The sequence below is a fragment of the Syzygium oleosum genome, unplaced genomic scaffold, assembly GCF_021117445.2.
Source record: "Syzygium oleosum isolate NSW1041296 unplaced genomic scaffold, Sole_v2.1 Sole_v2.26, whole genome shotgun sequence".
Lineage (NCBI taxonomy): Eukaryota > Viridiplantae > Streptophyta > Magnoliopsida > Myrtales > Myrtaceae > Syzygium > Syzygium oleosum.
Genome location: NW_026607510.1, coordinates 3,519,525 through 3,642,035, shown reverse-complemented (window position 1 = coordinate 3,642,035; position 122,511 = coordinate 3,519,525). Strand labels below are relative to the sequence as shown.

At 40.3% G+C, this 122,511-nt stretch overlaps 7 protein-coding genes and 2 pseudogenes across 11 annotated transcripts; 3 read left to right on the top strand and 6 right to left on the bottom strand.

Annotated features, from left to right (window-relative positions):
* Nucleotides 1–5,397: 5,397 nt before the first annotated feature.
* On the bottom strand, nucleotides 5,398–7,781 carry LOC115681944 (uncharacterized). 3 transcript variants are annotated; one of them, XM_056303191.1, is made up of 3 exons: nucleotides 7,632–7,781; nucleotides 6,056–6,210; nucleotides 5,398–5,677 (listed from the first exon to the last, which is right to left on the bottom strand). In XM_056303191.1, the coding sequence occupies exons 2-3, from the start codon at nucleotides 6,200–6,202 to the stop codon at nucleotides 5,609–5,611; spliced, it is 216 nt and encodes a 71-aa protein (XP_056159166.1). In that variant the 5' UTR covers nucleotides 6,203–6,210; nucleotides 7,632–7,781; the 3' UTR covers nucleotides 5,398–5,608. The 3 variants fall into 3 exon arrangements, with proteins under 3 accessions (XP_056159166.1, XP_056159167.1, XP_056159168.1); XM_056303192.1 differs by having other exon boundaries at nucleotides 7,515–7,652; XM_056303193.1 differs by having other exon boundaries at nucleotides 7,510–7,651.
* Nucleotides 7,782–11,288: 3,507 nt separating this feature from the next.
* On the top strand, nucleotides 11,289–12,284 carry LOC115681945 (uncharacterized; annotated as a pseudogene).
* A 1,713-nt stretch (nucleotides 12,285–13,997) lies between these two features.
* Nucleotides 13,998–15,029, bottom strand: LOC115681947 (probable mediator of RNA polymerase II transcription subunit 26b). 2 transcript variants are annotated; one of them, XM_056303251.1, is made up of 4 exons: nucleotides 14,876–15,029; nucleotides 14,626–14,783; nucleotides 14,456–14,546; nucleotides 13,998–14,366 (listed from the first exon to the last, which is right to left on the bottom strand). In XM_056303251.1, exons 2-4 carry the CDS (start codon nucleotides 14,635–14,637, stop codon nucleotides 14,227–14,229), a joined length of 243 nt encoding a protein of 80 aa, XP_056159226.1. In that variant the 5' UTR covers nucleotides 14,638–14,783; nucleotides 14,876–15,029; the 3' UTR covers nucleotides 13,998–14,226. The 2 variants fall into 2 exon arrangements, with proteins under 2 accessions (XP_056159226.1, XP_056159225.1); XM_056303250.1 differs by having other exon boundaries at nucleotides 14,626–15,029.
* A 26,607-nt stretch (nucleotides 15,030–41,636) lies between these two features.
* On the bottom strand, nucleotides 41,637–42,753 carry LOC115664339 (RING-H2 finger protein ATL78-like). The gene has a single exon (XM_030586281.2). The coding sequence runs from the start codon at nucleotides 42,580–42,582 to the stop codon at nucleotides 41,887–41,889; it is 696 nt and encodes a 231-aa protein (XP_030442141.1). The 5' UTR covers nucleotides 42,583–42,753; the 3' UTR covers nucleotides 41,637–41,886.
* Nucleotides 42,754–58,670: 15,917 nt separating this feature from the next.
* On the bottom strand, nucleotides 58,671–59,387 carry LOC115666060 (RING-H2 finger protein ATL78-like). Its single transcript, XM_030587851.2, has one exon. It carries the CDS (start codon nucleotides 59,385–59,387, stop codon nucleotides 58,671–58,673), a length of 717 nt encoding a protein of 238 aa, XP_030443711.1.
* Nucleotides 59,388–86,518: 27,131 nt separating this feature from the next.
* On the top strand, nucleotides 86,519–88,063 carry LOC115681980 (protein NODULATION SIGNALING PATHWAY 2-like). Its single transcript, XM_030606089.2, has one exon. It carries the CDS (start codon nucleotides 86,567–86,569, stop codon nucleotides 88,061–88,063), a length of 1,497 nt encoding a protein of 498 aa, XP_030461949.1. The 5' UTR covers nucleotides 86,519–86,566.
* A 1,141-nt stretch (nucleotides 88,064–89,204) lies between these two features.
* LOC115681926 (serine/threonine-protein kinase ATG1t) lies at nucleotides 89,205–92,397 on the top strand. 2 transcript variants are annotated; one of them, XR_008814480.1, is made up of 9 exons: nucleotides 89,205–89,507; nucleotides 89,995–90,112; nucleotides 90,199–90,257; nucleotides 90,949–91,013; nucleotides 91,112–91,205; nucleotides 91,410–91,490; nucleotides 91,582–91,693; nucleotides 91,768–91,899; nucleotides 92,167–92,397. XR_008814480.1 is itself a non-coding variant. In XM_056303117.1 (8 exons), the coding sequence occupies exons 1-8, from the start codon at nucleotides 89,250–89,252 to the stop codon at nucleotides 91,830–91,832; spliced, it is 852 nt and encodes a 283-aa protein (XP_056159092.1). In that variant the 5' UTR covers nucleotides 89,205–89,249; the 3' UTR covers nucleotides 91,833–92,092. The 2 variants fall into 2 exon arrangements, 1 of the variants encoding a protein (XP_056159092.1); XM_056303117.1 differs by lacking the exon at nucleotides 92,167–92,397 and having other exon boundaries at nucleotides 91,768–92,092.
* A 4,473-nt stretch (nucleotides 92,398–96,870) lies between these two features.
* Nucleotides 96,871–99,897, bottom strand: LOC115681925 (G-type lectin S-receptor-like serine/threonine-protein kinase LECRK1). Its single transcript, XM_030606032.2, has one exon. It carries the CDS (start codon nucleotides 99,735–99,737, stop codon nucleotides 97,410–97,412), a length of 2,328 nt encoding a protein of 775 aa, XP_030461892.1. The 5' UTR covers nucleotides 99,738–99,897; the 3' UTR covers nucleotides 96,871–97,409.
* Nucleotides 99,898–116,631: 16,734 nt separating this feature from the next.
* Nucleotides 116,632–118,950, bottom strand: LOC115663386 (G-type lectin S-receptor-like serine/threonine-protein kinase LECRK3; annotated as a pseudogene).
* Nucleotides 118,951–122,511: the final 3,561 nt, after the last annotated feature.

Genomic DNA, 122,511 nt, shown 5'->3' with positions numbered 1-122,511 from the left:
CCTTTTAACCTAGTGTCAATTGAGTCATTCCAGCAAATTTTGGCAAGGATATTTCTGACGTGGACGTTGGCAGCCTTAGGTGTGTGCAACCGGATAGGGGTTTACCTGGAAATCAGACCGGCCGACCTAAAAAACAGGTCCGGGAACCGGTTCCATTTTTTGGGAACCGGTTAGAACCGGTCCGGTTTCCGGTTCCAAGTAAAAACCAACCCGAATCGGTTTTAGAATCGATTTTAGAACCAGTTTTGAGATAATGTTAAAAAAAAGTAAAAACCTTAGATCATGATACCCTACTTCACCGGTTTTAGAATTGGTTTTCGGTTTAATATTGGGATTTGTTTCACAATTATGAGTGAAACAGCACGGTCTTTAAATTCATCTAAATATTGTGTGATTTAGATAAGATATATAGACATTTCTCTAGTGAAAGCAATTCTTTACTGCTAAGTCTCTTGATTTTCCTTTCAGGATATTTCATTCGAAAACAGAAGTGAGGAGTTGTCTCATCATGGCGCAAAATAAAGAGCTAAACATGTTGAATAGATTCCCTGAAAATGTGACTCTTAAAGATTTATGCGATTGGACTATGTCTTGGCACATAGTGCTTTTGGATTGTTGATTTTGATGGATTGTAATTTCAATTGCTCATTTTGGGGATTGTTACTTTTGGCGGATAGTGGTTTTTGTTATTCATTTTTTACTTTGAATCGTTTCATTGCTACCTATATTATTTTGCAGGAAAAAAATGAAACCGGAAAAAGGAACAAAAAAAAAAAAAGGTTATCGGGTAGACCCTGAAACCGGACCGGAAAAACAGGGTTGGTTCTAAAACAGAGTCTAGGGAAAACATGGTTGGTTTCAGGTTCCAAAAATTGGGAACTGGTTATAACAGGGTTGGTTTCAGGTTCTAGGTCTAGACCCAACCCACCTTGGAACCGATCACCCCTAGGCAGCCTACGTGGTACGGCTGGTGTTGACGTGCAACAAATTTTAATAAAATTTTAATATTTTTTTATATTTTAATTATTTTTTCTATTTCTTTTTTCTTTTTTCCTTTCTTCTTCCTTTTGTCGATGATTGGTCACCAGCCACAAGCGATGGCTGGACAGGCTAGCCTCGCCTGGGTGAGGGTCGTCGTCACCGGCCACAGGCGAGGGCAAGGGCTGGCCTTGCCTAGGTCAAATTTGTCGAGTGGAGCCCTTACCAGGGCTCGCCTCACGTAGCCGGGGCTAGCCCTCGCTTGTGGCGGGCGACGACGACCCTCTCCCAGGCTAGGCTTGCCCACTTGGGCATGGTTGGTGATCGGCCATCGCTTATGCCGTGTGGCCAATCATCGGTAAAAAGAAGAAGAAATGAAACAAAAGAAAAGAAAGAGAAAAGGAAAAAAAACAAAAAATCATAATAAAATTGAAAAAAAATTAAAATATTATTAAAATTATCTACGTCAGTATCAGCGGTAGGGGTGTCAATGGGTCGGGTCGGGTTGGCCTTTCTTGATACCCGACCCGAAACCTACAGGGTCATGCTTGACCCGCCCAGACCCGCCCAAGACCCTGTTCACCGTACACCCCAAGGTCCGGGCCAGGCCGGGTCGGGCCGGGCCGGGTTTCGGGTTTGTTTTTTTTTTGTTTTTTGTTTTTTTCGCTTTTGTGCAAATAGTAACATCTTAATACCCACAGTTCCACCTAAACAACCTCTTTAGTAATTCACTAGGACATAGCTAGACAAACAGGATGCATTAAGGAAAACTACAACTGAATACAATAAAGTTATTGAAACATCTGAATAGCATTGGATGAATCAATAATGCTGCGACCTCCCAGGATTGATTGATCAACTTTAGCACCATCCACCTCCCCATGGCCTGTCCCCATTTCTCCAGCTGCGTGACATGGTTCACGATCATTCAAACCCATTGGTACCTTTTCTTTTACTACATGCTCCCTAATATCGACCAAGTGAGAATCAACTACCAGCGATTTTCCAGTTCCCAATACTTCATCTTTCCTGAGAAATTTATTCAACAAGACTTTCCTGCTAGCATCATACAGTGTGACCTGAATGATCCAAGGGGAAGAAAACAATGCTTTAAATTGCTTCCCTGTAAACAGAATGAAGTTCCCATTAGCTATCAAAAAGCACATGAACTAACATGCTTCCACTAAATTCTGTTCCATGTTCTACAAATAAGCAAGGTCCTTATATTAACGTATCGGACTCGAATTCACTATACCTCCTCCAAAGAACTCTAATTCAAATTCAAATTCAAGCAAACGCTATCAAAAACTAAACATATGCAAGAATCGACCCAAAGCAACATACGCGTGAAGCCATCCCATCTCAGGCCGCAATTCAAACAGCATCAAAAAACACAGATGCTCCAAGAAAACAAACCCATCTCCACGGAGAACAAATTCATCATTTCTCATGAACTTCAACCGACCCATCCTTAATAAACCTGGAAATTCCCGACAAAATCCAGCTTATGGCAAAGCAAGAGCACAATTGCAACAAAGCGATTCCGTTTCCCGGAACTCTCGTTCGTTACCAAACACGAGAACCGGAGGATCTAGTCACCTTGCAAACGCCAAACCAACCTCGAACTCAAACAGCATCGCGGACAGAAACAGCAAGACAAGCTCAGGTCGCATTCAACGCGCAAAACGAAGACAGAATTTCACGACCCAAGAATTCTAAGGTTAAAAAAAAAAATGAAAACCAAACGACGACCTCCATACCCACGAAACATGCTCCGAGAACTCTCTCGAAACAATCATCAACTCCACAGCTGCGGGTCGAACAAGAACGCGAAACACACAACGAGCCCAACCAACCCCAGCAGTTCAAATTCACCGTCAGAGCTCGCGCGGCCACCGAATCACTGGCCAAATCCTTCGCCGGCCACACAATCGGCCTTCGTATGATGTCCGAGCCTAGCGCCTCCCGGCTCCGGACTTTGCCGCCCCCGGATCCGGTCCTCAGCGCGCAGACTGTTCCATATACACAAGCAGCTGCGACGACTTCACGGCGGAGATGCGACGGCTTCACGGCGGAGAGATATCGCTCACCTGCTTGCTCGGCTGCTGAGGCTCACGACAAAGGGAAGCGATCGGTTTCGTCGCCGATCGGAGAGAGATCTAGGTTTTTTCTTCACGCTCTGCGTAGCGCGCCAGAGAGGGGAGAGAGAAGGGAAGAGAGACTGAGAGAGGGAGATGGGTCGGCCCAGAGTGTCAATGGGTCGACCCTAAAATACCCCAACCCTAATAATACCCCAAATTTTAGGGTCATATTCGAAGAAAACTAAAGCCCGACCCTAAAATACCCTAAATTTTAGGACCGGACCGGGTCGGCGTGGGTAGGGCTGGGCCGGCACGGGTTCTGTTGACACCCCTAATCAGCGGTGCCATGTAGGCCAACCGGTGTCATCACGTAGGCCGACCGGCGTCCACGTCAGCAATATTCGGTCAAAACTAGGCATAAGGATTGAATTGGCACAAAACCAAAAGGTATAGGACTAAATTGACACAATTAAAAGATTTACGACTAATTCCTTTATTTGAGATTACCAAAAGGTGAGATTTCGCACCAAAATTGGGTGGCCCCAAAAATAGCACCGATGTAATATGTTTAGGACTTTTTCATCACTTTCCCCATCATTCAAAAGTATATAACTGAAATTTCCATGACTAATAGACGAAAAAAGAGAATAAATATTGATGATGAATTGGATACCAACTTCACCATTCTCAAAAAGAACTTAAAATCGAACATCAAGCAAAGGCAAAAGCTGACTTTGCTGTACAAAGGTGGGGCACGTAGGCTAGGACCACGAGGAGTCAAGTCCTTCACCACCCTGGATATTTCCAAAACTTTATTTTGTCATTTTATTCAGTAAATCATAGACTGAGCTTTCTCAGATTTAATTTTGACGCTGGAAAAATTGTTCATGCTGTCAATTTTTTGCTTTGCTCAATCCAGAATTTTTGCATCCACTTTGTCTGTTCAGGAAAAAAAGCAAATATAAATGAATATGAATGTCAACGTTTCACTTATCCAAAGATTTTGGTTGGTTTAGATTTGAGCCTTGCAAAAAAAAAAGGAAAAGGAGGCGAAAAGGATGAGGATTTTGTAATTTGTGAGGGCATTTTCGCGAGATAGCATTGGGTTAATAATTTCGCGACTAGCGTGAAGACTTAGACTCAGTATAACGATGATCATATTGTACAGATTTGAATTCAGTCTTAAACCTTTCAATTGAACCAATATAATCCTAAATATTTGAGGGAGAATGCAATCGAGTCCTCCCGACCAAGTCTTGTATGAAGTTTCCGACGTGGCGGTTCAAAAATTGCCAGCTATCCTATGTGTTACAATACAATCTGCCGTGGACAATTTCAGATGAAACGATGCCGTTTTTGCTTAATTCCTTTTTTTTTCTTAATTACTTCTGGCGTGCTTATATAAATTTAGAGCATTTTGCATGGTTGATTTTCATTTTGCACCTCACATACCGATCACATGCATTTGCTCAAATAGGAGCAAATATTGACTTGTTTTGATACAAATTTGCTGGACTTTAAAAAGTACCAAATAATTTGAAAGGGAAGTACTTAAAAGACTAATCTTTTCGGATGTGAATAGTGGTAAGTGAACAGTTTAATATCGCAAAGTGCTTAATCTTCACTTCGGAACTTAATCGGGTTATCAACCATGCCCTAATGTAAAATTTCAAATTTGATGTACTAAGGCATGTATCGATCCTATTGAATGTTAAGTATGACCCACTTGTTCAAATACTTACTTAGTCTACCACATTGCATAGTATATAGATTTCATAACTCAGTCTTAATATACAAATGTTCGAAATGTTTGCTGTTTTAGCTAAGTGTACAAATCGAAATTTTTCAAATTTGATGTACTAAGGCATGTATCACTCTTATTGAATGTTAAGTATGACCCACTTGTTCAAATACTTAGTCTACCCCATTGCATAGTATATAGATTTCATAACTCAGTCTTAATATACAAATGTTCGAAATGTTTGCTGTTTTAGCTAAGTGTACAAATCGAAATGGAGAGAGAGAGAGAGAGAGGCAAGAAATGTGAATCATTGAGCTAATTGTACGACTGAAATGATATGTGAATCATCGAAATGTTTGCTGTTTTAGCTAAGTGTACAAATCGAAATGGAGAGACAAAGAGACAGAGAGAGAGACAGAGAGGGGGGGGGTGGGGCAAGAAATGTGAATCATTGAGCTAATTGTACGAATGAAATGATATGAAGGAGAGTTCAAATTATTGCAATAGTGAAAGCAGTTTCAGACTTTCAGTGCACGTCCATTGTCTGGTGTTGCTTCTCATAAACTTCAGAGATGATGGAGCCTCACAAACGAAATATCAAACATAAAACAAAGAATGACTCCATAATCCCAGCATACAAGAGTGAGATCACAGTTAAAGATTAGTTTTTGGTGATAATTTCAAAAATCTACATCTCCCCAATCATCCTAATCTCAAGTTCATCATACATAGCAAGCTATTTACCGCGAGTGCGGAAGAAAGACGGAAAAAAAAAATAAAATGAAAGAGAAAATACATGTAGTTTGAGCTAGTAAGGCCACAAACTGATCCCGCCTGGCTTCTTTGCGAGGATTTGGTTGTATTCAGGCCGAGATGTCTGCGCACGAACAAATCCAAGTGCGATCAGTACAGAGCCTAATACTTTGTCCTGATGATCTATGCAAAGTGATGCTCTCCGATATCAGATGACATGCTTTCAGAGGATAACAAGTGTCGCACTGAAATAGCGCAATAAATAACGTTCACTGCTAAACTGCACTGAATTGATTCATATTGGAACTAAAACTGATTCAAACAGATGCATCCATTTTCCTCTAATATGTTTACACGGTCAAAAGGATTCCACAGTTGAATAGTAGTCACAAATTGAGTCCCGGACATAAATTGTCTCCATGAATCATGCGGTTCTGCAACTTCAAAATTACTGAAAGTTCATGGGGAAATGAGACAGTTGGGAAGAAAGGAAGACTTATACCAGGTCCTTGAAGATGAGGAAGGCAATGAAGAAGAAAAGGAAGAACAATATCTCAAACTCCGCAACCCGCACAAAATTGAACACAGAAGTCACCATCCGCGTTAGCATTGGCTCTTTATAGCCCCGCCTGCCCATCCTCCCATTCATCTTAAAATCTGTCAAAAACAACCCTTTGTTTTAAAAATTCAGCACTTTTGTTTTCTACTAAATCAGACCAGCAACATCCGCCAGCACAACAATGGCAGCATGTTAGTGTAATGAATATAGATTAAAGCCATATTTCAGTATAACTGTAATGGCTCGGGTAAAATTCCAGATGAAAAAGAAACAGTTTGTTCCCAATACATACAACTAGTCAACTATACCGTAGAGCTTTGACAGAAGTATTGGCATGTCTTAATTCGATCTAATTTAAGTAAAGGATCGCAATTAGCAACCCTGTTCATGGTTGGACCGTTAAGAGGCTAAGTGCACAGGAAACAATGGATTGTTCTCACAAGTGTAACATGAAAGTCCCTTCAGAGGTATGTTGAGAGCTCGACTAATATTGGCTCAGATATCAGCTGTGCAAGTGAAAGTTCATCGTGCAAAAGACGAATACCAGACACCAACTAAAACAGCCAACGAAGTCATCAACCTTGATCCTGGAATAGACTTGACAAAAGTCGTAAGACTGTAAAGTCAAAAGACTAATTACAATTCACCGAAATATAAAAGGCTCATCAGATCCCGGGTCCTTGAATCAGGGCATATTAGGGTGAGAACACCACACTTATTTACCCAAATTATTATGCAAGGAGGCTACTAGTCAAGCAGATTTTTTATGCAAAAGATCTTCTGCGCAGGACTCATTTTGTTTTCTTACTTTTGGGTCAAGAAAGAGCTTTTGTGAATTTCACACTCAAGCACACTGTCCTCAAATTCAATGAGTTACAAAATGAAATTGTTGCAGTTGATCAAGAATTAGGTTTTCTGGGCCCCAAATGAAAAGCACAATGATGAAGACAACTTCATCTTCCATTGGAACACTAGCAAGTAGCATTTGTTGTCCATTGAAAACAATCTAGTTTTTGTGCTCATCACTCAAATGCATAAGACAATATCACAGAGTGGTAAAGAACTACATGTTACAGAAAGCATCCAAGCCGGGAATACCAAAGTTTCCCGGGAAAACCAGGAAAGCCCAGAATTGCCATCTCAAATCAAAGGCTAAAGACAGGACCATCACTCTTTTCTGTACAAACATCTAATTACCCATTCGATAGCAATTAAAGGGTCGTGATGCACAGCAAATTTACATGAGTTTCAATCTCACGATGCCATTACCAAAACAAGAAGCTGCCCAAGAAACCAACCACCAAATAAATAGACCCTAATCTAGCTGGCAACATCAATGAAATTCTACGCATCAACTCCAACAGAGAAATCAAGCAATGCCCAGATCCAATTTCGACCTCACCGAGCCCGATCTAACGTCACCCCCCGCAAAGAATCTCCAGCAACAAGACCGAACTGGGATACCACTCGAGCCCAAAGAAATTTCTCTGGAAATGGAAAATGAAGAGAAGAAACATACCCTGAAATTCGGAGACAGAGGAAGAAGGATCAGAAACGATGAAGTGGTCAAAGGCTTATCAAATCAACTTGCGTGTAACGACGATTCTTGGTCTGGGCGTCAGGATTGATTCAGTCGGAGAGAGCGAGAATGATAAGAAAAATATTGGGTGGGCCGGTCCCTCCGCATCACCATGGGCCGGCCCACACACAGACATAGACACTTAGACAGAGACAGGGAGACTCCTAGTTAGACATGCATGATGCTGCCATATCTACGTTAAGGCGTGGATGTAAGGCGTGGATGCGCGAGAGAGGGAGGGCCTCCTGGATGCGCCGGCGGAGGCAGAGGCGGAGGCGGAGGTGGAGATGGAAGCGACATGCCGGAGGCGGCGGATCTAAGCTCGGGATACGACCGGTGGGAGCTCTTGGGAGCGATCGGGGGAGAGAATTTGGAAAAAAAGAGAGAGAGGGCTTCGTTCTTTGGAGGAGAAGACGCTGGAGTCTCAATGAAGAAGGAGAAAAAGTGGGTCCCGGACGCCACATGTCGATTGTTGAGTGGGCTGGCCCCACGATGACGTGGAGGGCGCGGGCCGACTCAATATTTTGTCGAGAATGATTGTTTTAAGGCCATAATATTGTCAGAAAATTATTTAGGCTTAATTTATTTCGCGAAAAATGAACAATTTGGAATTTGACCAAAAAGAGATTTAAAAATAATTTTAAAAAATGATTAGTTATATCGTATGTGATAATTAGTCAATAAAAAATATTTTTATTATCGATGATAATCGGATACATTTAGTTTATTTGTTTTTTTATTATCTTTTATTTTGTTTTTGATTTTGTAAACAAACACTTGTGCGTGTAATTTATTGTACGACAACTCAATAAAACTTATCCTTTCGACACTGCAATGCATCGTGGTTATATGGTATCAGAGCCTCCAAAATACTTGAGCGAGTAACAATCCCATCATGGCCGAAATCATCGCCCGGGTAACTATTTTTCCTCCTACATCCGCCAATGCCAAAGACCCACCCTAATCTCCATCAACGCGGCCGCCCAACTCCCCGCTAAGCTCTGGCCATCCATCTACACTTCATGGCGAGCCTAGTTCATGTCCATGCTTGTGGGGTATGATCCTTTGGGCTACATTGACGGCACCCTCCCACAACCATTCAACATAGTCACAGGTACAGACGGGAAAGTTATGATCCCAACCCTGCATATGTTCTTTGGAATCGTCATAACCAGTTTCTCCACCATACTATTCTCACATTAGTAACTGAAACTGTAATCTGGCTTGTCTCCATTGCTAAAACCTCGCGGGAAGCATGGTGCATGCTCGGGAATGCCAATCATTCCCGTGCTTGGGTGATGAATCTCAGGGAACGGCTACAACTGTCCACCCGTGGCTCGAAATCTATTTCTAAATTTCTCCATGGCCTCAAATCAATTGCAAATGAGCTCGTACTTATTGACAGCCAAGTGTCAATTAAGGATCTCACCTTGCATGTCCTTAATGATCTCGGATTTGAGTTCCGCGAGAAATCGGCGTCTCTTCGCACATGCAACACCCCTCCAACCTTTGAAGAGCTCCGTGGCTAATTAGTTGCTTATGAAGAATTCCTCAAGCGTGAGAACACCACCACTAATTTCCATGTTGCGACTGCCAATTTTACACGAAGGTCCTCCCATTCCAACAAGTGGTCAAACTCCACCAAGAAGTCACCTCACACCCATCAGCCACAACAACAAATTCCTCACTGGAATCAATCGGCCGATCATCATAGCGGTGTCTCAAATCAAGGAACGCACTCATAGTTGCTATCCGCGCACTTTTCTTGTCTGTCAACTTTGTGACCAGCAAAGTCACATGGTTCAAACATGCGGGCAATACTACCAGCACCATGGAAATCCTAAATTCACCATACGACCTCCATAGCTCCCATCAACAAAAATTGGGTCCTCGATCGATTCCGGGGCCTCTCATCATGTCTCTCTGATTTGAGCAACCTTTCGCTGTATTCTGAGTACGATGGTCCAAAAAAGTCATTATTGATGATAGTAAAAGTTTGCAAATCGCACATGTGGGATCCACACACCTCCACACCATTTTCCTTTACACTATCCAATGTTTATTATGTTCATACTATTACCCAAAATCTCATCTCTGTTTCTAAATTTTGTAAATCTAACAATGTGCTAATTGAATTTCATCCTTTTCACCTTTTATCAAGGATTGATGTATGGAAGCGATTCAATTGTAGAACCAAATCACAATGATGTTTATTAACTTCCCTTAACGATACTATGACCACCACCTACAACTTCAACCTTTATTAGGAGTTGTTTGGTAACCTGCCAAACAGTACATGTTTCTATTCTTTTGTTCCTAGGAACAAAAAAAAAAAAAAATAGAAATTCATTTGGTAAATTTTTTGTTTTTGGGCACAAATTTGTTCTCAGAATCAGTTTTGGAACATAATTAAGAATAAATAAAAAAGTTGCTTCTTGATTTTGGGAACAAAAAAAAGAATCAAAAGTCACAAGCTGGGTATTGCTCGTGGTGAGTCCCGCTATTGCTTCTTAGAAGATCTCTGTCGATCACTGTCGCAAGTCCTCCCTTCACCGCTGCTCCTCCTTCACCGGTGCTTCCTTCACGACGATGATTGCTCCTTCACCGACCAAGCTTCTCATTCGAGATGAGTTCTTGCAAACTCGCAACTATGGGAGGGATGCCGTCGCCACCGTCGAGCGAGCGCGGCCCTCGCCAATCTGGGCTTGCTCTCGCTCGAGCGAGCGTGGCCCTCATTGATCTTTTTGTCCTAACTCCCGAAGAAAGCCAGTGACCCTACCTAGCTAGTCGTAACTCATAGCGTGTATGTATAGGTTGACGTGCTGATCCATCACGTCGATTTTGGCCCTCCATCTCTTTTGGCTCGAACCCTCCTCAACTCCCCTCCGTGCAATCACTGCATTGCCTTGCCGTCTTTGCTCCGCCGTTCGTCTCAGGTAGCTTCTTGGATCTCCCTTCAATTGTGGCGGCTAGTTATATGCATTTCTGGTTATCGTTTGTATCTTTGCGTTTTGCTCGTTTTGATAGCTGAGAGCCTATTGGAGAGTTTCGAGCCTGTTTGGATAATGGAGTTCTTGTGTTGGTTGATTGGTGCGATTGTCGGGCCTTTCTTAGCTGGTCCATTGGTTGGATTTTGGTTCCACAGATTTTGATTTTTCACGGGGCTATAACCCTCTTGACTAGCTCGGCGACTTGTTGATCTTGATTCCATTTTCTTTGATGGGTAATTGAATTTGAGCTCCGGTTGGGTTTCTGTTGATGGGTGAATGCCACATTCTTAAACCTTGAATATTGTATTGCTTCAGCTTAATTCTTACTTGGTGCTTGGATCTCGAGAATGAGACGTGGAGAATGCATATCTTTTTTGGTGATGATGTATCCCTATGCCCTTTTTCTTTTCCTCTTCTTTGTGCCTTTAGCTTTGCCGGAGCATATGCTTCTTTGTTTAGCTCGAACTGTAGCTTGAGATTGTATTTTCCAAATTTTCTCGTGCTGCTACTTCTCTTGAGAATGGTTGCATGTATTGCTTGTAACTTCGACATGACTATGTTATTGATTTAATGCATAACTCATATGATGCTCAACCGGTTAAGGTTAAATGGCATCTCAAAAAGAGCTATTCAATGCAAAGTGGACTGGGCCTTTAACCAACCTGCTTGTAAGTTTGTTGGTTGAGGAGGTCAAAAAGGGAAATCGCACCTCTTTTACTTACAACAAAGCTGGGTGGAATAACATACGGATTAAATCATTAAACAGACAGGATACCAATATAGCCTACTTCAGTTGAAGAACAAGGTGAATAAACTAAGAAAATAGTATGGTAGTTTTAAGAAGCTTCTTTCACAATTCGAATTTGGCTAAGATAATGTGAATAAAACAGTAGTTGTCGATGATCCAAGTATATGGGAATCTTACATCAAGGTATCGTTTAACTTTTGATTATTTTGATGTCATTATAGATGGAAGTTTTAAAAGGTTTGATTATATTGCTGACATATTTCATTATTGTGAAAATTGCAGGATAATAGTGAGTGGGAAAAATTCAAGAAGGATGGCTTTCCTTAGTATCTCGAGCTGTGTATTGTATTTGGTGGTACATCTGCTACTGGGGATCATGCCACAGGAAATGCTGAAGATTTGACGGTGTCGGAGGAAGGTGACAATGGTGGTGGCGATGCAGACGGTGATCCAGAGGACTTAAGTGATCACCACATTGATGAGAGAGTCTTTACATCTGACAATCTTGCAATTCCAGTTCATGACAAGCACAAATTGGATAGGACCCCAAATACCAAGAGGAGAAGAAAGAGTACTTCATTTTGCGTTGCTGACACTTGCAAAGCTATATAAGAGCTGATCAAAGCTAAGACAAGTCAATCTGTGAGTGTCTCTGCCACCTCATAGGTCACACCACCACCTGTGGACCCTTTCTCCATATCCGCTATCATTGATGTCCTAGTTAGTATGCCTGAGTTGGGGCAAGATCTTTACAACAAAGCAGTGGAACGAGCATGTGTTAGTGCTGTATGGAGGGAAGCTTTCATCAAATCCCCAGCTGAAAGAAGAAATGGACTTCTTCAATGTCTTCAGTAGATGTTGGGAAATGTACCGTGGATTGCGTAGGGTTTCATTTGATTGTATGACTTATGTTAGTACTTGATATTTGGTTTTTAGAGATATTGATGTCGAGACTTTTGTACTTTTGTGGTGCCATGGGTACAATAAACTGTTTGTGATTTATATATTTGGTTTGCTTTCACTCTACGACTTATGTTATTGGATTTTTTTTTAGATATATATATTGATGTTCTTGTGTTTGTGTGATGATATAGGTAACTATGGAAGGGAGATCAAATAGTATGTCTAATGGGAGAAAATATTCGGTGGTTAACAACCACCAGGCTATCCGCCTATGTGGCGCGCGCAAGCTTAGTTGGCTCCACTCAATTGGAGCCACGTGGTGCTGAGTTGGACTTGCTGTAAAGTGAAAAAGGTTTTTTTTTTCTCTGTCCGGCAGAAAAGGTGGGACCCGCAGAAAATTAAAATCCCTCCTAAAACACTCTCTCTCCTCTTTTCAATTTTCAAGGCTTCTTTACCTGCTCTCGTGGGGAAGAAGACACACACACTCACACACACACACTCTCTCTCTCTCTCCACCACCTCTGCCTCCGCCTGTCCCAAGAGCCCTACCGTTGCTCCAAGCTTAGATCTGCACCCAAGAGGGAGAGCCCCGTTTCGCTCCAAACTTAGATGTGCGTCTGGCACGTCGCCTCCCCCAAGAGCCCCTCCGTTGCGGCTACTAGATCCCGAGCCCCTCCGCCTTCGCCGAGCTCAGATCTGCGCCCAAGAGGGAGAACCCCGCGTCGTTTCGAGCTCAGATCTGTGCCCGGCACGTCGCCTCCCCCAAGAGCTCCTCCGTCGCAGCTGCTGGATCCCGAGCCCCTGTGCCTCCGCCTTCGTCGAGCTCAGATCTGCGTCTGGCACTTCGCCTCCCCCAAGAGCCCCTCCGTCGCGGCTGCTGGATCTCGAGCCCCTCCGCCTCCACCTCTGCCTCCGAAGCCCCATCGGTGGCTACGATGTACAATTCATCGGCTAGCTCATCTCTCTCTCTCTTTCTCACACGCCAAATTCCCGGCGGTTGCCGACGCGACGATCGAGCACAAGGTCTTCGCTCGCGTCGGTTTGGGGAACCCTAGCGATGTCAACCTATGGCCGCGCCATCTCTCTCACCCTCGGTAACTTCTGGGCCTCCGTTCGATTGCGTCCCTCTCTCAGACTCGGCATTTTCACTAAGTATGAAGATGAGGAGGAGGAAATACCAGATGACATGTGAGAGTTAGCAACGGAAGTGTAATGGATGCATGAGTGTTCGTTATTGCGTTATTACGTGTCTGCCATAGTATCAGGGGGCTATTGGATCGGTAGGGAAAAGAACTTGCCAATTTCATTTTGGAAGGTCCGGGGTCGGGTGGTGTTCGCGATATCTTTTTACCTTCTTGTTGGTTCCAAATGTGTCGTCCTTTTTCTCTCATGCTACAGACAACAACATTTCATGTGAATCTATCATATGTTCTTCTGCTATATCCATTTTTTTCATCTCCGTGGCATTTTAGTGTTTTTTTTAACAACTGTTAGCTTCAAAAGATATAGTGGTAGTCTCCCTTTATGTAATCGAATTTAAGGAGCCGAATTCTAAGCACATCTAATTTGTTTTAGTGACCCATTTCTTATGGCCACAGAAGCAATTGAGTATTACATGGTCTAAAGTAAATGCAATACGAGGAAGAAACTGTGTTTGCATTCACATGGCTCAAAAAATTGAGGTATTGATTGATGACAGGTTGCAATGTACAATTTTTGACAAAGAATTCATCAACATCACCTCCTAAACTACGATTCTAATGGTCAATACTCAGTTGTCTTATATTGTCTACATGTAAGAGGATGACTATGAACAACGCAACTCTTGCTTGATCCCAAGTCTAGAAACATCGATTTCTTCGTGGCAAAATTGTTGGCACGAGGCTTTTCATCTTTAGACGCATGAGACCCAGCTCCGCAAAATCACTTTCCACCGATTACCTCTTGCAATTTTGGCGCGCGAAGCCTTATGACTTGTTGCCATCTTTGGGAGATCACGTGGATCCAATTCTTGCACTGTCCGTTGCCTCTTGTCTGTTGAGAAGGAATAATAGAGTTATGGCCCGCTATGCATTAGGTTTATGAAACAACAACTATCTATATTACGAAATCAATCAACTAACCCGTTTCGGCTCTTTGATAAAGTTCTTGCATCTTCCTCTTGGTGGCTTGAAACTTCATGTCCACCACAACTTCATCCCAGCCCTTGATCCTCTGATTGAAACCAAATGAACAAGTCAGTTCTTTTAATTGTAAGGATACCGGGCATATTAAATTTGGCTTTTCTACTTACCTCAAACTTCATAGTGGGCTTCACAATGCTCTTGTGCTAGTTCACATTCAGCCTTCGGTTCCTGTTAACAATTGGACCGGCCTCATTGACTTGTCCCGGTTTCTTGATGTTTTGGTTCTTGACGGAAGATGTTGTTCTGGCTCCGACTTTGTGATGATCTACAAAAAGAATTCAAGCACACGGTAAAGAAAACTCAGCATATGGGGGACTCAAGATAAAGAACAAGAATGTTTGTGCAGTAAATTAATACCAGCAACATCCTTTGTGTCGTGGAAAAAATCTTTCACCAAAGCCTTCTATCCCCTGCAATGAAAAGAATATGAGTATGAAAGCAGGACCAAATTGTACGAAATGAACTTATTCTATAATATAATCCGGACACAATCTGAGTATGAGCAACACGAGGCTCTCCCTCTTGGGCGCAGATCTGAGCTTAGCGAAGGCGAAGGAGGAGGGGCTCGGGACCTAGCAGCCCTGACGGAGGGGCTCTTGGGGGAGGCGATGTGCCAGGCGCAGATATGAGCTCGGAGTGACGCGGGGCTCTCTCTCTTGGGCGCAGATCTGAGCTCGGCGGAGGCGGAGGGGCTCGGGATCCAGTAGCCTCGACGGAGGGGCTCCTGGGGGAGGCGACGTGCCAAGCGCAAATCTGAGCTCGGAGCGACGCGGGGTTCTGCCTCTTGGGCGCAGATCTGAGCTCGGCAAAGGCGGAGGGGTTCGGGATCTAGCAACCGCGACGGAGGGGCTCTTGGGAGAGGCGACGTGCCAAACGCAGATATGAGTTCGGAGCGAAGCAAGGCTCTCTCTCTTGGGCGCAAATTTGAGCTCAGAGCGACGGCGGGGCTCTTGGGACAGGCTGAGGCGGAGGCGGTGGAGAGAGAGAGAGAGAGAGAGAGAGAGAGAGAGAGAGAGAGAGTCTTCTTCCCCATGAGAGCAGGTAAAGAAGCCTTGAAAATTGAAAAGAGGAGAGAAAGAGTGTTTTAGGCGGGATTTTAATTTTCCACCGGTCCCACCTTTTCTGCCGGACAGAGAAAAGAAAAACTTTTTCACTTTGCAGCAAGCTTGACTTAACACCACGTGTCTCCAATTGAGTGGAACCAACTAAGCTCGCGCGTGCCACATAGGCAGATGACCTAGTGGTTGCTAACCACCGAATATTTTCTCGTCTAATGGACAAGTAGATCCAGATGAACAATTATTGGACGATGATGATCTTTACATATTGATAGCATGGTTGTACATCATTGCGGTGGACATGTCCATATATACGAAAGAACTAATTAGGGACAGCAAACTATTAGGACCCGAATAGATAAAAGAGATTATTTATGGATATTCAAATAGAATATATGAAGCCTTCAGGAAGGAGAGACATGTTTTTTTCAATCTATGTGAATTAATGATGTGACATCCGCGATTTGGACCCCTGACCAATCAAGGAAAATGGCTGAGGAATTGGGTGCGTGGACAACCCGAGGGTCGCCCACAATCCTAGTGTCTTGATTGAGGCAGGTCACCCAGGGATCGACTAGGATCTGATCAAAAGATTGACCATGGATCGGCCAAAGGAATAGGCATGGTTCAATTCACCGTTCACACAATTGAGTAGAGTAATTCAACCATGGAACGACTGTTCGACCAAAAAAAACAGTCGTGGGACAATTACACCCCGAGCTGATCGACGAACGGTTGTGAATCGAGGCTGTGCGGGCACGAGCTAATCGCGGGTGATTCCGCTTGGTAAGCGCACCGGTCACGGGCAACCATGAACCGGTCCCGTACGATCAAGCGTCGGGTAAGGATTGGTTTCACGCGACTACATAACAACCGATGGTCGACCATGGATTGATAGTGGATCGGCCTTGAATCATTGTGGTGAATTGGGAATGGACCATGAACGGGCTGTGCGGACCAGGCACCGTGGTTGTGCGGAGTGCCAAGCACCGTGGCCGATCAGACCAGGCACCGTGCTCATCCAAGTGCCCAGTGGGCCAGGCATTGTGGCCGACCAGGACTAGGTACAACACCTGTCCAAATGGGCCCAGCGCCAGGCACACGCACCGATCAGGCCTTATCCACTTTGGACCGCCCAAATTAATTCGGTTTTGCGCTGTTTAGTTCGGATGATGGCGCGACCGAGTTCGCCTATTTTCGGAGGTTCCTCAACCCCGAACCTTGGATCAAAAAGGATTATCAATCGTGTTTATCGTGGAAAACCCTCGGAAATTGAAGTTGTTAGTAGGATGCGGGGTTACGAGTTAGGCGTCGATTAATAGGTAAAGTGCAATCCGAATAGTCTAAGATATTAGTACATGAATTTAGCACTTTTAGAGGACCCAAAAACAAGTTCCACGCCTAGGTTAATAAGCAAGAAGACAAAAGGTTGACTCGGTCAAGGTCAAGACCTTTCTCTAGAAGTTAAAACAATAATAGAGAGCCTTGGTCAAGAAGACTCATAATTGAAGTTAGTTGAGGTGTCTTCCCTAATAATTGAAGATCATGACTCATCCTCCACCAATTATTGAAAGAATTAAGGAACAAGACAAAATAGAGAGAGAGTCGGTCATGGAGGGCTCACAGCCAAGACGGCTCACGGCCAAGGGAGAGAGAGAGAAGACCAATAATGCAACTTGCTCTCCAAGTTTTAGGGCCTTAATTGCCCATTAGGCCATCATGACCCTTAGTTCAAGACTCGAAGCCCAAGTTTGGAGATGAATGGCCAAGAATGAAGATTGTTCAAGAAGCCTAAATTAATGGCTTGGACTTTTAAGACCTTAGTCATTATTTCATTAGACTTTCAAGATCAAGATTAATGGCCTTGTCTTTTCTTCATTAAAGATTGATAGGGGATCAACTATAAATAAGGAGTGACCCCACTTGATTTTTTTTACGCACACACACCAACGCCACCTCCATTTCCATGCCCACTCTTCTTTTTTTTGTCTTTCACGCCTAGAGCTCACACTCAAGCCCCACCACATTCGGCCATCCCTTTTTCCACGCTTAAACCACATGCCCTCCATTTTCTTTGATCCCCATGTGTGCTTGTTTTATTTGGGTTGAGTAAGTAAATTCCCCAATTTCGGGAAAGGAAGATGAGATATGTTGTGACGTGGTTTGCTTGGACCGTTTTCAGACTTGTGAATGGTCGTTGGTTGTTTCATCTTCTGTCTTGCATATATCTTGAGATGTGTATATTTCTCACGTTTGCAAGAGTCACGTATGACTTGGTTGCAAGAAAGGTTTTTTTGTTGTTGTTCATAGTTAACATATGAAGATAAAAATCGAAACTTGATTGGTGATGCTCATGTGTAATAGCCATGCTTGTTGTTCTCTTATTAATTGTTGGCATGTGCTTTGCTATTGATTTGCCATCGACGCTGGTGTGGTAAGGGCCGACTCATGTTAACAGCGATCGATTCATCCTCACTTGATATTAGTGAGTTCACTTATTAGGTCTCCGCGACTTATCTCCCGTTGTTTTCCTTTTCATGTCCATAGGATGGCATCTCCCCCGACCCGTTTCGGCACCCCTGTAGAGATGAAAGTTGAGGTGGTCGATGCTATCAACACCCGTGAATGCCGGGCCTACCGTCGGGTTACTACCCATGTTATGGTTAATGAGGGCATTGAGAACTTGGTGCCCCACACTTTTATGTCGTGGTACCGATGGGCTAATGGCGAACTGGTTGGACCCCTGTGCGGGTTCAATAGCCCCTTCGGTGGAAATGGCGGGCTAGCTCCGGGGGGTGCCACGGGCGGGGCGTGAGACAGTCGAGCGGATGGCGGTGGGAGGAGGAGTATGAGCTATGTCGGAGTTCGGGGAGGCTAGGAGCTTTGAAGCCGTAGTAGCGGGCTTAGAACACCCAATCCATAACTTTTATGGTGTATAAATAGCTAAAATCAGCTAAGACCCTTGAGTCGGGTTGTAAAATATGCTTGTGTATGTTGTTTGAAAAAGGCCCGAACAACGGGCTTGTCATATATATCTCCATATCATGTAAATATACAAACATATTTGCTAATCCCGTCTTGGATGTTATTTTTTTTGTGTGATTGTCCTAAGTTTTAATTACTTCCGCTTGCGCAATGAAATATCGAATGAAGGACGTCACTAATTAATTCCCGTGAGTCACGGCCTTGCTCGGGGTATGATTTGGTCGACTAAAGGCCAGTCATGCATTCGGGTTAGGGGCGTGACAAATGAGGGCAAAAGGTTGGTTGAAAGATAGTCAGTATGTTAGGATAGATGAATAAGTTGGGATCTTCTTATCTATGGTTTATCATAATAACTCCAATAGAGATTTATGTGAAAGATTCAAACGTTCAAAAGATACAATTATCAAGTATTTTAATATATTGTCGAAAGCAATTCTCAAACTCTCAAAAGAGGTTATCAAACCACCGTCCTTTGATGTTGTCTCACAGGAAATTCTTATGAATTATAATCATGAATGATACTTCAAGGTATGATTTTTATATAGAGTTTACACTATCAAATAAATGTAGTTGATAATCTTGTATAACATTACATTTTCATAAATGCACAGGGCTACGTAGATGCTATTGATGGCACCCATATAAATGCTTCCGTCCCTATGTCTTAGCAGATCCCATTTAGAGGCATGAAAGGGAATACCACCCAGAATGTGCTTGTGTTGTTCATTTGATATGAAGTTTACTTTTGTGTATTCTGGATGGGAAGGATCTGCCAATGATTATCGGGTGCTTTCAGCAGCACTCGAGACTCCTCGACTGCAATTCCCCGACTACCACTAGGTATTTGCTTTGTCTATAAGAAGAAACTTTCTTTATTATTGTATTATGATTGCATATCATAACAAATTTATATATACCATGTTACAGGCAAATACTACGTAATAGATTCTGGTTATGCATCACTTTTGGGATTTTTAACTCCGTTTAAAGGTGAACGGTATTATTTGAACGATTATAGGGGGAGTGGAAGACGGCCAAGAACAGAAAGAGAATTGTTTAACTATAGGCACTCTTCACTAAGAAATGTCATTGAGAGGTCATTTGGGGCATTAAACAATCGCTTCACCATTTTGAGACATATGCCTCCATTTACAATAAAAAAACAAGCACTTATTGTAATTGCATGTTGTGCTCTCCATAATTACATTCGTAACCAAGACAAGATGGACAAAAACTTTCCCTTTATGGAGATCCGAAGTACCCGTTTGGATCTAGAGAAGTGGAGGTTGTAGATGATACATCACACGAGCAGGCAGCTGAGATAAACATGCTTAGGAAAAGTATTGCAAATAAAATGGTAAGGGATTACGATATGCTTGAGATTCCATGATTTTGTGTTTCCGACTTTTGTAATATTGTTTTTAAATACTAGATTAAGATGGGAGAGGATCCTTATGTGTCTTGAATTTTTGAGTGCCTTTCTTGTTTGCTGACTTATTTTAGTATGACCTTTAGGCTGTACACATAAGCACGAAGTGATGAATTTCAGTGGCATTTCTTGTATATATATCACCATGTTTATGCATATCACCATGAGATGGGAGTAGTTTGTTTGGTGTTCATCAATATTGTTGATGACTAAGAAAAGAGTTGTCCCTTAGGAGGCATGAAAATCGTTCTATGGCTAGTTTGACAATGGGTTCGGTGCTGTTTGGAGCCATCGGGCAGAGTAATACACTCAAAGGTTGGCCGTGAGCTTCAAATTGAGATAAAACACAGTGATAGAGGGAAGAGTTTATATCAAGTATAACCATGTTTATATATATCACAATGTATATACCAAGTATATACATATAACCATGTTCACCATGTTTCCTTCACTTACAAGGAAAAAATAAAGTGGTGAGTGCTCCATGAGAATTAAATACCAAGTTTAAAAAAGCACTTGAAAAAAATTTGGAATAAAAATTTTGTTCAGTTATCAAACACATTTTTGTTCTTTTTCTATTTCAGGAATAAAAATTTTAGGCAGTTACCAAACGCCTTCAAATGCTCAGAAATTGTTCCCGGGCACATAATAAAAAAAATCATTTCTGAGCAAAAATTGTTTCCAGGAACAAAATGGTTACCAAACGCACCCTTAGTGAACGAGCTCCTACGGTGTATTGGCATTCTCGCCAAAGCCACCTGTCTCATCGCATTTTACAACGTATTTGTTGGGAAAATTCTTTGCTAGTGTGTAACATCCGGAAATTTCGTAATAATAAGTATGTGACGTTGGAAATTTTCTATGTTCGAAAATGATACTTAGATAATAAAGCTAAGTATTATTTAAGTTAGTATTCATGTGGACGCGTAGAAATCGTTGTTGGACCATAAATTGCGAGGTGCGGATTCAGGAACGTAATCGTTCCGAGCTCTACTTGTTTAAAATTTTAAATGTTGTTGTGTACGTTAATTTTAGTGTGATATTAATTAATTACCGTTGTCTTGGTAATTAGTGGGTAATATTATTAGTTAATTTTTGGTTAAGTAGTGTTAACTATTTTATTAATTTCTAATTGGTGTTAAAAAGGAAGGGGGAGGGGGGGATATTCTCACCAAAATATCTCTTCAGGACATTCTTCTCACGTAGCTCTAGAAGGAGCAAGCTTGGCCGCATGCCACTTGTCCTCTTAAACCAAGCTTTTTGTTCTAGTTTGACACCTAGTTTTAAGCAATCATTTTCCTTGGCCATCACTCCTTCCGATTAGCCCTTGATTTCTTACACCTGGCTGTGATGGAAAGAGGAAGGGCCACCTGTGAGTGCAATGTATTTGTCCACCTCAACGTCTACTCTTCTGGCTCATTTTCATCCTAGTAAATAGCGAAGGGAATTTTCACCCAAACCGTAATTTCCTTCTTTACTTTCTACTTTCACCATCACTGATCCAAAATCTACGGGAGAGCTTTAATTTTTGGGCGTTCAGATTTTGCACAAGATAAGTGAAAACTCTAGAATTAAGTTAGACAAATCTACTTGTTGCTTTTAAATTGGATGGTTGTGATATGCTTATTTGAGGTGTTACAATATTGAGAACGTGATGATCTGTGAAATTGCTTGGTTGGTCTCGAGCATGTTCAAATGGATGTGTTTTGTTTCCTTAAAGTATATTGAAAATTGGCTAGTGCAATAGTTAAATCTGAACGTGTAAATGTCATCTTTGAGGTGATTGTGGAAATTGTTTTGCTAGTTTTATGTATGTTTAAAAGGGTAGAAGATCGTTTTACTCAGGGTGGAGTATATTAGGTGAGTGTAAATGATGATTTTGTTTACTTCTGAAATGAATAGATTTTAAACTCAAATTCTGATTCTGTTTACTTCTGAGCTGAATAGATTTTAAACTCAAATTCTGATTCTGTTTACTTCTGAGCTGAACAAATTTTAACCTCAAACTCTGATTCTGTCTACTTTTAAAACTACACAGACTTACGATCAAAACCTGGACATGTCTCCATTTTAAAACTGCTCACACTTTAGGGTCAGAACTTGGACATGTCTACTTTTTAAACTGCTTAGACTTTATGGTCAGAACCTGGATATGTCTACTTTTTAAACAGCTTGGACTTTACGGTCAGAACCTGGACATGTCTACTTTGAAAACTACTCAGACTTTACGGTTAAAATCTAGATATGTATACTTTCTGAACTTGAGTAGACTTTAGCCTTTTGAGTCTGAAATCTTATTCCTTCATACTTATTTGCTTTAATGGTGCATTTCATTGTTTTAAAGAACATGTGATGTACAGAAGGTGAGTATATGCATACAAATACTTGGTTGTCATGACTTGCATGAGAATAATATAAGTTCCGTCACCATAAAAAAAAAATTCAACGGTGACGATGCCTCGTGTGTTGGGATGCCCCATTGGTCGGGATGCCCCGGGAGTGTTTGAGATGTTTTGGGAGTCGAGATGCCCTGTTGGTTGAGATGCCCCGGAGGGTGTACCGGGATGCCTCGGAGTTGGGATGCCCATTGGTTGGGATGCCCCAGGAGTGTTTGAGAGGAAGAAGTAATGAACCTAACGCATGAGCATGAATGTTTTACATCATATGCTTGCATCTGAGTAAAATTATTGTGAAATGTTGACTTGCTCATATTTTGTGGCATATCCAGACGGAAAAGATATAACATTCATTCAAGTTCTATCATACTATTTGTTATGCATGTATGTTGTTTATATCAAGTGAAGTGGTAAGCTGATTTTCCTAACTTAAAACTAGAGATTTTATTTACTAGGCCTCGGCTTATTCCTTTATTTTTCAGACATGTAGGATAGATGTTCCACAGTTTTTACGTTTTGGAGTTCCTGTGTATCATGAAGCTGTCTATGAAAATGTGTTTGTGCCTGAGTCTGAAGCAGTATATATCAAATGCAGCTCTACTATTTGGGTTGACGTGGATTCGGCAGAATGAGTTCCTTATCTTTTTGTTGCATGGTACTTTAACCTTTATGGCGAGTTAGTTGGCCTATTGAGGGGCTTCGACTTAGATGATGGTGGTTCCGCATCGGAGGGTGAAGTCATCGATCCATGACGTCACTAGACTTTTGTTTAGACGGGCTTTTGGAGTATAGTCTAGTATGGAGATAGGCAACCTCGACCTATCCAGTCTTTTGTTTTTTGTATGTATATGATGTTTTGTCTGAGCTTGTAAATTTGACAAGTGTTGTTAATAAGAAGCAAAAGTATTTTGACTAAACTTGTGTGGTATTTATGTCTATTTTCAAAACTTGTTTAGACTTTGACTTCCGGTGGCCAAATTATTAATATTATTAAACGACATGTGTCACGCATGACGTTCTGGGGTGTCACACAGTGTCTTTTTATCAAGTCAAGTTTTCTTCATGTTCGTTGTGTCAGTTCAATGAAAGTCATCGTATTCCTTTCAATATTTCGTGTTTAGTCATTCTTTGAACCTTAGACCACGTATATTGATGTTTGGGGCCTTACTTCCATCACTTCTATTGATGGTTATTGATCTTATATTATTTTTGTCGATCACATGAAATGTACTTGGTTGTATCCACTCCAACGAAAATTCGATGTCCATGCTGTCTTTGTTAAATTCAAATTACTTATTAGAAATCTCTTTAGTAAACAAGTTATCAGAGGTTATTTCGATAGTGGAGGTGAATTAATCAAACTTAAACCATTTTCTCTTCCATTATATCAGTAGTACCCATCCCATTACACCCCTTATATTCCCCAACACAACGGATTCGCCGAATGCTGCCATCTGCACATCGTTAAAACCGGCCTCACCTTTCTCTCTCATACTTCCGTTCCAATAATGTTTTGATTGCATGCCTTTCTTAGTGCCACTTATTTAATATACTGACTTCCTACACTGGTTTTGGATTTTCGATATCCTTTCAAGGTTCTTTTTCATGGAACTTTTTAATTATCACAAACTTAGGGTCTTCGATGTGTTTATGTTTTCCATGGTTAAAAGCTTATGCTCGTCATAAACTTACCCCAATAATGCGTATAAATGTTTTGACCCGACTTTGAACTAAATATTTCTTTCAAGGAATGTCATTTTTTATGAAGCTTAATTTCCTTTCGCCTCTCCTTTATATCTTTTGTCTAGTAGTATCGAGTGACTTAGTACTAATTGGGTACCGCTTGATATTCCTTCTCTTACAATCACTACATCTCGCCACTTATCACTCAATCATGGAGCTGTCACTTCTTCACAAGAGCAAAGATGAATCTCCCCTACTTCACTAACTCCATCTCCATCTTCATCACTTATTCCACCGATGCCCCACTCCTACTCCCTTAATCTCAAGCTCCGCCACCAATCGCCACCTCAATTGACTCACTTTCACCGTATGTGTACCCGTTCTTTTATCAATATCTTCAAACCAAAACAAATCCTTTACACCACTAAATATGCCCTTTCTTCACCCTTGGAGCCAATGTGTGTCACGCAAGCCTTGAAACATCTTGAGTAGCGACATGCCATGTCAGAGGAGTTCATTGCTCTTGCCCATTAGCGTGGCAGTTGTTCCCTTTGAATTCAACACACAATGCAGTGGGTTGCAGGTGGGCATCTCGGAACCAGAGGAAACCGAATGGAAGCATAGATTGTCACAAAGCTTGATTAGTTGCCAAGGGTTTCCATCAATGTCCCAAAATTGATTACAAAAACTGTAATATTTGGACTTTTTGACCAAAAAAGAAAGAAAAGAATAGTTGAAAAGTCAATAAAAGAAGAAAATGTAAACTTCCGCTCATTTGTAAGTAAAAACAATAAGAGAGAGAGAGAGAGAGAGAGAGAGAGAGAGAGAGAGAGAGAGAGAGAGAGAGAGAGAGAGAGAGAGAAAGAGGGTGGCCGAGAGCTCTCATGGGAAAGAAAGGGAAAGGGGAAAAGAACAAGAACAAGAACAAGAAGAAAGAAAAAGAAGAAGAAGAAGAAGAAAGAGAGTACTTGCCACGGAAGCCTTGTCAAGCCAGAGTTACTTCGTATCGCAACACCCGGTAAGTGCTCGCACCTCTTGTTCGTCAGTTCGGAGTATTTATCCAAATTAGGGCATAATTTCGGAGTTTTGTGAAATTCGAGTGGCAAAGTCCGATTTTTGAGTTGTCGAGTTACATGTATATATAGAAATGATAGTTTGGGGTGTTGAGAGGCCGTGGGATTTTACGAATCTTGATTTGGACTTATGGGTTGCTCGAAATGAAATTTTGTAGTTAAGCACCCGTGGTGAACAGTGCGCAACTGTTGACACCTAATTTTTAGCCGATGCGTCATTAAAAGTAGAAAACTCAAGATTAGGGTTTCCGATTGCGACGGAACCCGTTTATTGAATAAAAAGTGTTGTTTTAATTTTGTTTGTTGGCTTTGTGGGCTTAGCTTCTGTAGATGATTTATCATTCATTTCATGCAAAAACCCGAAAAGTCAAATGGTTGACTTTCGAGTTGACTTTTTGCTCAACCCTTTGACCAAAAATCAACCCCGGGTCAAATTGGGGTTTTTCACATAAAAAGATTCCTTGCAAGTTTAATTTCACTTTAGAAGTGGAAATTCTAGAAAAATTCAAAGATTTGATCATAAAATCAAACTCCTAATGAAAAGTAACCTTTGACCAAAAATTGGAAAATACAAAAATCTCAAAATCATCTTATTTTACATTCAATTTGACTTTGGCATTTGAAATTTTGCAAAAATTGATTAAGAACCTACTTTTTCCGAATTTGCGGAAATAGGTTCTGAATCGGCCAAAAACAAAATCACTTTCATTTTGTTCATATTTTAGCTTAGTTCCTTTTACGACATTTGATCTAGAGGTCATCATAAGATCACTCGTGCAACCAATTTTGTGAATTGGTACTTTGAAATGAAAACCCCCAGTTTTAGCCCTAATTAGGGGTTGGAATCAATCGTTCACGATTCGCGAATGGTTGGTATCATTTGACTCATTTTTGTGAGATAAACACGAATCTGGGGTCAATTTTGTGAAATTCACTTGAGAACTCTCCAATTTTATACATTTAGCTCACTTGAATTTGGGGATTAGGGGTTATTGATGTCCAATTGATGCAATTCAAGTTGACTCATTCAGGACTAAGGTTTAATTTAATGAATTGAGGTTCAATTTCAACATTGGCCTTCAATTTAATTTTGACATGAAGGTCACGCATCCATTTCAATGTTGATTTGAATGCAATAGGTCACTATAAGCATGGGCAATTGGTTCAATAAGCATTTTGCAAGTCTAATTGAACTAAATTTCGATTAATTTGCAAATTTTAGTGAGAAATTGCATGAAATTGTCCAATTTAGTTTAGGAAAAATCCAATTTGGTGCTCCTATGGCATGGATCCAATATTTTTCATAATCAATTAGGTAATTAAACCCATAAAAGTTGTAGGTCTGATTTAATTGGCCTAATTGGATGAAAATTGGACCATTTTTTTTTGGTAACCCGGGAACCCCCCGCACGGCCGACAGCCGAGGAGGTAAACCCGGGGTGACGCTAGCGCAGGACCCACCACCACGACGTCACGCTTAAGAATCCCTAACGCCAGCGCTGAGATTCGAACTCCTACCCTTCGTGGGGGGAGGAGAGCCCGAAGCCAGCGCAGCCGCTGAGGGCGGTGGTAATTGGACCATTTCTCTTTAAATTGGACTATTTTGTCCTCAAAATTGACGAATCTTTCCTTTCAATTTAGTCCCCCAAGGACTAAATTGCATAAATTTGGAACAATTGAGACTCAACTGCCCAAAGAGAAGACCAAACTGGTCGAATCGGTCACTGGCGGAGGAGGCCGATTCGGCCCTCCTCTGGCCGGTTCCTAGTCACCGGCGATCGACGACTCGTCCTTTGAGTAATTCCCCCGAGCCCTCCAATTTTTAGATTTTGCAAAAAAAGTCCCCAGGTTTTGTGAAATTACAAAAATGCCCCTAATTAGGTCCTTAATTGCAAAATTAATCAAGACTGTTGATGAAATTAAATCATGGTAATTCAAATTAGCACATGTTAAATGAGGTCTTTGCTTAACCTTTAAGTAAAGGATAAGCACAAATCTCGACCGTCGGATCAAACCGATGGCCGAGATTGAATCTTGAGGGGGGTAGATAACCCATTTTCCCTCCAAAACTCAAAAAGGGGGGCCTTATTCTGCAGATTTTTAGAAGAAAAATCAAGATTTCTCTCATCTTTCTCGCTCTCTCTTCCTCCTCCCTCACCGCTGCCTTCTTTGCTCCCCACGGCCACACGCCGGCATTGCCGCCCCTCCGGTCACCTCCTCCGACATCCGCCTCCCTCTCTTTGATGCCTTGCTAGTCGGAGCACCACTGGAGAAGCCTCCGATCTTCCCGTCCAGACCCTCTCCATCGCGGGAGTGCGGATCAGCTCAAATGGAGCCAATCCGCCTAAACCAGTTCGAACCGGTTCATCGGTGGTGAACCGGTGCTGATTGATCCCCTTCCGGTGTCCTTTGAAGCCTTTGGAGTTCCCTCAGTGTGTTTCTGGTGCTGTTTTGCTGAGATAATTGTGAATCGGAGTTCGGTTTAATCGGAATCGCGCAAAAGGTAGGAATCTACGCTCGAATCCGATGAAGCGAGGCTACGATAGGTAGCCGGGGCTAGGATTCACCCTAGGGCTTTTTATGGACTCTATAGTGATGACTTATGGATGCTGATTTCATGTTTGATGATTTGATAATGATGTTCTTTAGTTAGAAGATGATCTGCAATTTCGAGTTTCATGAACACTTACCTCTAAACCCGCCATATCGAGTTTGGCCCTTGTGAGGTAGGTTGCGACAACGACCAGCGGCTTTTTGGCTGATTTTTGTCGATTTTCGGCTCGATTTTGGGATGGGTTAAGTTGTGGGTTTTCTAGTGCTTCAAAAGATCTTCTTTTTTACTATAAGCTTGCTTGGAACGGAGTTCGGTAGAAAGAGTTATGGCGCAACCAAGTTTCGCGCTCAAGCTCCGCGTTGCAATTGGTTTTGAATAATCGCTTTGGACGAGCGATTTGTGGGCGCCTTTTAATTGCTATGTTAGCATCTAAGCTTAGTTTAGTTGAGTCGAAGTTGTGGTAGCATTTTACTTGATTTTAACGTTGTTTAGCGCTTATTTGTTAATAGTGATGGATTATGGGTTTATGGATGTAGGTCGCCCTTGTTGAGCTAACCTAGCCCATGACTCATCATGAGGACTCATCTCAAGTGACTACTCTGGTGGTTATTTGCAGATTGTGTAACTGCCCTTAGAATTTCAAAAAAAAAAAGGGAAAAAGAATGCGAGACAGTGATAAGCGTGATTCAAGAAAAGAGAGAAAGAAAACGACGTTGAGAAGATGTTGAATTGTGGACCCATTTTTGTCTAGAATTCTCTAGTCTTACGTGGGAAGCAAGAAAAGCCAGCTACAAAAGTCTTAGGCGGTGGCTAAATTTGTCGAGAAGAGCTGCTTGTTGTCAGATCTTGTGAACGAGGGAAGTCGGCCAATATTTGTAGAGAAAAATCTCGAAGAGTCGGTTGTTGAAGTTAAAAATTGTAGGGCAAAAAATCTGTAAAAAGTCTAAAATTGTTGGCTCCATAGTCGGTGAAACTTGCCTATATATAGGCAAGGATGATCAGGCTGGGAGATAACAATTAGTGTATCAACTTGTCACACGTCCTCCTCGCGCTAGTAATTGATAGCATTTAATCTGTGGAAACAAAGGTATGTTTATTGTGTGATATATCTATCCGATTAGCATTTGTAGATTTTCTTGGGCAAGTTCCTTGATTGTTCGAGTTTCGGTATTTAGGAACTGTTTCTCGACTGTTAAAGTTTAGTTTTGTTTAGGAATCCATTTCCTTTAGTTAGGATTGCGAGTTCGACAATTTAAGTGATCTTTGTCGTTTGATCGTAGACGTTTCTAAGTGAATGGTGCTATCTCTTCTTTGAGTTTATAAACTTATATATTGAAAGTGATAATGATATGAGTATCGTATGAGTTATTATAGCATTATTATTACATAAAAGTCTGGATCGGGCATTTACTACTCCATGGTCATTTGAGAGTGGTTTTAAGAAAGATATTGCAAACGGATATATAAGTATTATGTTGCGAACTGGTTTACAGAATGAGTTTAAGATGATTTGAGAAACGTATTATGAAAAATGTTACAAAAAGTTATACATATCGAATTTTGAATTTGGTTTATGAAATGATATGAGAAATACTTTTTATGAATTGAGTTTCGAAAGGTTATATTATTGGTTTGTGAAATGTATTGTGGATTATAAGATTAATTATGGATTGAATATCTGGATATTGGAGGATGTGTGTTTGGTTCTCAATATCGCTGTGAACCCATTAATGGATTTGGGGTATGCATATTGGTTAGGATATTCTTCTAGGCCGAGCTATTGGCTTTGTAGGTAGAGACCTTACCAACGGGGGAATCTTAGTAGCCTTGTCACAAGGCGTGTCGTGACCATGGTTTGATATTGAGAAATAGATTGATCGATGGAATGGACTATCGACGTGTGATGTGATATGAGATTTATCAATGGAATAGACCATTGATGTGTGATATGAGATTGGTCAATGGAATTGACCATTGACGTGATTTTTAATGGAGTTTGATCAATGGACTTGACCATATGTTTGATTTGAGATGGTGGTTTAAACTTGTATTTCTTATTTGTATAAAGCCTTGTTGAAATGAAACAACTCGTATTTGATTTGATATATATATATATATATATATATATATATATATATATATATATATAATATCTTCAGATTGAAGTATGAGCTTCTGGTATTATTTTATATATATGCATAGTGGTTATTCGATCTGCTTAGAAGAAATACGTACTACTTACTGTGGTTGCTCACTCCTCTCTTTCCTCAATCTTTTCAGGTTTTTAGTTAGTAGCTAATAGAGCGAGAGCGATATCGTGGGGACTTTTAGGAGTTAGATTTATTGTTGTGGTTTAAGGCTACATCTTTTTAGTGGAAGGATGATCGTGTCATCCCCCAACCTGGTAGGTTCGGGGTGTGATGAAAACGCCTTCAATCTTGTGGTGAATCCGACAATTATTTGTCTCAATTCTCACTCTTGCAGTTACCGATTGTTGGAAAATTCGACATTTAAATGACAATAATGCCTTTCTTCATAGTACACTTGAGGAGGAAGTTTAGATGTCTCAATCGCTAGGGTTTGTTCATCATTAATTCCTGCACATGTTTGTTGCTTGAAAAAGTTGATTTACGGTCTTCAACAAGCACCGCGATTATGGTATTGAGAGCTCAATTCCTTTCTAATAGATCTCGGGTTTACTTCATTCAAAATGTGATGCATCACTGGTTATCAAATGCAATAAGGATGTTTGGATTTTCTTTCTTATATATGGACAATCTCCTTGTTAGAGGCAATGATTACTGTCGTGACCTTACCTCGGGGTGCACCAGTTAGGAATTCGGCTAATGGATTGTTAAGCCTAGACTTAACTCTAGCTCTCCCATGCCCTTACCAATTCTCAACTTTTAAGTTTTTAGGGTTAATACCACGAAAAACCCTAAACTGGTACACTTGTGACAAATTTACCCCAAACTATTTTTTTGACCACAAAAAACCCCAAACTGGTACACCTGTGACAATTTTACCCCGAACTATTTTTTTGACCATAAAAAACCCCAAACTGATACACCTGCGACAATTTTACCCCGACCTAATTTTTTAATATTATTTTTTTACTTTTTTGAAATTTTTTTATTTTTATTTTTTATCTTTTCTTTTTCCTTTCCTTTCCTTTTTTTTTCCCCTTCATCTTCTTTATCTTCAACCTATGGCCGGTCGCCGGTTCGTCGACCAGCCAGAGACAGGGGCCGACGAGGTCGGCCCCGCCGGCCGTTGGCGAGGCCAACCTCACCGGCAAATGGCGAGGTCGGCCTTGCCCACCCCTGGCGAAGGGTCTTCCTCGCCGTCGCTGGTGACGCCGACCTCGCCGTCGCTCAGAAACCAAATCAATGGCCAGCGCAACAGATCAGAATGCCACAAAAGGCAGGGATTTGGCGTACCGTCTTGGATTGGCAGGGCTTCCCGCAGGAGCTGCAGACGAGATTGAGGACAGCCTCGGTGGACTCGGAGAAGTTGGAGTGAGAGGTGAGCTCGGCGTGCCCTTGAGCTTCCTCCACAGACTTCAAGAGAGCGCCGCAGTCGCCGCACTTGAGAGAGACACCGGCCATGGCTCTGGTCCTCCGATCGTGGAAGGGAAAATCAAGAGAGAAACACTTTGCGCTCGGAGCGATGCGGCTTCGCGATTGCCGGACGGAACGGTTGGGATTTCGCCGTAACTAGCGAGGTCGAACCTCGCCAGGGGTAGGCAAGGCCGACCTCGCCAGTTGCCGGTGAGGTCGGCCCCCACCTCTGGCTCGGCGTGGCCGAGCCTCGCTAGCGATGGCGAGGACGACCCCTCGCCGGCAACTGCTGAAGTCGAACCTCGCCAGGGATGGGCAAGGCCGACCTCGCTAGTTGCCGGCAAGGTCGGCCTCGCCCAGTAACGGCGAGGTCGACCTCGCCAGCGGCCGGCGGGGCCGACCTTGCCGGCCTCCGCCTCTGGCCGGTCGCCGGGTTGAAGATAAAGAAGATGAAGAAAAAAAAAAGAAAAGGAAAGGAAAAAGAAAATAAAAAAAAGAAAAAAATTCGAAAAAATAAAAAATAATATTAAAAAATTAGGTCGGGGTAAAATTATCGCAGGTGTACCAGTTTAGGGTTTTTGGTGGTCAAAAAAATAGTTCGGGGTAAAATTGTCACAAATGTACCAGTTTGGAGTTTTTTGTGGTAAAAAAAATAGTTTGGAGTAATTTTGTCACAAGTATACCAGTTTAGGGTTTTTCATGGTATTAACCCAAGTTTTTAATATACAAATGATTTCAATTAGGAGTCGCCGCTAATCAATTTATGGTAGGTCGATTAGAAACCCAAATAATATATAGGGAGATATATTTTTATTCCTACGAACCAGAAATTATGTATTTGGCGACTGATTACACTAGATTACTCTAACACCCTTTCGATACCTTTTCTTTTCATGAAAACATTTGAGCAGATAGCTTGGATCGATTTTATTACTTCCTAACATGTGAGGTGATGATATAAATGCGCAAACCACAAAAGTAACACTCAATAATCAAAGCATTAAATAAATTTTCAAGATAGAGATGATATACTTACCTCGAAGCAACGTAAGTATATGTAATGTTAGTTAGAAAATCACATCATCAACCTAAATTAGATTTATAATTAACACGCAATTCACTCAACAATATTTTAAGGGTTTTCACTTATTTTAAATGAAAGACAATCTATGTGCAATGACGTACAAAAATGTGTCTATTATATGCAACCTTTATTAAATGACCTAAACATGCAATGTCTAATGACTGCAACTATTCTAGCACATGTTTATTTTTGGTATTTTTTACGAAATTCGAAATTAATTAAATGCCCTAATTTAAACATGCAATCTATCCTCCAAGAAATGAAATTTATTCTAAAATGATGCTTTTGGTATTTTTTTTATTAAATTCGAAATAAAAAATTATCCTAAGTGAACTATTAAGATTATAATAATATCTAACTTAAACTAGGAAATAATCTACGTTAAATCCTAATTTAAATCGGAATGTAATTCTAATCTCCTAAAATCTACTAAATTTGCAATCTATCCAGAATATCTTAACGTAATAGGAAAATTCTATTTAGCATGATTCTAATATAAGATTATCTCTTAAATCTATCTAATTATGCAAGGCTTCCTAACAAAATTTAACCTAATCTATCATGATATATTTTTTGTATTTTCTTTTATTGGGAAACAAATCAATTAAAAGATAAACACCCATCATCAAATAATATCCATACAATCTACAAAATTTATCTTATCGGTTTAAAATCATATTCAAGTGGTTATGGATATTGATGGAAGGTTTTCTGTTTAAATTTCAAAATAGGATAAATCAATGGTCGTATCCAAATAAGATTGTTACCTAATTTGCGGATCGTTTCCAAATTCGAAATGACAACGGTTCGGGAATGCAGATCGTGGGACTTGACGGTGGTGGTACTTGGCAATAGGGACGGTGGTTCGGCATTGGTTTATGGTGGGCTTGGCGAAGGTGTGGTTCTCGATCTAGACGAACATGTTTGCGCTAGCACGGATTTTCGTTGAGGAATCGCCGCATAGAATCGTCGGGGGACCGGATAATACCACCGTAGAGACGCGGCAGTGGCTGTAGGCAATAGCAGCGAAGAGGGGCCGGCTTTGAAACTCGGAGGCGCAAGGCAACGTATTTCTCAATGGGCTCGACGTGGGGTGCTGCAATTTGCCGTCACGGTCGAGGATCTCGCCAAGTAAACCTACAAAAGAAAAAAACCAGTATAGCTCGATAATCACTGAAAACACCAAATTGGGATTCGTCGGTTTGCTGTTGAGATGGTCTCGATGGGAAGGAAGCTCGTGACTGCTGCGGCAAGGCTGCAGGATCGCTGTTACAACGACACCAGGATACTGCTCCCGACTTGGAAGTTTGCTGCTGGCGTTGGACGAAGGAGTTTTCGTGAACGTCTTCTCCTTTTGGCGTTTTCTGCATGGGGAGATCTTCTTTAGAGAGTCTGGTGCAGCCCTCCTCTTTCTCTCCGTTTTCTTCCTTTGGCCTTTTCTTTGTTATGTGGAGGACGTGAAGATGAGGTGTTGATGAACATGGACCTTCACAGTGGCCGAGAAAAGCTCGTGAAGACGTCTTGAATCATTCCTCCTGAAGGTGTTGTGCTTTTCTCACACTCACACTTTCTGTTGTGGCCGTAGCGCCCCCCACATCTCTCCCCCCCACCACCACAATATGCAACCCCCTAATAATCTCTATTTATAACTGCAAACAACTCACTTAAATGGGCTTATTTTTAGCAACATTAAATAGATAATGGGCTCTATTTCATTAAACGCAAGGCCATTTGCCAGTTTCACTTCTCATGGGCTTAAACCAATCTAATTAAGTTAAGAGCCATACACCCTCGATTAGATAAATATGCAAACTATATGCAAATGCTCCTAATTTCTATATGTTATGCAATTTAATTATAATACTTTTATTTAGGGCTTAAAGATTAGTCCATAATTTTCTTATGCAATTAATTTTAAATGATTAGCCAAAATTTAGGTGTCAGCAATTCCGTGCAACTTAACACAATAATTGCCTCTCTAGCATCTCAATTTTCCATCAAGGATCTCGGGTCCCTTCACCACTTTCTTGGAGTCGAAGCTATCCCCACAAACAACATAGCTACAGACGGGACCTTCTATCCCACACCCGCATGGTGGATGCAAAAGAAGTCGCCACACCTCTTGTAGCATCCTCTACTTTACGATTTGATGATGGCTCTCCCCTCGTTGATGTAACTAAGTATCACAGTGTCATTAGTGCTCTTAAATATGTCTCTATGACTTGCCCCGATCTCGCCTTCGTTGTAAACAAACTTGCTCAATTCTTGCATCGACCGTCCACTCTTCATTGTGTGGCCACCAAACGGCTTCTTTGCTTTCTTAAAGACACTTTATATTATGGCCTACTCATTCAGAAAAACTGCTCCACTTCTATTCATGCTTACTCCTATGCGAATTGGGCCGGTAAAAAGGATGATTTCATCTCTACCACAGCTAATTTTTTGTGTTGCATTGTGCACTTCTATTACGAGCAGACGAAGATGCAACTGGAATCTTTTTTGAACTTGGAAAGGCTGGAGTTATATAATCTGCAGCGAGGTGATCAGTGAGACAAGCATAGGTGCTTAGTTGCCGAAGATTGTTGTTGTGATGGCCGACCATGACAATTATTACCCGTTTGGAGGTCTGATACTTTGCACATTTTATGGAAATGTTTCAGGTTTTGGCGATAAGCTACGGGTCAATTGGCAGGTTGAACGTTTTTCTGAGTAGTAATGTTGACAAGTAGTCACATCATAGAGATTTGAGCTATAATTCTATATATAATCAACAATATCTTTAGAATATTTTTTTTACGTAAAATCTTTCTAAGAAAATACTTAGTAGAAAGAATTACGGAATATGTAGAATTTCCCATGAGAATTCGCAATGTTAAAACTCATATTCTTTTTTTTGGTTGATCGAAACTCTTGACATTGAATGTGGCAGATATTGGAAGTTAAAGGAGAGGAGAGTGTGAGGAAAATACAATTAAATATGAAAAATTTGGAAGACCTAAATATGAAATGTAGAGAGCCCGTATATAATAAAAAGGGATATGATCACTAGAAGTCCTAAAACTTGTCATGAAAGTGCAATTGAGTCCTAAAACTTGCAAAAAGTGCAATCAAGTCCTAAAACTTGTCAAGTTGATTTGACCGAGTTCTAAAATTAACATCATCAAACTAGGCTAACGGAAAATGCTGACGTGTCTTATTTTATTATAAATTAAAAACTATAAATTAAATTAGATAAAAAGCTAAAAGTTAAAAAAAAAGGTGAAGAGGCACAACCGACGGTTGTGGCCAAGCCCTCGCCGTCGCCGATGGCCGCCGCCACAGTCGCCGGGAAGGGCCGGCGGAGGTTGCCTGGGCCTTCCCGAAGCCCGGCGACCCTCACCGGCCCCAGGCGAGGCCCGGCAAGGGCCTACAAGCCCTGATCTGGGGGAGGGCGCGACCCTCGCCCCAGATCTGAGCGAGGGTCACCGGTCCTCATCGGCCGGGCCTCACCTAGGGCTGGCGAGGCCTCGCCCAGTGTTGCCCATCCCGGGCGAGGCCTCACCGGCCCCGGGCGAGGGCTGGTGACCCTTGCTCAGATATGGGGCGAGGGTCGCGCCCTCCCCCAGATCAGGGCTTGCAGGCCCTCGCCGGGCTTTGGGAAGGCCCAGGCAACCTCCGCCGGCCCTTCCCAGCGGTTGTGGCGGTGGCCATCGGCGACGGTGAGGGCTTGGCTATAGTCGCCGTGGGTCTTCTCCTTCTTTTTCTTTGTTTTATTTATTTATTATTATTTAGTTCATTTTTAAAATTTGAAAATTAAAATAAGCGACATAGGAAAAAAATATTAAAATAAACCACGTCACCTCCACGTCAACGTTTTCCGTTAGTAAGTTTGACGGTGTTAACTTTAGGACTCAATTGAATCAATTTGACAAGTTTTATGACTTGATTGCACTTTTTGCAAGTTTTAGGATTCAATTGCACTTTCATGACAAGTTTTAGGACTTCTAGCAAACATATCTCTAATAAAAACTCATGAGAAAAGATTATCATGATATTATTTTAGCGAAATTTCATATATTGTCAACAAAATTATCATGATATTGAGTGAAGATGCTAAAATCTTCCAAGGAAAGACTTCGTTGGAAGAATTATGGAAATGATATAATTTCCCATTTTGAAAAACTCATTGCACCTTTTTTTTTGGTTGAATAAAGCTGATGACGTTGAATTAGACGAGCACAACATGCAAGAAAAGTTCTTCCTTGTAAGAAGAAAGATCAATCTCTTGCTATCTAGAATTCTACGTGTTTGTGTCAACCTTAAATGCAACATTCAAGAAGAGCTTTTAATGATATATTTATATAGATTTGACCAAAATTTGGTCCTGACTTGCATGTGATATTAGAGGTTGGTTAATGCCACATTAATTTTCGATGGCTATGGATCGCATCATGTGCAATTTGTATGGGGATCGTACTTTCTTCCCACGAAAATTGATTAACTCTCACTTTCGACCTCATTGGTTTAGGGCAGCTTGTGCAGGCCTCACAGGTTCCAAGACCTATAAATAGTCACATATAATCACGGCAGATCTAGAAAATTTTCTTAGTAGGGGTAAGATTTGATCATTGATTATTAAAAGGAAAAAAAATTAGTGTTCTTACGTTTCGAAAATATGATAAAAATAGAATTTACATAGGCTTCGTTTGTCCAAGATAACTGCATTTTCATTATTTCAGAATTGCTTATTAAGTTTGATCACTTTGTGGGGGCAAACCGAAATGAAAATAATAAATATTAAATTTTTTTTTGATAAAACAATAAAAGGTCTAAAAATTATAAATAGTGTTCTCTATCTTTTCCCCTGGTTCAGCAATAAAAGAAAAAACGTGAACTTCCACATAGAATTTTGTCATGGACTGGGTGGCCCATTAGGCCTAATCCCCAGACACGAAATAGACAAGTTTGGATAAGCAATTTTCTTTTGGGTCGGTCTAGGCACAATTAATTTACATGAAACCTTATTCATGGGCGGGCTTGGAGGTCCAATTCGGCCCATTAATTATATTAAATTTTAACGCATCTGATTAAGTTAATCTCTTCAATTCAGTCAACTAAAATTTATTTACGCTTGGAGCTAGAGGTGAGCAAAAGAATCGGATCAAATTGAGAATCTCCTGAATTGGACCTATTCGGTCTGGTTCCGAGTTCCAATTATTGGAACCGATTAATACCGGTTTGGTTCCCAATTCCAAGGGGGGAACCGCCTATCCGGACCGGATTGGTATATATATTTTAATTTTTTAATTAGTCTACAACCACTCTCTCACGTGAGGAGTCCTCACAGCTCACACTCTCTCCCTAATTCCTCACAGTCTCCCAAGACGCTCTCTCTCAAGTTCTCAACCTGAATTCATGTTAGTCTCTCATGATGCTCTCTCTCTCTCTCTCTCTCTCTCTCTCTCTCTCTCTCTCTCTCTCTCTCTCTCTCTCGCAGCTCATTATTGGCCAGTGCTTGTAGGTCGCAGCCTCAATGAGGATAAGGGTCGCAGCCTCGGCGCTCGCAGGTCGCAGCTCTCAGCCGACGCTCTCTCTCAAGTTCTTAGCCTTGGCCAGCACTTGCAGCTCCCTCTCCTATAAGTTCAAAAGCCTAATTGCCATTTGACCCTTTTGTAGTTTCTTCACTCAAGTCTCACGCCTCTCTCTTGCAATCGCAGCCTTGCTCGCTCATGATGTGATTTCCAGATATGAGGCCTAATTCCGGGTTTCTAGCTCGTACTTGCGGTGTGGACTGGGGAGTCTTGGAAGGCTCCATCGTCACAACTCCACAAGATTTTAGGTAGCAAAACTACCATCACACACTCTCTGACTTGTAGTTGTGTAGATAATCTGGTTTTTAACTGACATACATCTCTTCTAATCCGTGCAATCTAGAATCTTGATTCATCTTTGAGTTTCACATACATCTCTTCTTCTAGACAACTGGCCGGTTTTTGGAACACAACATTATATATTTGGACATACATCTTTGAGTCTTAGCAATTATTTGCCGTGCAATGGTCGGTTCCTGGGTGGGTCTAGGAATCGGGAAACTTACCAAAAAAGTCATAAACCTTTTGCAATTATGCCAATTCAGTCCTAAACATTTTTTTTTGCCATTTCAGTCCTAAATCTTTTACAATTGTGCCAATTCAGTCCATCCAGCCACTTTTGGCCGGCCGGCGCTGACGTGGACGCCGGGCGGCTGACGTGGCATTATTTTAATTTTTTTTTACCTTTTTTTTTTTCCTTCTTCCCCCTGGCCGGGCCGGCCAGGGGGAGGCTCGCTGGCGAGGTGACCTCGCCGGCCATGGCGAGGCCGACCTCGCCGGCCATGGCGAGGTCGAGCTTGCCGGCCATGGGCGACGGCGAGGCCTTGCCCAGATCTGGTGAGACCTCGTCGCGCCGGGCGAGGCCTCGCCCGGATCTGTCGAGACCTCGCCGTCGGCCGGGCGAGGTCGAGCTCGCCCATGGCCGGCGAGCTCGACCTCGCCTAGCGAGGGCGAGGCCTCGCCCAGATCTAGCGAGACCTCGCCGTCGCCGGGCGAGCTCGACCTCGCCCGGCCGACGGCGAGGTCTCGCCGGATCTGGGCAAGGCCTCGCCGTCGCCGGGCGAGCTCGGCCTCGCCCATGGCCAGCGAGCTCGACCTCGCCATGGCCGGGCGAGGTCGAGCTCGCCCAGCGACGGCGAGGTCTCGCCAGATCTGGGCGAGGCCTTTCCGTCACCCATGGCCGGCAAGCTTGACCTCGCCATGGCCGGGCGAGGTCGGCCTCGCCATGGCCGGCGAGGTCACCTCGCCGGCGAGCCTCCCCCTGGCCGGTTCGGCCAGGGGGAAGAAGGAAAAAAAAAAATATATATATATATATATTAAAATAATGCCACATCAGCCGGCCGGCGTCCACATCAGCGTCGGCCGGCTAAAAGTTGCCGGATGGACTGAATTGGCACAATTGTAAAAGGTTTAGGACTGAAATGGCAAAAAAAAAAGGTTTATGACTGAATTGGCACAATTTCAAAAGGTTTAGGACTTTTTTGGTAATTTTCCCTCTAGGAATCAAGAGGCGGTTCCCGGTTCCCAATTTGTGGAACCGGCTCTTCGTGGGTGGTTTCCTAATCCAGGGTGGGAACTGATCTACCCTGAAATCGATCACCCTTACACAAAGCAAATACCTCTTAGAAATTACTTTCCTATTTCTTGACCCAAAGAGCTTATCTTGAGTTGAAATCTAATATATAATACTTTCTATAAGACTAGTCCAGCATTTGTTGCTAATTGCGTGTGTATAAAGTATCGGATGATATGGAATATTGGAACCTGTGGTCAGACTAGTTCATACAGATGTCTGCTTACTACCTCGTTTCGCTCCATATGATAAGGGTCATCCAAAAATGTGATGGGTTACCTATAAGCTTACTATGAGGGAAAGGTGGTGTGATTTGAATACAAAATCTATCACCTTTAGATCAAATACTTTATCGCCCAACTAACTCTTGTGACTTATTTGCTTATCACATTATAAAACGGTAAAGGTTTTTTCCAAGGATTTTTATGGGGTCTACTGGTTTACACATTAATCGTTAGATGATTAACATGTGGAAGTATTGGATTACAGAGGTAACTACACGCATGTCACTCATCCAACCGTAAATGTTTAAGGATATTTTTACGCTAATGGTGTGTCTAATTATAATAATTTTTGTTACAAGTAAAAAGAAAACGAGGAGAGGTGGCTAGTACAACGATACCTTTTGGAAATTGTTATGACAGTCTCATGCTTGTTATGAAATATTCAGCATAAATACTGATTCCACTCGAAATCCAAAAGTCCAAGATTGATGAGTTTGTCACTGCAACCTCATCGGCATGCCAAAGGTGAGGATCATAAGCCTCTCACACGAGGCCGAAAATGTCAAGGTTTAAATTAGTCAAAAATCCACTTCCGACATTAACCGAACTTGTAATCTCGTAAAAAATAACGTCTGTACTGGGCGGTTAAACCAATGAACGCTTCTCATCCTCAAATTATGACTTCACCACATTCAATGGTTCACGCACGTTCCCTTACCATTGCACACAATTCGATCGAACAACGCTACTATAGCAAGAAAATATTCATTCAATGACCCACAAATCAAATCTAGTGGTGCGACAACACAATGTAAGATCATTATGGAATTAGGGCCGCCACGAGATAGTACTATATGTTCCACGAATCCACCTTTTTAGTGCACTTTGCGTTTTGAATTGAAAGCACGTAGTGGTTTCATCCTCGACTCCCATTTCTCTTCCCAACTCTGCAAATAATGGGACAGAACATCAACATCCGCTCCTCTCTCCTCTCTCTTTCTAAGTTTTGTTCTTTCGCCTTTGATTTTCATATCGTCTAACGTTGGGCTTATCTTTTAATGCGTCCGTTTTGTAGCAACTTTCATTTTTTTTTTCTATCTATTTTTGAATGTTTATAAATTTTACGGTACTCGCACATTGACTTTTACGCAAAATAATTTTTTTTTGAATCATTTCAAGGTTAACAATAGACATGTAGTCCCCCCCCTCGAGGACTAGTCGGGCATCACCGCTGGTTTGAACCCTAGCTCGCCGGCCGCGCGAACACCTCGATTATCAAAAAAAAAAAAACAATAGACATGTAGGATAGTATACCATTTTTCTATATTTTAAAAACTTAAAAGCAGCTTATGTTTTTCCCATCTCTGGTAGCTGAGTGAGGTTTTCTTTCGAAAATACAAGACCATTAGGGTTTCTCATATGAGTCACTCTTTTCCTGGTCTTATTCAAGTACTATGGAAAGAAAATAATAGAAAGATTACCATAACCATGGTTGCCCAACATTTGAAATTGATATGCGGATAAATTATATTTTCTATTATAAACTCCTGATTTTATAATTGTGGAATTATTATTATGGCTTGCTATGTCGACATTGAACTTTCGGGAAAAGTGGCATGGGGCCTTCAACTTTGGAAGTGGGAATGCAGCCCTTCACATCTATACTTAAGCATACCCCTCTTAATTATAATAACTGAATAATTATTTTTGCTTTCACCTTTATTATAGGTCGGAGTTCAAAAGCACCAGTGGTTGCCTAGTTCAATTGGCCTGGCAAGTCTTCAAGTGACTTTCCTTCTCAGAGTCCTTTAGTTGCCACTTTGACTTGCTTTTTCCATGCCTCGTCTCCCTCAGATAATTATAGTCTCAGAACGAGAAAATGTAACTTGAATAAAAGCAAGATAGCGGAGAGAAAAAAATGGAGCTCGGTTGATTCAAGCAGAATCTCTTATATGCTCTTAAACATCAAGAACAACAAACAAAAGAAGCCATCACCTCAAACTCCTGTACATGGGAATCTAAAAGTAGCACTTTGATGAACACGCACTTATCTTGTCTGCTATTTTCCTTGTTGGGTTTTGTGACCCACCATTTTTGGCTAACATTCTCTACACCACAATGTCCAACTCCAACTACCATTTTCCTAACAGATACTATCAACTACTATGAGCTTACCTAGCTAGCTAACCCCGCGATAATTGCGCACTGGCCCTTCCGGCTCTAGTGGCGCGAGGGTAATCTGGATAGCCGGAGCGGGCGGCGACGGCAACGGCGACAGTCCTGAAGTGCTCACTTGGGCGCTGCTGCAACCCACGATCTTCTGGCATGTCTCGATTAGGCAGTGCCTGCAGGTCGGGCATGAGGAGTGAGAGTTGAGCCACTTGTCGATGCACCGGACGTGGAACCCATGGTGGCACTTGGGCAGGATCCGGACCCGGTCGTTGGTGGCGAATTCAGAGAGGCAAATTATGCACTCGGTGTCCAGCCCGGGCAGCTTCAAATCCGACGAGTAGTTCACGACTGGGAAGGTCTTCAAGGCCTTCCTCTTCACCCCGGTGTTGGCTAGCCTAGCCGACGCATTATGGCCATTGGTCTCCGAGGACACCAAACTGGAGCACCTTAATGCACACCTAATGATGGAATTCAACCCTAGAGAGCAAATTAGGGCACACAATAGGACCGAGAGGACCATCACAACATTGGAGTCAAAGCTGTTGTCATTAGGAGAGTGAGGTTCTTCATGGGTGCTCCTGACATATGATGGTGGAGTTGCCATGTTTGGTGTTTGGTGAAGAGGGCCATGCAGGAGCAGTCTTCTTGAGAAGTACAAGTCTTGAAAGAGAGATTCATGGGAAGAGGAAGTAGAAGGGGTCATCTCTTGTTTTGAAAGATATAGAAAAAAAGGAAGAAGAGAGAGTGGATTGATTTGAGCTTTGGGTTGAGAAGGAGATTGGAATTGATTCCTTGGTATTGGGTACAAGAATGGAGTATATATAGTGGAAAGTGTGAATAGGGGTTTGAGATTTGCTATTTGGGAGTCATAATCTATTTAATTTTTGACGAAGATATATAATTTGAGAATATTCCGAGGGTTTAGCCCGCACTAGGTTTCTCCTTTTTAATCTTTTTGATCTCGTATCAATCTTCATCCATTTAGATCCTCCACTTTGCCTCTTTTGAGGCTTGTAATGGGGCTTTCAAATCAAACCGGGTTCAAGTGCCAACAGGGACCCACTGCCTGAGGAAGGGGGAAGGAACCTTCTCCCTCTAGCTTAAAAGGCGCCGGTTTTTCATTTGTTTATTTATTATTATTTTTTATTTTGGTGGCTAAGAGAAATAATAATAATAAAAAAAGCAAGAGTATGCTCATGCCAATTCTCCCATTGTTGTTTGGCCAAGAATTGCTTCCTTCATGTACACTAATTCCTAAAGATGCATCTCTTTGCTCAACTTACAATTGTCCATTTTCAATTGCTAGGAATATGAAGAATGGTTTATAAAACTTATTTATGAAATAACGTGACTTATTCCAGTGAGATATTTGAATATCGAACTATTTTTCAAAAAAATAGTTATAATGATTTGTCACATCACTTTGTAAATAGATTTTGTAAATCGATTTTTGTGCTTCGTGGATATTGACTTAACGATATGCTTGAGGATTGATTGTAACGTGGAAATGTCCTTATGTTTCCTTCCGCTTCATATTAAGATTTTCCCATCCTATTGATTCGATACTTAAATATCCTAATAAATAGTTTTGGAATTGACGGCAAATTGGATAGACCAAAGATATTTTTCGATGTTTGATGAAAATCTCTCCACGAGGAAATCTCATAGGTCGTCATAGTTATCGAGTTGAGGATTACCATCGTAGTACGGCGTGGCTGTGAAGACAACATACTTAGGATGACATCACGGAGTAATCGATAACAAATCCCTATTAGAGTGATTCAAGTACCTTGGGGGACGAAATTTTCCTTTGTCATGTGAATTAGGTTCGTTAATAGATCATGTTTTTGGGTTTGCTGGTGCACAACTATATCGATAGAGGAGAAGTTGACCTAGTCTCACATGGTTGGGAAAAATTGTCCAAAAAATCTTAAACCTATTATACGACGACCAATTCAGTTTTAAATATTCTAATTGTGTCAATTTAATCATAAACCTCATCCTTCCGGTCAATTTTTGCCGGAATCGATGGCGTAGACGCCATCCGTCTTATGTGGCATGACCGGTGTTGACGTGGACAATTTTTTCTATTTTTAATTTTTTTTTGTTTTTGCTTTTGTTTCCTTTTTTTTCTTTTTTCCTATTTCCTTTCGTTGGTCGCTGGGCCATGGTGATGGCCGACAGAGGTCACAGGCCATGAGTGAGGGCCGATGAGTGCTGTGAGGGCCGGGATGCCCTCGTAGCCTCTGGCGAGGCTTGACCCTTGTGGCCTGGCAAGAACCACTCTCGCCAGATCTGGTGAGGGCATCGTAGCCCTCGTCGACCACAATGAAAAAAAATCAATTTTTTTTTATAATTGTAAAAGTTGTCCACGTCACCACCGACCATGTCACAAAAGACGATTGATATTTACGTCAGCGATTTCCGGACGAAATTGGCTGGAAGGATTACACTGGCAAATTATTAAAACGTTTATGACTAAATTGGTCAAATTAAAAGGTTTAAAACTAAATTGGTATCAGTACAATAGGTTTAACACTTTTTAGGTAATTTTCCTCGCACGCTCAAACATGAGATGAAGATTTGTTAGGTATACACGCGAGTGAGAACAGAATCCTATATATTGTAATTGACAAAAGCTTGAGAAACTTTTATCTAATAATTTTTCTTGTAAAAGTATTGAGTATCTTGGAATTGACGAGTTTCAAGTTGATTCTAATAACCTACAAAATAGATTACAATTTCTAAAGATTATGCTGGAACGCGAGATGAAGATCTGTAAATACACAGGTAAGAACCTATTTGAGAAAGATTACAAGCTCTCACAATTTAGATATATAGTATCCACAAGGTAGGGCAAATATCTTGCCCCATTTAGAACTGCACTGAAAACCTTCACACCCTTCGATATTAGTAACTAGTGATTTCTCTAGTCATCGAGCTAGTAATCTAGTGATAAAGGAGTCATATTATCTTACACTAGGTCATAAGTTCGGGCTATGTTGTTAGTGAGCTTTTGGCCAGATTATGCTTCGGTTATCTGCTACATTAAGTGGAGAGTGTTTTTTTGGCATATGGCATGCTGGTGGAGCTACGGTGGCAAACTCGTCAACCATGGATCTGTAGGTTTCGGGTGGATTATATATATCCAAGACTCGTATCGAACATTCTGTAGTGGGTAGAAACTCTAAGGTTGCGTTTGGTTGTCCGGATTTCTAAACAGGATATGACTTGATAGGATAGGATAAGAAATCCTGGGATTTTTTCATATCCTATCCACTGTTTGGTGGACTACGGATTTAAAGTCAGATAGGATAATCTTTTTTTTTTTGCTATTCACGGGTCCGGAGGAGTCGGTGAAGGAAAAAAAGTCGAGAAATTTTTTTGGTGAAAGCGCACAAGGTGTGGGGATGAAGATGACGGCGAGTGGAGCGTAGGGTTTCTGGAAAAATAGGCATTAGAAATCCTATCCAGGTCTATCCCACCCCCCCTCGGATTTTTTTATCCGGGCTATATCCGGTCTATATCCGACCTTATCCTATCCTGGACCACCACCAAACACAGGATAGGATAAAACATATCCTATCCTGGCTTTTATCCGGTCGACCAAACGCAACATAAGGGTAACGTCCAAAGAGGATAATTGTGTTGGTCACCCTTCCTTTCCCTTTTTTACCAAGTAAAAGAATAAAAACTAGAACTCCTACGTTGAAAAAGTTAAGTATTAATATATAAATAATTAGCAATATATTCATACACGTCTATGAAATTTCCTTCAGAAGAAAATAACTTTTAACCTATCTATAATTAGTATTTACACTATTTTCGATATATACTATGATGAATTGCAAATCCTATATTAAGTCGGTAATTTTTTTTGGGTATAAATATGTTAATGTCATTAATCATATCAAGCATAGAAATTTAGGAGCATCCCCCAACATTACAAACACAACTAATTATGCGAGAATATGGAGGTAGGAAGCCTCTACATAGTTGCAGACAAAATATTTGCCTGGGAGGGTCTACAATTCTAGAAAAGTGAAGCCCTACCTCTTACAATTTTATGTATCCTAGCGAAAGAAAAGATGCATCTCAATTGCCTTATTTTGGATACGTCTACGATTGCACTCTATCCAAATACAGTACATGGTCACTAAGAAGGTTACGTTGAGGAGCCAGGCTTCCAAATTCTTGCCCTTTTGGCATTTATCAATCAATGAAGTTCAAAATCCCATCCTCTTGAAGAACGCCGGATTCCATTTTGTGTGAGGATACCTCGCCATAAACTCCCAGTCCAGTTACATATAATTGGAATAGCTTGACTTACGGTTGCATAGCAATGTCCTTTAAAAAATGATGTGACCTATTTTAAATATGGTATTCGAATAAACTGGACATATTTTGAACATCCGATAAGAGTTTACCACATCATCTGCTTTTGTACTCCTAATATTATGATAACAAGTTAATATATGCACGACATACTAGTATCGACGACCAAGTTTTTACCCTGTGATGACCATCTTAGCATATTAAAATGACTTCATTATCATATACTTAGGCTTCAATAAGTTAACCCTTTATAAGCTAATACACAAAACTAACATGATATCATAGATGTAAATTTCATCACTCCTAGATTATAATTGTACATTGGGAATCACATTATAAATTAGGTGAATTGATTACATACGATAATCAAGGTTCCGTTCATTTCTCAGAAAATGTGACATTTTTTGAAAATGTTTTCCAAGAAACCATTTTTCAGGAAAATGACACAATTTTCCGTCGTTCGGCTTACATCTAAAAAAGACCCAGAAAACATTTTCCGCCATTTGATATGGAAAATTTGATTTGATTTTCCTCCATGGAATACTTTCAATATTTTTTTTTATATTTTAAATTTGATTGTTTAGTTATTTTTTAATTTGATTTTTTCTTTTTTCTTTTCTTTCTTTTTTTTCCCTTCTTCTCCAGTCGGTCGCCGATCATGACGATGGCTGGTGACAGGCCGGCGAGGCTCGAGCTCGCTTGCCGTTGGCTCGTGAGCTCGAGGCCTTGTGAGTCGCAGCGAGCTCGCAAGATCTGGCGAGGCTCAGGGCCTCGCGAGTGGTGAGCTCGCTCTCGCCGTGACTCACAAGACTTTGAGCTCACGAGTAGACTGCGTCAAGCTCGCCAGACTACGACTAGCGAGGTGGTGGCGAGGCCCAAGCCTTGCTGTGGCCGATAGATAGCTGAAGAAGATGAAAAAAGAAAAAGGATAAAAAGAAAAGAAAATTATAAAAATAAAAAAAATAATTAAAAATAAAATTTAAAAAAAGAAAATAATAATAAAAATAATTAAATGAATGGTGAAAGAAAGAGGAAGGAAAATGATTTCCTCTTTTTGAAAAGAGGAAATCATTTTCTCCACTTTTGAAGGTGTCTTCTCCATTGACAAAAAATGTTTTATTTGACTTGTTTATTTTTCGTGAACCGAACGCCAGAAAATCCGGAAAATATTTCCTGAAAGTTATTTTCTGCGAAACAAATGGAGTCTAAGACTTTTAAGAGAGAGTGAAATCTCTCTTAAAATATTTAAATAATTAACCATAATAGTAATTAACAAGACCATATTTGTCTTGCACTCAGGGTGAGGGTACCCATATGCTGATGCAAAGAGATCACGTTTTTTTTCCCTATAAAAGAAATTCACAAAAAATTCACTAGTTGATGGGAAGTAGTGGATTCAGACACATCCGAGGTCACTGTTCAGTTGGATGAAGATGCATATTGCCTTGGAAATCAACATAGGACTAGCAAGTTGATTAGTTTTTCCTATCCCAACTAGGACACTCCTTTCTACATCAAGCAGAGTCGGAGATTCATAATGAAAAGTGCAAAGCTCGTATCCCTATCTACTCTCGAACAAGAGAGATCCTCATGTCATTGACCCAATTTTAGATCTAATTTGATCGATATTGTACCATTTATCGCTAGCGCTTGTTCCGAAGCTTTAGCAAATGCTAGCTAATACTAAATGTATAGGTCGATTGTACCAGATGCAGCTAGATACTATAGACGTTGCATAGAATTTTTCTCCTAGTTTGCATTAGTTTTCTTGATACTTTTGGGGTCTTTATTCTGATTAATTAAGGAAATGACCATCCCCAAATATTTGGAAACCCAACTCGAAATCGTCTTCTATTACCAATTGCATGTGATGATTGTCCATTTACGTAATTAACTAAAATATCCACATCGCTTGACAATGGAGTTTATATGTTTTTAATATACATGTGATCTCCCTTCACCTATTAGTTTAAGCTTTTGGGTCGGATTCTTTAATATGATATCAGAGGCAGGTTCCGCCCTTTTCGCTTGTGCGATAGTCAAATTCCATGTACTACGTACTTCTCATCCAGTTTGCAGATGAGAGTGAGCGTTGAAATATCCCACGTCGCTTAACAATTGGATTTATATGCTTTTTATATACATGTTTCCACCTAAGCTCCATGTTCAGCTTGGATTTTAAACTGAATTACCAAAGTGCCTATAGATGAAATGATTTAAGCGAACTCCGACGGTAACTCGATTCACCAATCCCACTACTCAGGCTAGACTTGAGCAAAAAAAATACAAACAATCAAGCTGCGGTCAGGTGATCCGCAAGTGTAGTTTACTTGTAACGTAGACTCCTTCTCGCATCTCTACATAAGTTCTCTTACTTTGATTATTAACATTTGAACCCAAAATTCGAGCAACCTTCGGTGGTAAAACGTTGTAGATCGATCTTTTGTTTTTTCTGTTTTCTTTTTATCAAGATTTCTTTTTCTGAACCACGATGAATCAGAAACTCACGAAAGCAAATGGCTCTAAAAAGTGATTTGAGGATAACTAATTCTAATTAAGAAAGTGAATCCATTCAATGTCCTCATCAGGCGCTCAACTGTAAGCCATGAGGTTGCAAGTCTCTAGCTGTAGCTGCCTGCCTCTCTTCTTCCATCATGCTTGAAGTTGTCCCATTAATTTACATCTTATCTTTATTCAAACTCCAATTGATTCGATTTTTTCGTACGATGTAGAATCCGGCACTTGAACCAAATGAATAGATCACGAGTAGATCCGATTATTAAAAGGTCCCAAATCCAACTCATGCACAACTTGCTTGATTTGCAACGTGCGATTATAACGATAGAACCTGCAGTATCTTTGTGCGGCTCCCAATCACAGACACAGAATCTCTTAGGATTATTTTGAGAGAAAAGAGAAATCTTGGCTAGCAATTATTAAAGTCAAATTGTAGTTATTAAAGGGTTGATTTGAGTTGATTTGTTCTTTCTTGCTGCTAATTCATGCATTTAGAGTCCTCCATGCAAACAGAAGATAGTTAATTAACACAAAAAATTAAAGTGGCGGAAATGGATATGATTGATTATGAAAAAAAGTTGCTGAGTACAGTCAGTACATCATGTGGGGGATACCTGTTTAATAAATATAATGAATTTTTTTTATTTCAGGAAATCAAAGATAGGCTAAGCTTAGAGGCATGCTCTATTTATCAATTAAAAATGAAGAAATGGTTAATTTGTTAACTACTACAGAAGTAGCACTACTTGGATGCATATCTACTTTTGGGCTGGAATTCGCTAGGAACCGTCCATCTTGTTGCTAACAAGGGGACCACAAAAGGGAGAGAGATTGATCCATTTGTTTGGAGATTTTGTTAAATCTAATGTGAAGCACACGTGTTATTGCTTAACTGGGTTAGCTTTTTGTGCACTTATCAATTAGTCACAACTACTAGGAAGATTTGTGATCCTGATTCGATGGCATTTTCATCTGTGAAAGTGACCCCAGCCAATAAGGAGAAATTTAGCCAAGGAAAGGGAACGAAAGTTGAGAGCCATGGGAAGTTTTTGGTGAAACTCTTGAGCTAGGGTTTCTCTCTTAAGCCTATACATTCTGCTTCAAAAGACTTGCAGAAATAGAAGACGACTGATTTGGCTCAAAACACATTTTTCTTGTTGGGTGTTAAAATGGGAAAATTACATCCCCATCTTGGTATTTCAATCCTCTATAAAACGCTTAGAAAAAGTTAGCATATTTCAATTAAAGATTTGTTGACACCAAAAATGACCAACTTTTAATTATTATTGACAAGTGATAGATTTAATCGATCAAAGGAGAGTTTAGTGAAAACAAAACGTCATCAATGAATAAATACTCGACAATACACAAAGTGAAAGTTATCGATAAGAGCATTTATCAAGATTTAAGAAATTGATTGACAGCCAAATCGATACAAAAACATAACTACTGGGTGGTTATGTTTATTGCCGCCATTTTAAGATTTTTATAACTGATTATAGATAAGTGTTGCTAGATAATATGAGATTGTGTAACTTCTTGTAATTAACAGTAGGCTTAAGAAGTTATTTATTTATTTATTCAAATTTAATAACCGTCATATGTAACTGTCTATAGAAGGTTGTATATACCCCAAGTGTATTCATCGTAATGGATCCCTCAATCAATCAAAGAACTCAACCTTTTTTTTTACAAATTTATCTTTCATCTTTATTTTCCTGCATTTTACATTACTGGCAACGATTGTTCTTATTGTCGTACTTTAAAATCCCTTATCATTTACCTTCTCGTCCAAAATCAACAAAGGACTCTTTGAAAGTTTTGTATATTCATATCGATCCATCCATATTCTTAAAGGATATTTCATCAATTTTGGTGAAATATCTTTTTTGCACGCCTGGTGGTACGCATTTTATTGATTTGAGGAAGCTACGATGACAAGAACCAGAAATTAACAAGAGTTTGACAATGTTGTTGACAACAACAATCCAAATCCACAAACTAGTAACGAAGATGCTCCACATTTCGAATATTTAGCTGCGTGAGAGCGGTAGAAGGAAATCGATGCAAATAACTTGATCTTTCGAGGTATTTTATTGAACAACGGTTAAGGGATGTTTCTCCAAGTTTGAATATGGTGTCAACCGTGAGAAGATTGCTTGAAGAATAGAAGAATGACGTCACCCGCTCCATTGTAAGTCACATCTTAGATATGATCAAACCAATGATCATCAATGCTATGAATATTGCCCTATTTAGGCCAGGATCATCCAATGAACCACTACCACTCGAAGCAAACCAATGGTTGCAGGATATGTTCCTAGTCTCTTTCCATTTATTGATATTAATAATTTTGGTTAGAGTAAACCCCCTAAAAGAAAATGCAAAGGACTGAGTCTTCTGATAAAGGCCAGGATAATAGAAATAATCAAATTAATGTTGGTCAAGATAATCGAAATGGAATTAACAATTTGGTAAATCATAAGGGTTGACAAAAGGGATAAATGCCAAATGTTAAAAATATAAGGCCAACTATTGTATCTGTGCTGATTAAAGCTAACATAGATAATCCAGCAATACCAACATTACCGCATAGGGGCCAAGATGGCAAACTAAATCCACAATTGAACCCATCACAGTTTGCCGAAGAAGTTCAACAACAATTAGGGCCAAACAGGGGTGATATCATATCTGTTTATAGGAAACCACATTCTGAATGAGTTTATAATCATCTTTTTTCAAGAGTCTTTTATTGCCATTTTTACAGGTGAAGATGAACAATCAACCAATGAACGCATTAGTCGATTTATAGCCCAATGTGGGGATGCATAGACAAAAGAGTTTTTAAACTTAGGTTATTTCCTTTGTTTATGTCGAAAACCGCTTTCACTTGATACACTAACTGTGACATTCCGAATTTCGGCCCATTTTTGGGATTTATAAAACGGGTATTTCGTCAGTGCGCTTATAATAAAATCTCGCTCGGAACTGATCACTCTTGGGTTATTTTTTTTAAATTAGAGATTTCGCTAGAATCGCACTCGATCGAATTTGGCCGTTATTTAGAGCCCAAACTTTGGTGTCGAATTTCTCGGAGTTCCGGGATGAATTTAATTGGACGGTGTCGATATTATTGTGGCCGGTGTCGATATTGCCAGGAATAGTGGAAAAGTGAATTTTTGATCGGGTGCGGATTTGGACTAGTAGACCTTCCTCGTGGTGTGTTTTGGGTTATTTTCTTTTGGCCATTTTTCCTAAATTATAATTAGGATTATCGTGGACCGTTAGATCAATTTCGGATTTGAATGAGAGCCGTTGGATCGCGATTATTACTTAGGATATTCTCTCTCTCTCTCTCTCTCTCTCTCTCTCTCTCTCTCTCTCTCTCTCTCTCTCTCTCTCTCCCCTTTGCGCCCGTCCCCTCCCCCCTGCCCGCGCGTCCCCTCCCCCTCTCCCCCATGCAACGTCCCTTCTCTTCTCTCTCTTCCTTTCTCTTCTCTTTTCTCTTCTTCTTCCTTCTTCCTCCTTGGCCGACTGGTTCTGCTTCTGCTCAGCCGCTCGCCTCCCTCTCCCCGCCGACCACCTCGCCGTCCGCCTTGCGCCGCCACGAGCCCCGCCGTCGCCGTCGTTGTCGCCGCCCAGCAGCAGCTCTCCGCCGTGAGTCTCGCCCAGCCGCTCGTCGCTGCGAGCTCAGCTCGCTGCTCGCCTGGTAGCTCGCCGGGCCGGAGCTCGTCCGTCCCGAGCTGCCGCCGCGCCGCCCCGTCGTCGCCGTCGCCCCCCCCTCAGCCCGCAGCTTCTCTCCCTCTCTCCCTCGCCATCACCACCCCGGTGACTTCCCCCTCCCCTCAGCGCCGTCGCCGCCGCCGCGGCTCGCCGGCCGGCCAGGCCCAGGCCACCACGGCCAAGTCGCCCCGAGCCGTGGCCGAGCCGTTGCCCGCTCGCCCGGGCCGCGTGCCCGCGCGCTCGCCCGTCTAGCCCGCCCGTGTGCCCTAGGCACGCCGTTCAGCCACCGCGCCGGTGCGCCAGGCGCACCGTTCGGCCGCCGTGCCCGTGTTGACCGGTCAATGCGCCCGTTTTGCACGCGCCCGTGCCTAGCCCAGCACTGTTCACCCGGGTCATTTTAGGCCCGAGCCGATTTCCTCCGGGCCAAAACCAAGTAAGCGACTTCCTAATCCCTATTTAGTACAATGGGTATTTTTAGACTTGTTTAGGATGTGATTAGTATCGGTTTAGGGGCTAAACGTGGATTATGGGCAATATTTGAATGTGATTAATTGTTAGATTAAATTGGGATGATTGTGGGGCTTAAATTGTGGCTGATTTATATGGGTATGATGATCGCATTGTCGTGGTGCTTGTGGGTGAAATGGACGTTTGATTGAGCCGGCTTGAGTGTTGGATTGGCAGGTTAGGAAGTGAATTGGTGATTTGCATGTGAACTGTACGACGTGTGAGAACGGACTTGAGACGTATTGACGGTGGTCCGTGAAAGGAAAGTTTGACCTGGGACGTGTTGACGGTGGTCATTGGGAATTGATTGAATTGTGTGGCTTGTGTGCCTGTGAGAACGGACTTGAGACGTATTGACGGTGGTCCGTGAAAGGAAAGTTTGACCTGGGACGTGTTGACGGCGGTCATTGAAAAATTGATTGAATTGTGTGGCATGTGTACCTGTAAGAACGGACTTGAGAAGTGTTGACGGTGGTCCGTGGAAGGAAAGTTCGACCTGAGGCGTGTTTACGCGGGTCATTGGAAAGAAAGAAATGTCCTGAGGCGTGTTTACGCGGGTCGTGAGAAAGTGCGAGATGTCCAATGAGGGACAGAGCCCGGATTGATCTGAGGGCTGAGCCTGAGGTGCATTGGCACGGGCTGTGAGAATGGACCTGAGGCGCAGTGGCGCGGGTCGTGAGATGGTTGGTTGGGCACGTGTGCGAAATGTGATTGGTTGGATTGGCTTAAAGTACGTGTGGATGTTCGATTGGATTGATTGATGGTACGTGTGGATGTTTGGTTGGATTGGTTGGGTGCGAGTGTGGATGGCGCTCGAATGATTGTGTTATATTATCGAGATATTATTTCATTATCATGATTTGACTAATGTGCAGTGTGGGCATGTGATTGGATGGCGAGGTAAGTCCATTGATGTGAATTATATATATGTTATCGGTTAGATTGCATGTTAAAACTTGTCTGGGTACGCATTGGCCTACATGGGGTTTAGGGTCTTGCTTATTGAGACTCGTTCTCACGGTTATTATATAACCATTTTCAGATCCGCGACCATGATCGATTCGGAGATGCCGCCGGAGTACCACATGGATTGATCAAATTACCCTGTCTTTTGAATACCTTTTTGTAAAGGAGATAAGCTTGTCAACCACCGCCCCCTTTTGAAAATTGTGGTTTGAAATTGGTAGCCTTGGTTATCGTTTTGTAATAGTGACTGCTTTATGATGTTATGCAATTATTGTTTCGTGCTATCCTTTGGTCATCATGTTAGTTGTCTGGGTTGTTTTATTTCGCTTCCGCTTGTGTATATTGGTGGGTGATTCGTTTGGGGTCGGCGACGCGTCCTGGGACGTCGCGATCAATACGACCTTCGGAGGGGATGTCGCGAGCCCGTCGGGGTTCGGGGCGTGACACTAACTTACCACCCTATTCTGTTGGTAACTAGGCTAAGATGGTAAAACAATTTCATTCTCGGTTTTATAGACTGATACCTGATGTATCGTTTGTTGATTTAGCTAAACTTTACCAATTCAATAATGAGTCAGTTGTGCAATTTATTTCTCAATTCAAGAAGGCCAGATATAGATGCCTTACTTCACTCTCAAAAAAGAGTTCACAAATTTGGTTTTCAATGGATTGAAATTCAATTATAGTGAAAAATTCAAAAGGCAAGACTTTGTGGATTTATTTTAATAGGCAACGAGAATGTCAAAACATGAGCAATTGCTAAAAGAAAGAAAGAAAAAGCCACATGAATACTTTACACCAAACGTGACTTTAATGGACAATTATGAGTCAGAGTATGAATCTAACCTAGATGAAATTGTTGATATAGCTGTGGCAAAAATGGTCCGGACAAGCCTTACGTTTGTCGATCCTTAAAGCCTGCACAAAAAAAAAAAAAAAGAAACAACAATGGCTAGGGTTAAAGACACTCATGCTTACTCGTTTGATATTAACAATCAGACGAAATCGTTGACTTAATTTTGAAAGATGGCTTAATTCAATTAACTAAAGGCCAAGTAATTCCAAGTAAAGAAGATTTAGTAAACAAAAAATATTGCAAGTTACACCATGGAGCCATGAAACTGTTAATGTGTTGTTTTGAAGAAAACCATTGAGGAGGCCATTCAACAGGGAAAAAATAAATTTTCCAAATGATTGATTGCTCTTGATAATTAATTAAAAAGAATCAAATTATTGATGAATCATTCAATTCTTTTAAAACGGAGCATTTGTTGACACACCCAAAAATAATGAACCTTTGGTTATTATCGATAAGTGATAGACTTCATCGATGAGAATAGAGTTTGGTGAAACCAAAAAGTCATAAATAAATAGCACAATTGCCAACACACATCGTGAAAGTTATTGACGAGAGACTTCATCAAGACTTAGGAAGTTGATCAACAAAGTTATTGAAAGTGAGCAATCAACACTAAAACATAACTATTGAACGGTTATGTTAATTACCGCTATTTTAGGATTTTTATAACTTATTGTAGAAAAGTATTGATAGATAATATGAGACCGTGCAACTTCTTGTATCGCCAATAGGATCGGGAACTTATTTCTTTATTCAAATTATAGTAACCTTTGTATCTAACCGTCTGTAGAGGGTTATAAGTACCGCAAGTGCACTAATTGTAAAGGGACCCCCTACTCAATCAAAGAATTCAACGTCGTTTTGCAATTTATCTTTAGTTTCCTACATTTTACATCATTGGCCACGATTGTTCCTAGTTATGTGCTTTTAAATTTATTTAATTTACTTTCATGTCCGAAATCAACAAAGGACCATTACAACTTTTGTCAATTCATATCGATCCATCCATATTTCTTGAAGGATATATCATCATTTTTGGTGACACGAGATTATTATAATGTTTTAATCGATTAACCTCTAATGGGAGATGCTAGAGGAATTGCAATTACCGTTAATGTTATTCATTTGGTTCGTTATTTTTCCTTGGTTTTGGCCCGTGCGTCACTGGATCTATATTCATTTGGTATGGTTATTGACAAGATATGTGATACATTTTTTTTTTGACGTATGTGATACTCATTTTGGTATGGTTATTGATAAGAGATCAAACAACTTCGTGGACTATATTCTATATCTTTAGGGTGAGTTCATTGTTTATATGCCATCCTTACACTTATTCTAGATATAACAAAGGATTCTGGCCACATTATTGACAAACTTATTGTCAACGTAATGTAGCTTATTACAAAAAGAAAAAGAGAGTTAGTCAAATAGTTGTTTGACTAGATAGGTCGATTGCGAGTTATAAAATGCCACACTAATCTCGCCGGTGCGAAGCATTTTCTGCAACACTTTTTTTTTTGGTTTAACTGCCTTTCCCATTCATTAATTCGCACATTTGTGTAAAGCATGCAATTCTTAGACATCTCCTCAACTTAAAGGACACTAATCCAGTATGAAGATTTTGCGTAGCAGACTTTGCGTGCTCTTTCTATTTTTTTTATTTATTGGCCAATAAACTTTTGCATGCTTTAATAAAAAGATGAAAAAGGGAGAAAAAAAGTGAGTGCTTACTTCTCATTAAAACTTAAAGTCGAGAAAAGGAAAATATAAACCCTAGCTGTCAACTGGGACTGGAAATCCTTTACCTTATTCGGAAAGAAGACCGATTGCATCTTGTCGCGACCTTCTCAGATCTAAACCACCAAAAAGAAGCTAATGGATTATTAAGCCAAAAACTTAGTGTGGACTCTCCCAAGTTCGTACCAATCGAAACTTTGGGATTTGACTTAATCAATTCAACATGCAATGCGATTCAATTAGGAGTCGTCACTGATCTATTATGGGTCAAATAGAAACCTAAGTAAAGTGTGGAAGAACACTTTACTTTTGCTAACCAGAGATTTATGGATACGAGGACTTGTTATGATAGATAAATCTAATGCCCTTTTGATACATTTCCTCTTTATTTTTCAATAATATTTAGCAGGTAGTCTTGGATGAATTTAATCCTCCACTAACATGCAATGGATGATCATTTTGGTGCACAATCAATAATGTAACACTTAATAAATCGAAACTTAAATAAATTGCTAGAAATAGGGCAAACCTCAATGCATTAAGCAAAGCATAGCTTCACTATGATTAATTTCCCAATATCTATGAGACGTTAATTAAAAAATGCATGCCCTAAACATAATGATTGTTTCTTTTTGGGTTTTTCTTGTTTAACAAAAGATTAAACTATGTGCAATGCATGAGATGCAATTTAATTCTAGGTTTGTCCACGTGGATTCTAATTTGACTAATGGCATGTGATATGAATTATCTAGATGCAATTTAATGTAACCTAAGACGAGCAAAAGAATTGAGAATTAATCTAATATGATTAAATTATGATGACATGGCAATGTGACGACATGGCAATGATGTCATGGCAACGATGACATGGAATTAGGAAACTAATTCGATCTATGAGATATGCATGAGATATTGTTGTGATTTTCTTTTAAGGCTAAAATAGAAAACTACCTAAATATGTTAGGGAAAATTCCAAACAAGTGCTTGAAGTGCTCTCATTTTCTCAAATAAAGGCCTGAAGTGGCTATATCAGCCTCAAAGAAGAGCTTGACCTTGTCGGCCGAAGGACATTTTCGTCCTTTGCTTTTTTGAATTTTTTCTTTCTTTTTTCCTTTTTATGCCTTTTCTTTTTCTCTCTTCCCTCCGTCAGCCATCAGGGCCTTGCCAATGGACGGCGGAGGTTGCCGAACTCAGGCGGGGGCTGCCCTTGCCGGCATCGGGCGAGGGTCGTCTTGGGCTGGGCGGGCAAGGGTGGCCCTCGCCGGTGTCAAGCACCTCAATCTGGCGAGGAACGCCCTCACTCGATGCCAGCGAGAGCGGCCCTCCCCTAAGGTCGGCAACCTCCGCTAGCCATTGACGAGGCACGGCAATGACCGGGTGAGGGAAGAGGAAAAAAGAAAAAAGAAACAAAAAAAGAAAATGAAAGTAAATTTTTTTTTAATAATATACTTAGAATTTTTTGACTAAAATACTTCTTCTCTAACGGCCATAATAGTCACATGTTGGCCGGTTGGCCAAAATTCCTTATTTGAGATTATTTGGCCACTTCCGGCCCTTATTTGAGAAACTAATATGAATGCAATATATTCTAAACACTATTAATGCAAATGCTTCTAAATGCAAGTCAAATATATTTTTTTTAGAGATTATGGTTGATCCCTAATTTTTCTATGCAATGACTAACTAAATGGGTCGTTAAAATTTAGGTATCAATACATTCACATGAGCATGTTCCCTCCCATTAAGTGTTTGATCTTGGAGTGAAGGGCTCTTCTAGAGATACCAAATCAAGTTCTCCATTCAACGATAGAGAGAACGCAAGATCGTGCATACGAAAAATCAAAACCGTACGATTGTCTAGCGACCAAACTGTCAATAACAATTGGAAATGGTTTAGGATTCGATTGCCTAATATAAAACGCTTAGGACTGATGATCAACGTCTCGGTTTTTTATTGCACTTGCCCTGATTTTGTAAAAGGATTATTCTTCTTAGTTTTTTTCCTGATGCACAGGGCAATCTAAAAGTAGCACTTCGATGAACGCACACTCATCTTTTGCGCTATTTCACTAGTTGGGTCTCGTGACCCACCATTTTGGCTAACAACCTCTACACTGCAATGTGGAACTCCAACTACCATTTTCCTAACAAGATACATCAACTACTCTGAGCTCACCTAGGTAGCTAACCCCGCGCACTGGCCCTTCTGGCTCAAGTGGCGCGAGGGTAATTTGGATAGCCTGAGTAGGAGATGACGGTGACGGTTCTGCAGTGCTCGCCCGAGCGCTACCACAATCCACGGTCTTCTGGCACGTCTCGATCAGGCAGTGCCTGCAGGTCGGGCACGAGGAGTGCGAGTTGAGCCACTTGTCGATGCACTGGACGTGGAACCTGTGGTGGCACTTCGGCAGGATCCGGACCCGGTCGTTGGTGGCGAATTCGGAGAGGCAGATTATGCACTCCGCGACCAACCCAGGCAACTTCAATTCCGTTGAGTAGTTCACGATCGGGAAGGTCTTCAAGGTCTTTATCTTCACCCCGGTGTTGGCTAGCCTAGCTGATGAATTATGGCCATTCGTGTCCGAGGACACCAAACTGGGGCACCTTAGTGCACACCTAATGATGGAATTTAACCCTAGAGAGCAAATTACGGCACACAATAGGACTGAGAGGACCATCACAACATTGGAGTCAAAGCTGTTGTTACCAGGATAGTAAGGTTCTTCATGGGTGCTCCTAACACATGATGGTGGAGTTGCCATGTTTGGTGTTTGGCGAAGAGGGCCATGTAGGAGCAGTCTTCTTGAGAAGTACAAGTTTTGAAAGAGAGAATCATAGGAAGAGGAAGCAGGAGGAGTCATTTCTTTTTGTGAAAAAGGAGAAAAGAGAGAGTGTGGACTGAGAGAGAGATTGGAATTTCGGTGCAAGAATGGAGTATATATAAGGGGAAAGTCCCAAGGGGGTTTGAAATTTGCCTTTTGGTAGCCATATTGTGTTAGGACAAATATCTAGTTTCTACATCGAGCAGAGTCGGAGATTCATAATAGAAAGTGCAAAGCTTGTATCCTTATCTACTTCGAAAAAGAGAGATCTCTTCATGTGAATCCAAACACGGCGCATGACATCCTAATATCATGTCATCGACCCAATCTTAGATCTAATTTTGATCAATATTGTATCATTTATTGCCATCACTTGTTCCGGAGCTTTAGCAAATGCTAGCTAATACTAAATGGATTGGTCGATGTGGCTAGATACCATAAGAGTTACATAGAATTTTTCTCCTAGTTTGCATTAGTTTTCTTGATAATTTTGGGGTCTTCTTTCTGATTAATTAAGCAAATGACTATCCCCAAATATTTGGAAACCCAACTCGAAATCCTCTCCGGTTACCAATTGCATGTGATAATAGTCCACTTGCATACTTAATTGAAATATTCACATCACTTCACAATGGGTTTATATGCTTTTTATATACATGTGATCTCTCTCCACCTATCAATTTAAACTTTTTGGTTGAATTTTCTAACATGGTATCAAAGCCGGATTTTGCCTTTTTTGCTCATGCGTCCACCACTTTTAGTCAAATTCCACGTGCCACTCATGATCCGGCTTGCACGTGAAAGGAGGCGTTGAAATTACTTGACGTCACTTGACAATGGAGTTTATATACTCTTTATATACTCCCTCCACTCAAGCTCTATGTCAAGCTTGGATTTTTAAAATCGATTACCAAAGCGCCTATACATGAAATGAGTTAAGTGAACTCCTACGTTACTCGGACTTCTCAAACTAGACTCAAACAAAAATACAAACAATCGAGCTGAGATCAGGTAATCCACAAGTGTTGTTTACATGTAACTTAGGGCGTTTTTGTTTAACTGAAAATATTATAATAAAGGAAATATTTTTTGTGAAAATTCATTTCCAAGGACAATGGTTAGTTTTCATTTATTTGGTGGTGTAGGGAAAGTGATTTTCTTCTTGCAAGAAGGAGAAGCTCGTTTCCTCCAATCTAAGCTGCTTGTTTTCAATCCATGGAAAACGTTTTCTATATATTGATTATTTTTCTATTATCCAAATATCAAAAAGTCAGAAAACAAATTTCTGGAAACAATCTTCCTTCAAACAAATTGACCCTTGGACTTCTTCTCGCATCTCTACATAAGTTTTCTTACTTCGATTTATTGAACCATTTGGACCCAAAGGTCAAGCAACCTAGGTCAGTACAACGTTGTAGTTCGATTCTTCTTCTTTTTGGGTTTGGGGGGGGGAGGACTACGCTGAATGAGAAACTCACGAAAGCAAAAGCAAATGACTCTAAAAAGTGGTTGAAGATAACTAATTCTAATTTAGAAAGGCAGTCTGTTCAATGTCCTCATCAGGCCCTCAGTTGAAAGCCACGACCTGCTTCACTTTACATTAAGTTCCAAGTCTCTAGCTAGCCTATAGCGGCCTGCATCGCTTCTTCCATCATGCTCGTAGTTGTCTCATTAATTTACATCACATCTAATATGAACTCCAGTTCATTAGATTTGTTCGTACGATGTAAAATCCGGCATTCGAACCAAGCAAATCGTTCGCGATTAGATCCGATAATCCGATGGTCCCCCTCTTTCTCTTTGTTTTGTTAGGAAACTCTTGACCAACCATCATAAATTAATCCAATCCCTACACAACTTGCTTGATTTTCAATCTGAGATTCATAAAAGATAGCACCTGTTGTACCTTTGTGCGTCTCTCATTCGCAGGCACAAAATCTCTTGGATTATTATGAGAGAAAAAGAGAAATCTTGGTTAGCAATAATCAAAGTCAAGTTGTAGTTATTAAAGGGTTGATTTGACTTGATTTGTGCTTTCTTGCCGCTAATCCCTTCATTTAGAATCCTCCATGCAAGCACAAAATGGTTAATTAAAACAAGAATTAAAGTGGCGGAAATAAATATGATTGATTATGAGAAAAAGTTGCTGAGTACAGTCAGTACACCAAATGGGGGATACTTGTTTGATAAAAATAATGAAACTTTTTATTTTTATTTTAAGGTGATCAAAGATAGGCTAAGCTTAAAGGCATGCTGTTTTTATTAATTTAAGAAAATGAAATGGTTAATTTGGTATCTACTACAGAAGTAGCACTACTTGGATGCATATCGAGTTGTGGGCTGGAATTCACTAAGGAAGAATCCGTCTTGCTGCTAACGAGGGGACCACAAGATGGAGAGAGACCGATCCATTTGGTTGGAGATTTTGTTAAATCTAACGTGAAGCACGTGTTGTTGCTTAACTGGGTCAGCTTTTTGTGCACTTGTTGATTAGTCACGAGGAAGATTATGATCCTGATTCGATGGGATTTTGATCTGGGAAAGTGACACCCTCTAATAAGGAGAAACTCACCTAATGAAAGGGAATGAAAGTTGAGAGAGCCATGGGAAGTCTCTGGTGACACGCTTGGGCTAGGGTTTCTCTGCTTAGCCTAATGCATTCTGCTTCAAAAGACTTGTAGAAATAGGAGACATTGATTTGGCTTAGAACACTGTTTTTTTCCTGTTAAGTGTTTCCATGGGCAAATTGCATATGCTTATAAGAAATTTAATGAATAAGTGCATTGAAAATCCTAAAACTTGTTATGAAAGTGTAATTGAGTCTCATAACTTTTAAAAAGTGCAATTGAGTACTATAACTTTTAAATAGTGCAATTGAGTTCTAAAACTTTCAAAATATACAATTAAGTCCTAAAACTTATTAAATTAATCCAACAAGTCCTTCCGTTGGTTGCACTTTTGAAAGTTTTAAGACTCGATTGTATTTTCATGATAATTTTTAGGAGTTGATTGTATTTTTAAAAAGTTTTAGAACTCAATTGTACTTTCATGACAAGTTTTAAGACTTTTAGTACACTTATTCCGAAATTCAATGGAATTCGAAAGCAGTAAAAATATAATTTTAACACACTTTAAATTATTAGTTTGGCTGGTTATTTCCTAGGTTTTGATACATGCAATGGGTCTAGACCTTGGTACATCGAATATGACCACCACCATACATATTTAAAATTTGGTCATTTCTCTTTACATTTACTCTCTTATTAAGCTCAAGGCAACAATTGCGGAGTTACCTTACCCAAAAAAAAACAATTGCGGAGTTGGTAAGCAAAAACTAGCTTTATTATAATAAGTGTACGTGTGGGCAATGCTTGCTTCTAAAGCACATCGTTAGCACACCCTTACTACACAAAGGTCCCTTTAGATATTGAATCTCATAGGCTTATGCATACACTATATTTACGATTAAATAACCTAGTTGTCTCGATATATTTACGATGACACAAGATCCATCGCTGCTTTCACTACCAATGAGCATACAATGGAGTAGCTTAATTTGAAGAGTTGAATGAGTGTATAAGTGTTTAATTTGGATGGAGTAGATCGTATATGTTCAAATCAAAAGTATCTCCAGCTCAAAGCAATCTCGCGGGTCATGCCCGCCGTCCTGTGATTAATCAAGTCGACGAAGCATATGATCCTCATTCTCATATAGTTATTGATGAGCTATCAAACATACTTCGCGGATTATATTTTATATTGTTAGGATGAGTACATTGATTATATGCCACCCTTACACTTGTTCTACCTATTCCAAAGGATTCTGGGCACATCATTGAACCTTTTGTCAACGTAATTAAGCTTATTAAAAAAAGGATAAATGCATTTGAAACCCTAAAACTTGTCATGAAAACATAATCGAGTCATAAAATTTTCAAAAAGTGCAATTAAGTCTTAAAATTTATCACGAAAGTGCAATTGAGTCCTAAAGCTTTCAAAAAGTGCAATTAAGTCCTAAATTTTATCAAATTGATCCAATCAAGTCCTTCTATGAATTGTTTTTTTGAAAATTTAGGACTTGATTGCATTTTTTAAAATTTTAAGATTCGATTGCATTTTCATTACAAGTTTTACGATTTGCAATGCACTTATCCCTTAAAAAAAAACAGAGAGTCAGTCTAGCATATATTTGACTAGATAGGTAAATTTCGAGTTATAAATACCTCACTAATCTCTCGGGTGTTAAAGCATCTTCAGCAACAACTTTTTTTTTTGGGTGGTTTAACTGCCTTTCCCATTCACCCATTCACATATTCATGGAAAGCATGCAATTATTAGACATCTCCTCAACTTAAAGGACATTAATCCTATGTGAAGATTTTGCGTAGCGGACTTTACATGCAGCTTTTATTATTTATTTATTTATTGGCCAATAGACTTTGGCATTCTTTAAGTAAAAAGGTGCAAAAAGGAAAAGAAAGTGAGTGCTTACTTGTCATCAATACTTAAAAGTAGAGAAAAAGGATAATAAATAACCCTAGCTGTCAACTAGGACAGAAATCACGAATTCTTTTAAATTCTTTATCTTATTTGGAAAGAAGACCCGGCTCATCCGCATGATGACGGATGAGCATCGATCCACGGTCAACCCTAAACCGATCTTGGATCGGCTCAATCTGGTTGGTCCTGGTCTAGTTCCCAGGAGGACTGAGTTGGTCCTTGGTCCTAGGACCCCTGGACTTGTACTGTGTGGGTTGATTCTCGGTCTTGAGACTTTAGGGTTGGTCCAACCCGGACCAACCCATTATAAATTATATATATTATTATATAGGGTTAATACTGTTTGGAATATTAAGACCTCCACAAATAATACTTAATCTTGGATCGGGTTTAGTTTATCGGGTTTAAACTTGAGACATATTTTAACAATCTCCACATTGGCTCGATGTTTGAGTCAAGTCACAATCGTTTCGTTCAAACTTCGTTATTACTCTCCCACAGCCCCAATGGGCTCAACCGTCACAGACGTCTTCCAAGTTCAAGCTTCGCTTGAACTTCGCCATAACCGTCGACTTCATCAGAATACCAACTTCGCATGCACCTTTAACTATTCCACAAGGATTTTCTGATACAACCTCCTCTACCATTGATAAAGCAAAACCATTGTGCATCTATATCTATCTCCTACACACATTGTCAATATTAGCAGCTACAGCAACTGTTAACTCTATAGGCTTCACCTCGCTTTAAGTACCATCTGTGTCAATTACTCCGCTATTATCCGCCACATCTGGAGTTTCTGGTTGCAACTCCACCTCAAGCTCAACACCATTTAGACCTATATGAACATTGCTAATAACACTCCTACCCATAAATACTAGAGACTCATCAAATGTAACTTCTCTGCTGATAACATGTGAATTTAATTCCAGGCACCGCAACTTATAATCCTGCTCACCTTGTGCATAATTAAGGAACAAGCACTTTCTTGCCCTTCTATCGAGCTTACCATCACTTACTCGAATATAACACGGGCAACTAAATATTCTAATAATAGAATAATCAGCAACGTTATTCGACCACACTTTTTCGAGAGTCCGACATCCAATCACAGTTGATGGGGACATATTCTTCAGGTAGCTCGCCGTACTAAGCGCATCCGCTAGGAATCTCCTAGCCATACCAGCACTAAAGAGCATTTTTGTGGACCATCTCTAGTAATGTTCTGCTCATCAACTTTGCAATTTTTTGTGGTTCACTGGCACTAGTGTGGTGTTTCACTCTGCATTCCTTCATGCATAATTCTTTTAACAGTTTCGAGCAAAACTCCATACTATTGTCAGTTCACACATGCTTGACCGTTTTACTAGTCTCTTTTTCGATCAAAGCTCGCAACTGCCTCATTCTGACAATATCATCAAACTTGTGTCTAATCACAAACACCCAAATCTTCCTCGAGTAGTCATCGATAACTATTAGCATAAATCTGGCACTCTTCCTTGAAGGAAACTGTGACAACCTACAAACATCCAAGTGAATTAATTCTGCAATATCCGTGGTTTCTCTAACAGTCGCACTGAAGTGCACTTTCCGTCGTTAATCTAAGTCACAGCATATGCATACATTCAGTTCGTCAATAACATAACCACATAGCAAATTCCTTTCACTTAGAACCTTCAGGCTTCTCTCGCTAATGTGTCCCAAACGCATATGCCACAATTCAAACTCTCGAATCTATCCATTCGACGTATCCGCGGTGAATTCCATCACTGTCTCACCTGGAAGCTCATACAAGCTATTGTGCTTGATTCCTTTCATTATCACCAAAGCACCTCAAATAATTTTTAGAACTCCGCATTCTGAAGAATACCGACACCCAACTGAATCTAGGGCATTCAAGGAAATCAGATTTTTCTTCAACTTTGGAACATGCCTCACTCCAGTCAATATAAACACAACACCATCATGCATTTTGATTCTATCATCACTCACACCTATAACATTGCACTCAAAATTGTTTCCCAACTATACTTTATTACTAGTTGTGCACTGACAAGTAGTAAACCAATTCCTATTTGGTGAAGTATGAAAAGAACAACCAAAATTCATAATCCATCCATCAAAAGATGAATAATTAGTGACAGACAAGACATAATTAGTACTATCCAAATTACCGTTTGCTATAGCGACAACATCATTCGCAGACTCATCTCTAATTTCCTTACCCTTGTTGTTTTTTGGCTTAAAGTAATCCCTTCTAAGATGCCCCTATTGCTATAACTCCAACATACAGCACCACCAGTCCTAGACTAATTTTGTCTATTCATGTTTATATTACTTCTGCTAATACAAGTACTAGTTCTTCCTCTATTTTCACCTATTAAAGCAGTAGATACATATTCATCAGATTCTCTTCTACGAATATCCTCACTCAGAATTAAATCTCAAACATCATCAAAAGTCAAACTTATTGACTCAAAGAAATTACTAACAGCAGTAATAATAGTTTTCCAACTATCAAGTAATGAGGATAATAGAATCAAAGCACATACCTCATTTTCAAAGTCAATGTCAACTGAACTCAATTGACTGACGATCACATTGCAATTGACGCACATTCGCTCATCTTCAAGTTAAATAGATGTAGCATCAAATAGATCTTGTTGATCGTAGAGAGCTTCCCGTACATCGATAGGGCTTTCATCAAACCCGCAGTGATCGTCTTTTTCACAATGTTAAACGCGATGTTACGAGCCAACGTCAACCAAATAACACCAAAAGCTCGTCTATCAAGTAATTCCTAGTCATCTTGCTTCATTGTCTCTGGCTTATACCAAGACAGGGGCAAGTGCAATTTCATCTGATATAGATGATTCTTATTTTGCATCTTCCAGAAACCAAAGTCTTTCCCATCAAATCTATCGATTTCCACTTTTCTTTCTTCTGTCGCCATCGATTCGCTTGAACTCAGCTAAGTTGAGCTTTAATACCAATTGTTTGGAATATTAAGACCTCCACACATAATAATTAATCTTGGATCGGGTTTAGTCTATCGGGCTCAAACTCGACACATATTTTAACAAATATCACGAAAGACCCCAAACTGATATACCTGTGATAAATTTCTCACAAATTAATATTTTGACCACCAAAAACTCCAAATTTGTACACCCGTGATAAATTTATCCTAAACTAATTTTTTAACCATAAGAAACCCTAAATTGGTACATTTGTGACATATTACCTTTCGTTAGTTTTGGTTAAATCAGATGAATATTACGAAAAACTAAAAACTGGTATACTTGTGAAAAACGAAAGGTAAAACCCCAAACTGGTATACCTGTCAATTGTCATGTGTCATTTACTCAGCAATTTGACGGTAAAATTTAATGGAAACTGATGGAAGGTAAGTTCGTCACAAGTGCACCAGTTTGGGGTTTTTTATGGGAAAAAAATAATTTTGAGTAATTTTGTCACAAGTGCACCAGTTAGGATTTTTTGTGGTATTAACCCTATTATATATTATATATTATATATTTTTGTCTACTCTAAATCCTACCCTAGCAGCTCCGCTTCTGTTCTTTCTTATGTGGTTCTGCCATATAAAAATGTAAATTGGAAAGTAGAAACCCACTAAACCCAACCCTGATTTGACCTAAAAAATATAGAAACCCTCTTCCTCTACTCACTTTGTTCGCTCGCCTGGGAAACCCTCTTCCTCGCCTCGCTCTGTTTGCTCACCACTCACCTCGCTGCTCACCTATGTTCGCTCGCCTCACAAGTGTTAAATCATGTCCTCACTTTTCTCTGTAAGTCAGTCATTTGACTAGATAAACGTTGATTTGGTTGTTGCACAAAATATGAAGTTGTATTATTCACGGATTATATTACGTATTTTGCACTTCTTATGATTTAATTATATTTCACGTGTTCATTTTTTATGGTTTGTTGTACTTAGCAAATCGAGATTTCTGTTGTTTTTATATTTATATTTGGTGCATGCTGGTGTTCCTAGTTTGGTTGCTTAATGTCGCATTATTGATAAATATGAAATTTGAAAGAATATGTTTGTCATTTTAAGGAATATAGAAAAATAAAATAAAAAACAATTAATTGGTCCCTGGTTGACCCTAGAACCGGACCGAATCCATATGGTCAGTCCAGTCCTTGATCCCAAGCTCAACAAGATCGATTCCCGGTCCCAAACATTGGGAACCAACACTGTGCGGGTTGATCACAATGTTGGTTCTCGGGTTATGTGCTAGACCAGCCCAACCTAGACCATGGTCACCCCACGGTGATTGGTCTTGGAGTGAAGGGTTGTTAGGACTGATGATTGAAACGTCTAGGGCTCCTATCGCACTTGCCCTAATTCGTAAAAGGATTACTCTTTGTTTTATTTCTGATGTAGGCGTGACGATTCATGAAAAATGTGAACATGTGTGATTTCAAGAAAAGATATAAATCGGAAATGGAGCAATGCTAATTGGTACGATTTTGTTTAGAAGAAAATTGTCCATAACCTATTGTACGGTAGCTAATTCAGTTCTAAACCTTTTAATTATACCACGTAGAATGGCCAACGTCCATGTCAGTAATTTCCGGCCAAAATTGGCCGAATGAATTCAATTGGCATAATTAAAATATTTATGACCGATTTGTCACAAATGAAATAGGTATAAGACTTTTTTTTTTTGTAATTTTTTCTAAATTTAGGACTCTTTGGATAATTTTCCCTTTTGTTTTGTTTTCAAATCATAATTAAAACGAGATCGCATAGTGTTGGATTTGATGAATTTTGGTTGTCTGCTTTTAGTTATTCCTGAAGATACACGGAAGGTAATTTGTAATTTTCTATACCTCGATGGCCCAAAGCAAAGGCCCAGCTACCAATGTCAAGCATCTCAAAATTCAAATATCTCAACATTTTCTACGATTAAAATTTGTCGCCTTCTCTTTCCAATTTTTTTTTTCCAATGTGATGTCTTTTTCCTTTAGAGCACGTTTGATTCGCGGAATGAATGATTTGAAAAATATATATTTTTTAAATAATCGTTTGTATCACTTATAAAAATGAATGAATAAAAATATTTTCATAGTCCATGAAATTGTTTAGATATAAATTGTGGTCGATGATAAAAATATTATTCTTTTGATTAATTATTTCAAGTAATACGAATAATCATTTTAAAAAAAATATATTTCAAATTATTTACTTCGGCACAAACGGAGTTGTAGGAGGTCTTGGTCCACAATAGAGTAATAACGTTCAATCAAAGCCTCCAATTGAACTTGAGTCATGGACCTCTTGACAAAAAACTACGACACTTGACCAAAGTGGTAATATATTCCGATTCTTGTTTTGACCCAAAAAAAACATCTTTGTTAGCAAAGAAAGAGTACAAGATACCATCATCAATCGGCGTGGTCCAGTGCTATGAGCGTGAGATCACGAGTTCAAACTCTCTCGTGGTAGCGGCACGCCTACTTCAGTAAGGCTGTGGTGACAGGACTCTCTTCGGACAGAGCAAGCTTTCTAACAGAGAGTGATGAAACACGTAATCGACTCGAAGGCTCGACTCTAATTGAGAATGATGAAATGCGTATTCGACTCCGGGGCTTGGTTATACAATTGCCTGAGAGTCATGAGATCCAACGGTTGAGGAAATGAAGAACAAAACGTATTGCAAGTGCAAATATTTTTGGAGCCACGAAACTAACGATTGCATTGTATTCGAAAGGACGATACATGAGCTATTCAAATTTGGAGGTTGATGCCTGGTTTCCATAGAGAGATCTTCGCACAAAATGGAGGTTGGCATCAATAATCATCACCCACGTCACAAGACTAGGAGAGATTGGTGTCGCCCAAATACGAATGACTACGGAGGGCCTTCAAAGAGTGTCTTTTCGAGGAGGTATTATCCAGTCCCGCCAGGTACTCTACGCCGCAATGATGGAGGCATGCTCCGTATCTTTCGCATTATGTTTTGGAAAATATTTTTCTAAATATGATTACTTATATCGGTTGAAACAATTAGTTAATTAGGGGAATGTTTTCATTATTGAAAACAATTTATGTCTGCACATTTTCATGAACGATGAAAAAACTTTTTGTTCATTTGTTTTTGTAACGATACCATCTTTCGTTTTAGAAAATATTTTTCAAATAATTTATTTTTTATGAAATAAATAGAGTCAGTTATGAATAAAATGTTAATGTTCCATCCAGAGCGGTTAAGATACTTGTTGATCCACCAACAGGAAAATGTTTATGGGCTAGGTCCAAGGAGTTGATCGATCCCTTTAAGTGCAAGTTAGGTTTGATCATGACCCAAAAGCAAAGAATGAAGACAAAGTATGCCATGATGAGAACGTCGGGAGCGCCAAGTAGAAGCCCGATACCTTTACCTTGGGAGATCACCAAGAGAGAGGCTAAGTCTGAGCTCGTCAGTATATCTAATTGACCCACATTCACTTAAAAGTTTAAGCCAATAAATTATGGGTCAATTATGATTATTTTGTGTCAATTGGATTCAGCAACGAAATATCTTTCGCCGAAAGTCGTTCTTCAGTTTTTATTAGAGGAGACATGTTCTGTGGCGACTCCAAACAGGAAATATCACAAGTAGACAAGGAAATTGATAACTTACTTCGATTAGAATTGTATTTACACAAATTGTACCAAAATTTAATCGACAACAAAGTTTGAAAAATACAGCCACTTCAACAAAACCGAACTTAAACAAAAGATGCCGAAATTTAATCAACTGCAAAGCTTGAGAAAGCAAAGATGCAATGCTAGAATTTAATCGACAATGTGACACATAGGATAAAGATAACGTTGGAATTTAATTGAACGATGCAAGTCTAGAAACCAAAAATTCAGTGCAAGAAAGTAAAGATAATTGAAAGATAATAGATTTATTTATTTGTCTACGGGGGAAGGGGGAGACGTCTCTGGTAGGTGGACATTGGTGGCTAACAATATCACCTAGAAGGGGGGAGTAAATAGGTGATTTTAAGAAACTTGACTAAATTTTGCGAAATGGTGAATGCCAAGCTTGATATAAGGGAAATAACAATAGCGTGCTGATATAAGCGGGAACCAGTTATATTATCTAGCGCAATGCACTTCTATGAGACAGTAATAAATATAAGCAAAGAGATAGAGAGTGATACACTAAAAGCTTTATAGTGGTTCAACTTTGTATAAGCCTACGTTCACTCTTCGATACTAATAACCTATTAGCTAGATTCCACTAGTAATCTTTGAGTAGTTATAGTAGTATGGTCGCTTATACTCAAGCACTTCTTCCCGAAACTAGTGCTACTTATACCTAAGAGGATAGATCTCACTATCTCATACCTAAGCACGGATTATAACACCCATTCACTTCAAGAGATTACACTTTCATTACACTTAGAAGACTATATAAGCATGTAGAGCATTTCTCTATATGATAGATTGTTCGTCTCTCTTAGTCTCTTCTTCTTCTTTTTCGACGTTTGTTGATCTCCATTTATACTTCTTAGTATTTAAATTTCTCGTTGGACAATCTTCAAGAGGATTAATCTCCAAGCTATCCGTTAGAAAATCGTTGAGAAGATCAAATTATCCATTGATGTCAACCAATTAGAGCTTCCAGAGATTTGATTGCCCATGCAACCAAATCTTCCAATTTCCATAAAACCGAGTAGCTCGAACTACGGAAAGTATTATGTCTTTAGGATGCTTGTCAATCAATCAAGATATCGCGTATAACTAGTATATTCCACATAGATATATCTTGAGATTGATAATCAATCGGTTTCTTCAATTTAAGTATCCAAGTCAGATCTCTAGCTATCATAAATATTTAGACAAAAATCATCATGGTATATTTTTATCCAAATTTCTTGAGCACATAATAAAGCTGTTGTGTCACGCCCCGAACCCCATCGAGCTCGCGACATCCCCTGCTCCGGTCGAAATGATGCGACGTCCCAGGAACGTCGCCGACCCAACCCAAACATCAGAGCCACATGCGGAAGCGAATAATAAAACCCCGGACAAATAATGACGACAACGGGGTAGAACAACAGAACAATCCAGCAACCACATATTCATACAACACCAAATATACATACATCATATTACATGCATAATTAACAAACTAGCATCCGAAATCACCATCAACAATATATCAGGGTCTGGTTAACTTAACTTCCCTATGGATCAACCTGATTTACACAACCCCCAAAATCTTAAGGAAAAACCTAAGGATCGCCCTCCTCCAATCTGCTTCTGAATCTCTGGCTTGAATTTCTGGAACTCACCTGCAGCTCCACTGGGCACCAACAGTAGCTCCCCGGACTTCCAAAAAGAAAAGGCGCACTTCCCGGGTTTAGGGCCAGGGGTCTGAAAGTGGCGGTTATACAACCGTGAGACGAATCTCAATAAGTGTACAACCCCAAACCCCACGTAGGCACTCACGTACCGCCAGACGAAAACACACATAACACACAAAGATCGGCCAAACTAACAATCACATGCGACCCTACCTGGAATCCATCACGCACGTTCCTGCACGTTAGACAATAACACAGCCAACACATCACAGCAAGGAATCACAGACGCGCGTGTGCCTCAATTATAAGACAGAAACCACTTGGGCACGTCCCATACCGTGCCTAGCAGTTTCTACCCCATAATTAAGCATCACATCACGCGATACAAACACACTCGCACGCTACTCACACCATGCGTCACTTTCCACAATCCTTTCGCTTGTCTTGCCAAATCCCACTCATTTTCAACCTTTCCACCACTACCGCGCCCGCGTAAAACGCATCAGGCCAACGGTCTTCTGACCTCGTCAGGCATCGTCACCCCGTCGGGCCGGGCATCGTCACCTCGTCAGGGACGGCATCGTCCCGCGTAAACGTACACGCCTCATGACAGAATCCTACACACACTTTCCTTCTACCGTGCCCGCGTAAAACGCATCAGGCCAACGGTCTTCTGACCACGTCAGGCATCGACACCTCGTCAGCCCGGGCATCGTCACCTCGTCAGGGACGGCATCGTCCCGCGTAAACGTACACGCCTCAGGACGGATCCTTTCCAACCAATCTCACATTTCCATATCCTCGTTCCACTCAAACCACACTTACACACAACCAGCACACGCACGGCCAAACATACATGCCTCACACATACATAGCCACGCACCAAATTCACATCTCACGTACACTTCACAAACACGCATTCTCATCACACAAACACCACATGATCACCCACACTCGGCACACGAACTCAATGCACATTCACATGTCCACGCCACCACACCTCACGGCCACACACACGACATAGCACCACATCACATTCGGCCCAAGCACAAACTAGAACAAGCCAATGACAGCAAACTACACAATTAATCCGACAAACCCAATCAAGCCAATACATTTCCAATTAATCACCCATTTAATTCCCGATCGATCCTCGACATCACAGCCCTAACTCAGCATTCCTAAACCTCGAATTTCGTCGCCCAATCAGCCCACAACCTCCAAACATTCAACCCCTAACTTAGTCCCGAAGACAGCCACGAAACAGCCACAAACAGTCCCTAAAATCACTTAAACCGAACTTCAAACGAGTCTAGAAATACCCGAGGTCCTAAATGACATTTGGGGAAAACACTTACCCAAAAAGGCGAGACAGAACGGGGCTGGAACGGGCCGGGACAGCAGCAGCAGCGGGAGCAGCGTCGCCGGCGATGTACGGACGGCGTGAACAGTGTACCCGTACGGACGCGGTGAACAGTACCACTCCGTACGGACACTGTACGGACAGGGCTGGGACGGTGGCCGGCGAGGTGCTGGTGACAGCCGCGGCGTCCGTACGGTCCGGCGTGAACAGTGATCCATACGGACGGTGAACAGTAACCGTACGGACACTGTACGGACTGTGCTGGACGGCGACGTACGGCGAGGCTGGACGGCTGGGTGTCGACGGAACGGCGATCGGAGCTCCGGCGAAGCTCCGGCGGTACTGTTTGCAGACCGGGAAAGAGAAAAAGAGAGAAACAAGGCTGTTTTGGACAAAAACCGGGGCTGTGATGGCTGCACAGAGGTGGAAATGGTTGATGGTGGTGCTGGCTTGGTGGGGGCAGCTCCGGCTGGTACTGTTCCGGCGTGAACAGTACCGGAAATGGCAGAAACGGGACTGCAGAACCAGAAACGTGAAGAAGAAGAGGAAAATTCTGGGGAAAAAATGGCTGAATGCTTCTGTACGCGAGAGAGAGAGAGAGAGAGAGAGAGAGAGAGAGAGAGAGAGAGAGAGAGAGAGAGAGAGAGAGAGAGAGAGAAGACTATCTGGTCAATGGGTCAAAGATAGCTTAGTGGGATCCATGTGTCAAAAATCCAAGGGTTTGGACAACTTTGCCCTTGATCCAAGGGTCACCAATTGATCTTATCTAATAATTTAAGGGCCCATTGGTCATTTGTCCCTAACCCAAGGCTGACCAGACCTGGTTTAGCCTAATTGACCTTGGTTAGTCCCCAAATTTTGGTCAAAATTCGGAATAAAGGAAAATAGGCCTAGGGGCATTTTCGTAATTTTTCGATCCCGAACCGAAATTTCAATTTTCGCACATACGCGTTCCATATGTGCGTGGCCAACATAATATGGCGTCGGAATCGCGAAATTCATCACGCAAGCCCTCGAAAATCCACGTCAAAGTCTCGGGAATAAAATAATATTATTTTTCCAATTTTTGTCGAAATTCCAATTTTTGGCCAAAACGACTCCTGGTATGCGTGGCCACCCCAAAATGACACTAGCCTCGAAAAATAACCTCAAACGACTTCAGAATCGCCATCGGTGACCAGAGGGGCAAAATCGTCATTTTCCGGGTCCCGGACCGAAATCCATTTTTTTGCAGAAATGGGTGGCCCCAAGGTTGGCCAAGCCAAAAACGTCATCGGCCGCTCAAAATTGTCACTTTCAAAATTCTCGATTCCCGGGCCCGAATTCCAAGAAAAGACTAAAATTGGACAATTGCAACTTTAGCTTATCTCTGGCTAACGGGTGGCTCATTGGGATTATGCGCTCTCGACCCGTGACCGACACTAAGTCAAATCACGTTTAAGTTTACTCCACCCGAGACGACCTCGATTGTCATATAATTGCGAGGGTCTGTCGCTAGTTCCCTTCGGACACGATCAATCAAGTAGACCGGTCTCGGTTGGCTCAAAACATTCCCTCGTCAATCCATATGGTCGAAGATTGAACCCAGGTCGAGTTCTTTGGTCGTGCGAACTCAATCCCGTAACGGCCCTACCCCTAAGGTTAGCATCCCGAGAATGCGCGGGTCCCGGGTGAGATCTCACTATAAGTGCATTGGCCAAAACATTCATCTCTTAAGTCCCGGGAAAAGGATCGAAAATTCAGACTGTTACATGTTGTGCAGGTAATATAACTGCTCTGCGTATATCAGTAGTTCCTAGTTATATCTAATTTTCCGATGATATCAGTTCCCGGTTATATCTAGCTTCCTAGTGATAGCAGTCCCCGATTATATTAGGTTTTCCTGGTGATATTGAACTATGTCTCTTTAGGCAACTTGAGCACATTTGAAGATGTAGATCGTGTGATCCTGTTCACCATGATACCTCCAATTCTTTTCACATTCTTCTAGACTTGTTCACACTTAGGTTCATCCAGTCTTCACGATTTTTTTTTCTTTGGTACATATAAGTTCCCTTAAAAACATATATTACCTTAAATATAAAGAACGTTTTCATTTATCAAGCTCGTTAAGTATCATGGATTGTTTTGTCCATTTCAAAGATTACAGGAGGTTTTTCAACATCCTCAACTCCGAAATCTTATGCACATATTTTCACGATGCCGTGATCTTGTATTTAAGCGGTTGTTCCTTTAACTTTTGCGTTTTGGTTACTCCACGACGTGAACTCTGTTGCTTCATTCACCAGTGGTTTCAAAATTTGAAAATTCATAACTGCATCTTGATGCCTTCTAGGTATTCAACCTTCTCTTAGTGGCTCAATTAGTACTCTATCACCCCTTTTAATCGATATCCTTGTCGACTATTGCTAACCATACGTCGTTTATATATCGAGACTAATCAATGGTCATCGATGTACATCAACATTGACAAAAATTCTTATGGTCGTTGAGAATGGCTCACTTGATTAATGATAACCTGTGGTCTAGTCACATGCCTATCTATATTGACGACTGGGCCAATTTTTGGTGCAAACAATGATATATTAACTATTCTACATAACATTAATTCTTCGATTTGAGACTTTTTCCTAACATAACTCACATATGCATATCAATAGTCTCTCTTTTACGTGTGAGCTCAGAGTTAGGTTTGCTCTTCCCTAATTCATGTATCCTTTTGCACCAACATATCTCAACTTTGACCTTCCACTTTACTGATAGTTGCCCGTGGAGTCCACGTCCAATATGTGAGGGACACATTTAAAAATGGGAACAAGTCTTAGAATGTGGAAATCGAAATCTTAGAGGCTTATTTTAAGATTGATATATGCTAGATTTTTTATGATAATTAATCTTAAATTTTATTGATGTTACTTTTATTTCTGCATCTTTTCTTGTTGGATATTTCAAATATACGAGTTTTGAATAAATGATTGCAAATAGCCTAAGACCCTAAAAACTTCCAATTTTAGCTTTAGTCCAAATTCTACCCTAAACTTTTTTTTTGTCTCATAAAAAACCCTAAACTTTAGATACAATCTCAATTCTATCTTAAACTATTTTGGTCTCATAAAAAACACAAGCTTTACGTCTAGTTCCAATTTAATCCTAAATTTTTTTTGTCTCATAAAAAGTTATCAATTTTTACTTGAGTCTTAAATCTACCCCCCTTTAACCATCCGTCCAAAATCGCTCTTAGTGATCTTACGTGGCATTTGCACGTCATTACTCTAGTTTTCCCCGAATTTCATATCCAATTCAGATCCAAGAAGATGTCTTGTGGAAATGACCATCCATATCAAGCCCAAACAACGTCTTATTGGATATGAAACTTGGGTAGAAACAAGAGCAATTAGAGTTGGCTTTCTTCAATTGCTCTTACTCTTAAGAGAGTCTTCCCTTTATCTTGCTCGAGATCTTCAATTTTGTGCTCGGGTCTTCAATCTCTCGTGCTCAAGAGCGTTCCATCTCTCGCGATCGGAGAGCTCGCACTCATGACGCTTGGCTCGGTACGCTTGAACATCTCTTGCTTGGGAGTTTTCCATCTCTCAGTTGTCCACGAGAAATTTTGGGCATGGGGTTAACGGGGGGCAGAATTGTGACTCAAGTAAAAGTTTGTGATTTTTTATGAGACTGAAAACATTATAGGATAAAGTTGGGACTGGACGGTAGAATTAGAACAAGACCTAAAGTTTGGGGTTTTTCACGGGACAAAAAAAAGTTATGGTAGAATTGAGACTGGACCTAAGTTGAGGTTTTTTATGGGACAAAAAAAAGTTTAGAGTAAAATAGGGAATAGACCTAAAGTTTGGGGTTTTTTAGTGTATTAGGCCATTGCAAGTTCGATGTGGTTTATTGTATTTCATATGAGATAATTTATTTACTAAAAATTGGTGATACGACAGGTTGCGCGTATCCGATGACAACCAGACAAAAAATCAACGAGACGCATTTGGGAGGAGGTCTACCATCCCAAACTCATCCCGCTTGAATCCGTACTTAGGATGGCCATAAGAGAAGTGCAACGATTGTAGTAAAGACATCAACTTAGGAAGATGGAACAAGATTATAATTTAAGTAATTCGTCAATGCAAGTAAGGTTGGCGATTTGTATCGTGCCATTGCACTTGTGCCGTTTCATGCCATAGTGAAAATATTTCAACATGATCATGACAGTTTTTCTAAAATCTAATAAAAGAACACGTCAATTCGTGTCAATTTCGCCTTACTTACACCAAAATGTGTCAAATTCTAAGTTTTTGTCAAGAAATTCATGCCATATTGGAGTTGTATTTTCGAGGCACGTGTGAGATTTGGTGAGACCATCGTTGGTTAGTCTAAAAGCTTAAACTGTTAGATAAATACGTGGTTTAATATTTAGATGTTCTTTCACTCTCTCTCACGCTTTGTCTGGTCTTTTTGCCCAGTACAAAGCGTGAACATATTTAATTGGAAAGACAAATGGAGCTTGGAAAGATTTTAAATCAGGACCTCCTACAATGTCCATGCTTGCTGCTAGGCGTAAATGGGAGTAACAGAATATTTAAATATTAAATCACACATTCATCTAACAGTTTCATCTTTTATAACAGTTGTCAATTGGTCCACTAAATCTCACATAGTATTAGAATAAGAGATCTCGAGTTCAAATCTTCTTAGGCTCTCACAAAACCCCATTTGCCTCTTCAATTAAATATGTCAATGCCTACTACTAGGTCTAACAGCTTAAATTTTTAGAACAGCTAGCGTCGCAAACTAAGGAAGAGATGGTGAGCAAGATTTACGTAGGTGCTGCGTTTGGCAAGTTAGGTGGAATCTGAGGAAGCCCTCTTCACTTTGTTTTTTCGTGAAGGCAGGTTTTCGAAGGAATCTACGCACGCCAATGAAGCCGACAGCTGGAAACTTCCACTCTTTTTTGTCAATGACCGCAATCTTTTATAGTAATTCTCAACGGCAGCCATTGATTTCAAAGACCAAACCCCATTTATTTTAGTGATTAGCAGCGGCTAATATCTGTTCATCTCCCTCTGCTTTGGAGCTCCAGAGCTGATAGCCATTGGCGAGTGATTCCATCAGGTTTGGTTTCTGATGTAAAACCAGAACTGTTGCTGCCTCGGATGTCGCAAGCGTTAACTCGTGGTTTGATTGGAAAGTTTAACGACGGGGTTGGATTGGACAAGGAGGACACGAATTTGATAATCTTATGGCAGTCGATGATGGTGTTGTTTTCATACAAATGACAAATCTTGAGGGAGTTAATCTTTCTTTCCTCCATGGAAGGACGTCATCCGTTTAAAACCCTCCTCTTAGTCAAGAACATGGAGCTAACCACCAACCAAAGAGGAACATATTCGATTTTTTTAATGAGTTCTCTTAATACCCCTTTTCTAAAACATAAATAAGGATATCTTGCCATTTCTAAATTTAACGTTTCTCTCATGTTATGCACGGTCGGTGCATTGAACATGAACAACTTTTTCTTCATTAGATATGGGTAACGAGCACCGCTAACAAGACATGAAAGTCCGTCGGTTGGTTGGTTGGCTGGCGGACTCTGGGATCCAAGGAGAGGGAGAGTAGAGATGAGATTGTACTACCATGAGTAGTCGGAAATGATTTCCCCCTTTGCACTGTGTTCTCTTTTGCTGCGAGTGAAACAGAGAGGAAACGAGTATATATAGGACATTGGTATATTCGATAATACAATTTCATTTCTAGTGGAGAACTTTTAAATGAACTAAAACCTTAGTGGCTTGTTGAAAATTTTCCTTCAAGTTATCTAATTCGTAAAATTGTTGGCACGTTTTTTTGGGGGAAGATGATGAAGTTCTAACTTTGAAGAAAGGAATGGCGGTATCATGCGTCATGCTGAATATAAATGGTGAATTCGTCATAGCAGCATCACTCGTAGCATCACCTTGTCACAACATAATGATTTTTTATAAGTGACATTTACAATGAGAGAACAATAAATATGTAATGTACTAACCGGCGAAACCCACTCGAGCAACCCAGAATGCATCGAGCACTTCTAGAGACCGACGCGCTAGTTTGAAAAGGGCCGACCTCTAAATTTATGCAATTAGATTTGTCACAAGGCGCAGCGGAAACAGCCCCGCCTTACAGCACATCCTCGTCGTGAGACTTTTTTTCCCTAATACTTTCACACATGCACCTTGACAAGATTCATAAGTAACTCTCTGTTTTTTTTGCTAAAAAGATTCATAAGTAACTCAACCAATCATACGCAGTGATGTGGAACAATGTTAACCTAAATGGCAATACGACAAGCTTTGCTAGTGTCAAACAAATAAAAAACAACAAGGAACGTGTTTTCTTCCACTTCTGATTAGAGGAAAATTCCTCCAAATAACCGTTTGATTGATGGGTTATAAATATATTTAGACATTACCCGCATTTAAACTTAGTTGAAAATAAATATTTGTGATGTCCATATTTCTAACTCATATCAATAAATAAATAAAAATTTCTCCAAGTGTACCACCAATATATATTTCCAAACTTGTGTTGCAAAGTCGATAGAATCCACTAAGAATTTGACAGAACACTGTATAGACTAAGTTTCCATGTCAATTTAGTACATCTAGCCTTTATAGTAAGGTAACCTTTTCTTTCCCCAATAGGTGGCCTTGTCCACCCATAATTTGACGGTTATATAAAAGTCTGCCTGTGAGCAGTTTTCTTTACACCGACAGCATATGCTATATTCACTTCTATTGTTAAAGGGACAAAAATCAAGATTGACTTCGAGGGACACTTAACAATGACTTGGTTTTTGGATGTTTCTTAAGATAAGATAAATGAACCTCGGCTGGATGCTATTTAAATTTGCTGCTAGTCAAGTACAATGAATGAGACAACATTCATCTGAATCAAATATGATTCCTCACAGTTCTTAATTAGTTGAGAATTGGAGTTCATGAGTTAACTAAGAGATATTCTACTTGTAATTGGAAGGGAACTCATATTTTACAAATGGAATCAGACATCTAAACTTAGGCCAAGGATGGGACATCAGCATTCAATAGGACAAACTAGAAAGTTTATCAAAAGAAATATGGTCATGCTTCATCATGCTTAGCTCCCTAAGCTATTGATGATGAAGCTTGTATTAAATCAAAATATGAGGTCCATTTATGAATTATTTTAGCCTCCTTATTTTTCCCCAATCTTTTGAAATTTATCTTTATCTTACCTAGTATCATAACTTTTACACATAGTTCTTATTCGATGCCATAAGGGGCACAATATGTCATCTTGGGTTTATCTGATTTATTAAGAGGATTCTAGCCATATTTCATTTTAGAACTTAGAAAAAAATTTCTCATCCCTTACCCGTGTGGCCGTAGGAATTTTTTCCCAAGTCAACCTTTCCACAAGAATCTTGAGAAGAGACACTCTAGAGAGAGAAGTTGTAGAATGTGTTTCACTTGAGAATGAGATCTACAAATGAGGGGGAGGAGACCCATTTATATACAAATACAAGATTGTCCATATCCGTAGATCGCTCCCCTATCCAACAGTAGAAATTGCATCTCCCTATCCCCCAATCAAAGGCCACCTCTTTATCGGCCAATAGAATTACAAGAATGAGGTACAATTACAAAAATGCCTGCCCCTAGAAGTATTCTAGAATACATCAAGAAAACCCTAGTACTTAGAGTACTCGAGGTTCGCCTTCTCGTTCATGGGTCAGTCACGCTCCATTATTCAGAAAACCTCGAGAATGATCCAATTCTCTAAGCCGTGACACATGAATGTTTACTTCAAAATACTTTAATTTATCAAAGTACGACAGAAAAATATATCGTATATCTAAACACTCCTCCTCACTCGAAGGCTAATTTGATTATCACAAGACCATCAAGCATGTGAACCCGATTTTTGCAGGTAGATGAATTGCTGATATTAATCGAGCACAAATAACGAAAGAAAACCGGTAAATGGGTATAGGTGGTTCGGACTCGAAATAATTGGCTTCGATACCAACGAGAATTACATGCATTACCGCTTACTCCAAAACTTAAAATATTAGTATATGAAGTTGAATATATTCTATAGAATAGTTGCGGCCAAGAAAATTAGGTTTAAGAATTTAACATTTTAAATCATCAGATGATCTCGGTGTTGATGTTCTAGATGAAATAAGTGACCGATGACATTGATGTTTAACAATAATTTGTGGATCATTTTTAATATCTCTAACATTTGTCTTTGACATTATCAGTAATCAATCCCTTTGAAGAGGTTTTAACTCTAGTTTCTCTTTGTGTGTCGATATTTTTTAACCTCCATAAAGCTGGGATGACCTCCGACGTTATTGGACTGACGGCACCGGGCAAAGTCGCACCACGCAATTGATCTTTTGCCATATAATTTGCTTGGTGATTCCACACATATGACCAAATTAATTAATTGAGAATAGTTTTAATGCATATTAACGCAGAAGCTAACGGATCTTGCAATTCCATATCAAATGCGAGAAGGTGAAATTATAGAGAAATTAACACAGAACGATAAAGATACTTGAGATTTATGTGGTTAGATCTATTCAGTACCTACTTGACGAGGAGAGCCAAGCCTAAAGAGATCCATTATGAATTCGGAGAATTACAGTATTACAATCGCTTAATAGCTCAAGTAATTTTCAGCCATTGGATTACACCCAAGCAACCCAAAAAAGTGTCATCATCAATTCTTTCATATGGAAATTACTTAGAAAACTCACAGATGTGTAACTTAACAACATAGGCTTTAAATTTCATGTTTACATAGGTGGGTTTGTGCCTAGGTGCCCGGAACGCGTACAGTAAGTGTTTAGTTTACCAGGCAGGTGGCTAGGCACCTGACCCAAGGCCTATCGCTACCGGCCAGACAATAGGCTTCAGCTCCCAATCCATTGTTCCTCTGCTTCCTAAACACATCCCAACACGTCTTGGACCTATTTCGTTCTCTAGGCTCGATCTAAACTCCAAATTTGGCAAGAACTTTGAGCTTTAAATTCAACAATCTCCATCTTAGCTCAATGTTTCACAACCAAGTCATAGTGCTTGTTAGTCATGTAGACTCTCCCAACGCCTCGACGGGTGCTCAACCATCTCAGAGGTCAATCAAGACCAAGCTAAGCTCAGACTCATACAAAGGATAAAACTCGATTCACTTGTCCACAGGATTCTCCACAACAAGAAACTTCCTCACAATCACATCCTATTTTGACATGTTATCTCTAACGCCGAAATATTGGTCACTAATGAACTCGATCCTCCTCAGTCTAGACTTCGATATGGAGTTGCGTCTTTTGCTTAGACCCCCCTGAGTTCCTACCATCGGACCCTCAGCGTCACTTCTCTGATTGTTGCCCTGCAATTTCTTGTGGCATTCTTTCGATAATAGTATAGACTTCACTTCCTCGACGGATATAGGCTCACTCCCTCTCGTCAAAGAATCGCAAAAGTGCTCGAAAGAACTTCAAAGAACGAAAAAGCATCGTAGCCAGCCACTGCTCGGATAATTCATAACTTTTATTAAACTCATTCAGGTTATCCTGGCCTGACGTTCTCCTTTTGAAAGTGAAGAAAAGTTGAATCAGGAAAAGTTTCCTCGAAAGTGATTGATTACAACTAACGTGGCAGCATGAAAAAATGAAATGATTCGAGCAAGAAACGAATTACTGATATAAAACCCGAACCTAACGGATTTAGGTGGTTCAGCGAGTGCTTGCTTTACAAAGAGATTGATAAAATGGTTTTGCCATAATCGGCAAAGGGAGATTACAATCGTTCTAAAAGCTCACACTCAAATATTTCCCAATCCCAAATATGTCCAATCCACAAGAATCAATTAGAAAGAGGAGTATTCTAACGCTCTCAACTCTATTGAAATTCTATACGATTCTCTCAAGTTTCTCTTCTAAAATTAGCTCTAAAGATATAATTTTAACAAGTCTGGATGGGGGCCACGTCGGGGCTCGGCATCTGCCAAAATTATGCTAGGCGCCTGGCTACTATTGGAGAAAATATCTGTCAACAGCAAAGCAATCCCAAAAATTGCTCTGATACCATAAAGAGTTGGACAAGAAATTATTTACTGTTATTCATTACATGCATTTAAAGTACAAGGTAGCTGATAGTTTATGGAAAGACATAAGCTAAATAACTGTAAAATGATGACTTTCCTAGTTACAACATTTATGCATGGAAAGATAAAATCCTATATACAAAAAAGGATAAAATGAATTTATTAGCATTGGAAATTCTCACGTACTGCACTTGCCAATAGTACAAGAATTGCTTGACTGGTATTGATTTGATTGAGAGCAATTTTTGGATTGCTTTGATGTTGAGAGATATTTTCTCCAATAGCTACTGCATTGAAAAACACAATAGCTTTTGGTATTGTTTGGGAACTTGGCAAGATTTGTCAGGACACCCGAACCTAGCAAGTAACCCTGCCACTCCTTGGCCGTGCGCCCGCTTGTTAATAAAAACTCCCTCAGAAAATTTTGTCACCTTTAGGTGTTTTTTTAAGAGACTCACACAGAAAACTAATAGAGAGAAAACCTTAACACTTTTCTTAGTTACTCAAATGGGTAACTTAACAAAACATGCAAGAAGTAAGCTTTACATCCCGTGTTTGGCTAAGTCAATTTGTCACCCGGGCACCTAGAACACGTACAATACATGTTTGCCCTTCTAGGTAGGCGGACGGGCTCTGACCGGATGCCCTGGCCTTTAGCCTGAGTTCTCAGTCCCTGGTTCCTCTCAACCCTGAGCACGTTCAAACATGTCTCGAATATATCTCAATCTCGATCCAAGCTTCAAATTTTGCAAGAATGTGGAGCCACGAATAATTCAACTAGGCTGGCGTAGCTTCAGCATCTTATTGTTTTTGTCTCTAATCCAAGAAGGTGCAGCAATGTGACGCAAAGAGACAATTATAGGTGGTGTGAACATAATGGTTAAAATTTGGTGCAATGACAATGCAGCCACATTTAGTTTGGTTTGTCGAAATTTTTGTTTTTTCCCTTTTCATTTCCTTGTAGAAAATGCCACAAACCTCTTCGTGAAGACCAATCAGAGAACAAAATAAGAAAAAGAAAATAATTGTAAGTTAAACAAATCCCTTGGAATAGAGAATATCCTCGAGATATTTTTAGTTACACTGTCGTTTCAAAATGCACCACATAACAAAGATGAACTATAATGTCTGAGTTTGAACTTTAAAACTCGAATAATTGGACTTTGCCCGACCTAAGTGAAGTCATCCACGTGATATGCGCTTAGGATATTGCTATCTGTCTGGATGTTTTTCTTGGTTTAATCACAAAAGACAATCAACTGTCCTCTTTTAGAAAGTTGCTGTATTAAATTGGAGTAACCACCGACTAACCAATGGGGTCTCCACCTTAAAAGAACCCTACCAACACGGCCTTGCTGGAATCACTTGAATTTACATTGGCAAGAATCAAAGTTGGGCTTGATTACTGAGCAGATGCTCCAAGGATGTTTTTGATGAATTCATGTGAAGAGGTTTTGGTTCGGACTATCATTTGTTTTTGGGATAAGAGCACTAGTGTCATAGCTTTCCTTCGGCACTCATTTGAGCGCCACAATTTTTCAATTGATCACTTGAGTGCCATGAGTTTTATACGACGTTCACTTGAGTCCCACAACTTTTCAATCAATTACTTGAGTGTCACAATTTTTAACAAACGTTCACCACAATTGATTAATCGAAAAGTTATGATACTATTATGACACTCAAGTGAACTTCGTATTAAAGGTATGACACTTGTGGTGTCTTTTTTCCAATTTCTATTTAGTTTGCTTTCTGCAAATTTCCAACTCATCCCTTAGAACGAGAGCCAGGATCAGCTATTGGAGAGGTGGTAGGTGGAACTCGAGCATTCGGCATTTTTCTATAATGTGGAAGTGAGGAAGTACACTTTACATAGGTAAATCCCGAGTCCACGAAATAGCTCCAATGGTCACATCAACCGGGTAAAACAAGTTAGAACCAGGGTGATATGAAATATTTGCACTTGATGGTGTAGGGGTTCGAATTTATGTAGAGCAGCTAATCAGTGCAAATGCATGCAATTATATGACCAAATTTTCACTCTTCAAAGTAACAAAATGATCAAATGTGCTGCACAAAACAGCTTTTGTTTCACTTGGTTTTCACTACTTTGTACTTGGAAGCATAGTCATCATTACACCAATCAGTTCCTATCATGCCCAGGAAAAAACTTGCCTAGAGTCGTTTGTAATTAACTAGTGAGACAGTAGTCTTAAGATCACGTGGGTCTGAACTAAATTAGGTTGACCCGGCCTAGGGGTACTTGTTACACTTATTAATCATCCTATTGGGTGTCTAGGAAACATGCATTATCATGCTTGAGATGGAATGTTTCAATCTTGAATGGCATCTTTCCATGAATGACAGAATGCAAGCTACATGAAGATGCTTCAATGGTAAAAGAACAATGCTTTGCTTACCGTTTTAGATACCAATTTAAATAGTCAACTTTGAGGTTCCCCAGCACACTTAGTTCTCGGATAGTCAGGTCGTGCCAAGAATTCCGGAATCGAGTCGCCCTACGCTTCGGAAAGAGTGGTGGACAGGAGAGCTTCCCTGTCCATGGGATTGGCTACTGAAAATTAACATATTAAAAAGGTCATCGATGTAAGACTAATTAGGCCCACTTAAACAATGATCAAGCTGTGAATAATTTAAATGTTTGTCTTGAAGGATATGTGGTTTGTTTGTTTCTAGATGGATGAGTGCTCGTTTGAACATTAAGTACTTCACTCGTAGTACTCATCTTAGACAGGTGTTAATCACCAATGGTCTCTCAAAGCTGGTGTATATATATAGGAGTCTCTGAACTCAATCAGGCCAAGAATAGGTCAGTTTCTCCAGATAGCTTGTTCCGTTCGTTGTCTCCACTCGTTTCCTTATCATGGAACCTGAACCATTCAACCTCCCCATTGATGAACTTGTCTCGATCGAAAACTTCTATCAATCCTATTCAGAAAACTCATTTTCTCTGCTACCAGACTCTCCCTCCAACTTCAACCCGGAAAGACTGCTCCAGATTGAGTCGGAAATCACCCAGCTGTTGGACTTCGACATTGCGATTGCATCACTGCCAGAGGCACAAGACTCCATGGAAGTTCTTGAAACCGGCCTCATAAAAGTTCTCGAAACCGGCGTCATGGAAGTTGACCCGCTTTCGGACATTATTTTTCAAGGTCAAGAAGAAGCGAATGAGGAAGATTCATTGGGTGAAGAACATTCCCTTTTGAGGGTAATCCAAGAAGAGTTGATGGAAGAAAGCAGCCTGACTGATCTTTTACTGATGGGAGCTGAAGCTGTCGAATCGCAGAACTGGCCTGTGGTTTCTGCAATCATCTCCAAACTGAATGAGAATCTATTCAATCAAGAAAATGGGAACAACCCATTTAACAGATTGGCCTTGTTTTTCACCCAAGGCCTTCACTGGAAGAGCATCATCAGTCCTCTCGAAATGCCACCACGGACTTTCTCAAGGGGGCCAAACACCATCTCCGCCATTCAGATGATTCAAGAGCTCTCCCCGTACATCAAGTTCGCACACTTCACAGCCAACCAGGCGATCCTTGAGGCGACCCTGGCAGACCGGGATGTCCATGTCATTGACTTCGACATCATGGAGGGGATCCAATGGCCGCCCTTGATGGTCGACCTTGCAATACGCGATGACGCCTCGCTGTGGATCACTGCGATTGTCACTGACCCGGAAACCGAAGCTTCAATTCGACAGACCGGAAGGAGGCTCAAGGAGTTTGCGGACTCAATCGACCTGAGGTTCACATTCGATCAGCTCCCAATCCAGGAAGAAGAGGACTTCAGGACTATCCACCAAGTAGGTCACACGGTGATAGCAAATTGCATGATTAACCAACTGCACATGCCTAGCAAGAGCCTCTCAATGGTGAGGACATTCTTGGGAGGCATGACAACATTGTCACCAAAGATTGTTGTCCTAGTGGAAGAAGAGCTGCTGAATTTTGCCAAGGCCTCATCTTCCTTGTCCTTTGTGGAGTTCTTCTGCGAGGCACTCCATCACTACATGGCGCTCTCTGACTCACTAGTGATGGGGAGCAGCTTCACAGGTGGGTATGAGATGTGCCTCAAAGTGATAGAGCAAGAGGTGTTGGGGAACAGGATTTTGGACAGTGTGAGGCAGTTTCCGTGCGAGGAATTGGAGAGGAAGCTGTGGAGAGATGGGCTTTGCCTAAAGGGGTTCAGGCCTGTGCCTCTGAGCTCAAGCAATGTGGCTCAAGCCAAGTACTTGGTGAGCGTCTTTAGTGGGGAGTATCGGGTGCAATATGAGAAGTTTAGGTTGGCTCTGTGCTGGAAATCTAGGCCACTGACAACAGCTTCCATTTGGGCTCCAATTTCAAGAGCTGTTTAAGAGACAGTGACCCACTCGAGAGCTTAATCTTAATCATTTGCATGTTGTCTTTGAGCTACTTGTGAGGAGTTTGTACATTGTGATGTGCTTCTTGATGGGTTTAATGATTTAAACTTGGGTCCTCCCTCTTTCCACATGTGTAAAGTTTCATATTTCTAGGGATTTATAAAAGACGCAAGTTCACGTTGATTTAAGACCAACCATCGACGACTCTAATGGTGAGAACGAGTCTGATTCAACTCGAGAACCGAACCAAACTGGTCTACACTGACCGGTTCAAGGCTGATACCATCAATTCTACGCAGAATCTAGTTTTCTGGGCCTCTTTTAGGGGAAAACATTATTTTTACACCTATCGAAAATCGAATAATAATCTTGATCATGAATAAGCAATGTCATAATCACTTAATGGAAATATATTTTTTAGTGAATGATGCAAATTTTATATTTTATTATATAAGAATTTGAGTTTTTTACACAAAACAAATGGTGGGCTGATTCTCGAGTACAAATGAAACAGACCGGTTATATTCCCGGTTCCAAAATTTAGAATCGAAAGTTACAGGGTCCATTCTCGAATCTAAGTCAAGAGTCAACTCATCTGGGAACTGATCACTCCCATCGAATTGGTACCATGTGACCTAACCCTTGCTCAAAAAAATATTTCATATGCTTGGTCATTTTTTTTTTTGGTAACCGAGGTGTCTGGCCTGCCACTGCGCGCACCTCGACTATTCCTCGTGAGACTAAGACAAAGAACCCACCGCCATGGCCCCCACTTAAATCACAAGTGCTTAGCTGGGGAATCGAACCTAGGACCAGTGCGCCTAACCACACAATCTCAAGTACGCCCTAATCAACTGAGCTACCCATGGTGGGTCTTGGTCATTGATTTGTGCGTTTCACAAAAAATACACAATCTCGAGCCTGTTTGCCAAGACTGGGCAAAAGTGAATAGCATTTTTGTTTTTCCTAATAAAATTTATATATAGCTTAATATTTCAGTATTATGGAAATTACAGATATTATGAATTTAAGAAAAAGGTTCCAATGTGTATATGTATAAGATGTTTAAATTAAGTAAGAAAAAAAAGAGTAAGCATGTACAATTTGACTATTTTCTGTAAAAGGGAGAAAAAAAAATGTCATCTTTATCTAAACAATCGAGCACTTCTCTCGGACCTTGATGGAACCTGAAGCAGCGACCGTGAACCTCTCCGAAGTGATCGCGGTGGGCGACTACGTCCTGTCGTCGAAGCTCGGTGAAGGGTCTTTCTCGACGGTGTGGAAGGCGGTGCGCAGAGCCGGCGGCGAGGTGGTGGCGGTGAAGCAAGTCCACCTCTCGAAGCTTAATGGGCATCTCAGGAGCTGCTTGGACTGCGAGCTCGATTTCCTGTCCTCCGTCGATCATCCCAACATCATTCGCCTTCTTCATGTGTTTCAGGTTGATCACTTCGGTCTCTACGTCGATGCCCAGCTCTTATTAACTCGTGGGTCATAGTCTTATGGGGGGTCGTGTGATTTCTTGTCCTCCGTCGATCACCCCAACACCTTTCGCCTTCTTCATGTGTCTCAGGTTGATTACTTCGGTCTTACGTAGATACCCAGCTCTTATTAACTCGTGGGTCATAGTCTTATGGACGGTCGTGTGATTTATGTTGCTCTGTCTTGGTTAGTTTTGTAGGAATTGGAAAGCTGCTGTGGGAGTTAATGAAATTTTTTAGGCACCCATTATCATCTTCATTTGTAGTAAATACGGATCAAAGATGTAGCTTTTGCATTTTAAACGGCAGCTGTATGTGCTTTACATTCCGATTTAGGGTGGGACTTTGTAATGTATCTTCGACTGGTGTAGTAGATAAAATTTGTGTATGCAATCATTTCTGGTGAGGATTTCATGGGATTGAAATTGGTGTGGTGTTCATCATCAGGCCAATGGTTGCGTATACATGGTCCTGGAGTTTTGTGCCGGTGGAGATTTAGCGTCTTATGTCCGACTGCATGGGCCAGTTCGGGAAGAAAGCGCGAGAAGATTCATGCAGCAGCTGGGTATTCCCTCTGTTTCATTCGTATATTGTGCAAGTGTTGCTTTCTTCGAATCGGTTACTGACTTTGCTTATTTGGAAAACATGTAGGAGCTGCCTTGGAAATACTGCACTCCTACCACATAGTTCATAGGGACTTGAAACCGCAGGTATGAGATTATTTTCCTTTGTAAATAGGCAGGTCATGCACTTTTGCATATGTGCCTCGCTTTGAAGGTTTACATTGTTGAGGCCTATTTTATCATCAAGATTGATTGAGTCTCAGCAAATTTTTACTGCATAAGACATCCTATCTAATGGCTGTCGAGACTGGCTTAACTAATGAGAATTATTAGGCTCACCAATTAGATCAACTCAACGATGATCCCTTCCATGGGTACTTTCATAGACTGGTTACTTTTAGTTGCACTTACCTTCTAAACATTTCAACATTCCAAGTGATCATTGGAATAATTAGGCAAATATTCAGCATGAAGCTAAATGCCTCATTGTTGATTGTGTTTTTTATTTACTCTAATTGTTGCTTATATGCATATGGATAACCTTGTTTTGTGAAGACTGCTGCTCAGAGGGAGAGTTCAGTGCTCAATTGATACATTGAAATATGTTCTGACTGATTTCTGGTTGTTTTGCTGGTTGTGTATTCTTTTTTCCCCTGTTCAATAATTTAGCATGTGAAGCAGTGTATATAGCACTCTGCTTCTAATCAATAACTTCAGACACAACTATGTTTTTTTTCTCTCGATGCTAGTTTTTGAGAGTTTAAGTTGCGGACATGTCATTGTTTAAACTTCAAATGAGCTTATCTCTGCTCTTCCTTTTTCGTCACCGCATGTGCAGAACATCTTGCTATCTGGTTCTGAAGAGGATAAAGTGCTCAAGGTAGCTGATTTTGGTCTCTCAAGGTATACGCAAATGTACTAGAAATTTTATAGAATTCAATTTGGCAATTGCTTGCATGTTTGAGGTGAAATTTTGAGATTTATTGGTATCCTTGGAACAGAACTTTACAACCCGGTTATTCTGCTGATACTGTATGTGGGTCTCCATTATACATGGCCCCTGAAGTTCTTCTATTCAAAAAGTATGATGAAAAGGTATGAGATTCCTGTGTCAATCCATAATCGAACCTGGAATGAGATTTGCATTATCCAAAGGTCATGGCCAAGAATCAAAATCCTGGCCTTGGTTGGGGTGGCAATGGTGGTCTCCATCTAGACCAGTAGGATGTACACAAAATTCAGGAAAAAGAAATGGAAACAGACAAGAAGAAAGAATTTAGGCTGAATGATTTGCTGCAGGTGGATATGTGGAGTATCGGTGCCATTCTTTTTGAGCTTCTCAATGGTTGTCCACCATTTTGTGGGCGGACTAATGTTCAGGTAGGATTATCTCCTCAAGCAACAGCTTGTTTAAGCTTGTTGAACCCGGTCATAAAAGTTCCCTTAATTTGTTTGTTTCTCTTCTCTGCAGCTTCTGCGGAGCATCAAGTCATCTAAAAGTCTTCCATTTTCTCACCATGTGCTTCCTGAATTGCATCCTGACTGCATTGACATGTGTTCCAGGCTTCTCTCTGTTAATCCAGGTTTAGTATCTGCCTTGTCTCAGCTTCATTTGAAATGAGTTGTAATATTAATTCTTCGATATGCATTATTGCAGTGAACCGCCTGTCCTTTGAAGAGTTTTACCGGCACAGATTTTTGAGAAAAAGATCGATTGTGTAAAAAATAAAAGCTGTGTTTCAGTGGTAGTACTACCAATTTTCACTCATGGTGATATCCCATGTTGGAGGTTAGCATCTTGAAAACCATCTGATCAACTGCAAGAAAACATCCTCTTCCAGTAATTCAGCTTTCCATCAATATGCTTCATTAGAGTACTAAGCAATCTTGTATCATCATCATCATAATTTATTGGCAACTGTTTCCAGTTCCAGCCCTAGAGTGGTACATTAATCAGGCTATCTCAGTAATTTTTTTCTATACGTGTCATATTTTCTCTTATAATAGCTCCATCAACCGTATCGCTCATGCATCTGGTGTGATCTCCAATTTTCAGAATTAGTGGATCCTTGGCATGCAATGGCTCCTGTACAATCACTGAAGTACTGATGGTTGGGAGATTTGGAATCTTTTGTAGCCAAATCTGTTATTTCATCACATGTTGTAAAGGTGATTGAATGTCAATATCAATGTTTATAATTGTTATAGAACTAGCCATAAGGCCTGTGCTATGCACGGCAGAGAAACTACATTTTTCGATTGAAGTGCATAACAGATTTTTTTGAAAGAGCATAGGATTTATCTAAGCTAAAACATCAAAAAAATTTGATATCATATTTGTATAATATAGAGGAAGCAAATCAAATTATTTTGGAGATAGATAAATTAGGGAAGCTCTATAGAATATGTAGTCCGTCCAATTGCTTCATGAAGCTAACATAACTAGATTAACTTGAAACAATAACTTCAAGATTTGTTCAAGATTATTTTGTAATCTTTCGCTCTTGTGTTTTGTTCTATGTAATTCTATCCAAATAAGATGAAATTAACGGATGATGATGCAAAAGAAAATGTGATTATATCACAAGATTATTGGATCATATATTAACAAATTAAATAGTTATAGACTTTTTAGATTATTATTGGCGAAAGTTATGTGAGGTGGAAAGGCATCCATATATTAGACAAAGTGCTCTTCCTTGACAATTAGTTATCATTCAAGATGAAAAAGAGAAAATAATAAAAAGGCAATAGCGAAGAGAGGTGAGGTGGCAACCATCTAGTGGGCCAAGTCCGATCCTCCATAGGGCCTCCTTGGAGCACCAAAATACTATAATGGTATTGACTGTATTCAAAATGGAATTCGTTCGTATTCAGGTTGATTTTGGATTATTCAGGGGAAGTAGATCTTATTGCCAATCTGTAGCTTGAGAAAAAAATTCCTGTCCTAACGTATCACTGTTACTCTGAGAGATTTGGACAGAACCGTAGACACTGTAGATTGGGAACTAAAAGAGGAACTTCAATACCTCACAACATATGTCTATGATGCCCTGAACCATAGGCTCGAGAGGACAAAACCAGGCTGTCCGGTAGCTTGAAACAAAGAACATTGCAGCTCGGGCATCTGATTTCACAATATCTTTTCAAAATTCTCAATGCCGAACTAACAGCCTCAACCAATTGCTCCCGTCTCAGTGTCCGACGAATCACCGTTGGTGTTTAGCTATCTAACTTGCATTTGCTTGATCATTCCATTTTACTTCCGAACAAGCAGCAAGGTCAGCCTCTTTAGCATAACCTTTGTGCTTGACAAAGGCTTGACTCGGGACGAGAACTGGTGTCTCTGAGGATTCTCGCATCTCTCTCTGAGCATTCAGTCTGTTCAGTCTGTTCTCAGTTTGAAAACATGTGTTGCCTTTGAACATGGCATCGGACGAGTCGTGATGGAGATTGAAGCAAAGCGCTGAGGCTATTGGCGAGTCAATCCTGGATGCGATGGACAAGCCGTGCCTAGACTCAGTTGTCGGTCACTGTTTGTTGCGTGCAATTGGGTTTTAGGTGTTTAGGTGTTCAGGTGTTCTCTATCGAAGCATTCATTGCAGTATGACGGGCATTTGCAAACGCTTGATGGTGTTAATGTTGACAACGGCGACTGAGTAGAATCGCGGTAAGGAATAGTATAGACACCTACTTTTTAATTGCCCAATTAAATTGCACAAAATTTAGGAGTTGATTTTCTTTAATTCCTAAAATAAAAAAATATTTTTATCTAATTGCATTGCATATAGACATTAGGCACATTTTGCATTAATAGAGCCTATTGAAGCATATTTTCTTATTAAATTTAAAAAATTAAAAAAATTAAAAAAATCGGGTCGGGCCGGGTCAACCCGATTCTTTCCTTTTTTCCCCTCGCGTGGGCCCAACCCGATTCCTTTTCTCCTCTCCCTCACGCGCGAGCTAGGCTCGGCCTAGCCCGCTTCACCTTTCCCCCCCATGGCCAGCCTTTCCTCCTCTCTCCTCTGTTCTCCCTTGCCCCGACCGGCCGCCTGGGACGACGCGGATTATGTGCTCCACCGCGCAACCTTGGCCACCAAAGTCGTGGCACAGGCTAGGCCAGTGCAGGGCCATCAAGGCGATGACTTCCGGGGCAAAGTAGGTGGCCCGCATCGGCTATATAAGTGGGCGAGGAAGAGAGAGAAACTGTCAGCCCCTTTGAGCAAAAACAGAGAGAGAAAGAGAGAGAGATTGAGAGAGAATATGAGAGAAATAGAGAGGAAGAGAGGAGGCTTGGAGTGTTTGTAGGTCCCAGCAGCTCCGCTGTCGCTTGCGGATTAGCCAAAAACCCCCCAGGCGAGCCTCCAACCGGTAAGTTCTCCTGGTCCCGTTCCCCCTTGTTTTCTCCTGTTTTGGTTCATCGGTTGGCCGGGACTCGAGCCGGTTGTTTCGCGCGAATCGCAGCCTATACTGTTACTCCCTACAGGCCATACGTCGTCGCCGAAGGTAACTATAAGTTGCCGGAGGACGCCAGAACCCCGAAACAAGTCAAAAACTCCCGTTTTTAGTTGTGCACACCAGGTATTTGATGAAATGCCTCAGTGAGGCCGAATTGATTTTGGTTGCCGGCCGGCAAGTAGGTGGTCGGACGGCGAGCTAGGTGGCTGAGGAGGCTCGGTGGTGGTCCCTGGAGGTGGTATCTAGGCCGGAGCCGGCCTGGATCGGCCGAAGAGAGGCCGATTCTCACTCGGCCAGCGTCCCCGCGTGCTTGTGCATGCGGGATCCGACCTGACCTGGTTCATGACCCAAGTCAATGACCCGAGTTGACCCCTTGACCCGGTTCAGATCCGAAGATCCGACCCGAGTTGACCCCCTGACCTAGTTCGGATCCAAAGATCCGACCTGGATCAACTCTTTAGGTAGGATCCGTTGACCCGGGGTCGGATTTTGACCCGACCCGGTTTAATATTATATTAATATTTTATTAAAAAATAGTATTTTTTAAAAAATAAAAATATAAAAAAATTTCGTTTTTTAAATTTTCTTTTAAAATTAGGAAATATTTTAGCAATTAGTATTTTTGAATATTTTTTTAAATTAGGTGAATTATTTGATTAATAATCATGTTTAAATTGAATAAGCCTATAGAGTTATACAGTAAGATTTTGCATGTTATCTTTACTACTGTTGTATTATTATTATGCATGTTGTTTCTAATTAGAATATAATTACATAAATTGTCATGTTTTGAATGTTATCGCCTTAGTTACGGTTAGAACTTTAGGCTGCATATCTATCTTGACTGCTAATCGTAATGATTGTGCACTTGCTTGATCACCTCACATGTTAGGAGAAAGGTCCTAAAATCAATTCAAATTGCCTGACAAATTTTTTCTGAAATGAACAGGGTAAAAATGTACTAAAAGGGCATTAGTTACCCAACTAGTGTAACCAAGTTCCCGAACTCATGTAGGCTGTGTTCGTTTGCGGAAAAATATTTTTCCGGAAAATGTTTTCCGCGTTTTCCGGTGATCGGGGGCGGAAAATGTTTTCCTAGGGAAAACATTTTCCTTCCCCACCCCCAAATCCTTCATTGTTTTGAGGAAAATGATTTCCTCTTTTCACAAAGAGGAAATCATTTTCCCCAAATTGAAGGTAAAATTGCCCATGGGAGGGAAAATATTTTCCGTGGGAGGAAGTTGATCGCCGGTCACCACCGTTGGCCGCCGGTCAGCGGCCGCCCGCCGCCGCCGCCGCCGCCGCCGGTCGCCGGCCGCCCGCCCAGCCACCGCCCGGTCGCCCGCCGCCACCGCTCGCCGGCCGCCGCCGCCCAGCTGCCGCCGCCGATCGCCGCCGCCGCCGGCCGCCCGACCTCCGCCGGTCGCCGCCGCCGCCGATCGCCGGTGAAAAATATTTTTCGAAACTTTTTCATATTGGTAGCCGAACACCGGAAAATTATGTTCCGGGAAAACATTTTCCAGAAAAATGACTTCCGGGAAAATATTTTCCAAAAGGAGAATATTTTCCGCCAAACGAACGGAGCCTTAATCTCTAATTCGTAAGAGTAGGGTGATTCTCCCGTCACTTTACTTGGGTGTCTAATCGACGCACCCCAAGCCGATTAATGGCGACTCCTTGATAAAAATCACTTGCAGGTTAAAAACCTAGACTTAACGCGTATCAAGCGAAACCCCCTTTTTATGTTCAAAAGCCGGAGGTCGGTCGCAACAAATCGGCAATTCGACTTGAACGGATGAAAGCACACTAATAAAACTGAAACAAAAGTCACTTGCAGAACTAGTCATCTCCTGCGCAAACTCCATCTCCCAAAAGTTCGCGCAACGGTCAGCGCTATCCAATGCAATCATCTTCATTGCGTACAGCGTGTCGCTTCTCCGTTCCATGAAACACCCCGCTGCAGAATTCGCCGCGATTCAACGAACATCACTCCTATTTCTGAAGTATTGGTTTGTATTCGCTGCAGAAATTTCAAATTTGTTTCCGTTGGTCAAATGGACTCGTTCAGCAACCAGCATATCACGGCAAGTGAATAGACATGCAAGAATTTGAATGGAAGTTAGCCCTAGCGAGACCTGCCAAGTAAGACCATCCATACAAGTCAATTTCAGTCTATTTACCTTGTCATAATCACACTCTTTCGGTGCCGTTCTTTAATCTGTCTGAATTGACTCGGACTACTTTGTCAAATTCTCGAACAAACCCGTTCTTCCAACTAAAAAAGAAGAACAGTCTTTGAAGATTGGTCTAAATAATTTATTTTCACTACTTTCAATCTTTCTCCATCGCCACCAGCTGTCCTGCAGATTATATTATGGGGTAATGACACCGTAAGTGTCCGAACTTTTACCCGTTTTACAATCAAGTATCTAAGAAATAACCAGGAACAATGGAAAAGAGATGTGTAAAATACTTGAAAGCTAAGTTTTGATGTTGGAACAAATGGAGCATGTTCAAACACCAATTCAGGTTTGTAAACAAATTTTGTGAAGACTGAAGAGAATGAAACGATAGTCGAATGAAGCATGCACTCTGAGACGATAACCCTTGTTCACCACCACTGGAGTCGGTTTCATTCTGTCTACAAATCGGGCATGTGACATCGATTAACCGTATAGCATGAGCAAGCGACCGATGTTAGTACAAACACAGATAAATTATCATCTGTGATTTATTTTAATGAACAAAACTAATTTGTACATATGTTGGTCCAATCCCAGAAGGACTACTAGATAGGAGTTATTGATTCCCCAGCATTATGTTCGTCAATCTGTTAAGTATTCAAACAAAACTTCTGTCGGTACACATGGAAGATGAAGGAATAGGAGGCATCGGGATTTGGGCACTTCCTTCCAACATCAATAAAACTCTCTTCACGGTAGGACGGAGCGTCGGGTCATCCGAGATGCACCAGAGCGCGACCTTGATAGCAGCCTTCAATTCATCCTCATCAACCTTCTCGTCACCGGTCAATTTCCCGATCTCACCATTCCAAAAGCATTCACAAACCCATTCTTCCAAGATGGCCTCACTCTCTGGAAAGTTCAATTCCACGCTCCTCCGGCAACAGATGATCTCCAACAACATGATCCCGAAGCTGTAAACGTCTGCTTTCACCGTCACAGGCTGGTTCCGGTGCCACTCGGGCGCCACATAACCTCTTGTCCCACGAATCCCGGTAAAAGTTCTGGTTTGGTCTGCGTTTAGTAGCTTAGCAAGTCCAAAATCCGAAATCTTGGCACGGTTGTTGTCCATGAGTATGTTCTGTGGCTTTAAGTCGCAGTGGATAATTTGTGTCTCGCACTCTTCGTGCAGATATAACACTCCTCGGGCTATATCCCGTGCTATCTCCATTCTTTCGTCCCAAAAGGGCCGGCTTTCAGGACTATTGAAGATTACGTTTGCAAGCGATCCATTGCTCATGTACTCGTACACCAAAAGCCTATTCGTTCCTTCCATACAATACCCAAGGAGGCGGACTAGGTTTCGATGGTGGGTTCGACCGATGACTTCAACCTCAGTCTGAAACTCTCTTTCGCCTTCAGCCAAGAACTTATCGAGTCTTTTGACAGCAACCATCTTCTCGCCAATCACCCCTTTATAAACTGTTCCAAATGCTCCCCTACCTATCTGTTCCTTGAAACCATCAGTGACTAACTCGAGTTCTGCATAAGTGAACGATCGAGGTGCCGGATCTTTTGCGAAACCAACCTCCATATTATTGCGGATCCTTCGGTACATCCATACGTTACTTTTGCATAGTATAACTACAGAAATAGCCATCATAACAAATCCAAAAGCAAGGAGCGAAAGGCTAAGAAATAGTATGTCCATTCGGGTTATTTCCTTCTTGTTTTGATTAGCGTTGACGGGTTTCGCGATGCCTACCTTGATCAGCGCGCTGGTCGCATCAGTTATCAATATTCTTCCATATCTCAATGGAAGCCTTTGTTTCCTGCAATTCCCACCATTGTAGAGTGCAGCCTCGCAGTTACAGTCCTCCAAACAGGCCTGTTTGCACCCATCTTTATCTGTCGACGAAACGACCGAATACGAATCATCTTCCCAAAGGGTATTATCAACAGCTTGGATGATGTAACTCGCACTCGCATCTCCTGTTTTGCAAGTCTCGGCGGTGAAATTCCTCTCACAACCTGCTGCCCAATTTCCTGGCTCAACAAAATCAAATCCGGGAAGACATCTGCAATTAGCTTGTTGGTCGTTTTTTACACAAAAACCATTTAGGCCACATAAACCCTTCGGATCACATTCATCCTTTGTAGACGACCATACGACCGACCAATTTCCCTTTTGATTCAAATCATATGAATATAATCTCATCAAACCATCAGAGTCAATCCTAAAGTTATAAATCGTGCTCTTCGTAGGTAATCCTCCAGGCGTCATATTCCATATGACATAGCCCGTGGTGTTGAGCAAGAACAAATGACCATCAACATCAAAGTTGAGCGAGACATTGTCTCCCGCTTTGCCTGTCCAAGATGTGAAATAAGAATACGGAGCAGTATCCGGAGTGTTCACTGGATACTGAATCAGATTCCCATCATTTTGCATCTTGAGACGGAAAAGCCCGGTCGAGTGGTTCATTGCCGAGATGCTAGAGATTATCTGTTGGCCTGCCAAGAGGCGCTGGGTCGGCAAAAGGGTATCTGTCGGGTAGTCAAAGCTCTCCCATAACACACTTCCTTTAGGATCGTACAGCACAAAATTGCCCGAATCAAGCATAGAAGCAGAATAGGCCAAACCAGCGACCGACGTAATGGAAGTTTCTTGACCTTGCGAGGATCGCAGTATGAGGCGCCCGTCATTGGTGAAGAGCAAGGTGGCACCAGCGGAAACGGGCGGATCGTCCCGGTTCGCAGTCCAGATGACAGTTCTCGGCGGGATCCCGGCGGCGAAAACTCCAACGGCGTAGCCTTGGCCTTGAGGGTAGAATCCAAAGCCATAGAGTCCTGAAGGTGAGAGCCAAGAAGAGGAGTTAGAGGTTGGACCTAGAGAAGAACCTAGCGTTATGTTTGATCTTGTTTCTTGAGCTTTTGCAAGAGAAGCAGAAGCTAAAAGAAAGAGAACACAAACGATAGATGCCATGTTGAGAAGATGGAGGCTCGGAATTGCTTAGTTATATTAGAGAATATGTAATGTTTGATCTTCTTGGAATCATTCAAGGTCCCTTAGCACCAGTCCCTTTCTCAGCAATTTAATGTTGAACAGATGAGTCAAAATGTTGAACCAATTGTGAAGATGCTTTTCTTGGTTGTTTCAATGAAGAAGAGTAACCCTTCAATCTAAGGTTTGATTATTGCGTTCTTGATTGGTTGCATAGGAAAAATTTCCTTTAAGAACCTCTTAATCAAAAGATATATTGAGTGAGAGCATAGTCCTCCAAGCACCTTCTGCGGGCTTAGTTCCCAATTCATATGTTGTGTTACGGCGAAGGGGAATTCATGTTTTTGCTTATGTTTGATCACTGTGCATTGCTAGATTTACGTCGGTCAAAGTGGGAAGTTAAGATCATCTTGGACCAATTCAAGCATTGGTTAGCAGCCGAGGACTTGACTGGATTGGTTTTAAACATCTTTGAATACTTTTTTCCGACATAAGACACGTGATAGGTTCTCTAGGGTCTCCTCTAGATATATTGTTTGAATAGTAGAGCCTTCTTTCAATCAAGGACTTGACTATCATTTTTACAAGTTGTGATTTGGGGAAGTTTCCGCTTTGATGTGTTACTTTTGAAAATTCTCACACGTCTTCGATATCTCGTACCCCGCGATGGGGCACTACAAAGAATTACGGTTAATTTTTAAGCACCTTTTAATCAGAAATTTTATCAAGGGAGAGCTTAGACCTCCTGCCACCGTGCCGGCTTTGACTATACCTCCGTTCTAGCATGAGATCTCGCTGCCGCCGCCAACTTAATTACCCTCATATATGCTGTTCTTGCAAATCAATGAAACATCGGCATTTTATTATCCAATAAACAATTTTGCAGCACATGTCCTAGTCAAGACGTTCTTAAACTCACCCTCAAATTGGTTAGCTTGATGGTTAAGGACCGGCATTACCTTTCCACTGCACGTGCAACAATACTTGATACACAAGTCAAGTTTGATTCCTCATTTTACCGTGTGCTTTCGTGTTGGACCCGTTCATATGAATTTCTTGAGTTCATACGGTTAGTGAGGCATTTCAAGATCTCGAGATTTGATTGCTTAAAATGGACTTATTTTCATTAATTAGAATAAAATGTGTTGATAAAAACTTACCAAAGGGATCCAATTCAACAAGCGCTGCAACCTATCCTATGTTGGGCCTGCAGTCACATCATTTCAGGTGTTAGCTCTGGAGATGTTGAAGGAATGGAATAAGGGCAGCTTAAAAGCTTGACTTTCTTCTTTCTAGCATGACTGCTTTCTTTGCTAGATGGGATCGATCCCAGACCTAGCCTGGAGTTCGCTGTGTAATTTCAACAATGCCTTTCGAAGCCGAAATGGCTATAGCTGCATCTTTCGAGAAACTAAATAATAGGTGTCATGCCGATGACTAGGAGAAGGTATCTTATGGCTTAGGGAAGGGCAATCGTATGAATATGTAAGATACAAGATTTTAAGTCCTAGCAGGAAAGGTCTTTCCCCATCTCCTCCGGCAAAAAGGGCTCGAACAAGGGTTTCCAAATAGCGTACACGGGTTATCTCTTCTAGCCACAAACAAGAGACTTTCTAACACTAGAAACCATAAACCGGAATTCCTATCATAAACTCTTTCTTTTTTCTTGCATTCATGTGTACAAGAGCTAATAGTAGATGCTATCACACATACAATCATACTCAATTAGATGGAATAGTTTGATCTTAAAGGGGATCTTCTATAGTTCGATTCTTTTTTCGAACCAGTCGAGAACGATACCAATGAACAATTTCTTATTTTTTTCGGCAAAATGATTAGAAAAAGATCTCACTCCTAAGCAAGCATTCGCAATTCAATTCAGTCATGCGAATATAACGCTTAGCAGCAATTAAGATGGCAGTTGAGGTGATAAATGTCGTAATGAGAAAGAGAAAGAAGTAGGGTTGAGCGAGAGAGATGGAACAGTTCTGGCAAGGGCATTATTGCCCTGATAGCAAGAGAGAAGAGGTACTGCGTTTTGCTCGGGGCTGTTCACTTTCACTTGGTGGCCTAGTATCTTGAAACTTCTTTGCTTGCGAGGGCAGGAGTGGAAACGTCTGAGAGAGCGCTTCGCGGAGAAGCCAAAGTTTTATCTCTACCACGTACTTATACCAGCATATTTCCACTTTTTCACTAAACGCAAAGAAGAAAGGTTTAATATAAAGATAAATGTGTCAGGGCTATTTTGAAAGGTTTAAAGAAGGGTGTAACATAAAGAAAGGTTTTAAGTAGCTCTGGCCATTTTGAAAATTCATGCAAAAAGATTGATGCTTTGAGCTCAATGTCAAACTCAAATTCCTTCTATATCCATTCTTGTCAAACCTTGAGAAACAAAACAACTTGAATCTAGTCCGTCTTTCGATTGCTGACTTATAAATATAGATAGAACCCGTATTTATATTTGGTGAACGAGTTTGGGTTTGATTTGGCTTAGATAATTTGGGCCAAACTTAGCTATAACGAGAGATGGGCTTTGAGATTCATGTGGATATATAGGCTTCAGTTGGGTAAGTTTCGAAATTGGGCTTTGGGAATATATAGTTAGGAAAGGCTGGAAGTAATAAAGCCCAAATTTGAGTCCAATTTGACCAAAACCCGTGGAACCATATTGGACCATATTCGGATTGGGCTTAACAGCCCAGTCTGAGTCCTCTCTTATCAGAACAATAATAAATAAATAAATAAAATACAAAAAAATAGAAAATGGTTAAAAAATAGTCCTTGATTAGGTTGTTAGATTTTAGCAGTAGAATTAGTTTAGTTTCATTTAGATAATACACATGGTTTAGGAAAATTCATGATTTTTTGTGGTTTATAAATAAGAAAATTAGTTTCTTTAGGAAATTGGATTTAAATTGAACTAAGCTCATGGAGTTTCTATCCTGGGGTTTAATAACAAGGTCATGTCAATTCTTTACCCGACTCATATTGGGTTACCTTACTGCACTTTACCTTTTTACTTGCTCATAATTACTTTCTTAGAGCAATTGAATGTGATTCTTTTATATTGTTTTCCTATGTTGTGATTTGTTTGCTTTAGCTAAATGGTTATGTTACTTTTTTAGGATCATAATAAACACCAATAAAAACATTGCATGGACACCTAGCGGCACAAGAACCTTAGGATTCATAATTTTGCAAAAAGACTGCCTGGACACCTTAGTTGACAAATAATAAAGTTTAGATACTGAAATGGCACTAGTTAGACAACTGGTGCAATCAAATCCTCAACCTTAAATCTGTAGTTGCATAGGAAGTAGGTATACTCCCATACTTCACTTGGTTTCTAACCAACCCCAATAAACTTGTGGCTACTTTTCATATAAAACTCTCATACAGTTAATCGAATTTAAATGAAAATCCCTATCACCACGCGAGGTAAGGGTTTGGGAAAACCCGAACCAATTGAGGACCGTTGGTCCACATTTGCCATTACTTCTAAACTCGTCCTCTTCTTCCGACGGAAAAGAAGGTCGTGACATGCCATGAATTATTCAAAAAAAAAAAGGATTCATATTCATCAACAAGTCACATCAAGAAACACGTGTTAAGTCCCAAAAACAGACTAGGCACTTGGGCTAAAATCAACTAACACTAAACCCAAAAGGTGTTAAGGACAAAAGGCCCCAAGGCCCAAAGCCAACAACTCTTCAGTTTGATTGGATTCGAATCAGTCAATCCGACGTCGTTTGTGACTACAAAAATTACACGAATTGGAAATTAGGGATGAAAATTGGAAAAAAAAAAAACCCTCCAAAATTCGATTATTGCCTGTCGCGACATTAACGTATGCTCCGATCCCTAATCTCATTAGCTGGTGCCATGCTGGCATTTTCATTAATTTGTTTGTTTTTTAGTGTAGAGTTGCATGCTAGCAAGTCAGTAAAAATTGACCTTTGCTTTCCTCTCGTGTCGTGATGTCAAATTACACGGACTTTGCATAATTCTTGACTAATTTGACAGTGATTGATCGTCTCATCGATCCTTGCTTGTCGGCCAATTGAAACTTAAATCATTTTCTATTTTGTTTTCTAGCCTTCATTCTTGCAGCTTTACATAGGACATCATTAATTGGAATTAATTTACGAAACCACCCCCCCCCCCCCCCGCCAATTCTTTGTGATATAACTATTGCATTTAAACTTTTGATCCAAAAAAAAAATATTGCAATTAAACTATTGCAATTTTATCGTTTAATGTAGAAAGTCAAAGAAAGCGAAATTTAATTAAAGCATGATGGTGGGACCTCCTATACTTTCTAAAGGTAGTAAGATTTCCCTGGATACTTCTGATTAGCAAGTAAAAGAGGGAGTGTTATCATAATCATCATTTTTAATGGGCATTCTATAATTGTTCATTGGACTTGACATTCTCAAGATTTAAGCAAATTTACATGACATTACATTTACTTTATACATCAAGCAAACAAATGCACAAAATGGAGACTCTTCTTATCAGTTGGCCTAGCCTATAATGACCGATCCGACAAAGGTGGGGAGTGATCGCAAGGGCAGGAGACTAAGATAAGGAGTAGCTCCCGATAGACTTGTAGGGTAGAGCATGGGGTAAGAATGAATTAAGTTGTGCACGGAACATGAGGAAAGCGTTCTTAAATTATATATGAGAAATTGATATTTACTTATAAGATGCGTCTTTTGATGTAATGGTAACGTTTAACATTAAGGCTTCGTTTGTTTTGCAGAAAATGTCACTTTTCTGGAAAATATTTTTTAAGAAACCATTTTCCAGGAAAATAACAATATTATTTGGTGTTTAGCTAAAACCTAAAAACGAACTAGAAAATATTTTATATCCTTTGATATGAAAAATCTAATTTGATTTTTCTAGATAAAATTTACCAAAAAATTCGCTTTTTTTAATATTTTTTATGTTCTTTTTCCTTTTCTGTCTTTTTCTTGTTTTTATTTCATTTCCTTTTCTTTTCCTTCTTCCTCGGCCAGTCGCTAGCCACGACGACCAGCCATAGATGAGGGATGAGCTCACCCATGGTCAACGAGGCTTAAGCTCGCCAGATTCCAGCAAGACAAGTCAAGCCAGCCTCAGGCGAGACTCCACTCGCCAGATCCAGCGAGCTCGAGGTCGGCCGAGGCCAGCAAGCTCGAGGCTTCGTCAGATCGGCGAGGTCGAAGCTTGAAGTTTGAAGGCCAAATCTAAAAGCTCGAAGGCCGAAGCCTGAGGCCTTGCCAGATCAGCGAGGCTCGACCTTTGGTGAGCTCGTCGGATCTAGTGAGGTGGAGACGGGCAAGGCTCGGCTTATTGGAATATGGTGAGGTTGAGCCTCGCCAGCCTTGGGCGAGCTTGTCCCTCACTTGTGGCCGATTATCGTGGTCAACGACCAGTCGAGGAAAAAGGAAATAGAAAAAGAAAGAAAATAAAACAATAATGAAAACTCGTATTTTTTTTAAAAAATATTTTTATAAAAACGAACGTTTCGTTAACTAAGGACCCGAGGGCCGAGGATTTGCTCATGGCCTTTATGGACCCAAGCCTGAGTGCTGGGGACCAGAGCTCGAGCGTCGAGGACCCATGCACTACCTTTATGGACCCAAGCTCAAGTTCCAAGCATTGGGCACGGGCACCAAGGCTTTAGGCTCGGCCTCAATAGACCTGGACGTGGGCATCGAGGACCTGGTTCCGAAGACCTTGATCCTAAACACCGAGACCTGGAAACCAGCACTAGGGTTCCCTTGTCCAAGTATAGAATTTCAGGTCTAAGCGTCCATACCTAGTCATATATTTGGAAAGTGTTATTCGATTTTTCGAAACGGAAATCATTTTCTTGAATTTAAGCATAGGTTTTCTGTTAATTAGGAAAACATTTTCCGTTGACTCATTTTTTTAAGCAAACCAAACGTCGGAAAATGAGGAAAATATTTTCCACAAAACAAACAGAGCCTAAAACTTCAACGATAAGTATGCTCACGTGAGAGCACCACCAAATTTGGTGATATCTTGAGAAATAATCTATCTATATGTCAAATGACAAAATCGTAAGGCTCAGAAGTCAAATCGGATAATATCTCGGTAAGTTAATTCATGAATAAAATTGCCTCAAAAGAATAAAAACAAAAATAAAATTGCAGCAAAAGAAAAAAACCAAAAATATTCATCATACATTCACCACCTTTACGCAACAAACGTGCCAAAAGTCAAGCCCCATAGCTTCGAAAGTCATGATTAATCAGATTCAGAGAATTATTTCCATCGCCTCTCCTAATTATTTTTTCTTGCAGAAAATGCTGCTCCACCAGTGCCAAAAAAGTCATCATTGCATTTCTAACTCTTAGCCAATCGGGCAAACTTTTTTCCTTTAATTTAATTATCTTATACAAGACTTTTCGCCATGAAACAAGGAAGCAAGTAGAGTCATTCTATTATTGTCTTACTGGTCAAAGAGGCACTAAATTAAAAAATAATAATATTGAGAATTTTCCCCAGAAGGTGTCCTCTTTGAATATATAAAATACAAAAATTTGAGAGACCTCACATGGTATACAGAAAGAAGATATTCTATTGACTTTCATCCCCCTTTTTTTCTAAATTAAATCTTTAATTATTTAAGAGAATGAAAATAAAATGTCTCCACATTGACCCACAATCTAACAGTCCCTTTGACTCTAAAAGAAAATTAGCAAATTATTTTTTTTGTTTAAAATTGACATGAATTTCAACTCCCCAATACTATCAAATGTTCCTTCTTGACTAGGGTGCCATACCTATGTTCTTAGCCACCTAACCAATTGAATGTAAGATCTCTATTGTTAGGTTGCAACCGTATTTCATTTAGTACAAATATTAGATCACTAGGTTAAGCTTGAACATGTAATTTTACCAAGAAGGTTGCACTTAAATTACCGAACAACCATTTAATGAAATTAATTTCGGCGGCACGAGCATTTAATCCTACCTAAAGATTTTGGTACCCTTATGAATTGAAATTAGTTTGGTGCCACTATAAGTGCTAGAAAATCATGGAAGGTTCACGATTTTCCAATCATAGAATAATATTCAAATACCCATATAGTATATACTCCTCCAATAATGAATCTCTTATTTTATCTTCTTCTTTTTTATAAATTTCAGCTTTACATTATGGCCGCTAAGCACCATGAATTGGTGATCCCATCAATTACATTCGCATAATAGCATGGCATTATATTCATACGCATGGACAACTTTGGAGTAATAATTGGACTGTCTTTTGTCATGAAAAACAGGCGCAAGTCAAGGGCTACGCATCAAGGACGAACCACCTTTTTCTTCTTCTTCTCATTTTTTTTTATTGTTTTTTGCCCTTTTACTAGTAATAATAACCTTCTCTTTTTCTCTTAATCAACGTTAACTTAGATAGCGAATTACTCAGCTAAGTTGGAAAGTAATTATACTTAACGCCTCGCATTAGACACGAGGTTCGATTCTTAATCACTCCAAGTTAGCTCGCGAACCTTTTTTCTCGCAACGACGAAGGACGATTAACCACATTTGGCACGCAATTGAGAAATCAATATTACTTGAGTAACAAATTAAGAAAATCACTCAATAATAATGCCTGTGTATTAGAAATGACTGGTCATGATTTAAGGTTTTTACAAACGACCGCGTTTGAGATTTTCACCAACATTCTGCCCCGCATAACTCTAGCAAATATCTCTAGAGCCTATATCGAAATTCATAATTCATCTCCTTGGCTGTCTTTTTTTTTTACCAGTAATCTCGTTGTTTCATTAAATGCTCGTCGGTCCAAAAAAATTTAGTAAATGCTCCACTAAACTTCAACTTCAAATTGCCAACCCAAAAAATCCTGTAAGAGACTATTGATGATTTAGGACATGGTAGGTACTCCTGCACGCGCGCATAAACACACAAACAACTTATCGAAAAGATATGGGCAAGAGATAATTCATTTTCTTCCTATTTTATCAAAAAATGAAGAAAAAAAAGTTACGGGCTGGCCCGGATCGAAATCGAAATTACTCCATTTTTCTGAATTTATCGTTTTGATAAAGTAAATGACAAAAATGAAAATGGTAAGGTCGGGACAAGTAACTCAAAATCAACACGATTTTGATCGGTTGAAATAACTGTGAAGATGCTTTTCAGGAACACGTATCATCATTGGGGTTCTCCAGGTTGTTTCAATATAGTGGAGTAATCCTTCAGTCTGAGGTTTGATTGTTGTTTTCTTGATTTGTTGCTTAGGAAAAACTCCTACACCATCACTTGGCATTAAACCCAGTTATGTGGTTTAATTTTCTTTAAGCACCTCTTAATTCCCAATTAATATGTTGTGTTTTGCAAATGGGAATTTCATGTTTTGCTTATGTTTGATCACACTGAATCACTAGTTTGATGTTAGTGAAAATGCAAAGCTAAGATCATCTTCAAATGATTCAAGCATTGGTTGGCAACCTGTCCCTTTCTCACTAATTAAAGTTAGGCTAACAAACCATTGGGATTTGTCCTTGTGGCCACCTTTCCTACTTGAGAAGGGGGAGGTGGGGAGTTCGATCCCCCACCTTCTCAGGGGGTTAGGGATGGGGATAGTCATGGCCACGGGCTGGTTTCGGCTCGGAACCGGCCCGGTCAAACCCGGGCCCGGCCCGTTGACCGGGCTTGCGGTTCGGAACCGGCCCATGGCCTACGGGCCCGATTCCGGTTCCAAAAAAAATTTAAATTTAAATTTAAAAAAAAAAATCTGCAGCAGGGCCTGCACGTCTGCAGGCACTGCTGCGGCCCGTTGCCAGGGCAGCCTTGGCAATGGGCAAAAGCCGCAAAAGTAAAAAAATTTAAAAAAAAAATTTTAAAAAGATAACCGTTGCAAATTTGCAATGCAACAGTTATCTAGCTTTTTTTTTTTTATCCTAAATTTTCTTCTCATTTTTTTTCTTATAAATTCTCTAAAATTCTCTCATATTCTCTCAATACTCTCAAGTCTCAATTCTCTCAAATTCTCTTCTCTCAAATTTTCTCAATACTCTAAATTCTCTCAAATTCTCTTAAATTCTCTCAATTTTCTCAATCCGCTCAATTCTCTCTTAATTCTCCCAATCAATCCGCTCAATTCTCTCAATCCACTCGAAAAATGGCAAGTGGAAGTCGAGTGCCAACTGGCAAAGGTAAGAATATCATGACGGAATCCCATCATTCTTTTGATCGTCGTGATTATGCAGATTTTCAAGATGATGAAATCAACATTTTTCCCGATGTAGAGCGCATCCCGATGCAAGAAAGTTTTCATCCTCCTGCCCAAATATCTACAACAAAGGAGGCGGAGCGGGAATTTACCTCTGACATTTGGGATCACTTCACGAAAATGAAAAGGTTTGATATTGGTGAAAAAAGGTATGATATAATTTGTAAACATTATGGGAAAATATATAAATATACAGGTGGACAAGGATATGGAACATTCAAACGACATCTTAGGAACAAACATCCAACCCAAGCGGGAATCGATATCAGGCAACAACAAATTTCCGGGTACGTCAATCCTAACACTTCCCCTTTATTTCATTTTAATGAAAAAACTTATAAGGAAGAATTAGGTAAATTTATTTCTGTTGAGCATTTATCATTTAGTTTTGGAGAAAGATTTGGTTTTAATCAATTTGTACAAAAAATATGTGCTCCACAAGCAAAACGTGTTCCTAGAAATTCACTTAAACGAATAATTAAAGATCTTTACAGAAATGGAAAAAAGAAGTGCATATAGGTAGTGATATTTGGAGTGATCATTGGCAAACGCATTCTTACATGGGCATAACATGTCATTGGATAGATGACGATTGGAGTATTCAAAAAAGAGTTATTGCATTTAGAGTTTTCGATGGTAAGCATACAGCAAATAATATTTATAGAATGATTAGGCAAATTTTAGAAGTATATTATTTGCTTAACAAAATTTTTTCAATTGGTTTTGATAATGCCGCGGCAAGTACCGCTTTAATTGCCGATTTAGAAAATATTTGTAAACCCGCTTTTGGCGGGAAATTTTTTCACGTTAGATGTGCTTGTCATGTTTTAAATTTATGTGTACAAGATGGTTTGAAAACTCTTGATATTTTTCTTGAATTAATAAAAACGGCAATTCAATTTTTATGGAAACATCCCAAAAAAATGAAAGAATGGGGTAAATTTTGTAGAGAAAATGCCAGAAAGCCAAAAAGATTTCCAAGAGATGTTCTAACTCGTTGGAATTCTACTTTCCACTTGCTTGGTGAATCTTATGAATATAAAGATTTATTATGTGCATTCATTTCTAACAATATACCTCAGATTAATTTATACCCACAAGAGTGGGGTATTTGCAAAAAAAATTTAGATATTTTAAAGGTTTTTAATGATGCAACTTATACTTTGTCCGGTGTTTATTATCCTACTACGCATTTATTTTTATTAGAGTGTATTAATATTGTCGAAATTTTTTACGAATATGAAAATGATATTGAATTACAACATACTATAATAACAATGAAAATGAAGTGGCTACATTATTATGGCGAAATTCCCATTATTTATTTAGTTGCTTGTGTTTTTTTATCCCCGTTGCAAATTAGATGGTTTAAGTGATTATTTTGCATACGTATTATCAATGTTTACATTATGATGCGGTAAATGTTACAACCATACTACGTGAGGTTAAAAATGTAGTAATAGAACTATATAATGAATTTTCTACTAAATATAATTTAGGTGATATTGGATCTTCTCAATCTACCGAGACACAAAATGAGAGTACAGGTAAAATTAGTAGAGGGTACCAACTTTTATTAAATAGACAAAAAAAACAAAAGGGAGCAATAGGAAATATTTCTGAATTAGAGATTTATCTAACCGTTTCCTTTGAGTTTACTGAATCCGAAGGTAGTACAGGTTTTTTAATTTTGGATTGCTGGAAGAGGCACGCAAGCCAATACCCAATCCTTTCACTTATTGCAAAACAAATTTTTGCAAGCCCTTGTTCCACTGTTGCGGTCGAACAAGCATTCAGTGCGGGAGGTAATATTTTGGACGAACATCGTTCAAGATTAGCTCCGAAATCAGTGGAGATGCAAGCTTGCGTCGATGATTGGACGAAGGCTCAATACCGACAACAAGAGATAGATCGGAATAATGAATCCGAATTCTTTAACGACGGAGATACCACCGGTACCGCTACCGCTACCGGAACGGGTAGCGACGACTGAGGATAAAAGAACTGTTGGAGTTGGCAAATATTTCGGGGACCCTTGTTTCTCATACCGGGCACGCCTATGTGAGCTTAGGGAAACCGAAGTATAATCCGACGACATGTGACCCCTGCGCACGGAATGCGGGGGTTCGGATAGGCTTAGGTTTTTGGGTCATTTTAGGGCATATATATTGTGCTCCTTTTTTTTTATAGATCATTGTAACGAATTGTAAGGCGCTTAATGATAATTTATTAAGTTCAAGCCCCCTCATTCTCTCTTTTTGTCCCCAAATTTGATTACAATTTACATTTTGATTACAATTTATATTGAATAATTCATTATTTCATTATTTCATTATTTTTTTTATTTAATAATTTTTTTAAAAAATTTTAAATTATGAACCGGAACCGGTAGGAACCGGAACCAGGACGGGAATGAACCGGCCCGGAACCGGAACCGGACCGAAACCGACCCGGAACCGGCCCGGAACCGGACGGTTCCGGTTCATACATGGCCAGGAACCGGAACCGCCGGTTCAGAACCGGAACCGGCGGTTCCTGAACCGTGGCCATGACTAGATGGGGACGTTTAGTTTCAGATGTGGGTTTTGACTCCCACACTCTGCAAAGAGGCGGAGCAAAAAGTTTGAAAGTGAGTTGAGAGTTAGAATATGACAGACAAAAACAAATGTTAGGCTAACAGAGTCAAAGTCAACATGACTGGCTTGGTTTTAAAATATCATTAAATGCTTTTCCAACATAGAACACGTCACAGGTTCAGGAGAAAATTGTCCAAAAAGTTTTAAACTTATTGAATTAAGGCCAATTCAGTCATAAACCTTATAATTGTGCCAATTTATTCTTAAATATTTTGACGATTTGTCAATTTAGTCATAAACCTTTCAATTGTGTCAATTTAGTCCTAAACCTTTTGATAATTTGCCAATTTACTCTTAAATATTTTAACGACTTGTCGATGTAGTCCTTCTAGCCAAATATCGAAATAATAGGTTTATGACTGAATTGGCAAATCTTCAAAAGGTTTAAGACTAAATTGACACAAAGAAATGTTTATATTAAATTGGTAAATAGTCAAAAGGTTTAGAACTAAATTGGCATAATTAAAAGGTTTAGAACTGAATTGGTTGTCGTACAATAAATTTATGAGTTATTGGACAATTATCCCCAAGTTTTAGTTTTGATGGATTCCTTTTGAAGATTCTTACGTATCTTCGAAATTTCCTACTCTACGACATGGTACTACACGAACTCACAATTGATTTTTTGAGTACCTTTCATTAGAAAATTGATCAGGGGAGAGCATTGACCTCCTGCCACCGTGCCAGCTTCGACAAAACCTCAATTTTAGCATGAGATCTCATCCATGCCACTGCCACCTTAATCTCCCTCATATATGTTGTTCTTCCAAATGAATGAAACATTGGCATTTTATTTGCCTATAAATAATATTGCAATACAAGCATCACCCCAAAACTGTTAGCTTAATGGTTAAGGACCATTATTACCTTTCCGCTACAAGTGCACGGTACGCATCATGGTACTTTGGCTCTATTTTTATATGTGGACAACACGATTGTCAATGATGATGACCCAAATTGCTTAATGGATTCATCTCTACATTGGATAGTGAATTGACAATGAAGCATACGGGGCCATTGCACAACTTTGTGGGTGTGACGGTTAGGATATTTTTTAGTGGTCTTAAATGTGCATAAATGGAGGGCTGCAAGCCAATTTCCACGCCTATGGCCACTAGCTCTCTTTCTAGTACAAATGCAAAAACTATTTTCGGATCATGCACTATATCGAAGTATCATTGAAGGTTTTCAATATCTTACCATCACACGGCTAGATATTTCATATGCGATCGATTTTGTCTATCAATTCATGCATCAATTTACTATGAGTCATTTTAAAATTGTGAAGCGCATTTTACTTCGTGTCAGGGACCATTAGATCGAGGAATGCAAATCTTGTCCAAATTAACTTTGGACTTGTATGCCCTTTGTGATGCAAATTGGGCTGGTTGCCACTTGACTTGGCGATCAACCGTTGGTTTTATACCTTCTTAGGTAGCAACCGCATATCATAGAGTGCTAAGAAGGAACTAGGGATGAGCATGGTTTTAGGGTAGAACCTAGAACCTGAAAACCGAACTAATGAGAACATGTCAGTTCCAGGTTCTAAGATATGCATGGTAGGTTCCAGGTTCTAAAAATTGGGGTACCTATTTCGACGGATAGGTTCCCGGTTCTAAGTAGTTGTTACTTGGAACCCGAAACAAGTTTTTGTGTTTTTATTGGTCCATGTCTTTGTGCGATCATGTGGTATCCATGGTATTCAATTATGAGTGTAAAATTTGGAACTACTAGTCTAGGCTTTCATTTTACAACTAAGACTTTTATTTTGTTAATGTTTCATATCCCTCGTGTATCTAAATATAAATTGTGGTCAGTGGATTGTAATAGCAAATAGCGATCAATAAAAATGATGATCCACTAACTACTAGGGTTTGCTCTAGTGGCCACCCTTCCTACTTGGGATGAGAGAAGTGGGGAGTTTGATTCCCTACCTTCTCACCAGGGGAGGAGGGGCTAGGGGTGAGGATGTTTATACATTTAGTTTGAGATGTGGGTTTCAACTCCCACACTCTTCAAAGAGGTAGGGTAAAAGTCTAAGAGTGAGTTGAGAGTTAGAGTATGACAGATCAAAATATTAAAAAAATGATAATTCATTGAAATTTTTCAATTAATAATACAAATAGAACCTGAGTAGACCCTAGAACCAACCCTGGAATCTGTGATAAGGTTCTAAAGTATGCAGGGTAGATTTCAGGTTCCAAAAAGTGAGGAACTTGTTTCCACAAGTGAGTTCCAGATTTCAGGTGAAACCTGTATGGAACTTGAAACTACTCACCCCTAGAAGGTATGAATGAATGCCCAATCTAGTGCCAACGAGTATTGTCCAATGGCATCGACTGTTGCAGTGATCACTTGGATATTGTTCCTTTTGAGAGTTTTAGGCATTCATCTCTCAAGTCCACCAATAGCGTTTTGTGATAATATTAGTGCACTTTATATGTCGATTGATCATGTGTTTCCTACAAAAACTAAACATATAGAATTAGGTTATCATTATATGCATGAAAAAATGGCTCTTTAAACACTTGTCACTAATTATGTTCCATATGTACATCAAATTGCCGATCTCTTCATGAAGTCATTATCTAGAAATGCATTTGGAAACTTATGTTGCAAATTGAGAATTTGGGATTTTCTCATTCCTAATTTGAAGGGGAGTAAAGGCACTTACTTATCAATCGAGGGAGAAATAATATGGAAATGTCAATCAAAATCACAAATAGATTCTTGGAAATGCTAAAATTAAGAGATTGACATCTCTTGTAATATATCTTCATTTATCATACATTGTTGTATTGTTTCCTTATGAAATAAAACACTACGTAATATCTATGCAATTTTATGTTGAGATCGAGAACCAAGCATATTAATTCTTTTAAATTGCTCTCTCTCTCTCTCTCTCTCTCTCTCTCTCTCTCTCTCTCTCTCTCTCTCTCTCTCTCTCTCTCTCTCTCTCTCTCTCTCTCTCTAAAGTCTCAACCTAGTTTCCTCTTTTCCCTTCTGTGCATACACTCTTGTTAGTGCCCTTCTATTCTTACTAGAATAATCTAGTACTTCATATAAATAGAGGACTATTTTATTCGGTTCAAGAAAGAACTTATTTGACTTCTGATGGTTGTTCCCTCTTTACTCGTATTAATATATTATAACACTTCTCTAAAGTATAAGATTCTATTAATTAGTTCAAGAAAGAATAATTAACTTGTACAGTGAAAAATTCGTTCAAACAAATGAAAGTAACTCGTATATAAAAAAATGGATAAGTGCACTAGAAATTCTAAAATTTGTCAAGGAATAAGACATATCAAATTGGTGGTAATCGAAAAAACAGGATGCACAAATGCAATCATGTACTAAAAATTATCACAAAAGTGCAATTGATACCTCTCTTTAATTCTTTTAATGACAACCAGACTTGTCACCTATATGCCGGCATAGGTTAAACTGGACTCGTTGCTACTTGCTAGTTCTCAGTCCCACCTGTTGGGGCATTCAGTCTGTTTCGAGTTTGAAATCATGTGTGTTGCCTTTGAACATGGCATTAGACAAGTTGTGATGGAGATTGAAGCAAGCTCTGAGGCTATTGGCGAGTCAATCCTGAATGTGATGGACAACCTATCCCTAGAATCGTTGCCGGTTACAGTTTGTGGCGAGCAATCAGGATTCAGGTTTTAGGTGATCAGGTGTTCGCTATCGAAGCATTCATAGCACCATGACGGGCATTCGTAAACACTTGATGATGCTGATGTTGACGATGGCAACTGAGTAGAATCACAATATGGAATAGGCGATCCAATTGGAAGAGATGAAAGCACACTGACAAAACCGAAACAAAAGTCACTTGCAAAACTACTCATCTCCTGTGCAAACTCTCTCCCAAAAGTTTGCGCGACTGTCATGCTATCCAATGCAATCATCTTTATTGCATGTGGTATGTGGCTTCTCCGTTCCATGAAATATCCCGCTGAAGAATTTGCGGCGATTCAACAAACATCGCTCCTTTCTCTGAAGTAATGGGTTTGTAAACGATGGAGAATTTAGACACTCTGGATATGAGTATTCGCTGCAGAAATTTCAAAATTGTTTCTGTTGGTCAAGTGGACTCGTTCAGCAACCAGCATATCACGGCAAGGGAATAGACATGCAGATGGAACTTAGCCTTAGCGAGACCTGCCAAGTAAGAGCATCCATACAAGTCAATTTGAGTCGATCAGTCTTGATTGACTCGTACTAGCGTGTAAAATTCTCGACAAACCCGTTCTTCTAACTAACAAAGAAGAACAATATTTGAATATTGGTCTAGATAGTTTAAGGGACTAAAACTTATAATGAAAATGCAATTGAGTCTTAAAACTTTCAAAAAGCGCAATCAAGTCCTAAAACTTGCCACGAAAGTGCAATCGAGTACTAAAACTGTCAAAAAGTGCAATCAACGGAAGGCCAGCTGGCGTCCACGTCAGCAATTTTCAACCAAAATTAGTCTAATGGACTCAATTGGTAAGAAGTGAAAAAGTTTAGGACTCAATTGGCAATAAGTGAAAAGGTTTAGGACTGAATTGGCAAAAATGCAATAGATTTTGAACTTTTTTTGGACAATTTTCCCGCTCAAGCAACTGTATTCTGAAATCTAGAGATATATATTGTGAAGATCGAAGAGAATTAAACGATAATTGGATGAAGCATGCACTTTAAGAGGATAACCCTTGTTCTCCACCACTGTAGTCGGTTTCGTTCTGTCTATAAATCGGGCATGTGATGTCGATTCCCTGTTTGGTATGGCAAAGTGACCGATGTTCGTATATAGAGCAATGCTATGCACACAAATGAAATATCATCTGTACTTTATTTAGTGAACAAAAATAATGTCTTCATGTCTTGGTCCAATCCCAGAAGCACTACTAGATAGGAGTTCTCGGTTCCCCAGCATTGTATACATCAATATGTTAAGTATTCAAACATAGCCTTAGTCGGTACAAATGGAAGATGAAGTAATAGGAGGCATCGCGATTTGGGCACTTCCTTCCAACATCAATAGAACTCTCTTCATCGTAGGACGGAGCGTCGGGTCATCGGAGATGCACCAGAGCGCGACCTTGATAGCGGCCTTCAATTCATCCTCATCAACCTTCTCATCACCGGTCAATTTCCCGATCTCACCGTTCAAAAAGCATTCACGAACCCATTCTTCCAAGATGGCTTCGCTCTCCGGAAAGTTCAATTCCACGCTCCTCCGGCAACAGATGATCTCCAAATATATAATCCCGAAGCTGTAAACGTCTGCTTTCACCGTCACAGGCTGGTTCCGGTGCCACTCGGGCGCCACATAACCTCTCGTCCCACGAATCACCGTAAAAGTTCAGGTTTGGTCTGCGTTTAGCAGCTTTGCAAGTCCAAAATCTGAAATCTTGGCATGGTTCTCGTCCATGAGTATGTTCTGTGGCTTTATGTCACAGTGGATAATTTGTGTCTCGCACTCTTCATGCAGATATAGCCCCCTCGGCCTATATCCCGTGCTATCTCCATTCTTTCGTCCCAAAAGGGATGGCTTTCGGGCCTATTGAAGAGTATGTTCGCAAGTGATCCGTTGCTCATGTACTCGTGCACCAAAAGCCTATTCGTTCCTTCCAAACAATACCCAAGGAGGCGGACTAGGTTTCGATGGTGGGTTCGACCGATGACTTCCACCTCGGTCTGAAACTCTCTTTCCCCTTCAGCCAAGCACTTAGGGAGTCTTTTGACGGCAACCATTTTCTCGCGAATCACCCCTCTATAAACTGTTCCAAATGCTCCCCTACCTATCTGTTCCTTGAAACTGTCGGTGACTAACTCGAGTTCTGCATAAGTGAACAATCGAGGTGCCGGATCTTTGGCCAAACCGACCTCCATATTATTGCGGATCCTTCGGTACGTCCACACCTTATTTTTGCACAATATAACTACAGAAATAGCCATCATGACGAATCCAAAAGCGAGGAGGGAAAGGCTAAGAAAAAGTATAACCATTCGGGTTATTTCCTTCTTGTTTTGATTAGCATCAACGGGTTTCGCGATGCCTACCTTGATCAGCACGCTGGTCGGATCAGTTATCAATATTCTTCCATATCTCAATGGAAGCCTTTGTTTCCTGCAATTCCCACCATTGTAGAGTGCAGCCTCGCAGTTACAGTCCACCAAACATGCCTGTTTGCACCCATCTTCATCTGTCGACGAAATGACCGAGTACAAATCATCTTCCCAAACGGTATTATCAACAGCTTGAATGATGTAACTCGCACTCGCCTCTCTTGTCTTGCAAGTCTCGACGGTGAAATTCCTCTCGCAGCGTGCTGCCCAATTTCCCTGCTCAACAAAATCAAATCCGGGAAGACATTGGCAATTAGCTTGTTGGTCATTTTTTACACAAAAGCCGTTTCAGCCGCATAATCCCTTCGGAGCACATTCATCTTTTGTAGACGACCACACGATGGACCAATTTCCCTTTTGATTCAAATCATATGAATATAATCTCGTCAAGCCATCAGAGTCAATCCTAAAGAGGGAAATCATGCTCTTAGTCAGTAGCCCTCCAGAAGTCATATTCCTTATGACATAGCCCGTGATGTTGAGCAAGAACAAATGCCCATCAACATCAAAGTTAAGCGAGACATTGTTTCCTGCGCCGTTCGTCCCAGATGCGTAATAAGCATTCGGAGCTGTATCCGAAGTGTTCACCGGATACTGAACCAGACTCCCATGCATCGTTTTGCATCTTGAGACGGAAATTCCCAGTTGAGTGGTTCGTTGCCGAGATGCTAGAGATTATCTGTTGGTCTGCCAAGAGGTGCTGGGTCGGCAAAAGGATATCTGTGGGGTAGTCAAAGCTCCCCCATAATACGCTTCCCTTGTGATCGTAGAGCACGAAATTGCCCGAATCAAGCATAGAAGCGGTATAGGCCGACCTAGCGGCTGAAGTAATGGAAGTTTCTAGACCTTGCGAGGATCGCGGTATGAGGCGTCCATCGTTGGTGAAGAGCAAGGTGGCGCCAGTGGAAACGGGCGGATCGTCTCGGTTCGCAGTCCAGACGACAGTTCTCGGCGGGATCCCGGCTAGGAAGATTCCAACCGCGTAGCCTTGGCCTTGAGGGTAGAACCCCAAGGCATAGAGTCCTGAAGGTGAGAGCCAAGAAGAGGAGTTAGGGGTTGGACCTATAGAAGAACCTAGCGTTATGTTTGATCTCGTTTCTTGAGCTTTTGCGAGAGAAGCAGAAGCTAAAATAGAGAGAACACACACGATAGATGCCATGTTGAGAAGGAGGAGGCTCGGAATTGCCTAATTATATCAGAGAACATATAATGTTAGATCTTCTTGGGATCATTCAAGGTTGGTTAGCAACAGTCCCTTTCTCAGAAATTAAGGTTGGACAGATAAGTCGATATCACTTGATTTTGACTGTTTGAACTGATTGTGAAGATGCTTTTCTAGGTTGTTTCAATGTATAAGAGTAACCCTTCGATCTAAGTAAGGTTTGATTAATTGTGTTCTTGATTGGTTGCTTAGGAAAAATTTTCTTTAAACTCCCCTTAATCAAAAGGTAAATTAAGTGAGACCATAGTCCTCCAAGCACCTTTTATGGGCTTCATCGAAACCTCCATTCTCACATGAGATATCACCCCCACCAACTCCTTAATTGGCAATTCATGTCTTGTGTTATAGCGAAGGGGAATTCATGTTTTGCTTATGTTCGATCGCTGTGAACTACTAGATTTATGTCGGTGAAAGTGCCAAGCTAAGATCGTCTTGGACCAATTCAAGCATTGGTTAGCAACCAGTCTCATTCTCGGTAATTAAGATCAGGCCCACAAAAGTCAGTCAACACGACCGGATTGGTTTTGACATCATTAAATGCTTTTCCCACATAAAACGCATCATGGGTTCTCTAAGGTCTCTAGATATGTATCGTTTGAATAGTAGAGCATCTTCGATCTACGAATTGACTATCATTTTCTTGAATATTCGGGGAAGTTTCCGCTTTGCTCGATATCTCCAACTCTGCGACGTGGCACTATACCGAATTACGATTAATTTTTTAAGCACCTTTTAATTAGAAAATTAATCAGGGGAGAGCCTAGACCTCCTGCCACCGTGCCGGCATTGACGATACCTCCGTTCTAGCATGAGATCTCACCGGTGCCACTGCCGCCGCCAACTTAATATCCCTTATATATGTTGATCTTGAATGAATGAAACATCAGCATTTTATTTGACAATAAACAATTTTGGAGTACAAGTCTTCCTCAAGAAGTTCCCAAACTCACCCTCAAAATGCTTAGCTTAATGGCTATGGACTGGCATTACCTTTCTGCTACAAGTGCACAATACACAATACACAACTCAAGTTGGGAAAATTACCAAAAAAGTCCTAAATCTATTGCGATTATACCAATTCAATTTTAAATCTTTTGCATTTATGCTAATTCAGTTCATCCGGTCGACTTTGGCTGGCCGGTGCTGACGTGGATGCCAGGCGGCGCCGGCCACTGTGAGGACAAAAAAAGAAAAGAAGGAAGAAAAGAAAAAGGAAAAGGAAAAGGAAAATTAAAATTTTCGAAAAAAAAATAAAATATTATTAAAAATTATCCACATCAGTGTCAGCCGGCCTATCAAAATTGACCGGATAGATTAATTTGACACAAATGTAAAAGATTTAGGACTGAATTGGCCAAAAAAAGGTTTAGAACTGAATAAGTTTGGGACTTTTTTGTTAATTTGCCCACTCAAGTTTGGTTCCTCATTTTACCCATGTTTGAGCTGTTCATTAACTTCATTTGGCGTATAATTAGTGGGGTATTTCAAGGTCTCGAGATTTAATCACATAAAACAGACATATTAATCATTAGAATAAAATATGTTGATACAAGCAAATAAACAGAAAGAATAAAGGTTAAATATAAAGAAAAAATCGCATACAAGGTTTTACGTAACTCGGGCCATTTGGAAAATCCATGCAAAAAGATCATACATTTTGGTATCACCCACAATAAAAGTGCATTGGAATATAATCCGTCTTTTGACTAGTGAGTTATAAATATGGATATCACCACCACCAAATTGCGGTTAATTTTTTAAGCGCCTTTTGATTAGAAAACTAATCAGGGGAGAGCTTCGACCTCTTGCCACCGCGCTGGCATCAACGATACCTCCGTTCTAGCATGAGATCTCGCCACTGCCGCCAACTTAATTTCCCTCATGTATGCTGCTCTTGCAAATGAATGAAACATCGACATATTACTCGCCAATAAACAATTTTGCAGTACAAGTCTTAGTCAAGAGGTTCCCAAACTCACCCTCAAAATGGTTGGCTTGATGGTTAAGGACCGGCATTACCTTCCCGCTGCACTTGCATGATACTTGATACACAACTCAAGTTTGGTTCCTCATTTTACTGTGTGCTCTCGTGTTTGAGCCGTTCATGTGAATTTCTTGAGTCCTTAAGGTTAGTGGGGTATTTCAAGATCTCGAGATTTGATTGCTTGAAATAGACTAATTTCTATTATTAGAATAAAATGTGTTGATAAAAACTTACCGAAGGGATCCAATTCAACAAGCAAATAAACACAAAGAAGAAAGGTTTAATGTAAAGATAAAAATATTCGGGTCAGTTTTAAGAATGGTGTAATATAAAGAAAGGTTTAAGTAGCTCTAGCCATTTTGAAAATTCATGCAAAAAGATTGATGCTTTGAGCTCAATGTCAAACTCAAATCCCTTGTATATCCGTTTTGAGAAACAAAAAATTTGAATCTAATTCGTCTTTCGATTGGCGAGTTATAAATATGGATATCACATGTATTTATATTTGGTGAATGAGTTTGGATTTGATTTGGCTTAGATAGTTTGGGCCAAACTTAGCTATAACGAGAGATGGGCTTTGACATTCATGTGGATATATAGGCTTCAGTTGGGTAAGTTTCAAAATTGGGCTTTGAGAATATATAGTTAGGAAAGGCTGGAAGTAATAAAGCCTAAATTTGGGTCCAATTTGACCAAAACCCGTGGAACCATATTGGACCATATTCGGATTGGGCTTAACAGCCCAGTCTGAGTCCTCTCTTATTAGAACAACAATAAATAAATAAATAAAATACAAAAAAAATAGAAAATGGTTATAAAATAGTCCTTGATTAGGTTGTTAGATTTTGGCATTAGAATTAGTTTAGTTTCATTTGGATAATACACATGGTTTAGGAAAATTCATGATTTTTTGTGGTTTATAAATAAGAAAATTAGTTTCTTTAGGAAATTGGATTTAGATTGAACTAAGCTCATGGAGTTTCTATCCCGGGGTTTAATAACAAGGTCATGTCAATTCTTTACCCAACTCATATTGGGTTACCTTACCGCACTTTACCTTTTTACTTGCTCATCATTACTTTCTTAGAGCAATTGAATGTGATTCTTTTCTATTGTTTTCCTATGTTGTGATTTGTTTGCTTTAGCTGAATGGTTATGTTACTTTTTTAGGATCATAATAAACACCTATAAAAACATTGCATGGACACCTAGCGGCACAAGAACCTTAGGATTCATAATTTTGTGAAAAGACTACCTGGACACCTTAGTTGACAAATAATAAAGTTTAGATACTGAAAGGGCGCTAGTTAGAGTAATCAAATCACCAACCTTAAATCTCTAGTTGCGTAGGAAGTAGTTATACTCCCATACCTCACTTGGTTTCTAACCAATCCCAAAAGACTTGTGGCGACTTTTCCTATAAAACTCTCACACAGTTAATCGAATTTAAATGAAAATCCCTATCGCTGCACAAGGTAAGGGTTTGGAAAAACCCGACCCAATTGAGGACCGTT

Coding starts and splice junctions, on each gene's coding strand:
- LOC115664339 (XM_030586281.2), bottom strand. CDS start 42,582: ATGACCCCTTCTACTTCCTCTTCCCATGAATCTCTCTTTCAAGACTTG.
- LOC115681980 (XM_030606089.2), top strand. CDS start 86,567: ATGGAACCTGAACCATTCAACCTCCCCATTGATGAACTTGTCTCGATC.
- LOC115681926 (XM_056303117.1), top strand. CDS start 89,250: ATGGAACCTGAAGCAGCGACCGTGAACCTCTCCGAAGTGATCGCGGTG. Junction 90,258..90,948: donor ATAGGGACTTGAAACCGCAG/GTATGAGATTAT, acceptor CCGCATGTGCAG/AACATCTTGCTATCTGGTTC. Junction 91,491..91,581: donor GTGGGCGGACTAATGTTCAG/GTAGGATTATCT, acceptor TCTTCTCTGCAG/CTTCTGCGGAGCATCAAGTC.
- LOC115681944 (XM_056303191.1), bottom strand. CDS start 6,202: ATGAATGGGAGGATGGGCAGGCGGGGCTATAAAGAGCCAATGCTAACG. Junction 5,678..6,055: donor TCCTCATCTTCAAGGACCTG/GTATAAGTCTTC, acceptor GTTCGTGCGCAG/ACATCTCGGCCTGAATACAA.
- LOC115681925 (XM_030606032.2), bottom strand. CDS start 99,737: ATGGCATCTATCGTTTGTGTTCTCTTTCTTTTAGCTTCTGCTTCTCTT.
- LOC115681947 (XM_056303250.1), bottom strand. Junction 14,367..14,455: donor TTATCAAAGAGCCGAAACGG/GTTAGTTGATTG, acceptor CCTTCTCAACAG/ACAAGAGGCAACGGACAGTG.
- LOC115666060 (XM_030587851.2), bottom strand. CDS start 59,387: ATGACTCCTCCTGCTTCCTCTTCCTATGATTCTCTCTTTCAAAACTTG.